At 44.7% G+C, this 144,179-nt stretch overlaps 1 long non-coding RNA gene across 2 annotated transcripts; it reads left to right on the forward strand.

The window, feature by feature from the left end:
- The first annotated feature begins 15,523 nt into the window (after window positions 1-15,523).
- LOC122926727 lies at window positions 15,524-83,849 on the forward strand. 2 transcript variants are annotated; one of them, XR_006387703.1, is made up of 4 exons: window positions 15,524-15,709; window positions 24,639-24,726; window positions 26,017-26,156; window positions 83,658-83,849. It is a non-coding gene; the product is annotated as an uncharacterized LOC122926727 (long non-coding RNA). The 2 variants fall into 2 exon arrangements; XR_006387704.1 differs by lacking the exon at window positions 83,658-83,849 and adding an exon at window positions 32,849-33,453.
- The last annotated feature ends 60,330 nt before the right edge of the window (window positions 83,850-144,179 follow it).

Consider the following 144,179-nt stretch of genomic DNA (forward strand, 5'->3'; position numbering starts at 1 on the left):
GATGGTAAGGCCTGAGCAGGTACAGGCATTAGTCAATTGGGTGGCCGACAGTGGATCCAGCACGTTCACATTATCTCCCACCCAGTCTTCTGCAGAAAGCGCACAGATGGCGCCTGAAAACCAACCCCATCAGTCTGTCACATCACCCCCATGCATACCAGGGAAACTGTCTCAGCCTCAAGTTATGCAGCAGTCTCTTATGCTGTTTGAAGACTCCGCTGGCAGGGTTTCCCAAGGGCATCCACCTAGCCCTTCCCCAGCGGTGAAAGACATAGAATGCACTGACGCACAACCACTTATGTTTCCTGATGATGAGAACATGGGAATACCACCTCAGCATGTCTCTGATGATGACGAAACACAGGTGCCAACTGCTGCGTCTTTCTGCAGTGTGCAGACTGAACAGGAGGTCAGGGATCAAGACTGGGTGGAAGACGATGCAGGGGACGATGAGGTCCTAGACCCCACATGGAATGAAGGTCGTGCCACTGACTTTCACAGTTCGGAGGAAGAGGCAGTGGTGAGACCGAGCCAACAGCGTAGCAAAAGAGGGAGCAGTGGGCAAAAGCAGAACACCCGCCGCCAAGAGACTCCGCCTGCTACTGACCGCCGCCATCTGGGACCGAGCACCCCAAAGGCAGCTTCAAGGAGTTCCCTGGCATGGCACTTCTTCAAACAATGTGCTGACGACAAGACCCGAGTGGTTTGCACGCTGTGCCATCAGAGCCTGAAGCGAGGCATTAACGTTCTGAACCTGAGCACAACCTGCATGACCAGGCACCTGCATGCAAAGCATGAACTGCAGTGGAGTAAACACCTTAAAACCAAGGAAGTCACTCAGGCTCCCCCTGCTACCTCTTCTGCTGCTGCCGCCTCGGCCTATTCTGCTGCTGCCGCCTCGGCCTCTTCCTCCGCCTCTGGAGGAACGTTGGCACCTGCCGCCCAGCAAACAGGGGATGTACCACCAACACCACCACCACCACCTCCGTCACCAAGCGTCTCAACCATGTCACACGCCAGCGTTCAGCTCTCCATCTCACAAACATTTGATAGAAAGCGTAAATTCCCACCTAGCCACCCTCGATCCCTGGCCCTGAATGCCAGCATTTCTAAACTACTGGCCTATGAAATGCTGTCATTTAGGCTGGTGGACACAGACAGCTTCAAACAGCTCATGTCGCTTGCTGTCCCACAGTATGTTGTTCCCAGCCGGCACTACTTCTCCAAGAGAGCCGTGCCTTCCCTGCACAACCAAGTATCCGATAAAATCAAGTGTGCACTGCGCAACGCCATCTGTGGCAAGGTCCACCTAACCACAGATACGTGGACCAGTAAGCACGGCCAGGGACGCTATATCTCCCTAACTGCACACTGGGTAAATGTAGTGGCAGCTGGGCCCCAGGCGGAGAGCTGTTTGGCGCACGTCCTTCCGCCGCCAAGGATCGCAGGGCAACATTCTTTGCCTCCTGTTGCCACCTCCTCCTTCTCGGCTTCCTCCTCCTCTTCTTCCACCTGCTCATCCAGTCAGCCACACACCTTCACCACCAACTTCAGCACAGCCCGGGGTAAACGTCAGCAGGCCATTCTGAAACTCATATGTTTGGGGGACAGGCCCCACACCGCACAGGAGTTGTGGCGGGGTATAGAACAACAGACCGACGAGTGGTTGCTGCCGGTGAGCCTCAAGCCCGGCCTGGTGGTGTGTGATAATGGGCGAAATCTCGTTGCAGCTCTGGGACTAGCCAATTTGACGCACATCCCTTGCTTGGCGCATGTGCTGAATTTGGTGGTGCAGAAGTTCATTCACAACTACCCCGACATGTCAGAGCTGCTGCATAAAGTGCGGGCCGTCTGTTCGCGCTTCCGGCGTTCACATCCTGCTGCTGCTCGCCTGTCTGCGCTACAGCGTAACTTCGGCCTTCCCGCTCACCGCCTCATATGCGACGTGCCCACCAGGTGGAACTCCACCTTGCACATGCTGGACAGACTGTGCGAGCAGCAGCAGGCCATAGTGGAGTTTCAGCTGCAGCACGCACGGGTCAGTCGCACTACAGAACAGCACCACTTCACCACCAATGACTGGGCCTCCATGCGAGACCTGTGTGCCCTGTTGCGCTGTTTCGAGTACTCCACCAACATGGCCAGTGGCGATGACACCGTTATCAGCGTTACAATACCACTTCTATGTCTCCTTGAGAAAACACTTAGGGCGATGATGGAAGAGGAGGTGGCCCAGGAGGAGGAGGAGGAGGAAGAGGGGTCATTTTTAGCACTTTCAGGCCAGTCTCTTCGAAGTGACTCAGAGGGAGGTTTTTGGCAACAGCAGAGGCCAGGTACAAATGTGGCCAGCCAGGGCCCACTACTGGAGGACGAGGAGGACGAGGATGAGGAGGAGGTGGAGGAGGATGAGGATGAAGCATGGTCACAGCGGGGTGGCACCCAACGCAGCTCGGGTCCATCACTGGTGCGTGGCTGGGGGGAAAGGCAGGACGATGACGATACGCCTCCCACAGAGGACAGCTTGTCCTTATCCCTGGGCAGCCTGGCACACATGAGCGACTACATGCTGCAGTGCCTGCGCAACGACAGCAGAGTTGCCCACATTTTAACCTGTGCGGACTACTGGGTTGCCACCCTGCTGGATCCACGCTACAAAGACAATGTGCCCACCTTACTTCCTGCACTGGAGCGTGATAGGAAGATGCGCGAGTACAAGCGCACGTTGGTAGACGCGCTACTGAGAGCATTCCCAAATGTCACAGGGGAACAAGTGGAAGCCCAAGGCCAAGGCAGAGGAGGAGCAAGAGGTCGCCAAGGCAGCTGTGTCACGGCCAGCTCCTCTGAGGGCAGGGTTAGCATGGCAGAGATGTGGAAAACTTTTGTCAACACGCCACAGCTAACTGCACCACCACCTGATACGCAACGTGTTAGCAGGAGGCAACATTTCACTAACATGGTGGAACAGTACGTGTGCACACCCCTCCACGTACTGACTGATGGTTCGGCCCCATTCAACTTCTGGGTCTCTAAATTGTCCACGTGGCCAGAGCTAGCCTTTTATGCCTTGGAGGTGCTGGCCTGCCCGGCAGCCAGCGTTTTGTCTGAACGTGTATTCAGCACGGCAGGGGGCGTCATTACAGACAAACGCAGCCGCCTGTCTACAGCCAATGTGGACAAGCTGACGTTCATAAAAATGAACCAGGCATGGATCCCACAGGACCTGTCCGTCCCTTGTCCAGATTAGACATTAACTACCTCCCCATAACCATATATTATTGGACTCCAGGGCACTTCCTCATTCAATCCTATTTTTATTTTCATTTTACCATTATATTGCGATGCTACCCAAAGTTGAATGAACCTCTCCTCTGCCTGTGTGCTAGGCCTAAATATATGCCAATGGACTGTTGCAGTGGTGGCTGACATGAAGCCTGATTCTCTGCTATGACATGCAGACTAATTCTCTGCTGACATGAAGCCAGATTGTCTGTTACGGGACCTCCCTCCTCTGCCTGGGTGCTGGGCCTAAATTTATGACAATGGACTGTTGCAGTGGTGGCTGACGTGAAGCCTCATTCTCTGCTATGACATGCAGACTGATTCTCTGCTGACATGAAGCCAGATTGTCTGTTACGGGACCTCTCTCCTCTGCCTGTGTGCTAGGCCTAAATATATGCCAATGGACTGTTGCAGTGGTGGCTGACGTGAAGCCTGATTCTCTGCTATGACATGCAGACTGATTCTCTGCTGACATGAAGCCAGATCCTCTGTTACGGGACCTCTCTCCTCTGCCTGTGTGTGTGCTGGGCCTAAATATATGCCAATGGACTGTTGCAGTGGTGGCTGACGTGAAGCCTCATTCTCTGCTATGACATGCAGACTAATTCTCTGCTGACATGAAGACAGATTCTCTGTTACGGGACCTCCCTCCTCTGCCTGGGTGCTGGGCCTAAATATATGCCAATGGACTGTTGCAGTGGTGGGTGACGTGAAGCCTCATTCTCTGCTATGACATGCAGACTAATTCTCTGCTGACATGAAGCCAGATTGTCTGTTACGGGACCTCTCTCCTCTGCCTGTGTGTGTGCTGGGCCTAAATATATGCCAATGGACTGTTGCAGTGGTGGCTGACGTGAAGCCTCATTCTCTGCTATGACATGCAGACTAATTCTCTGCTGACATGAAGACAGATTCTCTGTTACGGGACCTCTCTCCTCTGCCTGTGTGTGTGCTGGGCCTAAATATATGCCAATGGACTGTTGCAGTGGTGGCTGACGTGAAGCCTCATTCTCTGCTATGACATGCAGACTAATTCTCTGCTGACATGAAGACAGATTCTCTGTTACGGGACCTCCCTCCTCTGCCTGGGTGCTGGGCCTAAATATATGCCAATGGACTGTTGCAGTGGTGGGTGACGTGAAGCCTGATTCTCTGCTATGACATGCAGACTAATTCTCTGCTGACATGAAGACAGATTCTCTGTTACGGGACCTCTCTCCTCTGCCTGTGTGTGTGCTGGGCCTAAATATATGCCAATGGACTGTTGCAGTGGTGGCTGACGTGAAGCCTCATTCTCTGCTATGACATGCAGACTAATTCTCTGCTGACATGAAGACAGATTCTCTGTTACGGGACCTCCCTCCTCTGCCTGGGTGCTGGGCCTAAATATATGCCAATGGACTGTTGCAGTGGTGGGTGACGTGAAGCCTGATTCTCTGCTATGACATGCAGACTAATTCTCTGCTGACATGAAGACAGATTCTCTGTTACGGGACCTCTCTCCTCTGCCTGTGTGTGTGCTGGGCCTAAATATATGCCAATGGACTGTTGCAGTGGTGGCTGACGTGAAGCCTCATTCTCTGCTATGACATGCAGACTAATTCTCTGCTGACATGAAGACAGATTCTCTGTTACGGGACCTCCCTCCTCTGCCTGGGTGCTGGGCCTAAATATATGCCAATGGACTGTTGCAGTGGTGGCTGACGTGAAGCCTCATTCTCTGCTATGACATGCAGACTGATTCTCTGCTGACATGAAGCCAGATCGTCTGTTACGGGACCTCTCTGCTCTGCCTGTGTGCTAGGCCTAAATATATGCCAATGGACTGTTGCAGTGGTGGGTGACGTGAAGCCTCATTCTCTGCTATGACATGCAGACTGATTCTCTGCTGTCATGAAGCCAGATTGTCTGTTACGGGACCTCTCTGCTCTGCCTGTGTGCTAGGCCTAAATATATGCCAATGGACTGTTGCAGTGGTGGGTGACGTGAAGCCTCATTCTCTGCTATGACATGCAGACTAATTCTCTGCTGACATGAAGACAGATTCTCTGTTACGGGACCTCCCTCCTCTGCCTGGGTGCTGGGCCTAAATATATGCCAATGGACTGTTGCAGTGGTGGGTGACGTGAAGCCTCATTCTCTGCTATGACATGCAGACTAATTCTCTGCTGACATGAAGCCAGATTGTCTGTTACGGGACCTCTCTCCTCTGCCTGTGTGTGTGCTGGGCCTAAATATATGCCAATGGACTGTTGCAGTGGTGGCTGACGTGAAGCCTCATTCTCTGCTATGACATGCAGACTAATTCTCTGCTGACATGAAGACAGATTCTCTGTTACGGGACCTCCCTCCTCTGCCTGGGTGCTGGGCCTAAATATATGCCAATGGACTGTTGCAGTGGTGGGTGACGTGAAGCCTGATTCTCTGCTATGACATGCAGACTAATTCTCTGCTGACATGAAGCCAGATTGTCTGTTACGGGACCTCTCTCCTCTGCCTGTGTGTGTGCTGGGCCTAAATATATGCCAATGGACTGTTGCAGTGGTGGCTGACGTGAAGCCTCATTCTCTGCTATGACATGCAGACTAATTCTCTGCTGACATGAAGACAGATTCTCTGTTACGGGACCTCTCTCCTCTGCCTGTGTGTGTGCTGGGCCTAAATATATGCCAATGGACTGTTGCAGTGGTGGCTGACGTGAAGCCTCATTCTCTGCTATGACATGCAGACTAATTCTCTGCTGACATGAAGACAGATTCTCTGTTACGGGACCTCCCTCCTCTGCCTGGGTGCTGGGCCTAAATATATGCCAATGGACTGTTGCAGTGGTGGGTGACGTGAAGCCTGATTCTCTGCTATGACATGCAGACTAATTCTCTGCTGACATGAAGACAGATTCTCTGTTACGGGACCTCTCTCCTCTGCCTGTGTGTGTGCTGGGCCTAAATATATGCCAATGGACTGTTGCAGTGGTGGCTGACGTGAAGCCTCATTCTCTGCTATGACATGCAGACTAATTCTCTGCTGACATGAAGACAGATTCTCTGTTACGGGACCTCCCTCCTCTGCCTGGGTGCTGGGCCTAAATATATGCCAATGGACTATTGCAGTGGTGGCTGACGTGAAGCCTCATTCTCTGCTATGACATGCAGACTGATTCTCTGCTGACATGAAGCCAGATCGTCTGTTACGGGACCTCTCTGCTCTGCCTGTGTGCTAGGCCTAAATATATGCCAATGGACTGTTGCAGTGGTGGGTGACGTGAAGCCTCATTCTCTGCTATGACATGCAGACTGATTCTCTGCTGTCATGAAGCCAGATTGTCTGTTACGGGACCTCTCTGCTATGCCTGTGTGCTAGGCCTAAATATATGCCAATGGACTGTTGCAGTGGTGGGTGACGTGAAGCCTCATTCTCTGCTATGACATGCAGACTGATTCTCTGCTGTCATGAAGCCAGATTGTCTGTTACGGGACCTCTCTGCTCTGCCTGTGTGCTAGGCCTAAATATATGCCAATGGACTGTTGCAGTGGTGGGTGACGTGAAGCCTCATTCTCTGCTATGACATGCAGACTGATTCTCTGCTGACATGAAGCCAGATTGTCTGTTACGGGACCTCTCTCCTCTGCCTGTGTGCTAGGCCTAAATATATGCCAATGGACTGTTGCAGTGGTGGCTGACGTGAAGCCTCATTCTCTGCTATGACATGCAGACTAATTCTCTGCTGACATGAAGCCAGATTGTCTGTTACGGGACCTCTCTCCTCTGCCTGGGTGCTGGGCCTAAATTTATGACAATGGACTGTTGCAGTGGTGGCTGACGTGAAGCCTGATTCTCTGCTATGACATGCAGACTGATTCTCTGCTGACATGAAGCCAGATCCTCTGTTACGGGACCTCTCTCCTCTGCCTGTGTGTGTGCTGGGCCTAAATATATGCCAATGGACTGTTGCAGTGGTGGCTGACGTGAAGCCTCATTCTCTGCTATGACATGCAGACTGATTCTCTGCTGACATGAAGCCAGATTCTCTGTTACGGGACCTCTCTCCTCTGCCTGTGTGTGTGCTGGGCCTAAATATATGCCAATGGACTGTTGCAGTGGTGGCTGACGTGAAGCCTCATTCTCTGCTATGACATGCAGACTAATTCTCTGCTGACATGAAGACAGATTGTCTGTTACGGGACCTCCCTCCTCTGCCTGGGTGCTGGGCCTAAATATATGCCAATGGACTGTTGCAGTGGTGGCTGACGTGAAGCCTCATTCTCTGCTATGACATGCAGACTAATTCTCTGCTGACATGAAGACAGATTCTCTGTTACGGGACCTCTCTCCTCTGCCTGGGTGCCGGGGCCTAAATATCTGAGAATGGACTGTTCCAGTGGTGGGTGACGGGAAGCCAGATTCTCTGCTATGGAACCTCTCTCCAATTGATTTTGGTTAATTTTTATTTATTTAATTTTTAATTTAATTCATTTCCCTATCCACATTTGTTTGCAGGGGATTTACCTACATGTTGCTGCCTTTTGCAGCCCTCTAGCTCTTTCCTGGGCTGTTTTACAGCCTTTTTAGTGCCGAAAAGTTCGGGTCCCCATTGACTTCAATGGGGTTCGGGTTCGGGACGAAGTTCGGATCGGGTTCGGATCCCGAACCCGAACATTTCCGGGATGTTCGGCCGAACTTCTCGAACCCGAACATCCAGGTGTTCGCTCAACTCTACTGATGAGGCAATTTCTTATGCAGTAGCAACATTGTTTATTTGACTGCTACAATTTGCTGCTTCCCAGCTGTGTTACCACAGCGTGGGTGGTGAAGCAGCTTATACCCGCATTTCTATCTGTGAGTGGGGTGGGTATTACTGTGTATAAGTAGTAGCAGTCCCCTCTAGACTCATTCTGGCAACAACCTGGGTTGTTGGGAAGAAGCAGGACACCACTTTTTTAGTTCTTCATTCAGGGACAGGCCTTTATATATATTTTTTTTTTTAGGCCATATACAGTATGTTAGTTCCTGCGAACTGAATGTGTGTACTTGGTGCAAGAAGCACTGTTTTCTCTTTGCACCTTCCTTATAGTGATTATTTCTCAATAAAGGTATTTTTGTTTTGTTCTTTTAGCATCCCCTTCAGTTGAGTTTATTAGTCAATTAATATAGGTGTGTGTACCTGCATTATTTAGATTCAATGCGTAAGCTAGTTTAAATAAATGCCCCCTGTAGTGCCAGAATATATATACAGTGCCTTGCAAAAGTATTCACCCCCTTTACTTTTTTCGTATTTTGTTACATTACAGCCTTAAGTTCAATGTTTTGTTAATCTGAATTTTATGTGATGGATCAGAACACAATAGTCTAAGTTGGTGAAGTGAAATGAGAAAAATATATAAATAAAACTATTGTTTAGAAATAGATAACAGAAAATTGGCATGTGCGTATGTATTCATCCCCTTTGTTAGGAAGCCCACAAAAAGCTCTGGTGCAACCAATTACCATCAGAAGTCACATAATTAGTGAAATGATGTCCACCTGTGTGCAATCTAAGTGTCACATGATTTGTCATTGCATATACACACCATTTTTGAAAGGCCCCAGAGGCGGCAACACCTAAGCAAGAGGCATCACTAACCAAACACCGTCAGACTAATAGTCTTGTCATAAGACTATAAAAACCAATAGATGGCGCTGTTCATGACTCATGAACAGCGCTATTTATTGGTTTCATAGTCTTTTGACATGCCTATGAATCCAATAGATGGCACTGTTCATAAGTAGTGTAGATCGCGAATATTCTAATCACAAATTTTTATTGCAAATTTTCTATGCAAATGGTTTTTCAGCTGAAAAACAAGGCAGATTCTGCTTATTTGCATGTCCTTCCCATATGTCCATGTTTATGTAAATGAGTTTACATGACAAAACTGTTTAGAAAGGTTATTGAATATAATGTTAGGACAATCAGAAAACTTTTTGTCACCCTAATGATATTGATTTAGGTGCGCAGGTCCACCCAAGCCATCCAACAGATATGAAGCAAGTTTGAGGCTTACTGGCTCTCAGTCAGTTGAGAGCTGGTTTGGAATGTCTCATAGTGTATAAGGCTGCACTGCACTGCGATGTGCTGAGCATAGCGATGCTTGAGCCAAACACATATCATAAACATCCTGCCTGGCAGTGTTATACTCCAAGATACTACTGACAATTGACACCTCTAAGAAATTTTACACAAATATCTTTGGCCGATTACTAGGCAGTTCACCAATGAGTGAGACCACATGCATCAGCACATAAGCCTTAATGATTTTATCATCCAGGCACTCAGGTGTGTCACCTTGGGTCACATTCAAACCAGTATATATGGGGCCTAACTCATTGTGTAATGCAATGAAAGGAACACATGGTGGCATGGTTCAGTTCATTGTATTAATTTATGCTAATAAAGTTATATTACCTGGTTATAGGTGTCATCCACGAGGTTCAACAGTAAAGCTGAGCTGTTATCTTCATCTTCACCATCATTGGATGGCAGCCTAACAGTAAAGGCGGGGGTGACTTATAAAAGAAGAAGAAAAAGTTAGTTGCGCATTCACGGTGCAGGAAAACAACTGAGCAGACCTTCTACAATCAACACAATGGAAGAACTGCTAAAATAATTAATTTATAAAGCTGAGTCTCAAGGAGGTGAAGAATGGCTGAAAAAATGTTTATCTCAGGTCACTAACACCTCCAACGATATTCCAGGATCGGTGCATCTTGTCTTCTGCGCAGCCCTCTGCACAAGCCCAGAGAAGATTCTAAAGTCGTCAATGGGGCACGCTGACAACTGCAAGAGGAATCGCCGGGACAAAATCATCTACACCCCTCCTCCCAGCAAAAAGGTCAGGAAGCCACAAAGCCACTAAAACATTGGTTTCCAGCCGGCTTCCTTCTACTTCATACGGTCCTCTTCAGGAGGGTGAGATACCTTTTATCTTCAGTCATGGTGACAACCCCCTTTTGTGCACCTCGTCATTTTCTTTACATAGTACTAACATTTCTAAGGAAAAAATGTATCTGTTTACCGAATTCATTAATTTTATAGCTACTAAGGATAAACAGGATGTCGCTATGTCAAACATTTGGGATCTTTCTTCCCAAGCAAAAAAACCTAGAAAGAACAATTTTTTTTCCCCCATGCTATGGATAAAATTGTTTCCTTCCCAGGTGAAGTCCTTACAGGTAAACTATCTGACAAACCACTTCACCAAACCACAGACGGTATTTCAGACGCGTGTTTAAAAGAGCAAAAAAGCAAGTGGAGATCATATATCCAAAATAATATCAATTTTATTATATATATTAAAATATTAAGAAAACGGGGGCAAGATGGAAAGCAGTATACAGAGAAGCGAAGGACAAAATATACAGCTGGACTGTCATGTAACCCCACAAGGCAATTAGGCACTTAGTGGGTACCAGGTCAAATACTGTGACTCACAGGCACCCAAAGTCTGTATCACTAATGATAATTAGCACCCCAATGGGGGACTATATGGCGTGATACACAGTATATGGGAATTCCCGGTATGTCCGTGAGATACACAATCAACGTCCTAAACGGTCATAGACAGCATATAACTAGCAGGCTTAATACGCAGTCTAATCTATAACACAGTACATATATACAGCCTAAGGGATAACGTAGACCTAATATGTCTCTGGTATATAGTAAAGCATGGAATGGTGTCTAATTACACCTAACACAGGACGTACCTGAAGACATGATAATAGCCCAGAAGGATATGTGACCCTAAGCGCAAGACCTCGACGCGCGTTTCACCTCAGCGGGTTCGTCATATTTAAAAGAGGCCATGATTTGTCAGATATCACCTTTAGGCTATTATCTCCCTTTGAACATTAAAGAGAAGATATGAAAGAGAGAATTTATCAACATTTATTCTCTCATTCCATCTTCAAAAGAGTCTAAGAATGATAAAAAAAAGACGCCAAAAAATTAGGACAAGTCAAAAAATACAAAAAAATAAATCTATATTCAACTGGATCCAAGCATTCTCCATTTATTCAGCAGTACTTGGAGAATAGCACCCTGAACTCTGCAGCAGACTTTTCTGTCATATGGATTCCATACCAGAGGCTTACCGAAATTTCAGGGGCAATGCTTGGAATGCATATGACGAAATGTTTAGACAAAAATTAGCGGTTTACCTTCACAATGGGGACTAAAGGCGTGGGTCTATGGCTTAACCTTATACTACCACACAGGACAAAAATTTGCGGTTTACCTTCATCTACAATGGAAACTAAAGGCGTGGGTCTATGGCTTAACCTTATACTACCACAAAGGACCCCCTTTTTTTCGTCAATTCGGGAATAATACCCAATTTTCCAAAAGAGGCCTCTGTTTTGCCTTTAATGAAAACCAGTGCAAATGGACAAACAACTGTAGGTACAGTCACAAATGTACTTTTTGCAACGGGTCCCATCCGGTGTTCAAATGTTTAAAAAAGATGGGGTTATCCAATAACTCAATGTCAAAAGATTCTCACGGAAAAAGCTTTGACTCTGGTGAATGTAACAAAATTAACCCCATAGCTAAGCTTTTATCCAGACAGACAAATAGCTGAAATGTTACCCTTCGGTTTCTCACAAGGTTTTTTGTGCCGGAGTACAAAGGTGTTGGATGTAATTGGGTTGAAAACCTTAAATCTGTAAAAATGAATCCTAAAATTGTTAAACAAAAAATCTTCAAAGAAATTGAGCAAGGTAGGGTAGCTGGCCCTTTTTCGGCCTCCCCATTTATTAATTTTGAACATTGCCTCCGTATCTTATGCTTCTTTCAACTCTGCACTAAAGATTTTCAACGATATTGGTCCTGATGCACTTTTAGCAAAAACTGACATAGAATCAGCCTTTCGTCTATTACCTATCCACCCAAAGATTTTAACTCACTAGGATTTCATTTTCAAGGATCTTATTCCTTTGACAAGATGCTGCCCATGGGCTTCACTTTATCCTGCTTCTATTTCTAAGCTTTTTCAACCTTCTTACAGTGGGTCTTAGAACAATCCCCGAGTACTGGAAAAGTCATTCATTATTTAGATGACTTTCTTTTCTTTGGAAAGAGCATTTCTAATGATTGTCTTTTTTTACTTAATACATTTATAAACATGGCAAAAGAATTCAAGATACCACTCACTGAGGAAAAGACTGTATTTTCTACTACTACTTTAATTTTTTTGGGCATCTACATTGACACGATTAATATGCAATTTAGAATACTTTATAATACAAGAATTGCCATTTCCAATTTATTGTCAAAGAAGAAAACTACTTTAAAAGATCTGCAATCATTTCTAGGCTCATTGAATTCCGATGGGTAGGGTTTTTTTAAAACACAACATGGCCACTAAAAGGAAAACATCTCCCTTTTCTCATATCAGTTTAAAGGGGTATTCCCAGCTTAATGATCACTGCTAAATCTGTTAATTATGTGACAGTGATCATTTTTCTAAATACATTTTATTACCCAATTCCCACCCTTGTGAGAAAAAAAGTCCCCTCTTACCTGATGTTGTCTTTCGTCTCCCCTGGTTACGGCCACCTCTCCTGTCGAAACCCGCCGAGCCACGCCTGCACAGAAGAATGAAGATTCTCTCCCGGCCAGGCTACGCAATGTCCTGAACGCGCACGCTGCCGCGCATGCGCCATGATGACTTCTTCCTGTCAAGTATAGTACAGAGCCGCGAACGCGCACGCCGGCTCTGTACTATACAGGCCAGGAATAAGTCACCATGGCGTTCAGGACATTGCGCGGCCGGGAGAAAAACTTCAGTCTTCTGCGCAAGCGCGGCCTGGCCGGGAGAAGACGTCACTCAGTCCCAGCCGAATCCAGGAAGTGGACGTTGCGCTGGACAAAGGTAAGTATTAAAACTGAAGATGGGAATCCCCCTTTAAATAAACAACAAAGAGAAGACCTTAGAATCTGGAAGGAATTTGTGTTTCATTTTAACAGCCACACAACATGGCAGCAGGAATTTATTCATGAGGAAGCTTTAAACTTTGCTACTGATGCTGCTGGGTCTATTGGTTACGGTGCTAATTTTCAATCCATGTGGTCGGCAGAAGTCTGGGCAAAAGAATGGGTAACTAATGGTCTAACAATAAATATGTTTTTTATAGAACTCTTTCCGGTTTTAGTAGCTTTAAACATTTGGAAATCACATTTTCAGAATAAAATAATTCTTATCTTTCGGATAATAGAGGTGTTGTATTTCCTTTAAATTGCCTGTCTTCTAAATTTGAACCATTTATTAAATTACTAAGAGAACTGGTTTTATTTTGCCTGTTCAATAACATTTGGATTAAAGCTATATACATTGATGGTAAAAATAATTTAATAGCAGATTCTCTATCCCGCCAGAACCTGGATCTCTTCAGGAAATTGGTTCCAGATGCTGCAACAGAGAACTCCCCATGCCCACCTCATCTTTGAGAGATAATTTTAATCTAATGAGACACCTCATACGAAATTCATTAGCTGAAAATACATGGACTTCGTACTCCTCAGCTTGGAAAATATGGACATCATTAGATAAGTTTAAATACAATACAATAAACATGTTTCAGTTCATAATGGAATTGATGGGAAAAAAAAATTCTATCAGTTCTATTTATAGGATTATAACAGGAATTTCCTTCTTCCTCAAAATAAACGGTCTAGACTCTATTAGAACAAATTTTTTCATAAACCAAATTTTGAAAGGCATAAAAATAAAGTCCACTACAAAAGAAAGAATCAGACCACTTTCTTTAGACAATTTAATTAATTTATTCAATTGTTTACCTTTTATTTGCTCTTGTCAATTCGAATCTCATCTTTTCAAAACAGTCTTCATTACGGCTTTTACGCTGCTCTTAGGATTAGCGAAATAGCTGCATCGAACAAAAAAGAAACTTCACCTACAGTATTCTTATATCTGACATAATCTTACTTAAATCACAACTAAAAATTTTCATTAAAAAGTAAAACAATTACCAATTTAAAAAAGGTAATTGGATAACTTTAAATTCTCATAACAATACATTAATTTGCCTGGTTTTAGCTATAAAACAATGGATAACTCTCAGACCGAAAGTACCAGGTTCTTTGTTCATACATCTTGACTTTTCTCCAGTCACTAAGTCTAATTTAATTTTATTTTTAAAAAAAATGCATTAACTAATTGGGCTAATCCAACCTTAAATTCTCCTCACACTCCTTTCGAATTGGAGCAGCCACTTTAGCAGCCCAACTCAAGATAGACACAAACATCATAAAACACATTGGTAGATGGAAATCTAATAGATTCAAATTATATGTACAACCTCATTTGTTTGTAGCTTAGTATTCTTAATCTTTTTAAGCTTAACCCGTACTATATGGATTGTTGGAAATTCTATTCTGGTTGGATCAAAAAAGCGGGCAGTTGAACTCAACTATCCATCAACTTTAGGACTCAGTCCCAAATTAGAATTTACTGGAACAGAAAAATGGACATAAGGTTGAAGGACTTACTATTTGAATGTAACGTAATCATGAGAAACTTACCTGGTCCAGATATATTAATAATACACATAGGTGAAAATGACATAGGTAGAGTTAACTCGCTGTGTTTCATTTCGGAATTTAAACCTAAGTTCTACTTTTCCTAAAACCATGCTTAACTTTTCTGAAATGATCCCCAGCTTGATTTGGTCTCACAAGGACTTGCGTTTTATGGAAAAAAAAATATCAGAAAAAAAGTGAATAAACATTTTGAAAAACTCTTGTTTAATTCAGGTAACAGTTCATCCAGACATATTGAAATGGAAGGATTCGTGAAAGGACTCTACTCTTCCAACTCTTTAGTTTTGTCTTACATTGGAAATTATATTGTAAACAAAATAGAATCAGGCCTGCAATGTTTGGGCGATGCCATGTAGGTTACATGGCTTAGGGGGTAAGTTGCTCAAAAGTTTGAGTGGACAAAAAATTATTTATCTTCCAGTATTTATATGTGAATGGAAAGTTGATTAATTCAGTAAATAACGAACATTGCGGCCTTTATTAATCCATAAATAAATTGATGAATGGTTCTTATTTAGAGTTTGGTATCTCCATGTATGAGCCCTAACTCATTGTGTAATACAATAAGGGAACACATGGTGGCATGGTTCTGTTCATTGTATTAATTTATGCTAATAAAGTTATCTTACCTGGTGATAGGTGTCATCCACGAGGTTCAACAGTAAAGATAAGCTGTTATCTTCATCTTCACCATCATTGGATGGCAGCCTAACAGAAAAGGCGGGGGTGACCTATAAAAGAAGAAGAAAAACATTAGTTGTGCATTCACGGCGCAGGAAAAGAACTCTTCCCTCCCCCCGCCCTACTTTTAATCGTTGCGATGTTCATTATGGGGTAAGTCGCTCAAAAGTTTGAGTGGACAATAAGTTATTTATCTTACAGTATTTATATGTGAATGGTTAGTTGATTAATTCAGCAAATAACGAACATCACGGCCTATATTAATCCAAAAAAAAGTTGGTGAATGGTTGTTATTTAGAGTTTTGTGTCTTATTTATGGGAGCTTCTGGAACCAGTGCCACCATGATCCTCTATTTTCACCAAAATATCACTGCTTGACACAACTGGCTCTGGGGTGTCAGTACTTAGGACATTGACAGACTCACAGGGTTCAGCACGATACACCTTCCTATCATCATCCAAGAGAAAATCCAAGCTCTTTTCAGCATTGCCACCTGCTGCACAAACAGTCACTTTATCAGCACACTCCAAGGAAGTCACCCCCTGGTCCAGCACTGGTTCTGTACACCCTTCCAGCATACAGTAACCATCAAACATTTTTGCTTCACACTTCAAGTTCACAGACTTGACCCTCATCTCCTTAGGGACAGTAGACTCTTGGTTGTCACTAGCAACCACCTACATTTCACAGGAAACCGGCATGGCAGCATCACTTTCTGGGCTGTTATCAAACGCATGCACTAGATTTACCACTCGTCATCATCAGCTGTGACCTCTAGAGGCACACATGAGTTAATCCCCACATCTGACCTTTTCTCAGTAAAGGTGAGTTCACATCATCACTCTGGATTCAGTTATGGCTTTCCGTTATAACATGGTTATTATGGAAAATAACGGAATCCATAAGATGGAAGGCAAAATGGAAGCCTTTAAGAGGCATTCCGTTTTGATCCGTCATAATAGAAGTCTATGGTAATCATGACGCATCCGTCTGGTTCCCGTTATGCAAGACAGAAAACAAAGTCCTGTCGACAGGACTTTTTTCTCTGTTCTGCATAACAAAAACAAGACGGATCTGTTATGATTCCCATAAACTTCTATTACAAGGGAAAGCAAAACGGAATGCCTTTTAAAGGCTTCCGTTTTGCATTCCGTCATAATACGAGTCTATGAGCAGCATAACAGATCCGTCCTGGTTTCCGTTATGCAGGACTGGACTCCTGCATAATGGAAACCAGGACGGATCAGTTCTGCTGCCCATATACTTGTATTATTTAGAAACAAAATGAAATGCGTCTTAAAAGCTTCCATTTTGACTTATGTGTTATGGATTCCGTTATTTTCCGTTATAACCATGCTAAAACGGAAAGCCATAACGGAATCCATAACGCTGATGTGAACCCACCCTAACTGCATCTGCTTCAGATTTTGCAATAGGTTTGTCAACCTCAGGTTTCACTATTCTACTGCCTCTTACACGGGTTAGCATAGGATCTCAGAGTTTAGCTATCCCAAAGTTACTTCTGGTAACTGGAACTTCAAGGAGACCAGTGAATTTCTTAACATCTTTTGCAGACACCTGTGAGGGAGACCTCTCAGCTGCTTTACCTGCCAGTTCACACACTGCTTTTACCTGATCGGGTTTTGTGTCAATTTCCTGAAACAAAGGCAGGTTAGACATAGTACCCAATATTGCATTACTGTCATCACACAACTGTTGTGTGTCTTTGTCATCAGACACCCTTGTATTTAATCATTTTTTGTCCTTTAGTCCATTAGACTTAAAGGGGTTGTCCGGGTTCAGAGCTGAACCAGGATATATACGCTTCTTCACCCAGGCAACCCCTCTGAGATGAGCATCAAAGCATTGTATGCTCCTATGTTCTCCCTTGCCCTGCGCTGGATCATGCAGGGCAAGGGCTTTTTTGTTTACATTTTTACACTGCTGGGCGTAATCCTTCGCCTAGCAGTGTTCCTAATGATGTCACCAGCACTAATGGGTGGTCCTTAGCACTGACCTAGCCTGTAAAATGGGAACACTGCTAGGTGGAAGCCTCTGCCTAACAGTGTAAAAATGTAAACAAAAAAGCCCTTGCCCTGCGCTATAGAGCACAGGGCAAGGGAGAGCATCAGAGGGGCTGCCTAAGTGAAGAAGGGGATATGTCCAGGTCCGGGGATATGGTGAGATTCCACCCACCATCACCTCTAGGACTTTTGGCTGCAAGTCCTCTGGTTCTTCCCTTTTAGGGATCTGAGCAGCACGCTCTGCAGGAGACTTTTTCCAGGAACTGCCATCAGCATAATCTGGGACATGTTCTCCCTCCCACAACTGCCAGAAATATGGGAAGTCTCTGCTCAGTATGATCTTCACTTTAATTTCTGTACACTTTATTAGCGTATGCTGTACAGTCCCATAATCGGCCACAAAAGTAATAAAAACAGTCTTACCAGTCTCTGTAAGCATCCAACAGGAAAAGTACTAGAGGGTAGATATGCGCCGCTGAGATTATTAGTTCCAGTAGTATAATTTCAATCTTGGTGCTGGAGTGTGGAGAGGATGGGAGTAATTTGGTAGAGATCCAGTTTTGACCTCTCCAGGATTTCACCTTGTTTGTATTAGGAGTCCAGGTGGGGCTCCTGAGTAACTAAAAGGAGGCCAGCTAGCAGTGTGGGGGATGTGTGAGCTGCTGGAAAGCTAGAGTGTTGAAGCTGCAGGCCTCGCTAACTGGAAAACCATTGCTAGAAAACTGTACAGCTACTGGGTGAGCTACAAACTGCATTTGTTTTTGCATATTCACAAAGACTCTAAAGGAAGCGTATTGTTTTGTTGTCTCATGGACTTTGTTTTGCTGCTGGAAACGCTGATGTTTAATTTGCTGTGAATAAACCCTGCACTGACACCTGGAAACCCACTTGTGGACTACCTGTCTAACACTGACCCGGTCACAATATAAATACACCCACAATTTAATTTTCAAAGCAAAAATCATTCAATTACATGTATATAAAAGTGTAAACTTTGCAGTGGCCAGGTGGGGGAGATGCGTGGGGAGGTGAGGAGTGGTAGCAATATGAGCAGGGGCGGACTGGGAACTTGAAGTAGTCCTGGAAAAATACTAAAAGTGGCCCCGTTTTGTATTTGGGTCCAAACTGATGGAAGGCAGGGCCAGCAATACCATATTGTGTCACATTATACCACCCCACCAGAGAAAAATACCACAGTATTTCCCAGTGAGGTATATGGCCAATCCGCCCCTGCATATGATGATGGTGCTGTTACGGTGATGGCTATCTTGCTCCAGCGCTGCTTTGGGCCATGCAAAGTGAAGAGGGGGCACACCTGTTCCACAAGAGTAAACCCTAGTAGGAGGTCTCCAACTTGTTGGAAGGTGGGGTATCCTTGAAGTTGGTAGTAGCAAAGTGCAAGGCAGGAAATGGTAAAAATGGAAAGCGATAGATGGTGCACTTCAACATATTGCAAGTCTTTACTGAAGAACCAGTGTTTTTCACAATAATCCACGTGACATGGAGTTCTTAAACTGTTGCAAACATTCACGATGCTGACATATGGGGTTGATTCCAGGAGCTTAAAAAAAAAAAAAGCATCCCAACTGTATCTTCCACAGGACTTACTATGCATTAACTGTCCACACCTTTAGCTTCCAGTTGTAGGTTCACTAACTGCTCACAGGAAAGAGCCAAGCCCAGGTTTAAGGCCTGCCCTTTCCTGGATGCTATCTCTAGGCGATGAGAATTACCCTGTAAATCAACCTTCAGGTGCAAAAAAACTATATCAGCGATAAAAATAAGACTACAAAACATTAGGTATTTAACCATTTAGCAGTAACACACTGGGTCACTGCAACTTTTAGTTATGAGTTCATTTCATTTTATGAGTTCATAATTTCTAATGCTTCTACAAGCAAAGACCAAGAGAAAAAGGTAATAAAAATTTTATTTTCAAAGACAGGTTTCTGAAATTGGAGGCATCCTACAACTACAGTAAAACGGTCTAGTTAATGTATTTTGTATGGAGCACTGTTTGAAAGCCAAATTACACACATCTGTGTTACTGAAATTATATATAATTAAAAAAATAAAATTCATTTTCAGTGGGATATGAAATTGTTAAAAATGAAATGTGTACATTTCTACTCTAGTTCTGGGAAATGCTTTAGAAATTCCTGCAAATATTTAGGTTGCGGACATTTTTTTAATAAAATCTGTCATAATTCACTGCATGTGTTGAGATTTATAATTCTGGAAATGTTAATTCTTTGTTTTACTTGTGGTCTGTGTATAGGGTTTGATTTCATGCTAGCTGGTTTGGAATGATCCATAAGCTATATACATGGTTTAAGCTTTTGAAGTCCATTCCAATTTTATGTGATGTCCAACATTCATTATAAATTACTGCACACTACAGTATTCAGTTTTCTAGACTCTTTATGTGCCTCTTTGGGCTCATGCACACAAATGTACTTTTGGTCAGCATCTATCCACTTTTTGTGCGGGTCAGATATGGACCCATTCACTTTAATGAGGCTGCAAAAGATCCAGAAAGCACACCTGGGTGCTCCCCATATCTGTTTGTCTAGTCCATGGTCCTATTCTTGTCCGTTTTACAGACAAGGATAGGATAGTTCTATAGAAGGCAGGGAGTTCTGTTCTGCAAAATGCGGAACACACACAGCCGGTATCCGTGCAAAATGGCAATGATGGTATGTATAAAGCATCCACATGCCTTTTGATAAAGTTCTTTATTGACCGCATCAACCTACACTTTAAAAAAGAAGATGTAGTTCTGTGTCCAATTTAAAAAAATGTAACAATGCTATTTTAATAATTTTTCCCTTTTTTATATATTTTTTTTTTACTTTTTCTCCAGCTTTTTAGTTAGATCTCATACAGTAATACAATAACTGTTATTCTGCAAGTATTGACATTATATACGGTAAATGTTTTGTCACATATGTGAATTTAAATTTTGATACACTAGATATAGACTTAAATATTACTCTGGTTTGTGAAATTCAGCATTAGGAAAACATTTACGATATATAGCATATGGAAAAAGAATTTTGAACATCCTATATGTAATAAGTAAACTATTATTTAATGGTTTTTAATTATATATTTTTAGAAGCAACTAAAAACCCCAATTGCAAAACCAACCCACTGTAATTTTACTATCCACTTATTTGCCATTCAGTTCCTTCAGGTTTTGAACATGTTTTCCATGTAGTAACAATGCTGGCAAAAATCTCCACTGGAGATGAGCAAATTGTAAAAAATATTTGATTTGCCGGTTTGCCGAATTTTTGGGGAAAACTTGGTTAGGTCCGAATATATTTGCGGCAAATTGCATTACAAAAACGGCTATTTCCTGGCTGCAGAGAGCCTGTATAGTGGTGTAGAACACTGTGCCTTGCAGTAACACGCATAGGGAGTCTGCTGTGTTAGTGAAATAATACTGTGATTCAGTATGACATGCAGATGACAGGTGTCGCTCTTAGAATCACTGCACACTTCACTTATTTGGGCAGTCATGGGGCCAAAACTGACCAAATGACTCAAGTGTGAACTCAGCCTTACAGGTCGATGTTAGCGCCAAGAAGAAGAACACACATTTTACACCATCGTCAGCGGATTCAACATAGATGTCTACAGAACCTATTCTATTAAATGCTTATACAAGAAGAGCCCCCCGACAGTGTGGAGAGGGTGTCAGCAGTAAATTTGTATTGACGTCACTGATTATTTTGCCCTTCCTCTGATCCGTCAGAACAATAACGCCCAAAATACGGATCATGTCTGTGGAGCATCTGTAACATCCCGGAGTTATGTTACCAAACTCTTTTTCAATGCTACCACATGTTAAGTGTAATCATATTGTCATTAATGTCATTTTATGTATTTTCGAGGCCTGTTTTATGTATTATGCTGTAATTTCCATGTGCACCAGCAGGTGACAGCAGTATGTAGCAGGACCATAGCCAGTTTAGTATTGCTAGACTGGAATAGTTCATTCTAGTCTAGTTCCCCCCTTTTTGAGGAGGTGTGGAATGTTCCCACATCCTGCCTCATGGAGAGGAGAAGGAAGTTCTAGTTAGTGTACCAGCCACCCCGGCTAGGGGAAGGTTGTGTTAGTTGGAGCTCCTAGAAAATAGGGATCCCAGACCAGATCCTTGTCTCGGTTGAGACCAGAGAACCTTCCCAGCCTGAGCCATCAGTCTCAGCTGGTTGACAAGAAAAGCAGCCACCTCCAGCCTCCGGGAAGAAGCATTCCCTGTGAGCCAAGCTGTGAGTACATATCCAGAGTCCAGGAGAATCCAAATTCCTCCTCAGCTAGTCATGCCCATACCAAGCAGAAGATAGACAGAGCAGAAGATAAATACCTGCCAGATTCTCCAGGCACATAGTATAGCTGCAGAAGAGATATTGATCCCTGCCATACATTGCCAACACCTGATGGGACCTAAAGGACTATTGCTGTAACTCGTATGGATTTATGCTGCCATTCAGTAAAGACAAGTTGGATTATATCACCAGTCTGGATCTCATTCCTTACTACCAAAGTTCCTCAGTTACTCCTACTAGCAACACTCATTTTTTGCAAGTGAGCCAGGATCCAGGAGTCCAGCCGTACCCAGGTAGAAGACACCGTTGACATTACACAGAGACACTATCCCCACTCTGGCATTCCTCACCTGGTGCGTGAGTTATTACATCTTAAAGGGCCCTGAGATTATAACCTGCGCACATTGCAATTGGTGTCACGAACAAAAAACTATTAACTATACCTACACCTGACCCAGTCAGCACTTAGTATTGCGCCAGTGTGCATTGGTCCCAATCCAGCTTACTGCATATTTTGGCGTCACGAACAGGATCAGATTGAATTGTGTGCCTATCCCTGTCCAACAGAATCGGATCCAATTCTGTGCATGTGCTAATCGTATGTTTTACAGTATTGCAAGAGCTGCAGATTGTGCAAAAACCTTGAAAATGGACTTTATTACTTTTATTGCTGGACCTGAAAACACTGCATGGTGCGCGTCAGCACTGCAAGGGTTAATCGGCCATGTTTCCCTCATGGCACAGCATCTTTATGACTTTCAAGAGAACAAAGATATCGAATACACGCCCCTTCAATAGCGCAAAGTTATTGTAACCGCCCCCAAGAGATGGGAAGAGACAAGAACACCCTCTCAAGAGCGCAAAATTCATTCATAACAAGGACCTTGTTATGAATGAATGAATAACTTATATAGCGCTACAATTTTGCTCTTTTGCAGCCCTTGACCCCCTGTGCTTTCAGAAGAGGTGGCTCTTGAGCTTCTTCCTGAAGGCTAGATGGTTTTCTTCTGAGCGGATCTCCGCAGGTAGAATGTTCCATAGCCGGGGTCCTTGGACTGTGAACCTTCTTTCGCCTTTTGATTTGTAGCGGGTTTTGGGGATATGGAGGAGGTTCTGGTTAGCTGACTGGAGGGGGCGACCTGGGGTGTAGTGCTTTATTTTTTCTCAGAGGTATTCAGGTGCTTTCCCTTGTGTACATTTATGGGTGAGGCAGAGGGTCTTGAATTTGATCCAATCCTTCACGAGTAGCCAATGGAGGGTCTTCAAGGATGAAGTAGTTCATTCCAGTCTAGTTCCCCCCTTTTTGAGGAGATGCCTCATGGGGAGGAGAAGGAAGTTCTAGTTAGTGTACCAGCCACCCTGGCTAGGGGAAGGTTGTGTTAGTTGGAGCTCCTAGAAAATAGGGATCCCAGACCAGGACCTTGTCTCGGTTGAGACCAAAGAACCTTCCCAGCCTGAGCCATCAGCCTCAGCTGGTTGACAAGAAAAGAAGCCACCTCCAGCCTCCAGGAAGAAGCATTCCCTGTGAGCCAAGCTGTGAGTACATATCCAGAGTCCAGGAGAAGCCAAATTCCTCCTCAGCTAGTCAGGCCCATACCAAGCAGACGATAGACAGAGCAGAAGATAAATACCTGCCAGATTCTCCAGGCACATAGTATAGCTGCAGAAGAGATATTGATCCCTGCCATACATTGCCAACACCTGCTGGGACCTAAAGGACTAATGCTGTAACTCGTATGGAATTATGCTGCCATTCAGTAAAGACAAGTTGGATTATATCACCATTCTGGATCTCATTCCTTACTACCAAAGTTCCTCAGTTACTCCTACTCATTTTATTGCAAGTGAGCCAGGATCCAGGAGTCCAGCTGTACCCAGGTAGGAGACACCGTTGACATTACACAGAGACACTATCCCCACTCTGGCATTCCTCAGCTGGTACGTGAGTTATTACATCTTAAAGGGCTCGGAGATTATAACCTGCGCACATTGCAATTGGCGTCACAAACAAAATACTATTAACTATACCTACACCTGACCCAGTCAGCACTTAGTATTGCGCCAGTGTGCATTGGTCCCAATCCGGCTTACTGCACATCCGCCTTCTGCATTTGCTCAATAATCCATCAGTATTGTTAATGCCAAAAAAACAGAGATGACACGTGAATGGAATATTTGCATGTCTTCTGTATTTTGTACCCACTCCTGCTTTTGGCTACCAAATCACAAGCTAATTCTGATGGGACCATAGAGGCCTTACAGCTGCTACACAGACAGGATCCGTTTTGCGTCTCATTTTTCCTTCCTTCTGACAGATCAGAAGGGTCAAATAAATGATAATGTCAGCCAGGCCGAAAGGCAAAATAGTGGCCCAGTCATAAAGTAGGGAGGGTGGGAACAGCATGGTGTCATAAACTCCACATTATAAAATCAATTAACCTCATTTAAATAAATACAACACTCAAAATAGCATTTTTATTGATTGGTTGGATAATGTTGGCCACGGTGCCACGTATGTTACCTAATTATATATAATAGATTTAACAACAAACAGTCAATTTAATAACCTTCAAATAAATAAAACTCCACTTAATCCACTCGAAGAGTGACTATTTCCCCAAAGCTAACACCGTGACATTACGTTAAAAGGGGAAGGGGGGGGGGGGGTTCTTTTCTGCCGCTCACCAACTGCGCAGTAACTGACAAACCTTATCTTTTATAGATACTCACGTGAATACAGTTGATCCATTCTCAAATCAAGATGAAGATCTTCCCTTGAAATTCAGATCTCGCAAGGCATCTGTTACCAGGTAAGAAACATTAAACTGTAAATACTTGCACATGCAATTAAAGGCGTCATGACACCATGTCACCCCTAATTGCATCCGCAACTAGGTCTGCCCATGGTGTCATAAACTCCACATTATTAAATCAATTAACAGCATTTAAATAAATACAACACTCAAAATAGCATTAATCATCTTTATTGATTGGTTGGATAAAGTTGGCCACGGTGCTACGTATGTTACCTAAATATATAATAATAGATTTAACAACAAACAGTCAATTTAATAACCTTCAAATAAATAAAACTCCACTTAATCCACTCGCCAAATAGCGAAGCTAGATGGCTAACCAACACTGCAGCCTTTTTAAACTAAGTTTAGCAAGCCGACATTGAATATGTCTAGGCCCAGAGCAGATAATGAGTTTTTGCCAACATTGTATAAGCCCTCAGTGAACCCTTCTAATTCAGCATGCCTATAAGACAGCTTATTATGCAGACCCATAGACTTTTCTATAGTCTTGTTGACTCGTATTCTTATTTTCTCCATAAATGACAATTGTGAGGCCTTCCATTCCCATTTAGGGATAATTTCAGAGAACGCAAGTTGCGACAATGGAAATAGTACTTGTATTTTACAAAGGGTGTCCTTCATATCTTTTAATAATAAATGGGTACTTATTCTGCCCAAATCATCAGAACCTACATGAAGAATGATCAAGTCAGGCTTAGGCCAAACTACCAAGAAAGAACAACCCAGGGGATAAATGTCTTTAAGTCTGATACCCGGAATACCTCTCCAGAACATAACCACTCTATTACCGAAACCTAAATTATCAGATTTAAACCTCATAGAACGATCACATGCCAAAGATATGAGTTGGTTTACCAGGATCTATACGATCTTTATATCTGAAAAAGATTACAATAATAAATAAGGTCTAATATATAATTGAAACCTATTGGATTTCCACTTGCCAATTTTTTTTAACACATTGTCTTTTAGTCCTAAGGAGTAAGCATAAGTGGCAGCCCCTATACAGAACGAATGAGCAGAGATTTTTTCCTGCTCCAAGTTAAAGTGGGCCTTACATTTTGACAAGACTAAATTAAATTGAAATTTCGTCAGGGGAGTGTTGTCAGCATGTAGGAATAAGGGGCAGTGAATTGTGCCTCTAGTTAGTAACCATGCCTTCATAGCTAGGACAGGGCATAATTCTGAAGAGATATATTTATTTAAGGTGCACCAAGTACCTTTACCAAACTGATCTGTTTTCGATCTTTTGATGAAAATTTTTATTCTATCTTCATGTAGGAGTAAATCCTTAAGCAGCAACGGAGCCTTCAACGCTCTATTCACAGCCGCTAACTCGCTAATACGGAAAGCACCGAAAAATGCAAGCAAGAAGACAGCTTTGAATAAAGAAGTTTCATAGGAAAAGGAACAAATGGCTGGTAAATATAATATACAATTTTTTTTAAATGAATCAAAGATAGCAGTTCTAACAGTACAACTTTTAACTCTTTTTGCTCCTTTTATAACTTGCTTAGCTAACAAACTATTAGAAAAAGGGGTAATATCAAGGGGTTTTTGGAAAAAGGAAATGCCATAAATAATTTTTGGGATGTAATCCCCTTTTCTTTCCTTCCCTAAGTAAGTGTTGAAGAAAAAGCATCAAGTGTAGAGAAGTATTATCAGTCTCCTCAAAACGATTGGCCAAGCAAAATTGCCACCAATTAATCCACGCTGCTGAATATGCAGCCCTTATAGTACTGGCTAAAGAGGTTTGTAGGAGCCTGCTTATAAATTCGATATCGAGTCCCATAGGTGAGCCGGGCACGCTATTCCTTCCTTGTCCGTCTCTGAATACTGTCATGTTCTGCCGGGACAAAGCATCAGCTATTAAATTATTTCCTCTTCAATATACCTTGCCTTTAGCCAAATATTGTTTTGTAGACATGCTAAAACAACTAATCTCAGTAACCCAATAACAAAAGTAGACTGGGCAGATAAGCAGTTGATAGCAAATACTACACCTTCGGTATCAGATAATAGTAAAACATTTTTGTTTCTAAAGTATTCTTGCCATATGGTCAATGCAACCAAAACCGGAAAAATCTCCCAAAAATTGATATGCCTCATAAATGGCTTTTCACGCCATTCGATCGGCCAAATATCGGCAGACCAGTGTGTACCAAAACTAGCCCCATAACCCACTGACACCGCCGCGTCAGTGAATAAACGGAGGGAATCAGAGTCAACGAACTCCTCCTGCCAAACTGTACGACCATTAAAATTTTCGAGAAAACACAGCCAGATGCGAATATCCTCTTTCAGTTGAGAGGATAATCAGATGTGATCATTTGCATTTCTTAATCCAGCTGTGGCGGCATATAATCTTTTAGAAAAAAATCTGCCCATAGGTATCACTTTGGATATAAAATTCTAAGAACCCAAAACAGATTGCAAACGTTTGAGGGATATTTTCTTGCATAGTAACAAATTAAATAGCTGAATCCTAGTAGGGGTTAATTTTTCCTCTGGAATTTTGAATTCCATATTTTCAGAATCAATAAAAATTCCAAGGAATTTAATATTTCTAGTCGGGTATACCGTTTTTTCCACGGCTAACGGGATATTAAAATACTCAGATATACCTTTAAAAGTATTAGGTAAATTAATACAATCTTCGATACCTTCCTTGCCTATAAATAAGAAATCATCAAGATAATGAATCGTGTATCCAGAGTTATAATGTGTTTCTACCATCCACTGCAGGAAGGTCGAAAACGCCTCAAAGTAATGACAGGAAAGAGAAAACCCCATTGGGAGGGCTTTATCAAAATAAAATTTACCCTCAAAATGGAAACCTAACGAATTGTAACCATCAGGGTTAATAGGGAGCAACCTGAATGCGGACTTAATATCTGTTTTGGCCATCAGCGCGTTTCTGCCTGCCTTACGTAAGAGAGATAATGCCATATCAAAAGAAGCATAATGCACTGTAGTCATATCTTTGTTAATCATGTCATTCAGAGATCTGTCTTTTGGGAAAGACAGATTGTGAATCAAACGATAGGAGTTATTCTCTTTTTTCGGCACTAGGCCTAGTGGAGATATTCTGAAATATCTGGTCACGCTTCACCTTCTGCCCACAGATTCTACATATGGTCATGTTCACCTCCTCCGGTGACTTAACAAAAAACGGCCAAACCGCCAAGTAGGTGATTTTACCCCCAACAGTATGCACTGAATGACTGCTACCGCTGCTGCCTCCGAGGACCGCTGCCTCCTGCCCGTTTTGCTCCCAACCTCCCACTGCGGCCACCATGCTGACTCCTGGCCACGCTAGCGACTTACTGGCTCCGCTGCTGCCACAATGACAAGCTGCCACCCTCTTCTCCTGATGATAAGGCCCCTTTGTCACCCGGCTCCCATCATTATCGAATACTATATGAGATGTGGATAGGGCACTCAAAGAAATCCAGGACCATGTAATAATGAAGAAATTATATTTATCTATGCTATTTATTCAGCAATCGATAAAATGGTAAAAGGCAGCAGCATAAAATGTTGACAACATAAAATTGTTGCCTCTATGTGTTAACAGCAATTAGTAACACCACAATAATACAATAGATACATACAATCGAACAGCATCAAATTTGGTCAGAGGAATAAATAGAATGTTAATATGAATGGAGGCAATCCCGATCGTATTGGCTCTATTGTGGAGTCCCCACGGAATGCCAGATTTCGACCTGAAAAACATTTAAAAAATAATCGACCCAATATATGTAGAAAAGGTAAGTGTCAACTATAAAAAAATCGATCAATTAGCTCTAGATACTATCTAGACCAATCTGTCCTGGAACATGGATGAAAGTTCATGTCATTATGTGCCCACACCTGATTACAGCGGCGTCCCGCTACTAAACAACTTGCAAGTAATTATTTACCTCTAAATCGACTTAGATCTTCTGCCAGACCTTTAAGATATTTTAGCTCCCTAATCGTGCCTCCGTTGTTGTAGCACTATATTATCGGGAGATTCTTGTAGATGAAGACCACGCTGACGGGCTTTTAATCGACACGTAGGCCAATTGTATCCGGCCCTCTGTTCGTTTGTCCTCGAAAAAAAACGTGTTGGTAACTTTCGTCAGTATAAGATAGCGCACTTCTGGTCAATGGCGGTCGATAATAGGTAATAGTCTCTGGACACAAATAGCGGGGGATGTGGAAGCAGACGCGTTTCGGGGTACTAGCGTTCACCCCTTCCTCAGTGGTAAACATCCCCCTCATGGATCTTCTCTTTTATAATGGTACTCTTGCGTAATTCATGGTCTCATTGGCTAATTGTCGAGCGTCAGATCCGGTTTGTAAAACATATGTATTCACTCAGATTGGTATGTTAGCACAAGTGTCTATAATTGCTGGCCAAAGACATACATAGAAATAAAAAATAGAAAATAGACAATCTTCATCCTTTAGCAATTAGCTATATGTCTATAATTCCATCCGTTTGTTCATAATGGGCCCATGTAACATCTGTGAAAAAAACACACCCATGCATATTGCGATATTAATGCGGCATATGTGCGTTTTTTCTTTTTTTTGTCTAAGATGACAAGGCTCCTCATCTGCCATTAGTTTGATGAACAATATCGTAGGTAATTGATAGACCATTTGAGGTGCTCAGTCTTATTGCGCTGAACTCAACAGGTCCAATGTAGAATACAAATCAAGGGTATAATAGAACTAATATAAAAATTATACTTTAAAATCAAGTATAGATCAATTTAAAACTATAAAAATGACAAAATATTGTTGAGGGTTGTAAGAGAAGCGGGAACCCATCTGTGAAGGAGAAATCGGGCCCAGTACAAAAAGGTCCGGTTAATCGTCAACAGATGGGTGCCCACTCTAAGCTCATAAAAATCCAAAGAGCTCAAATTTGGCATTGAGACCATTGGGTAACAGGGTATCAAGTTCAAAAACCCTCTTGGTTTCTAGCCTGGACATCTTTTCAATGTGATTTCCACCCCTCCACTCTTTATCCACTTTATCTATTGCTAGAAACCTCATTCCCGAGGGGTCCTGATCATGACTAATTTTGAAGTTATATTATTGATGTGCTCTGAAATCCGTTTTTTCAGGGATATTTTAGTCCTCCCCACATATTGGCGTTTGCACGGACACTGTCTGCACGTAACTGATGTCCTCCTCAACCGTCTCTGGGTCAGGAGCCTAACTGCTCACAACACCTGCTCCCACGCCACTCTCCCCATTACTACTTGCCAGCCTAGTGGAGGAAGCGGCTGATGTCTTCTCCAGATCTTGGCTGGGCAGTAGTTGCTGACTGTTCTCTAGTAGCTCGTCCTCACTGTATAGTGGAGCTGAGCCCACAGCATATAATACTTCTCGCGGTGAGGGAACAGAAAAGGACAGAGGCAGATGAAGGACAGGTGAGGGGCTGCTCCCGGGCCATGCTAACTAAGCGTCGCGTCAGAGGAACCCACCGACTCTTGGCTGGGGGTGTCTGATGTCACTTGGGAGAAAGTGGATGACCAAGTCAACCATTCAAGAACCACTGGGTTGCTGTTCAAGACACGACCGCTAGATGACATCGGGAGCTCAGGCCTCTCAAAGTGACCCCTGCTGCCACGCCCCTTACTCTGCTGCAACCTGTGCCTGAGCCAGAAACATTTAGACCTCTGCCTCTCTCCTGTGCAGGGCCTGGCACTTGTCTCTCTGACATACTGTTATATTAAATAAATAAATAAAAAGGAAATTAAAAGAACCCATAAAACTATGTAATTTTCTCACTGCAGCACACAACGCCTAATAAGTCCTTTTATTTAATCCTAATACACTCCGCATCACAGAAGGCTTTACCACAGATAAGTGGACCGCAGAGTGGCAAATATAAATTTTATTTTTCCGATAATACACGTCGCAAAAGGCTTTACCACAGATAACTGGACCGCTAATTGTCAAATATAAATTTTCTTTTTACGATAATACACGTCACAGAAGGCTTTACCACAGATAAGTGGACCACTGAGTGGCAAATATAAATTTTCTTTTTCCAATTATACACGTCACAGAAGGCTTTACCACAGATAACTGGACCGCTGAGCCGAAAATATACTTTTTCTTTTACAGTAATACACGCCAACGGTGACTGTAACTGCACCGCTAAACTGCAAAAATGGTTTTAAAACAGATAACAGCACCGCTGAGCAAAAAATACATTTTTTGTTTTTATGGTAATACACGCCACAACAGGCTTTAAAAGATATAAGGTAACTGCACCACTAAACGGCAAATATATTTTTGTTTTGCCAGTAATACACACCAAAAATGGCTTTAAAACGGATAACAGCACCGCTGAGCAGAAAATATATTTTTTCTTTTTACAGTAATACACGCCACAACAGGCTTTAAAAGATATATTGTAACTGCACCACTAAATGGCAAATATATTTTGGTTTTGCCAGTTATACACACCAAAAATGGCTTCAATACAGATAACAGCACTGCTGACCAGAAAATTATTTTTTTCTTTTTACGGTAATACACGCCACAACAGGCTTTAAAAGATATACGGTAACTGCACCGCTAAACAGCAAATATAGTTTGGTTTTTCCAGTAATGCATATCAGAGATTGCTTTAAACAGATAACAGCACTGCTGAGCAGAAAATATATTTTTTCTTTTTACGGTAATACAAGCCACAACAAGCTTTAAAAGATATACAGTAACTGCACCGCTAAATGCCAAATATATTTTGCTTTTGCCACTATTACGCACCAAAAATGGCTTTAAAACAGATAACAGCACCGCTCAGCGGCAAATATATTTTACTTTTGCCACTAATACACGACAAAAAGGGCTGTAATTTTAGCAGTTCACCACTCAACTGCCAAACAATGCTTTAGAACATATAACTGCACTGCACAAGGGCAAATGAGATGTAGAAATATTTCCTTGTAATAAACCCTGTTAAAGGCAGCACACAATGGGTTAACTCGATTGACCCCTACTCAAAGCAGAAGACATGTTAATCAGCAATATTATTAAATATGCAAACAATCAATCACTTTGGCCCATCCCCTTTTAGTGCCTATAAAGGGTTGCACGCAAGACAAGACCACGTATTAGCTGCAACAATAACACATAGGTATTTATTAAGGGAGGGAGGTTGTGCTGCCTACGAACTCCAGGAAATGGAAATTTTGCTGAGTAAATTTTATTACTTCCTGAATGTCCTACGGCAGCACACAATGGGAATTCTATAGCAATAGAAAAAAATCAAGGGAGGGTTATACACCAACTGCTTCCTCGATCACTCTTTGGCCAAAGGCTGACCCCTCTAGTGCTGAGATGTTCAGTCTGTAGTGTTTTACAAACATAGAAGCTGAGGACCATGAGGCAGCTTTACAAATTAGATCCAGTGGAATTTCTGCCAATTCTGCCCATGAGGTTGATGTGGAGCACGTAGAGTGTGTTTTTAGAGGAAAAGGAGCATCCCGACCATCCAGTTGATATGCGACTGAGATTTAATTGTTAATCCACCTGGACAGTGAAGCTTTTGAGGCCTTCTTACCCTTATTTGGGCCAAACTGGAGGAAGAGGTTTTCGTCCTTTCTGAATTCTTGTGATGCTTCAATATAAAAAAAATCTTACGTCCAGCAAATGTAGAGACTGTTCTTGAGAGTCTTCAGGATTATCTATTAATACTGGTAGAACTATTTATTGATTCAAATTAATTGCAGGATTAACTTTCGGTAGAAAACCTGGGAGGAATCTAAGAACTAGGCAGTCAGAGAGATCTCAGAAATAAGGCTCTCTGGAGGATAAGGCTTGCAGTTCTCCCACTCTTTTCGCAGATGTAATAGCAACAAGAAAGAGAGTTTTAAAGGATATATATTTTATAGAGGCCGTTTCCAGAGGTTCAAAGGGTGGCAAGGTAAGTTGCTTAAAAACGATTGCCAAGTCCCATGTGGGAACTGGAGGATGAAATAATGGTCTTAGGTTCTTAATTGCGTTAAAAAAAACTATGTACCACATTTTGTTTGGTCATTCTTCCACTTAGGTGAGCAGTAATAGCTATGAAGTGAACCTTTAATGTGTTGTATTTCAGACCCCTGTCAAAGCCTTCCTGTAAAAACTGAAGAACCGCCACCAGCGTGTCATGTTATGCCTTATGATTGGAACACCACTTCAAATAAATTCTCCGAACCCTTGAATAGGTTTTCATTGTAGATGGTCTCCTGGAGGACATGATTGTATCCATGACCGCATTGGAGAGGTCCTGGCTTGCGAGTTCTCTCCGCTCATTCTCCAAACCGTTAAATGGAGTCTGGACAAATCTGGATGGTACAGATGAGCTTGGGATAAAAGATTCTGGCACAGTGGAAGTTTCCAATATCTGCCTCTCGAAAGCGACAACGCAAGCAGAAACCAGGCCCTCCTGGGCCAAAACGGCATTGATTCTGCCTCCTCGACCATGATCTTCTTCAAAGTCCTCATGATGAGAGGAACGGGGGAAAAGCATATATCAGCATGTTCTTCCATGAACTGGATAGACCGTCTAGAGCCCAGGGCCGATCCTGTTTGTAGAGGGAGCAAAATTTGGTCGTCTTGGCATTCTCCCTTGTGAGGGACACCACCCCTCATGCCCCAACTGATGTCAGATGTCAACTACATCGAGCTCACGAGATACAGTATGGTCACTGGTTACCAAGGCGTGACGTTATACCCTCCTGGAGGAGCGATTAAGGTCAGTCTTGGTACAGTTTTCACAGATTCCTCCTGTCCACACGGGCACAGAGAGGCAACAAGCTTAGAAAGCCTTTTCACTGTCACAGTGAAACAGCGTGTTCTCAGCCCGGGAAGACTGCCACCAGTTTCTTGTTTGATATAAGCCCGGTCCGCTAACAGGATTATAAAGGGTAAGAAACCAACCTGCGGTAGCGTATAACTAGGCTGAAACACAGATGTGGGAATTCATGATTGAGATACAAGACAGCACAAGATTAAGTTATATATTAAATCGTCTTAAGGGCTCACTATAAATAACACTATACAAACAAGGAATATATGCAGTGATCTGAGGTTACAAATACAGGTGGTATGGTACAAACAGGGTTAAGCAGAACAAAAGTCAGTTTAATAGACGATGAGTCCTTTTGGGTGGTGATGAGTTCTTTGCTGTATTCACATGGAGGGCAGTGATGTCAGCAGGTTGCAGGTCCCTCTAAACACATGGCACGATGTGACCCTCCTTCAGAGAAAAGACGCCGCCCGCTGGCTTGCATGGGCTTTTTTACCTGTAGCCGGCCGCTCCCCTCCCCTGGGAAGGGTCTACTCCTTCTCTTCTGGGGCTGGTAGCCAAGGACCCACAAAACCCATTATGGCCCATAACTCCAGACCAGAATGTCGCTGGGTGGTGGGTTCCAGCTACCAGTAGAGTCCAAGCATGGTACCATTATTTGGTTTCTGTGGGGAGATATATCTCCCCTCCCTGGCCTCCCACCACCACACTAAGACCACGGGCCTGTTCATCGTGGCCACAGGGACACAAATATGTCGGGTTGATGTCTGTGATGGACGGGCGATTCATAATTCCTTATGAACTGCCTGTTACATGATGTCTGATAATTTCCTTTGTTCCGAGGACTGACTTAGACCCCCTGCAGGGAGGTTTTCCTGCAGGATCAGTGCTGTCTGAATGGGGTGTGAAATTGTACGCAAGTTGCCTGCTTGGCCAGGACCTCCTGCTGAGTTCTATGACCTCTGCTATCTTGGCTGTGCTTTGAAGCAGGGCCCCCCTGTGGAGCTTGTTTTCCTCTGCCCACTTCTGGAGCATATGGCAGGAATGAAATCATACTCCATATTCAATCACAGAATATAATGCACTATAATAATAGATGCAAGCATAACATATAGACTAAGCACTCACTCTATTGATAAAATCTGAGACACTTGGTCAATACATTTTGATCAAAACACATCTAAGCCCACCTACCAAGCGACAAGGTGGTCTCAGTTCAGACGGGTCCTACGCTAAACCTGCCTATGCCATTATGCATTTATGTTCAGGAGTGCAGACCCGCACATATAGTGTGTTGCTCCTAGTTACATCCATGTGCAACAACAAATCGGTGGGAGGAGGAGCACACACACCTACTGTATATGTACCACCTTATCAAGGTCGCCTATTAGATAGCTGGGGCAAAAGAACACATGAATACTACTCCCAAAATAGCAGCGTATTCACAAATGAAGGTGCCACTCCTTCAAGACAAGTTAAACCAATCACGGAAAAAAATATATAAAACATCCTGCATGATATGATAATGAATGTTGCGGATGTACATGGCTACATTTATACAATCACAGAAAATAATGCACTATAATAATAGATGCAAGCATAACATATAAACTAAGCCCTCACTCAATTGATAAAATCTGAGACACTTGGTAACTAGGAGCAACACACTATATGTGTGGGGTCATCCAAGTATGGGACCACGAATATCCCCTGTAATATGAGTGCCGCTGTAAGAACCATGATCACCTTTGTGAACACACGTGGGGCTACTGAGATTCCAAAGGGAAGGCATGTAAACTGAAGGTGAAGAACATGAGAGGGCATCTGTATTGCTATTCTTAGAAACTTCCTGTGGGCTGGAAGGACTGGTATATGGGTATTGATGTTCTCCATTTTTTACTTTTTCTTGATTAAATATCTGTTTAGTAAGATTTATCACTAAGCGCCATTTTCCTCCTGTTTTTGGGACTGCAAAAATATGAGGGTAGACACCCCTTCTTTTTCTGCAGGAGGAACGGGTTCTAGGTAGTTTTTGGCTATACATTCTTCTAATAGTTGCAGAAGAATTGGATTCCCTCCTCTGTTGACACACTTGTGTCAATTCCAAAGAATAACCTCCCTTTATTGTAGAGAACACCCAAGAGTCTGATGACGTTGAAGACCAAACAGCAGCAAATGCTGATAATCTTCCACCAACTGGAGGGATTGATGATCTGGCATCATAAATCAGAGGACTTCTGACTAGGGATCGACCGATTATCAGAAGTACCGATATTATCGGCCGATATTCAGGATTTTGTATATTATCGATATTGGCATCTAACCTTGCCGATATACCGATAATGGGAATAAAGCGAATACTAGTGAGCGCTTCCATTATGGAAGTGTGCACTAGTATGCATCGGGTGCTGAGAGCGGAGAAGAAGCGCAGCAAGCTCTTCCGATACTCACCCTCCCTGCTTCTTTGATGGGGCCCACGCTGCACTGTCCTGATCCCGTACAGTGTCAGAACGTAGTGTGTACACTATGACCTGATGCTGCACGCTGTCAGGTGACAGTGCAGTGTGGGCCGGATAACACAGAGGAGCGAGACACCAGACCCGGAGATGAAGAGGAGCCGCGGCGCAGGACAGGTGTTTTTTTATTTTATTCATTTGAGGTCTGATAGGGGTTAATAATGGTCTGATCTGAGGTCTGATAGGGGTTAATAAAGGTCTGATAGGGGTTAATAAAGGTCTGATCTGAAGTCTGATAGGGGTTAATAAAGTCCGAGGGGGGGATGGTGTGGAAATTGGCATTTGGCACTACTATATTATAAACTGACTACCAACAAAGGGCTTTATTAATTTATAATGTATATTTTTAACCACTTCAACCCCCCTAGCTGAAACACCCTTAATGACCAGGCCACTTTTTACACTTCTGCACTACACTACTTTCACCGTTTATTGCTCGGTCATGCAACTTACCACCCAAATGAATTTTACCTCCTTTTCTTCTCACTAATAGAGCTTTCATTTGGTGGTATTTCATTGCTGCTGACATTTTTACTTTTTTTTGTTATTAATTGAAATTTAATGATTTTTTTGCCAAAAAATGAAATTTTTCACTTTCAGTTGTAAAATTTTGCAAAAAAAATGACATCCATATATAAATTTATTGTTTATATATTTATTTGTTGTTCTACGTGTCTTTGATAAAAAAAAGTTTTGGGTAAAAAAAGCCAACATCTGGTCATTGAAGTCCACCCCTCCCATGTGAAGGTTATAGTCGTGGACTGAGAGGGGCTTTTCAATTACACTGGTTGCTCGCTCAATTTGGATTGTCGTGTCTGTGTGAATGGAGGAGAGCATGTAAACGTCACGCTTGTCTCTCCATTTCACCGCGAGCAGTTCTTGGTTACACAAGGCAGCCCTCTCCCCCCTTGCAAAACGGGTGGTAACGAGCCATTGGGGGGAGCCCGCGCGACTAGTTCGCGCGGTGCCACAGCAGCCAAACTGTTCTAGAAGCAAATGCCTGAAGAGGGCCACACTTGTGTAGAAATTGTCCACATAAAGATGGTACCCCTTGCCAAATAAGGGTGACACCAAGTCCCAGACTGTCTTCCCACTGCTCCCCAGGTAGTCAGGGCAACCGACCGGCTCCAGGGTCTGATCTTTTCCCTCATAGATCCGAAATTTGTGGGTATAGCCTGTGGCCCTTTCACAGAGCTTATACAATTTGACCCCATACCGGGCGTGCTTGCTTGGGATGTATTGTTTGAAGCCAAGGCGCCCGGTAAAATGTATTAGGGACTCGTCTACGCAGATGTTTTGCTCAGGGGTATACAAATCTGCAAAATTCTGGTTGAAGTGGTCTATGAGGAGCCGAATTTTGTGGAGACGGTCAAAAGTTGGGTGGCTTCTGGGATGGGAGGTGGTGTTGTCGCTAAAGTGCAGGAAACGCAGGATGGTCTCAAATCGTGTCCTGGACATAGCAGCAGAGAACATGGGCATGTGATGAATTGGGTTCGTGGACCAATATGACCGCAATTCATGCTTTTTGGGAAGACCCATGTTGAGGAGAAGGCCCAGAAATTTTTTTATTTCGGAAACTTGGACTGGTTTCCACCGGAAAGGCTGGGCATAAAAGCTTCCCGGGTTGGCGGTTATAAATTGTGTGGCATACAGATTTATTTCTGCCACAACTAAGTCCAAGAGCTCCGCCTTCAAGAACAGCTCAAAAAATCCCAGGGCCGAACCGATCTGAGCTGTCTCAACCCGAACGCCAGACTGGGCGGTGAAAGGGGGAACTACAGGTGCGGCTGAAGTTGGGGACTGCCAATCAGGGTTTGCCAGCACTTCAGGGATTCTAGGGGCTCTACGGGCCTGTCTGTGCGGTGGCTGTGACGGGGTAACTACTGCACGTGCCACCGTACCAGCTTCAACTGCCCTTCTGGTGCTCGCCACTTCACCATGTTGTACAGCAGTGCTGGTACTAGGTCCAGGATGGGCTGCGCTGCTGGTGTATGCCTCACCACGTAATCCGACAGCGCCAGCCCCACTCTGCTGCCCTTGAAGCGGATCCTGTGCAACCTGTGGTCTAGCGACACGGGGCCGGTACGCCTGGTGCTATCAGGGACCTCAACCTCCTCGTCCGAACTTTGAGTCAGACTGCCACTGCTTTCTACAGCTTCATATTCTGACCCGCTAGATTCATCAGATGAGGGTTCCCATTCCTCATCCGACTGGGTCAGAAGCCTGTAGGCCTCTTCAGAAGAATACCCCCTGTTTGACATTTGGGCTACTAAATTTAGGGGTATTCCCTGAGACTACCCAAGAAAAAAAGCAAGCCTGTCTTACAAATGGGAGGCTAGCGAAGTACCGGAGGCCGCTGCGGTTGATAAAAAATATCAAAACTGATTTTTTTTATCGCCGCAGCGCTTGTAAAGTAATTGTGCAGTGATCAAAAAATATATATTTTTTGTCACTGTGGCGGGGCGGGCGTGGGTGAACGCACATGTGGGCGACCGATCAGGCCTGATTGGGCAAACACTGCGTTTTGGGTGGAGGGTGAGCTAAGGTGACACTAATACTATTATAGATCTGACCGTGATCAGTTTTGATCACTTACAGATACCATAAAAGTACAAATGCTGATTAGCGATACTCTAATCAGCGAATAAGTGACTGCGGTGCGGTGGGCTGGGCGCGAAACAACCGCTAAACTACCTAACCAAGGGGCCTAAACTATCCCTAAAACCTAACAGTCAATACCAGTGAAAAAAAAAAGTGACAGTTTACACTGATCACTTTTTTCCCTTTCACTAGAGATTGACAGGGGCGATCAAAGGGGTGATCAAGGGGTTAATTGGGGTGCAGGGGGGTGATCTGGGGCTATGTGTTGTGTTTGGTGCTACTCACTGTGAAGCCTACTCCTCTGCTGGAACCAACCGACCAAAAGGACCAGCAGAGGAGCAGGGAAGCCATTTAACACATTATATTTACTAATATAATGTGTTAACTGGCTTCTGATTTGTGATTTTAAAAATCGCCAGCCTGTCAGCCACGATCATTGGCTGGCAGGCTAGTGCCGAAATGGTGCTTGTAATTTTGCCGGCCCGCGATGCGCATGCGCGGGACGGGAAATCTCGCGTCTCGCGAGATGACGCACGGATGAGTCCAGGAGGAATGAATCGACCGCCTCCCGGACGCATCCGTGCGTTATGCAGTCCGGAGGCGGTTAAAGTTACCCGACAAGCTCCCTTTTTATTAAGGCTTATTTCCCTCAGCTCATGTGTGGAAAATACCTAATAATCACCTTTTTCTCACTGGTAGTTTAGTAATCTGAAATTGTATAAGATTTCTGCCCTCACTATAATGGAAATTGTCACGAACGTACCTGTACGCAGACGGATACCGCACGTGACAAGGGGTGGTTAACTTCCGGTTAACCCTTTATAGATACAATTCGGTATACTGCCACCACATGTTTTAACGGCACTCAAACCGACTACCGGTCACTCACGCAGAGCAGGGAATGAACCAGGTACTGCTTGCTGACCGATTGCAATAGTTCAGCCAAGCAACAATCAAAATGACCTTTCTCACACAAAATGGTAACGTTACTCTCTTCAGAGACAGGACTCGTTAATTCCTTTGCTTAGAACACGGAAGACTTAGCAAATAAGATTTTTGAATCTTTTAATAAAAGTTAAACGGAAAAACAGTGCATACAGGTCCTTCTAAAAAAAATTGCATATTGTGATAAAGTTCATTATTTTCTGTAATGTACTGATAAACATTAGACTTTCAGATATTTTAGATTCATTACACACAACTGAAGTAGTTCAAGCCTTTTATTGTTTTAATATTGATGATTTTGGCATACAGCTCATGAAAACCCCAAATTCCTATCTAAAAAAATTAGCATATTTCATCCGACTAATAAAAGAAAGTGTTTTTAATACAAAAAAAGTCAACCTTCAAATAATTATGTTCAGTTATGCACTCAATACTTGGTCGGGAATCCTTTTGCAGAAATGACTGCTTCAATGCGGCGTGGCATGGAGGCAATCAGCCTGTGGCACTGCTGAGGTGTTATGGAGGCCCAGGATGCTTCGATAGCGGCCTTAAGCTCATCCAGAGTGTTGGGTCTTGCGTCTCGCAACTTTCTCTTCCCAATATCCCACAGATTCTCTATGGGGTTCAGGTCAGGAGAGTTGGCAGGCCAATTGAGCACAGTAATACCATGGTCAGTAAACCATTTACCAGTGGTTTTGGCACTGTGAGCAGGTGCCAGGTCGTGCTGAAAAATGAAATCTTCATCTCCATAAAGCTTTTCAGCAGATGGAAGCATGAAGTGCTCCAAAATCTCCTGATAGCTAGCTGCATTGACCCTGCCCTTGATAAAACACAGTGGACCAACACCAGCAGCTGACATGGCACCCCAGACCATCACTGACTGTGGGTACTTGACACTGGACTTCAGGCATTTTGGCATTTCCCTCTCCCCAGTCTTCCTCCAGACTCTGGCACCTTGATTTCCGAATGACATGCAAAATTTGCTTTCATCCGAAAAAAGTACTTTGGACCACTGAGCAACAGTCCAGTGCTGCTTCTCTGTAGCCCAGGTCAGGCGCTTCTGCCGCTGTTTCTGGTTCAAAAGTGGCTTGACCTGGGGAATGCGGCACCTGTAGCCCATTTCCTGCACATGCCTGTACACGGTGGCTCTGGATGTTTCTACTCCAGACTCAGTCCACTGCTTCCGCAGGTCCCCCAAGGTCTGGAATCGGTCCTTCTCCACAATCTTCCTCAGGGTCCGGTCACCTCTTCTCGTTGTGCAGCGTATTCTGCCACACTTTTTCCTTCCCACACTCTTCCCACTGAGGTGCCTTGATACAGCACTCTGGGAACAGCCTATTCGTTCAGAAATTTCTTTCTGTGTCTTACCCTCTTGCTTGAGGGTGTCAATGATGGCCTTCTGGACAGCAGTCAGGTCGGCAGTCTTACCCATGATTGCGGTTTTGAGTAATGAACCAGGCTGGGAGTTTTTAAAAGCCTCAGGAATCTTTTGCAGGTGTTTAGAGTTAATTAGTTGATTCAGATGATTAGGTTAATAGTTTGTTTAGAGAACCTTTTCATGATATGCTAATTTTTTTAGATAGGAATTTTGGGTTTTCATGAGCTGTATGCCAAAATCATCAATATTAAAACAATAAAAGGCTTGAACTACTTCAGTTGTGTGTAATGAATCTAAAATATATGAAAGTCTAATGTTTATCACTACATTACATAAAATAATGAACTTTATCACAATATGCTAATTTTTTTAGAAGGACATGTATATACATTTACAGAAAAAGGACTATTCTAGCTAATAATAATTCAAGGTAATAGTAATTCACGACAGTTAAAATAAAAGGGATAATGGATGAAAGTTGTGCTTAGGTTCCTCTGTTTGAGTCCTTGAAGCCGTTGTAAAATCCGATTGGTATAATATCAGTGGACCCTGAGCACCGAAATTCAGAATGCGATACAAATCCAGGTGTTAAGGCAAGGCAGGGTTGCCATACAATACCCTGACAGCACCTTATAGCAGTTCTAAAACAGGAGGTGCCAGCAATTCTGCCCACCAATGGTACGAACGTGGGGGCAGGATCGAGAAGGTGTCAGCAAGGTTTATGACAGAGCTAAGGTCAGCCCAGAATATCCTTATTCTGGCTGAGCCCACAGTTCTGTGGAACCACTAAATACAGCTATGACATTTAGGTATTAATGACCCTTATGATTTTACAAGTCTAAAAAGACAAAACTTGACTCTGCTGGGGCTTCTGGTTCTCCGGGACAGCTTAAAGCTGGCTTTTCAGCCTTCCAAGGGCACAAGAACATACTGTTTGATATCTCCGTGATCGCACTGGTCCACAGAGTTTGAATCCGGCCTTATCCAGTGCAGAATATGCCTATGACCACAGATATGAAAAATGACTGCCTTTGAGATCCTCCAAGGTTCAATAGGTTTCTTTCCCAGCTCTCTCTGGTTCTCTGCTGTGACTATAGTCAAAATGTCTGACTAATGTTATCCCAGGATCCAGTATTTTACGATGAGGCTCGGCAGGGGTGCTTTTGAAGCTCCCATCCTTATCTTTATGATGGGGAAGTGTCATTTTAAATTACTAGGACACAGCTCCAAGCAAGGGAATATTTCTCTTTTAAAGCAGAATAAAGGGGGCCTCTAGGCCTGTAAATTTGTGTGTATTTAAAAAGGGGACTCTACTTGGGGTACCCTCGTCACAGAAATCATCATTCCATGCACTAAACGTTAGCCTGGTTAGCCCACAATAGTCAGAACAGCCATTCTGAGGAGGTAGAGCTGCATAGAGGATAGCGAGTGAGCAGCCTTGACCAATGATAAGACAGGAGGTGTGTCTAAGACCACATCAAACATTAATCTGTAGTCACAGATCACAGTTCTGATTGAATGAAACTCACCTTAAAAGCAGTCAAGCAACAAGTCTTAAGAAAAGTGGTAAATGTAAACTGAAGGTAGGTACTAACATTAGTGTTGATGGAGCACCAAAGTGTTGGGTGTTCAGGTGCTCGGGTCAAACGCCTCAGGATTCTAGGGTGCTCTACCAAGCACCCGAGCGCAATGGAAGTCAATGGGAGAACTCGAGCATTAAACCAGGCACCCCCCTGCTCTGAAGAGGGGAGGGTCTATTGGTCATACAAAAAGGTCAGAAATTGATGAAAACACCACCGAAATGGTTCGGGAACAGCATGAGGAGGATGTATGGATGCAACTTGGACTCCCAGGTCACTGCTGGGAATGATGTTGTCCGAGTAGTACCCCACTTTAACAGACTGACAATATTACGCACAAAACCGAAGATAAAATTGATTTTAGAGGAAAAATTGTTAGGAAACATTCTTTCCTGTATATTTACTTGTATATAAAGTGCAAGTGCTGCCAAAAATTACAAGGAAGAGGCACTCCGATACAACCTATATATCACATAAAGTAAGGGCTCATTCACATTGTGGTACAATTTTTCTGGTAGTGGGACTCCCAGCTTGGACACCCAGCATCTGTAAGGCACAGAGGGATCAATGAGGATGCTGACACAGTCTCCTACGTACTCCTTCACCATCTTCCAAAACTTTTCTCTCCTTGTGATACTAGGCTGTGCATCAGGGTGAGGGTGATGGCAGGGTGTCATGAAACTGTCCCAGGCATTGGAGAGTGTTGCCTTGGCTCTGTTGGAACTGCTGTGTTTTCACCTCGTCTCCCCTCCTTGGTTGACCAAAGAACTGCGTACTCTGCTGCCAGCGTTGTCAGCTGGAAATTTCTGGAGCAATTTTTCCACAAGGACCTTCTGGTATTGCACCATTTTGCTTGTCGTCTTAACCACAGGAATAAGAGATGTTCTCTTTGTAGCGGGGGTCAAGAAGGATAAACAACTAGCAATAGGTGGTGTCCAAAATGCGTAAATGGGTCACAGGAAAGGCAGCCTAACATAAAGTCAGCCATGTGTGCCAGAGTTCCAACAGGCTTTACTGTCGTCATCAGGAGGATGACTCTCAATCTCCTCTTCCTCCTCTTCTGCCCATCCACACTGAACAGATGGAAATAAACCTCCATGGGTACTACCCTCTGTAGCGGAGGCAACCATCTCCTGCTCCTCCTCCTGATCATCATCTTCCAATTTGCGCTGAGAAGATGAACTGAGGGTGGTCTGGCTATCACCCTGTGTAATGTCTTCCCCCATTTCCACCTCTTCCACATGCAAAGCGGCGGTCACAATTGTGAGCAGCGAGCGTTTGAGTAGACACAGAAGTGGGATGGTGACGCTGATAATAGCGTTATCGCCGCTCACCATCTGTGCTAATTCCTCAAAGTTTCCTAAAACCTCACAGAGTCCAGACATCCATGCCCACTCCTCGCTTGTGAAGAGCGGAATCTGACTGGAAAGGCGACGACCATGTTGCAGCTCGTATTCCACTACTGCCCTCTGCTGCTCACAAAGCCTGGCCAACATGTGGAATATCGAGTTCCAGCTCGTGCTCATGCTCGTGCTCAGTGAGCTGGCAATTGTAAGCGCTGCTGCAGAATTGACAGACCGTCGGAAGCTGTCAATAACTTGTGGAAATGGGCACACACACGGCGCACCTTCACCAGTAGCTCAGGCAAATTGGGGTAGGTTTTGAGAAACCACTGAACCACTAAGTTGAAGACGTGGGCTAGGCATGGGATATGTGTAAGCTTACCGAGCTCCAAAGCCGCCACCAAGTTATGGCCATTATCAGACACAACCATGCCTGGTTCTAGGTTGAGTGGCAAGAACCACAGCTCAGTCTGGTCTCTTATCCCCTGTCACAGCGCTGTGGTAGGGTGCTGTTTGTCACCTAAGCAGATCAGCTTAAGCACAGCCTTTTGACTCTTCCCCACTGCAGTGCTACACTGCTTCCAGCTACCGACTGATGGCTGACTGGTGCTGCAAGAGGATAATTTTGAGGTGGAAGTGGAGGAGGAGGTGGAGGAGGAGACGTGGGGGTTGGAGCCACTAACATAGGTGGTGGCGGAAACCCTGATGGAATTAGGGCCGGCAATCATTGGCATTGGTAGCACCTGTGCCATTCTAGGGTACGACTCACTCCCGGCCTCCACAATGTTCACTCAGTGTGCCGTCAGGGAACTGTAGCGTCCTTGGCCAAAAGCACTTGTCCATGTGTCAGTGGTTAAGTGGACCTTCCCAATAACTGTGTTTGTCAGGGCACGGTTGATGTTACGGGACACATGCTGGTGTAAGGTAGGCATGGTACACCATGAAAAATAGTGGCGGCTGGGGACTGTGTAACGAGGGGTGGCCACCAACATCAGGCTGCTGAAGGCCTCAGTGTCCACAAACCTAAATACCAACATTTCCAGGGCCAGTTATTTGGAAATTTGGTGCTATGGCCTGTGCGTTGGTGGCTGGGTATTTGCGCTTGCGTTCAATTGCCTGGGGCCAGTGCTGCAGATCCCTCCCCCTCTGTAATGCTGTCCTCGCTCGGCTTGCCACCTTCCCAGGTTGGGTCAGTGACTTCATCGTCCACCCCTTCCTCTTCCATTTCCTCACTCTGCTCATCCTCCTAACTTGTTGACCTAACAACAAACTCAGTTATTGACAACTGTGTCTCACCCTCATCATCAACCTCTTTAAAACACTAATTGCCGTTGACTTATGAGCAACTGTGTATCATCATCATCATTCACCTCGTGAAACACTAATTGCCGTTCCCCACCGTCATCTTCTTGTGACTGTGGATGCTCAAGAGTTTGGGAATCAGAGCACAAGATCTCATGTCCCTCTTCAAGCGAGCTTGTCGAGCGGCCCAAATGAAGGAATGGCGCTGAAAAGAGCCATTCCTTCATTTGGTCTGACTTCGAGAGCGTTGTCCTGCGCCGCCCTTCAAACTGGGACATGAAGCTAGGTATCGTAGATGATATTACACACGTTACACAGGAGAAATACCGCAGATAATGTCGCTAATGTCAACAGCAGCTAATATAAAATTACTGGGAATGTCACAGGTATTTGGGATATGGAAACTTTACACAGGAGATGTACCCCAGGTAATGTAAAACAAAACATGCAATGCAACAGCTCTCTGCAGACCAAATGAAGTACAAAAAATGCATAATAATTGCTAATGCTATACTTCTATCCAAAATTATTTGAGAGTTCTCTGGCAATCTCTGTAAGACTGGTTCCTAACACAAAATTCTACCTGTTATGTGCCATGATGGCCAGGTAATGTCACTGTCCACAGCGGACACCATCTACGGAAAAAGTACACTGGATGTCACAGATATTTTTGGGATACGCACACTTTATAATGGAGATGTGGCACAGCTAATCTGACTGTCTGCAGCGGACACCATCTATTGAAAAAGTACACTGGATGTCACAATTTTTTGGGGGATGCACACACTTTACACAGGAGATGTGGCACGCATAATTTAACTGTCCGCAGCGGAAACCGTCTACGGAAAAAGTACATTGGATGTCACTGATAATTTAGGGATGCGCACACTTTACACATGAGATGTGACGCGGATAGTTTAACTGTCCGCAGCTTTCTATTAGACGCTATTTAGCGCAGGATGCGCTAAAAATATATATTGCTGCTGTCACACACAATAGTCCTTAAAAGGAATTTTGGATCTCTGAAAAGTTTTTGTAATAAAATCTTCCGATAACACTCTTTACGCTGTCTTTCCCTTCCTATGCACAGCTCTTCCTGACTAATACTAAGCCGAAAACGTGTCATCGGGTGCTTTATAGGCCAGTCAATCACTGTAATGCCATTAGCCAACATGGCTACGGCATTACAGTGCATGCCAGTACCTCCCTGCACGTTTATTGGCTACGTAGCAAGCAGCCAAGAAACGTGCGGGGAGGAGACTCGAGCATTGCGCTCAAGCACATGCGGTACTCGGCCGAGTGCAGCCATGTGCCAAGCATCAAGATGCTCGAGCCGAACAGGTGTTCGGCCGAGCATACTCGATCATCACTAATGCTCTCATTTCCAAAAATATTGGGAAGATGTAAGTGCAGTGTTACTACTTCTAAAAATACATAAAATACGCAAACAAAATTGGAAAACAAAACTAATGAAACTGCTTAGGCCATAACATTTCAACATTATTTTTAATGATATGCATATTTACTGTAATTCTTACTAATCTGTTGTCTTTCATTGTTGCTTTTCAGTCAGGGGTCAGGAAACAGCACAGGATATATAATGTCTCAACACTGATGAAAATCAGATATGCTTGAGCAAGGAAACAGAGGTCATATTTTAAGATAACTTTTTCTATTGAGGGGTTCTAAACACAATATGACAGCAACTTCTAACTGGTGGGAAAATAACTAAAAATAACAATCTGAAATGAGTGTCATTTAGGTTACGTAAAGAATAAAATAAAAAATACAAGTGAATTTGTAAAATACATAAATCATAGCATTGCAAGTATATTCTACCTCCTAAAAAGTGAACAGTGAATTTTAGTATAGCTACAAAGTTATTTGATAAAATGTTTCTGTATTGTGCCACCTACTATTTGTTGTTCCTCCTGGAAATGTATGTATAAATTGACAACTGGGTGTTACATTTCCCCTTGATGTGTCCGTACACAGTCTGACACTATCAACACTGATTTATTAGTGTCAGGGTATGTAGGGATATGACCCGATGACCATGGAAATAGTTACACCAACTTATCAATTTATTAATACATTTCCAGGAATAATAATAAAGGAACAGCACAACATTATTCCTGCATTTTAGATTGGTGCTATACTTTAGAGGGAAATGTCTTTGTTGTTTGCTTTTGTTTTGTAAGCTATCACAATTGCAGACCATGAAAAATAAAATAGAAAGCAATGCATTGTTCTCTCATGGTGCAGCCATGTCTCCCACTTCTCTTTCGCCCCTCTGATGCTAGTGCACGTGAGCCAGGAATTTTAGGAGGAGGAGTTGGGTTTAGTATGGATATTTTTTGTCTACACAGTGAGAATAGCCAGTTTGTTGGCAGGAATCTCCTAGTTAATAATAGAGAGATTTGGTGACAGTGCTAGCCATTGTGCCAACAGTACCAGCTGCAGAATATACATAGTACCAGCCATAATTACTTTCAGTTAAACAGCTAATCTGCCTAGCTATGCAGTGATAATTCTCCCCTCATTGTATAATTAGACAGATTCACCTTTCAGTAGCCTTTAAATCTGGGTAGTATGTGGAGGTATGCTGCAGCTCAAACTATATATATGGTATATACAAACCGGATTCCAAAAAAGTTGGGACACTAAACAAATTGTGAATAAAAACTGAATGCAATGATGTGGAGATGGCAAATGTCAATATTTTATTTGTAATAGAACGTAGATGACAGATCAAACGTTTAATCCGAGTAAATTTATCATTTTAAAGGAAAAATACGTTGATTCAAATTTTCACGGTGTCAACAAATCCCCCAAAAGTTGGGACAAGTAGCAATAAGAGGCTGGAAAAAGTAAATTTGAGCATAACGAAGAGCTGGAAGACCAATTAACACTAATTAGGTCAATTGGCAACATGATTGGGCATAAAAAGAGCTTCTTAGAGTGGCAGTGTCTCTCAGAAGCCAAGATGGGTAGAGGATCACCAATTCCCACATTGTTGTGCAGAAAGATAGTGGAGCAATATCAGAAAAGTGTTACCCAGCGAAAAATTGCAAAGACTTTGCATCTTATCATTATCAACTGTGCATAACATCATCCAAAGATTCAGAGAATCTGGAAGAATCTCTGTGCGTAAGGGTCAAGGCCGTAAAACCATACTGGATGCCTGTGATCTCCGGGCCCTTAAACGGCACTGCACCACAAACAGGAATGCTACTGTAAAGGAATTCACAGAATGGGCTCAGGAATACTTCCAGAAACCATTGTCAGTGAACACAATCCACCGTGCCATCCGTCGTTGCCAGCTGAAACTCTACAGTGCAAAGAAGAAGCCATTTCTAAGCAAGATCCACAAGCTCAGGCGTTTTCACTGGGCCAGGGATCATTTAAAATGGAGTGTGGCAAAATGGAAGACTGTTCTGTGGTCAGACGAGTCACGATTCAAAGTTCTTTTTGGAAATCTGGGACGTCATGTCACCCGGACCAAAGAGGACAAGGACAACCCAAGTTGTTATCAATGCTCAGTTCAGAAGCCTGCATCTCTGATGGTATGGGGTTGCATGAGTGCGTGTGGCATGGGCAGCTGGCATGTCTGGAAAGGCACCATCAATGCAGAAAAATATATTCAGGTTCTAGAACAACATATGCTCCCATCCAGACGTCATCTCTTTCAGGGAAGACCCTGCATTTTTCAACAAAATAATGCCAGACCACATTCTGCATCAATCACAACATCATGGCTGCGTAGGCGAAGGATCTGAAATGAACTGAAATGGCCAGTCTGCAGTCCAGATCTTTCACCTATAGAAAACATTTGGGGCATCATAAAGAGGAAGGTGCAACAAAGAAGGCCCAAGACGATTGAACAGTTAGAGGCCTGTATTAGACAAGAATGGGAGAGCATTCCTATTTCTAAACTTGAGAAACTGGTCTCCTCGGTTCCCAGACGTCTGAGTGTTGTAAGAAGAAGGGGAGATGCCACACAGTGGTGAAAATGGCCTTGTCCCAACTTTTTGGGGATTTGTTGACACCATGAAATTCTGATTCAACATATTTTTCCCTTAAAATGGTACATTTTCTCAGTTTAAACTTTTGTTCCGTGATTTATGTTCTATTCTGAATAAAATATTAGAAGTTGGCACCTCCACATCATTGCATTCAGTTTTTATTCACGATTTGTATAGTGTCCCAACTTTTTTGGAATCCGGTTTGTACTTACAGTTGTCCTGATACTATATTTATGGATGTAGTATATACAGGATCTATGTACCAAGTGTGGCCTCCTTTACATCTCTGAGGAGGTTGTTACCCAGCTTTCCCAGACTGTTGAATTCCAGAGTTGCCTAATTATGTATTGATAAATCTCTTCATATAGCTCAGGCATTGCCAACCTGCGGCTCTCCAGCTGTTGTAAAACTACAACTCCCACCATGCCGTGCTGTTCCTACAGATAATACAGTGGGATGCGAAAGTTTGGGCAACCTTGTTAACCACCTCCGGACCGCCTAACGCAGATGTGCGGTCCGGAGGTGGCAGCCCTGCGTTCAACGACGCATATACGCGTCATCTCGCGAGGGCCGGGATTTCCTGTGAACGCGCGCACACAGGCGCGCGCGCTCACAGGAATGGAAGGTAAGCGAGTGGATCTCCAGCCTGCCAGCGGCGATCGCTCGCTGGCAGGCTGGAGATCCGAATTTTTTAACCCCTAACAGGTATATTAGACGCTGTTTTCATAACAGCGTCTAATATACCTCCTACCTGGTCCTCTGGTGGTCCCTTTTGTTAGGATCGACCACCAGAGGACGCAGGTAGGTCAGTACAGTCGCACCAAACACTACACTACACTACACCCCCCCCCCGTCACTTATTAACCCCTTATAAACCCCTGATCACCCATGATCACCCCATATAAACTCCCTGATCACCCCCCTGTCATTGATCACCGCCCTGTCATTGATCACCCCCCTGTAAGGCTCCATTCAGACGTCCGCATGATTTTTACAGATCCATGGATACATGGATCGGATCCGCAAAAAGCATACGGACGTCTGAATGGAGCCTTACAGGGGGGTGATCAATGACAGGCGGGTGATCACCCATATACACTCCCTGATCACCCCCTGTCATTGATCACCCCCCTGTCATTGATCACCCCCCTGTAAGGCTCCATTCAGACGTCCGCATGATTTTTACGGATCCATGGATACATGGATCGGATCCGCAAAACACATGCGGACGTCTGAATGGAGCCTTACAGGGGGTGATCAATGACAGGCGGGTGATCACCCATATACACTCCCTGATCACCCCCTGTCATTGATAACCCCCCTGTAAGGCTCCATTCAGACGTCCGCATGTGTTTTGTGGATCCGATCCATGTATCCATGGATCCGTAAAAATCATGCGGACGTCTGAATGGAGCCTTACAGGGGGGTGATCAATGACAGGCGGGTGATCACCCATATACACTCCCTGATCACCCCCTGTCATTGATCACCCCCCTGTCATTGATCACCCCCCTGTAAGGCTCCATTCAGACGTCCGCATGTGTTTTGTGGATCCGATCCATGTATCCATGGATCCGTAAAAAATCATGCGGATGTCTGAATGGAGCCTTACAGGGGGGGTGATCATTGACAGGGGGGTGATCACCCTGATCACCCCCTGTCATTGATAACCCCCCTGTAAGGCTCCATTCAGACGTCCGCATGTGTTTTGTGGATCCGATCCATGTATCCATGGATCCGTAAAAAATCATGCGGATGTCTGAATGGAGCCTTACAGGGGGGGTGATCATTGACAGGGGGGTGATCACCCTGATCACCCCCTGTCATTGATAACCCCCCTGTAAGGCTCCATTCAGACATCCGCATGTGTTTTGTGGATCCGATCCATGTATCCATGGATCCGTAAAAAATCATGCGGATGTCTGAATGGAGCCTTACAGGGGGGTGATCATTGACAGGGGGGTGATCACCCTGATCACCCCCTGTCATTGATAACCCCCCTGTAAGGCTCCATTCAGACGTCCGCATGTGTTTTGTGGATCCGATCCATGTATCCATGGATCCGTAAAAAATCATGCGGATGTCTGAATGGAGCCTTACAGGGGGGGTGATCATTGACAGGGGGGTGATCACCCTGATCACCCCCTGTCATTGATAATCCCCCTGTAAGGCTCCATTCAGACGTCCGCATGTGTTTTGTGGATCCGATCCATGTATCCATGGATCCGTAAAAAATCATGCGGATGTCTGAATGGAGCCTTACAGGGGGGGTGATCAGTGACAGGGGGGTGATCACCCTGATCACCCCCTGTCATTGATAACCCCCCTGTAAGGCTCCATTCAGACGTCCGCATGTGTTTTGCGGATCCGATCCATGGATCCGTAAAATTATACGGACGTCGGAATGGAGCCTTACAGGGGGGTGATCAATGACAGGGGGGTGATCAGGGAGTCTATATGGGTGATCACCCCCCTGTCATTGATCACCCCCCTGTCATTGATCACCCCCCCTCCGGTAAGGCTCCATTCAGACATTTTTTTTGGCACAAGTTAGCGGAAATTTTTTGTTTGTTTTTGTTTTTGTTTTTTCTTACAAAGTCTCATATTCCACTAACTTGTGTCAAAAAATAAAATCTCACATGGACGCACCATACCCCTCACGGAATCCAAATGTGTAAACATTTTTAGACATTTATATTCCAGACTTCTTCTCACGCTTTAGGGCCCCTAAAAAGCCAGGGCAGTATAAATACCCCACATGTGACCCCATTTCGGAAAGAAGACACCCCAAGGTATTCCGTGAGGGGCATATTGAGTCCATGAAAGATTGAAATTTTTGTCCTAAGTTAGCGGAAAGTGAGACTTTGTGAGAACAAAAACAAAAAAAAAATCAATATCCGCTAACTTATGCAAAAAATAAATAAATTCTAGGAACTCGCCAGGCCCCTCATTGAATACCTTGGGGTGTCTTCTTTCCAAAGTGGGGTCACATGTGGGGTATTTATACTGCCCTGGCTTTTTAGGGGCCCGAAAGTGTGAGAAGAAGTCTGGGATCCAAATGTCTAAAAATGCCCTCCTAAAAGGAATTTGGGCCCCTTTGCGCATCTAGGCTGCAAAAAAGTGTCACACATGTGGTATCGCCGTACTCAGGAGAAGTTGGGGAATGTGTTTTGGGGTGTCATTTTACATATACCCATGCTGGGTGAGAAAAATATCTTGGTCAAATGCCAACTTTGTATAAAAAAATGGGAAAAGTTGTATTTTGCCAAGATATTTCTCTCACCCAGCATGGGTATATGTAAAATGACCCCCCAAAACACATTGCCCAACTTCTCCTGAGTACGGCGATACCACATGTGTGACACTTTTTTGCAGCCAAGGTGGGCAAAGGGGCACATATTCCAAAGTGCACCTTTCGGATTTCGCAGGCCATTTTTTACACATTTTGATTGCAAGGTACTTCTTACACATTTGGGCCCCTAAATTGCCAGGGCAGTATAACTACGCCACAAGTGACCCCATTTTGGAAAGAAGACACCCCAAGGTATTCTGTGAGGGGCACGGCGAGTTCCTAGAATTTTTTTATTTTTTGTCACAAGTTAGCGGAAAATGATGATTTTTCTTTTTTTTTCTTTTTTCCTTACAAAGTCTCATATTCCACTAACTTGCGACAAAAAATTCTAGGAACTCGCCATGCCCCTCACGGAATACCTTGGGGTGTCTTCTTTCCAAAATGGGGTCACTTGTGGCGTAGTTATACTGCCCTGGCAATTTAGGGGCCCAAATGTGTGAGAAGAACTTTGCAATCAAAATATGTAAAAAATGCCCTGCAAAATCCGAAAGGTGCACTTTGGAATATGTGCCCCTTTGCCCACCTTGGCAGCAAAAAAGTGTGACACATCTGGTATCGCCGTACTCAGGAGAAGTTGGGCAATGTGTTTTGGGGTGTCATTTTACATATACCCATGCTGGGTGAGAAAAATATCTTGGTCAAATGCCAACTTTGTATAAAAAAATGGGAAAAGTTGTCTTTTGCCAAGATATTTCTCTCACCCAGCATGGGTATATGTAAAATGACACCGCAAAACACATTCCCCAACTTCTCCTGAGTACGGCGATACCAGATGTGTGACACTTTTTTGATGCCAAGGTGGGCAAAGGGGCACATATTCCAAAGTGCACCTTTCGGATTTCACCGGTCATTTTTTACAGATTTTGATTGCAAAGTACTTCTTACACATTTGGGCCCCTAAATTGCCAGGGCAGTATAACTACGCCACAAGTGACCCCATTTTGGAAAGAAGACACCCCAAGGTATTCTGTGAGGGGCACGGCGAGTTCCTAGAATTTTTTTATTTTTTGTCACAAGTTAGCGGAAAATGATGATTTTTCTTTTTTTTTCTTTTTTCCTTACAAAGTCTCATATTCCACTAACTTGCGACAAAAAATTCTAGGAACTCGCCATGCCCCTCACGGAATACCTTGGGGTGTCTTCTTTCCAAAATGGGGTCACTTGTGGGGTAGTTATACTGCCCTGGCAATTTAGGGGCCCAAATGTGTGAGAAGAACTTTGCAATCAAAATATGTAAAAAATGCCCTGCAAAATCCGAAAGGTGCACTTTGGAATATGTGCCCCTTTGCCCACCTTGGCAGCAAAAAAGTGTGACACATCTGGTATCGCCGTACTCAGGAGAAGTTGGGGAATGTGTTTTGCGGTGTCATTTTACATATACCCATGCTGGGTGAGAGAAATATCTTGGCAAAAGACAACTTTTCCCATTTTTTTAAACAAAGTTGGCATTTGACCAAGATATTTTTCTCACCCAGCATGGGTATATGTAAAATGACACCCCAAAACACATTCCCCAACTTCTCCTGAGTACGGCGATACCAGATGTGTCACACTTTTTTGCTGCCAAGGTGGGCAAAGGGGCACATATTCCAAAGTGCACCTTTTGGATTTCACCGGTCATTTTTTACACATTTTGATTGCAAAGTTCTTCTCACACATTTGGGCCCCTAAATTGCCAGGGCAGTATAACTACCCCACAAGTGACCCCATTTTGGAAAGAAGACACCCCAAGGTATTCCGTGAGGGGCATGGCAAGTTCCTAGAATTTTTTTATTTTTTGTCACAAGTTAGCGGAAAATGATGATTTTTCTTTTTTTTTCTTTTTTCCTTACAAAGTCTCATATTCCACTAACTTGCGACAAAAAATTCTAGGAACTCGCCATGCCCCTCACGGAATACCTTGGGGTGTCTTCTTTCCAAAATGGGGTCACTTGTGGCGTAGTTATACTGCCCTGGCAATTTAGGGGCCCAAATGTGTGAGAAGAACTTTGCAATCAAAATATGTAAAAAATGCCCTGCAAAATCCGAAAGGTGCACTTTGGAATATGTGCCCCTTTGCCCACCTTGGCAGCAAAAAAGTGTGACACATCTGGTATCGCCGTACTCAGGAGAAGTTGGGCAATGTGTTTTGGGGTGTCATTTTACATATACCCATGCTGGGTGAGAAAAATATCTTGGTCAAATGCCAACTTTGTATAAAAAAATTGGAAAAGTTGTCTTTTGCCAAGATATTTCTCTCACCCAGCATGGGTATATGTAAAATGACACCCCAAAACACATTCCCCAACTTCTCCTGAGTACGGCGATACCAGATGTGTGACACTTTTTTGATGCCAAGGTGGGCAAAGGGGCACATATTCCAAAGTGCACCTTTCGGATTTCACCGGTCATTTTTTACAGATTTTGATTGCAAAGTACTTCTTACACATTTGGGCCCCTAAATTGCCAGGGCAGTATAACTACGCCACAAGTGACCCCATTTTGGAAAGAAGACACCCCAAGGTATTCCGTGAGGGGCATGGAGAGTTCCTAGAATTTTTTATTTTTTGTCGCAAGTTAGTGGAATATGAGACTTTGTAAGGAAAAAAGAGAAAAAAAAAATCATAATTTTCCGCTAACTTGTGACAAAAAATAAAAAATTCTAGGAACTCGCCATGCCCCTCACAGAATACCTTGGGGTGTCTTCTTTCCAAAATGGGGTCACTTGTGGCGTAGTTATACTGCCCTGGCAATTTAGGGGCCCAAATGTGTGAGAAGTACCTTGCAATCAAAATGTGTAAAAAATGGCCTGCAAAATCTGAAAGGTGCACTTTGGAATATGTGCCCCTTTGCCCACCTTGGCAGCAAAAAAGTGTGACACATCTGGTATCGCCGTACTCAGGAGAAGTTGGGGAATGTGTTTTGGGGTGTTATTTTACATATACCCATGCTGGGTGAGAGAAATATCTTGGCAAAAGACAACTTTTCCCATTTTTTTATACAAAGTTGGCATTTGACCAAGATATTTTTCTCACCCAGCATGGGTATATGTAAAATGACACCCCAAAACACATTCCCCAACTTCTCCTGAGTACGGCGATACCAGATGTGTCACACTTTTTTGCTGCCAAGGTGGGCAAAGGGGCACATATTCCAAAGTGCACCTTTTGGATTTCACCGGTCATTTTTTACACATTTTGATTGCAAAGTTCTTCTCACACATTTGGGCCCCTAAATTGCCAGGGCAGTATAACTACCCCACAAGTGACCCCATTTTGGAAAGAAGACACCCCAAGGTATTCCTTGAGGGGCATGGCAAGTTCCTAGAATTTTTTATTTTTTGTCGCAAGTTAGTGGAATATGAGACTTTGTAAGAAAAAAAAAAAAAAAAAAAATCATCATAATTTTCCGCTAACTTGTGACAAAAAATAAAACGTTCTATGAACTCACTATGCCCATCAGCGAATACCTTAGGATGTCTACTTTCCGAAATGGTGTCATTTGTGGGGGTTTTCTACTGTTTGGGCATTGTAGAACCTCAGGAATCATGACAGGTGCTCAGAAAGTCAGAGCTGTTTCAAAAAGCGGAAATTCACATTTTTGTACCATAGTTTGTAAATGCAATAACTTTTACCCAAACCATTTTTTTTTTGCCCAAACATTTTTTTTTTATCAAAGACATGTAGAACAATAAATTTGGCCAAAAATGTATATATGGATGTCGTTTTTTTGGCAAAATTTTACAGCTGAAAGTGAAAAATGTCATTTTTTTGCAAAAAAATCGTTACATTTTGATTAATAACAAAAAAAGTAAAAATGTCAGCAGCAATGAAATACCACCAAATGAAAGCTCTATTAGTGAGAAGAAAAGGAGGTAAAATTCATTTGGGTGGTAAGTTGCATGACCGAGCGATAAATGGTGAAAGGAGTGTAGTGCCGAAGTGTAAAAAGTGCTCTGGTCATGAAGGGGGTTTCACCTAGCGGGGCTGAAGTGGTTAATCGTCATGATTTTCCTGTATAAATCGTTGGTTGTTACGATAAAAAATATAAGTTAAATATATCATATAGGAGACACACACAGTGATATTTGAGAAGTGAAATAAAGTTTATTGGATTTACAGAAAGTGTGCTATAATTGTTTAAACAAAATTAGGCAGGTGCATAAATTTGGGCACCACAAAAAAGAAATGAAATCAATATTTAGTAGATCCTCCTTTTGCAGAAATTACAGCCTCTAAACGCTTCCTGTAGGTTCCAATGAGAGTCTGGATTCTGTTTGAAGGTATTTTGGACCATTCCTCTATACAAAACATCTTTAGTTCATTCAGGTTTGATGGCTTCCGAGCATGGACAGCTCTCTTTAAGTCACACCACAGATTTCCAATAAATTCAGGTCTGGGGACTGAGATGGCCATTCCAGAACGTTGTACTTGTTCCTCTGCATAAATGCCTTAGTGGATTTTGAGCAGTGTTTAGGGTCGTTGTCTTGTTGAAAGATCCAGCCCCGGCGCAGCTTCAGCTTTGTCACTGATTCCTGGACATTGGTCTCCAGAATCTGCTGATACTGAGTGGAATCCATGCGTCCCTCAACTTTGACAAGATTCCCAGTCCCTGCACTGGCCACACAGTCCCACAGCATGATGGAACCACCACCACATATTACTGCATGTAGCAGGTGTTTTTCTTGGAATGCTGTGTTCTTTTCCCTCCATGCATAACGCCCCTTGTTATGGCCAAATAACTCAATTTTAGTTTCATCAGTCCACAGCACCTTATTCCAAAATGAAGCTGGCTTGTCCAAATGTGCTTTAGCCCACCTCAAGCTGCACTTTTTGTGCTGTGGGTGGAGAAAAGGCTTCCTCTGCATCTCTCCCGCATACAGCATCTCCTTGTGTATAGTGCGCTGAATGGTTGAACGATGCACAGTGACTCTATCTGCAGCAAGATTATGTTGTAGGTCTTTGGTGCTGGTCTGTGGGTTGACTCTGATGGTTCTCACCATTCGTCGCTTCTGTCTATCCGAGATTTTGCTTGGTCTGCCACTTCGAGCCTTAACTTGAACTGAGCCTGTGGTCTTCCATTTCCTCAATATTTTCCTAACTGTGGAAGCAGACAGCTGAAATCTCTGAGACAGCTTTCTGTATCCTTCCCCTAAACCATGATGGTGAACAATCTTTGTCTTCAGGTCATTTGAGAGTTGTTTTGAGACCCCCATGTTGCTACTCTACAGAGAAAATTAAAAGAGGAGGGAAACTTACAATTGACCCCCTTAAATAATCTTTCTCATAATTGGATTCACCTGTGTATGTAGGTCAGGGGTCACTGAGCTTACCAAGCCAATTTGAGTTCCAATAATTAGTTCTAAAGGTTTTGGAATCAATAAAATGACAACAGTGCCCAAATTTATGCACCTGCCTAATTTTGTTTAAACAATTATAGCACACGTTCTGTAAATCCAATAAACTTCATTTCACTTCTCAAATATCACTGTGTGTGTCTCCTATATGATATATTTAACTGACATTTTTTATTGTAACAACCAACGATTTTATACAGGAAAAACATGACGATTAACAAGGTTGCCCAAACTTTCGCATCCCACTGTAGATGTAGGCACACTGGGCATGCTGGGAGTTGTAGTTTTGCAACAGCTGGAGAGCCTCAGGTTGGCCATCCCTGATATAGCAAGACCAACTTGCTGCTCGGGGTCCTGGAAATGCTGGGTGACAACACTGTACGGCTGCATTGATGATAACATGCCCCCATCACTGCCCCAAGGAGGTTGTTACCTAGCTTTCCCAAAATGCAAAACACCAACTCAGCCTGTGTTTTAATTAGTAAATCTTCAGAATATCTAGCTGGATTTGCTAGTCGGGGGCCTGGAAAAGCTGAGTAAGAATTCCAATGACAAATCCTCCATACTGTAGCATAGCTAGACATATTTGTCTTTCAGGGTCTCAGGAAAGCTGGGTAACACATTTTATGGACCTGTAATAGAACCAATAAATGCTAAGTCTGCCTAAATAAATAATTTCCCTCATAAACAGTGTTTTAGCTAGGCAGACTTGCCTTTCAAGGTCCTGAGCTGGGTTACAACCATGTGCAGCTTTAACCCCATCAGAACCCTGCCATTTTTCACCTTAAGGACCAGACCATTTTTTGCAAATCTAACATGTGTCACTTTATGTGGTGACAACTTTAAAACGCTTTTACTTATCCAGGCCATTCTGAGATTGTTTTCTTGTCACAGATTGTACTTCATGACAGTGGTAAATTTGAGTCAAAATATTTCATTTTTGTTTATAAAAAAATTAGCAATTTTAAAAATTTATATTTCTCTTATTTCGCTTTTAAAACACATAGTGATACCTCCTAAATTAGTTATTACTAGTGTTGATCAAGCATGCTCAGCCGAACACCAGTTCGGCTTGAGCATCTCGATGCTCGACGCATGGCGGTATTCGGACGAATACTGCATGTGCTCGAGCGCAATACTTGAGTCTCCTCCCCGCACGTTTGTTGACTGCTTTGCAGCCAATAAATGTGCGGGTAAGTACTGCCCTTCACTCTAATGCCGTAGCCATGACACATGTTCAGCTCAGTGTTAGTCAGAGAGAGATGTGCTGAGGAAGGGAAAGATAGTGTAGGGAGTGAAAAAAAAATTGTCAGGGACCCAAAAGTCCTTTTAAGGACTATTGTTTTGTGTGGCAACAGCAATATATATTTTTAGCGCAACCTGCTCTAAATTGCTAAGACTTTACAGACCCAAAAGTCCTTTTAGCCACTTCCCATCTGGGCCATTTGCCCCCTGACCAGGCCTAATTTAGCAAATCTGACATATCTCACTTTGTGATAATAACTTTGAAACGCCTTTACTTATCCAAGTCATTCAGAGATTGTTTTCTCGTGACACATTGTACTTCATGATAGTCATAAATTTGAGTCAATATAATTCACCTTTATTTATGAAAAAAATCGCAAATTTACCAAAAAGTTTGAAAAATGTTGCAATTTTCTAAATTTCAATTTCTCTGCCTTTAAAACAGAAAGTGATTATTAGATTGTGTCAGGACATGATAGTATTGGTATTGACATGCACTCTATTGTTGTATTTAATGATATACTGTCACGGATCAGAATTGTCATAATCTAATTCGGAGCGTCTAACCAAAGGTGTTCCTTTGTTGTCTTGCATATTTTAATTTTATGAAATCATTTAATAAAATATGATTAAATATAAAACAAAGTGATACCTCATAAAATATTTATTACTTAAAGAGGACCTTTTATTACAATACAAAATCTAAACTAAGTATGCTGACATGGAGAGCAGCGCCCAGGGATCTCCCTGCACTTACTAATATCCCTGGGCACCGCTGCGTTCTCCCGGTATAGGCTCCGGTATCTTAACATTTTCAGCTAAACTGAGAGGAGCCTGCTCTTGTTCTCCTAGGCGTCTCCTTCTGGCCAATCACAGCACTCAGCTCATAGCCTGGGAGAAAAAAAACCTCTCAGGCTATGAGCTGAACGCTGCAATTGGCCAGCGCTAAAGCCTGGGAGAAGGAGACGACCAGGAGAACAAGAGCAGGCTCCTCCCAGTTGAGCCGAAAATCTGAAGATACCGGGAGAACGGACCGGTGCCCAGGGATAATAGTAAGTGCAGGGAGATCCCTGGGCGCTGCTCTCCATGTCAGCATACTTAGTTTAGATTTTTTATTGTAATGAAAGGTCCTCTTTAACATTCCCCATATGTCTACTTTATGTTGGCATCATTTTGGAAATGTCATTTTATTTTTTTAGGACGTTAGAAGTAGAGTTGAGCGGACACCTGGATGTTCGGGTTCGAGAAGTTCGGCCGAACTTCCCGGAAATGTTCGGGTTCGGGATCCGAACCCGATCCGAACTTCGTCCCGAACCCGAACCCCATTGAAGTCAATGGGGACCCGAACTTTTCGGCACTAAAAAGGCTGTAAAACAGCCCAGGAAAGGGCTAGAGGGCAGCAACATGTAGGTAAATCCCATGCAAACAAATGTGGATAGGGAAATGAATAAAAATAAAAATAAAATAAATAAAAAATAACCAATATCAATTGGAGAGAGGTCCCATAGCAGAGAATCTGGCTTCACGTCACCCACCACTGGAACAGTCCATTCTCAGATATTTAGGCCCCGGCACCCAGGCAGAGGAGAGAGGTCCCGTAACAGAGAATCTGTCTTCATGTCAGCAGAGAATCAGTCTGCATGTCATACCAGAGAATCAGGCTTCACGTCAGCCACCACTGCAACAGTCCATTGTCAGATATTTAGGCCCAGCACCCAGGCAGAGGAGAGAGGTCCCGTAACAGAGAATCTGTCTTCATGTCAGCAGAGAATCAGTCTACATGTCATAGGTCAGCAGAGAATCAGTCTGCATGTCATAGCAGAGAATCAGGCTTCACGTCAGCCACCACTGCAACAGTCCATTGGCACATATTTAGGCCCAGCACCAAGGCAGAGGAGAGAGGTCCCGTAACAGAGAATCTGGCTTCATGTCAGCAGAGAATCAGTCTGCATGTCATAGCAGAGAATCAGGCTTCACGTCAGCCACCACTGCAACAGTCCATTGGCATATATTTAGGCCCAGGCACCCAGGCAGAGGAGAGAGGTCCCGTAACAGAGGATCTGGCTTCATGTCAGCAGAGAATCAGTCTGCATGTACATAGCAGAGAATCAGGCTTCACGTCACCCAACATTGGAACAGTCCATTGGCATATATTTAGACCCAGGCAGAGGAGAGAGGTCCCGTAACAGAGGATCTGTCTTCATGTCAGCAGAGAATCAGTCTGCATGTCATAGCAGAGAATCAGGCTTCACGTCACCCAACATTGGAACAGTCCATTGGCATATATTTAGGCCCCGGCACCCAGACAGAGGAGAGGTTCATTTAACTTTGGGTAGCCTCGCAATATAATGGTAAAATAAAAATAAAAATAGGATTGAATGAGGAAGTGCCCTGGAGTACAATAATATATGGTTAAGGGGAGGTAGTTAATGACTAATCTGCACAAGGGATGGACAGGTACCTGTGGGATCCATGCCTGGTTCATTTTTATGAACGTCAGCTTGTCCACATTGGCTGTAGACAGGCGGCTGCGTTTGTCTGTAATGATGCCCCCTGCCGTGCCGAATACACGTTCAGACAAAACGCTGGCCGCCGGGCAGGCCAGCACCTCCAAGGCATAAAAGGCTAGCTCTGGCAACGTGGACAATTTGGAGACCCAGAAGTTGAATGGGGCCGAACCATCAGTTAGTACGTGGAGGGGTGTGCACACGTACTGTTCCACCATGTTAGTGAAATGTTGCCTCCTGCTAACACGTTGCGTATCAGGTGGTGGTGCAGTTAGCTGTGGCGTGTTGACAAAACTTTTCCACATCTCTGCCATGCTAACCCTGCCCTCAGAGGAGCTGGCCGTGACACAGCTGCCTTGGCGACCTCTTGCTCCTCCTCTGCCTTGGCCTTGGGCTTCCACTTGTTCCCCTGTGACATTTGGGAATGCTCTCAGTAGCGAGTCTACCAACGTGCGCTTGTACTCGCGCATCTTCCTATCACGCTCCAGTGCAGGAAGTAAGGTGGGCACATTGTCTTTGTACCGTGGATCCAGCAGGGTGGCAACCCAGTAGTCCGCACACGTTAAAATGTGGGCAACTCTGCTGTCGTTGCGCAGGCACTGCAGCATGTAGTCGCTCATGTGTGCGAGGCTGCCCAGGGGTAAGGACAAGCTGTCCTCTGTGGGAGGCGTATCGTCATCGTCCTGCCTTTCACCCCAGCCACGCACCAGTGATGGGCCCGAGCTGCGTTGGGTGCCACCCCTCTGTGACCATGCTTCATCCTTATCCTCCTCCTCATCCTCATCCTCATCGTCCTCCAGTAGTGGGCCCTGGCTGGCCACATTTGTACCTGGCCTCTGCTGTTGCAAAAAACCTCCCTCTGAGTCACTTCGAAGAGACTGGCCTGAAAGTGCTAAAAATGACCCCTCTTCCTCCTCCTCCTCCTCCTGGGCCACCTCCTCTTCCATCATCGCCCTAAGTGTTTTCTCAAGGAGACATAGAAGTGGTATTGTAGCGCTGATAACGGCGTCATCGCCACTTGCCATGTTGGTGGAGTACTCGAAACAGCGCAACAGGGCACACAGGTCTCGCATGGAGGCCCAGTCATTGGTGGTGAAGTGGTGCTGTTCTGTAGTGCGACTGACCCGTGCGTGCTGCAGCTGAAACTCCACTATGGCCTGCTGCTGCTCGCACAGTCTGTCCAGCATGTGCAAGGTGGAGTTCCACCTGGTGGGCACGTTGCATATGAGGCGGTGAGCAGGAAGGCTGAAGTTACGCTTTAGCGCAGACAGGCGAGCAGCAGCAGGATGTGAACGCCGGAAGCGCGAACAGACGGCCCGCACTTTATGCAGCAGCTCTGACATGTCGGGGTAGTTGTGAATGAACTTCTGCACCACCAAATTCAGCACATGCGCCAAGCAAGGGATGTGCGTCAAACCGGCTAGTCCCAGAGCTGCAACGAGATTTCGCCCATTATCGCACACCACCAGGCCGGGCTTGAGGCTCACCGGCAGCAACAACTCGTCGGTCTGTTGTTCTATACCCCACCACAACTCCTGTGCGGTGTGGGGCCTGTCCCCCAAACATATGAGTTTCAGAATGGCCTGCTGACGTTTACCCCGGGCTGTGCTGAAGTTGGTGGTGAAGGTGTGTGGCTGATTGGATGAGCAGGTGGAAGAAGAGGAGGAGGAAGCCGAGTAGGAGGAGGTGGCAACAGGAGGCAAAGAATGTTGCCCTGTGATCCTTGGCGGCGGAAGGACGTGCGCCAAACAGCTCTCCGCCTGGGGCCCAGCTGCCACTACATTTACCCAGTGTGCAGTTAGGGAGATATAGCGTCCCTGGCTGTGCTTACTGGTCCACGTATCTGTGGTTAGGTGGACCTTGCCACAGATGGCGTTGCGCAGTGCACACTTGATTTTATCGGATACTTGGTTGTGCAGGGAAGGCACGGCTCTCTTGGAGAAGTAGTGCCGGCTGGGAACAACATACTGTTAGACAGCAAGCAACATGAGCTGTTTGAAGCTGTCTGTGTCCACCAGCCTAAATGACAGCATTTCATAGGCCAGTAGTTTAGAAATGCAGGCATTCAGGGCCAGGGATCGAGGGTGGCTAGGTGGGAATTTACGCTTTCTCTCAAATGTTTGTGAGATGGAGAGCTGAACACTGCCGTGTGACATGGTTGAGATGCTTGGTGACGGAGGTGGTGGTGGTGTTGGTGGTACATCCCCTGTTTGCTGGGCGGCAGGTGCCAATGTTCCTCCAGAGGCGGAGGAAGAGGCCGAGGCGGCAGCAGCAGAAGAGGTAGCAGGGGGAGCCTGAGTGACTTCCTTGGTTTTAAGGTGTTTACTCCACTGCAGTTCATGCTTTGCATGCAGGTGCCTGGTCATGCAGGTTGTGCTAAGGTTCAGAACGTTAATGCCTCGCTTCAGGCTCTGATGGCATAGCGTGCAAACCACTCGGGTCTTGTCGTCAGCACATTGTTTGAAGAAGTGCCAAGCCAGGGAACTCCTTGAAGCTGCCTTTGGCGTGCTCGGTCCCAGATGGCGGCGGTCAGTAGCAGGCGGAGTCTCTTGGCGGCGGGTGTTCTGCTTTTGCCCACTGCTCCCTCTTTTGCTACGCTGTTGGCTCGGTCTCACCACTGCCTCTTCCTCCGAACTGTGAAAGTCTGTGGCACGACCTTCATTCCATGTGGGCTCTAGGACCTCATCATCCCCTGCATCGTCTTCCACCCAGTCTTGATCCCTGACCTCCTGTTCAGTCTGCACACTGCAGAAAGACGCAGCAGTTGGCACCTGTGTTTCGTCATCAGAGACATGCTGAGGTGGTATTCCCATGTCCTCATCATCAGGAAACATAAGTGGTTGTGCGTCAGTGCATTCTATGTCTTCCACCACTGGGGAAGGGCTGGGTGGATGCCCTTGGGAAACCCTGCCAGCGGAGTTTTCAAACAGCATAAGAGACTGCTGCATAACTTGAGGCTCAGACAGTTTCCCTGGTATGCATGGGGGTGATGTGACAGACTGATGGCTTGGTTTTCAGGCGCCATCTGTGCGCTTTCTGCAGAAGACTGGGTGGGAGATAATGTGAACGTGCTGGATACACTGTCGGCCACCCAATTGACTAATGCCTGTACCTGCTCAGGCCTTACCATCCTTAGAACGGCATTGGGCCCCACCAAATATCGCTGTAAATTATGGCGGCTACTGGGACCTGAGGTAGTTGGTACACTAGGACGTGTGGTTGTGGCAGAACGGCCACGTCCTCTCCCAGCACCAGAGGGTCCACTAACACCACCACGACCATGTCCGCGTCCTTTACTAGATGTTTTCCTCATTGTTATCGTTCACCACAACAACAAAAATATTATTTGGCCCAATGTATTGAATTCAAATTCAGGACTTTTTTTACAGACACCTAACACTATCTGGCTATCTATTTAGGTACCGTATTACACTAATACAGGCACAGCAGTAACCACAGATTTAGCTGAATATAAATTTGAGGCCTAGTATTTAGGTGCTGGGTGACAGGTATAGGTTTACTGACAGAATTAGACTTGGAAATGCACAGTAGCGTGTGTGTGAAGTTATTCAGAATGACACTATGTGCACCTTGAATATTATATACCCTTTTAGGGATAGATTTCAAATAGCTCTGATACAGCAGAAACCACTAAATTAGGAAGTTGCTAAATTGGGAATTGTATTTCAACCCAGAACAAAAAATGTGCTTTGACGGACACTAAATAACTTGCCCAGCCACAACAGTACAGCAGTAACGACAGATTTAGCAGGATATAAATTTGAGGCCTAGTATTTAGGCGCTGGGTGACAGGTATACGTTTTACGGACAGAATTAGACTGGGATATGCACAGTAGTGTGTGTGTGTGAAGTTATTCAGAATGACCCTATGTGCACCTTGAATCTGATATACCCTTTTAGGGATAGATTTCAAATAGCTCTGATACAGCAGAAACCACTAAATTAGGAAATTGCTAAATTGGGAATTGTATTTCAACCCAGAACAAAAAATTTGCTTTGACGGACACTAAATAACTTGCCCAGCCACAACAGTACAGCAGTAACGACAGATTTAGCAGGATATAAATTTGAGGCCTAGTATTTAGGCGCTGGGTGACAGGTATACGTTTTACGGACAGAATTAGACTGGGATATGCACAGTAGTGTGTGTGTGAAGTTATTCAGAATGACCCTATGTGCACCTTGAATCTGATATACCCTTTTAGGGATGTATTTAAAGTAGGCCTGATACAGCAGAAACCACTAAATTAGGAAATTGCTAAATTGGGAATTGTATTTCAACCCAGAACAAAAAATGTGCTTTGACGGACACTAAATAACTTGACCAGCCACACCAGTAACGACAGATTTAGCTGGATATAAACTTGAGGCCTAGTATTTAGGCGCTGGGTGACAGGTATACGTTTACTGACAGAATTAGACTGGGATATGCCCAAAAAATAACCACACTATTGATGGTTAAATGCACTTGGTGTGACAGCTTGACCAACCACACTACTGAGGGTTAAATGCACTTGGTGACAGGGGCTGCTTGCCCCTGATGTAGTATATGGCCAAAAAATAAACAGACTATTGCTGGTTAAATGCACTTGGTGTGACAGCTTGACCAACCACACTACTGAGGGTTAAATGCACTTGGTGACAGGCGCAGCTTGCCTCTGATGTAGTATATGGCCAAAAAATAAACAGACTATTGCTGGTTAAATGCACTTGGTGTGACAGCTTCACCCTGATGTAGGCTTTAGCCAAAAAACAACCACACCATTGAGGGTTAAATGCACTTGGTGACAGGCGCAGCTTGCCCCTGCTGTAGTATATGGCCAAAAAATAACCAGACTATTGTTGGTTAAATGCACTTGGTGTGACAGCTTCACACTGATGTAGGAATTAGCCAAAAAACAACCACACCATTAAGGGTTAAATGCACTTGGTCGCAGCTTGTGCTGGCACACCACAAGACACAAAATGGCCGCCGAACACCCCAGAAAAAAGTCACTGACAAACGGTCTGGGCAGACTAAAAACAGTGAGCAATTGAGTATCAGCAGCTCAATGATCCACAGCTGCAGATCGATCAATTAATCAAGTCCTTTGGAGGAGTTAATCTGCCTAATCTCGCCCTAACGTCGCAGCTGCAACCTCTCCCTACGCTAATCAGAGCAGAGTGATGGGCGGCGCTATGTGACTCCAGCTTAAATAGAGGCTGGGTCACATGGTGCTCTGGCCAATCACAGCCATGCCAATAGTAGGCATGGCTGTGACGGCCTCTTGGGGCAAGTAGTATGACGCTTGTTGATTGGCTGCTTTGCAGCCTTTCAAAAAGCGCCAAGAAAGCGACGAACACCGAACCCGAACCCGGACTTTTACAGTTCGGGTTCGCTCATCCCTAGTTAGAAGGCTTAGAAGTTTAGAAGCAATTCTTCAAATTTTTAAGAAAATTGCCAAAACCCACTTTTTAAGGACCAGTTCAGTTCTGAAGTCACTTTGTCAGGCCTACATAGTGGATAGCCCCATAAATGACCCCATTGTAGAAACTACACCCCTCAAGTTACTTAAAACCGATTTTACAAACTTTGTTAACCCTTCAGGCGTTCCACAAGAATTAAAGGAAAATGGAGATCAAATTTTTTAATTTCACTTTTTGGGCAGATTTTTCATTTTAATCAAATTTTTTCTTTAACACATCGATGGTTAACAGCCAAACAAAACTCATTATCTATTACCCAGATTCTGCAGTTTACAGAAACACCCCACATGTGGTCTTAAACTGATGTAAGGGTGCAGAAGAAAAGGAGCGCCGTATGGTTTTTAGATGCCATGTCCCATTTGAAGCCCCCTTGAAGCACCCTTACAGTAGAAACTCCCAAGAAGTGACCCCATTTTGGAAATTAGGGGATAAGGTGACAGTTTTATTGGTACTATTTTTGGGTACATATGATTTTTTGATCATTTATTATAACACTTTATGTGGCAAGGTGACCAAAAAATTGGTTGTTTTAGCACAGTTTTTATTTATTTTTACAGGGGTCATCTGAGGGGTTCGTCAAGTGACATTTTTATAGATCAGATTGTTACGGACGTGGTGATACCTAATATACTGTATATACTTTTTCTTATTTATTTAAAGGACCATTCACCTGTAAAAAGTATGTGAACTAAGTATGCTGACATGGAGAGCGGCACCCGGGGATCTCACTGCACTTACTATTATCCCCGGGCGCCGCTCCGTTCTCCCGTTATGCCCTCCGGTATCTTCCCTCTGTAAGTTATAGTAGGCGGTGTCTGCACTTGTCCTGTGGGCGTCTCCTTCTCCTAGGCTGCAGCGCTGGCCAATCGCAGCGCACAGTTCACAGCCTGGGAGAAAAAAACCTCCCAAGCTGTGAGCTGTGCACTGGACATAACGGGAGAACGGAGCGGCGCCCGGGGATAATAGTAATTGCAGTGAGATCCCCGGGGCGCCGCTCTCCATGTCAGCATACTTAGTTCACATTCTTTTCACAGGTGAAAGGTCCTCTTTAAGTTTTGCACAATAATAGCATTTTTGAAACAAAAAAATTATGTTTTAATGTGTCCATGTTCTGAGAGCTGTAGTTTTTTATTTTTTAAGAGACTTTCTTATGTAGGGGCTCATTTTTTGCAGGATGAGGTGACGGTTTTGCTGGTACCATTTTGTGGAATATATGCCTTTTTGATCACTTGATGTTGCACTTTTTGTGATGTAAGGTGACAAAAATGGCTTATTTTGACAGTTTTTATTATTACTTTTTTTTACGGTGTTCATCCGAGGGGTTAGGTCATGTGATATTTTTATAGAGCTGGTTGTTACGGATGCGGATACCTAATATGTATAATTTTTTTTATTTATTTCACTTTAACACAATAATAGCATTTTTGAAACAAAAAAAATGATGCTTTAGTGTCTTCATGTTCTGAGAGCTATAGTTTTTTTTTAATTTTTTTTGAGATTTTCCTATGTAAGGGCTCATTTTTTGCGGGATGCGGTAATTTTCTATTAGCCGCTGCTGATATCAGCGACATTATCTGCGGTATTTCTCCTGTGTAATGTGTGCACATCCCAAAAATATCAGTGGCATCCAGTGTACTTTTTCCGTAGACCGTGTTCGCTGCGGACAGTGACATTACCTGGGAAATGTCTCCTGTGTAGCATTTCCAGAACCCAAATACCTATGACATTCCCTGTAATTTTATATTAGCCGCCGCTGACATCAGCGACATTATCTGTAGTATTTCTCCTGTGTAACGTGTGCGCATCCCCCAAAAATATCAGTGACATCCAGTGTACTTTTTCTGTAGACGGTGTCCGCTGCAGACAGTGGCATTACCTGGGAAATGTCTCCTGTGTAATGTTTCCACATCCAAAATACCTGTGACATTCCCTGTAATTTTATTTTAGCCGCTGCTGACATCAGCGACATTATCTGCGGTATTTCTCCTGCGTAACGTGTGCGTATCCCAAATGCCTTTTTTTTTGCGCATACACTTACAAATCCTATGCTACTGTACATGTGACATACTTTCAAACATATATAACATTTAATATGAAGAAGGCGAGCAGTAAGGGACAGGGAAGGGCAGTTTGAAGGGCGGCGCAGGACAGTGCTCTCAAAGTCAAACCAGTGCGACCAGGTGGTCGGTTGGATTGCAGCAAATAATGCTTCCAGTCAGTTAAGCACCACCCTGTCTTCCACCAAGCCCAGTCTCAGTAGCCAAGAGTCTGGTCAACACAATCCTCACCCTGATCCACCTTCCTCCCACCATGGAGAGTCTTGGCAAACAAGTGATACCACACTCGGATATTCAAAGGAGCTCTTTTAAGGGCCATTCCTTCATTTGGGCCTCTCGACAAGCGTGCTTGAAGAGGGACATGAGATCTTGGATTCTCAAACTCTTGAGCATCCACAGTCACAAGAAGATGACAGTGGGGAACAGCAATTAGTGTTTCATGAGGTGGATGATGATGAAGATGCACAGTTGCCAATAAGTCAACCGCAATTAGTGTCTCAAGAGGTCAAACGAGGAGTAGCCATGGATGTCTGACCTCTGTGAGGCTTTAGGAAACTTTAAGGTATCAACACAGATGGTGAGCCGCGATAACGCTATTATCAGCATCACCATCCCACTTTTGTGTCTACACAAACACTCGCTGCTCACAATTAAGGCCGACGCTTTGCATGTGGAAGAGGTGGAAATGGGGGGAAGACATTCCACAGGGTGATAGCCAGACCACCCTTAGTTCATCTTCTCAACGCAAATTGGATGATGAGGAGGAGGAGCAGGAGACGGTTGCCTCCGCTGCAGAGGGTAGTACCCATGGAAGTTTAATTCCATCTGTTCAGCGTGGATGGGCAGAAGAGGAGGAAGAGAATGAGGAGATTGAGAGTCATCCTCCTGATGACGACAGCGAAGTCTTGCCTGTTGGAACTCTGGCACACATGGCTGACTTTATGTTAGGCTGGTATAGAGAGAAAGAAAAAGGCGAGGGTTAATCCAATCTAGTGGATAATTCCAAGAGACAGGATATAACTAAAGGCGCCAGTGGATGGAGAACGAGAAAAGGCAAAAATCAGAGGCAGGAGAAGAAAAGTACTGTAGCAAGGGAGGCAGCTGGAAAGTGGTGTTCACACTGAAAGGAATCGGTGTGTAGGAGGAAATGAACGAAAGTGACTTAACAAGTCATAGAGATAAAAGAAGCGCCAAAAAACCCCAGAGTGTATCAAAGAAAAATTTTCGTATGCAATTTAAGTGTTCAATCGATAACTACCTGTAAATGGAAGTTAGTCGTCTACCCAGATCAGGATGACCAAGAAAGAAAAGTGGAGTCCGTGGACAGTAGGCACACCACTATAGCATACTATGATCAACAATAAGTGAAAGTAGTCACATATAATAACCCTATGGGGGTATAATAGAATAGCCAAAGGTAATAATCAACTCACTTCACGGGGGGTGGCCAGCTGGATAAGCTCAAGACACCAGCATGGACCAATACCCCCCAATCCGGAGCGCCTGTAGAGTCGTCCAAAGCTGACAGTTGCCCAGTAGGAAATGAAAGGCTTCACTTCAGTGGTATTGTTGAAGGCTTTGGCTTCTTTATTGATTCATAAAAGGCTCAACGCGTTTCGGGGTATGCAGACCCCTTCTTCAGGAGAAAATACAGATAAAAATAGGCTTATAGTAACAGTATCTGGATAAGGAGGTGGTCCACTCTTATCAGCGTCCCATGTGGTTCCCCTCTTTGGCGCCAAAGGACACCATATTGGCCTTCCCTTATAGCCCTATATATAGGGCCACCAGGTACTGTTACTATAAGCTTATTTTTATCTGTATTTTCTCCTGAAGAAGGGGTCTGCATACCCCGAAACGCGTTGAGCCTTTTATGAATCAATAAAGAAGCCAAAGCCTTCAACAATACCACTGAAGTGAAGCCTTTCATTTCCTACTGGGCAACTGTCAACTTTGGGCGACTCTACAGGCGCTCCGGATTGGGGGGTATTGGTCCAAGCTGGCCACCCCCTGTGAAGTGAGTTGATTATTACCTTTGGCTATTCTATTATACCCCCATAGGGTTATTATATGTGACTACTTTGACTTATTGTTGATTATAGTATGCTATAGTGGTGTGCCTACTGTCCACGGACTCCACTTTTCTTTCTTGGTCACCCTGATCTGGGTAGACGTCTAACTTCCATTTACAGGTAGTTATCGATTGAACACTTAAATTGCATATGAAAATTTCTCTTTGACACACTCTTTTTTTTTGGCGCTTCTTTTAGGGGTGTTATCTCTATGACTTGTTAAGTCACTTTCGTTCATTTATGTTAGGCTGCCTTTCCTGGTACCCACGCGTTTTACGTATTTTAGACAAAACCAATTACTGGTTGTTCACCCTTCTCGACCCCCGCTACAAAGAGAACTTCTCATCTCTCATTCCTGTGGTGGAGAGGAGGATCAAAATGGTGCAATACCAGAAGGTCCTTGTGGATCTTGGGCAACCGAGGAGAGAAGACGAGGGGAACACACAGCAGTTCCAACAGAGGCAAGGAAACACTCTCCAAGGCCTGGGACAGTTTCATGACACCCCGCCAGCACCCTCACCCTGATGCGCAGCCTAGTGTCACAAGGAGAGAAAAGGTTTGGAAGATAGTAAAGGAGTACGTAGCAGACCGTGTCAGCGTCCTCAATAATCCCTCTGTGCCTTAAAAATACTGGGTGTCCAAGCTGGACACGTGGCACGAAATGGCGCTATATGCCTTGGAGGTGCTTGCCTGCCCTGCCGCCATCGTTTTGTCAGAGCGGGTATTTAGTGCTGCTGCGGGCATAATAACTGATAAGCGCATCCGCCTGTCAACTGAAAATGCTGACAGGTTGACTCTTTTAAAAATGCCCCTGACTTCTCTACTCCACCAGAGGTAAGCGGCTGAACATAAAGGCACTTTAAATGTGTATTTTATAATGTACTGAATACACTGTATTCCCATGCACCCCTTCCACCACAAAAAAAGGGTATATGGTTCAATCTTCCGTTTCTCGTCCTAATCCTCTTCCGTCATATCAACATGCTTATTAGTCTGCCCTCGCTTCTAATGTTGCAGAGGGTCAGCTTACCTGCAGGCCCTTGCATATAATGTTTTAGAGGGTCAGCTCACCAGCAGGCCCTCGCATTTATTGTTTTAGAGGGTCAGCTCACCAGCATGCCCTTGCATAGCCCCCACCTACAATTTTTTAGAGGGTCAGCTCACCTGCAGGTCCTTGCATGTAATGTTTTAGAGGGTCAGCTTACAAGCAGGCCCTCGCATATAATGTTTTAGAGGGTCATCTCACCAGCAGGCCCTTGCATGTAATGTTTAGAGGGTCAGTTCACCAGCAGGCCCTCACCTACAATCTTTTAGAGGGTCAGCTCACCTGCAGGCCCTTGCATATAATGTTTTATAGGGTCAGCTCACCTGCAGGCCCGCAACCATAATGTTTTACAGGGTCAGCTCACCAGCAGGCCCTCGCCCATAATTTTTTCGATGCTCAGATCAGCAGCAGGCACTCACCCCTAAAGTTTTAGAGAGTCAGATCTGCAGCAGACCTTCACCCCTAATGTTTTAGAAGGTCAGCTCAGCAGCAGGCCCTCACCCGTAATGTTTCAGAGGATCACCAGCAGGCCCTTGCTCCTAATGTTTTTGAGGGTCACCAGCAGGCCATCAATCATAATTTTTCAAGGGTGTATGATGCTCTCCTTTATGTGTAATAAAGGGTGTATTGGAGTGCTGGTTTCTTGTAATTTTTGGAAGCCCTTTCACTTAGTGCATAGTCTTTATGAGTGCAGGAGTCCCACTACCTAAACAATTGTACCACAATGTGACTGAGGCCCTCCATTATGTGATATACAGGTTTTATCGGAGTGCCTCTTCCTTGTAATTTTTGGTGGCACTTGCACTTATATACAAGTAAATATACAGGAAAGAATGTTTCCTAACAATTTTTCCTCTAAAATCGATTTTCAGTTTTGTCAGTCTGTAAAAGTGGCGTCTTACTCGGACAGCATAGTTCCCAGCAGTGACCTGATAGACCAAGATGCATCCAGACATCCTCCCCATCCTGTTCCCGAACCATTTCGGTGGTGTTTCCTTTAATTTCTGACCTTTTCCTATGAACCATACACCCTCCCCTCCTCAGAGCAGGGGGTGACTGGTTTAATACTAGGGTTTTTCATTTGACTTCCATTGTACTCGGGTGCTTGGTAGAGCAGCCAAGCATCCCGAGGTGTTCGACCCGAGCACCAGAACACCCGAGCACTTTGGTGCTCGATCAACACTAGTTATTACTTTACATTTCCCATATGTCTACTTCATGTCTGGATCATTTTGTAAATGACATTTTCTTTTTTGGGGACGTTAGAAGGCCTAGAAATTTAGAAGCAAATCTTAAAATTTTTAAGAAATTTTCCAAAACCCAATTTTTAAGGACCAGTTCAGGTCTGAAGTCACTTTGTTGTGCTTACATAATAGACATAATAGAAACCACCCATAAGTGGCCCATTTTAGAAACTACACCCCTCAAGGTACTGTATTCAAAACTTTGTTAAATTTCAGAATTTCACTTTTTGGGCAGTTTTTCCATTTTAATCAATTTTTTTCCGCTATTAAAGCAAGGGTTAATAGCCAAACAAAACTGAATATTTATTACCCTGATTCTGTAGTTTACAGAAACACCCCATATGTGGTCGTAAACTGCTGTACGGGCAGGGCGCAGAAGGAAAGGAATGCCATATGAATTTTGGAAGGCAGATTTCACTGGAATAATTTTAAGTTGCCATGTCACATTTGAAGACCCCCTGATTCATCCCTAGAGTAGAAACTCCAAAAAAAGACCCTATTTTGGAAACTATGGGATAAGGGGGCAGTTTGGTTGGTACTATTTTAGGGTACATATGATTTTTGGTTGCTCTATATTACACTTTTTGTAAGGTAACAAAAAATAGCTTTGGCACCGTTTTTATTTTTTGTTATTTACAATGTTCATCTGACAAGTTAGATCATGGGTATTTTTATAGAGCAGGTTGTTACGGATGCGAAAATACCCCAAAAATTATTTTCTAGTGTTTCCATATTCTGAAAGAATTTTTTTCCCCTAAAGTGAGGAAAACTGGGTTCTATCTTACAGGTTTATTTTTAGCCTTCCTCTGAATCTACTTGCATGCTGAACTGGATGGACGGTTATTTTTTCAGCCTTATTAACTATGTTACTATGTATATAGGCAAATTTGACATTAAGGCACCTGAGAAAGTTAGGTACTTCACGTAGTTTCCTGTCTTGGCTATTTACACACATGTCCTCCCCATATACAAGGGGTGGGGCCGGGTTTGTAACAAGCTGCTGACAATTTGGAGTTTTCAGTGCTTTTAAAATGCTCTGACAGTTTCTTTAAGTGAATGGCATGTTAAGCCCTGTCCCTTTCCTGAAATTCCAGTTTTGACTGACCTCATGCTAGTGCACAGCTAGTCCCCAGCCCAAAATTGAGCGGCAGGGAGGAAGGAGGCATTTATTTGACTGCAGGAGTCAGCTAAACCTTTTTTTTTTTCTTTGTAGCAGTTTGCTGGAGTGCATGCCAAAAGAGCTAAAGACAAACTTTCCTTAGCAGGTTATGCCTCTTTTTACTTATTTTTCAAGGTTTACTAGTAGAGTTGAGCGGACACCTGGATGTTCGGGTTCGAGAAGTTCGGCCGAACTTCCCGGAAATGTTCGGGTTCGGGATCCGAACCCGATCCGAACTTCGTCCCGAACCCGAACCCCATTGAAGTCAATGGGGACCCGAACTTTTCGGCACTAAAAAGGCTGTAAAACAGCCCAGGAAAGGGCTAGAGGGCTGCAAAAGGCAGCAACATGTAGGTAAATCCGATGCAAACAAATGTGGATAGGGAAATGAATAAAAATAAAAATAAAATAAATAAAAATTAACCAATATCAATTGGATAGAGGTCCCATAGCAGAGAATCTGGCTTCACGTCACCCACCACTGGAACAGTCCATTCTCAGATATTTAGGCCCCAGCACCCAGGCAGAGGAGAGAGGTCCCGTAACAGAGAATCTGTCTTCATGTCAGCAGAGAATCAGTCTGCATGTCATAGCAGAGAATGAGGCTTCACGTCAGCCACCACTGCAACAGTCCATTGTCAGATATTTAGGCCTAGCACACAGGCAGAGGAGAGAGGTCCCGTAACAGAGAATCTGTCTTCATGTCAGCAGAGAATCAGTCTGCATGTCATAGCAGAGAATCAGGCTTCATGTCAGCCAACACTGCAACAGTCCATTGGCATATATTTAGGCCCAGCACCCAGGCAGAGGAGAGAGGTCCCGTAACAGAGGATCTGGCTTCATGTCAGCAGAGAATCAGTCTGCATGTCATAGCAGAGAATCAGGCTTCATGTCAGCCACCACTGCAACAGTCCATTGGCATATATTTAGGCCCAGGCACCCAGGCAGAGGAGAGAGGTCCCATAACAGAGGATCTGGCTTCATGTCAGCAGAGAATCAGTCTGCATTTCATAGCAGAGAATCAGGCTTCACGTCAGCCACCACTGCAACAGTCCATTGTCATATATTTAGGCCCAGCACCCAGGCAGAGGAGAGAGGTCCTGTAACAGAGAATCTGTCTTCATGTCAGCAGAGAATCAGTCTGCATGTCATAGCAGAGATTCAGGCTTCACGTCAGCCACCACTGCAACAGTCCATTGTCATATATTTAGGCCCAGCACCCAGGCAGAGGAGAGGTTCATTCAACTTTGGGTAGCCTTGCGATATAATGGTAAAATTAAAATAAAAATAGGATTGAATGAGGAAGTGCCCTGGAGTACAATAATATATGGTTAAGGGGAGGTAGTTAATGTCTACTCTGCACAAGGGATGGACAGGTCCTGTGGGATCCATGCCTGGTTCATTTTTATGAACGTCAGCTTGTCCACATTGGCTGTAGACAGGCGACTGCGTTTTGTCTGTAATGACGCCTCCTGCCGTGCTGAATACACGTTCAGACAAAACGCTGGCCGCCGGGCAGGCCAGCACCTCCAAGGCATAAAAGGCTAGCTCTGGCCACGTGGACAATTTAGAGACCCAGAAGTTGAATGGGGCCGAACCATAAGTCAGTACGTGGAGGGGTGTGCACACGTACTGTTCCACCATGTTAGTGAAATGTTGCCTCCTGCTAACACGTTGCGTATCAGGTGGTGGTGCAGTTAGCTGTGGCGTGTTGACAAAAGTTTTCCACATCTCTGCCATGCTAACCCTGCCCTCAGAGGAGCTGGCCGTGACACAGCTGCCTTGGCGACCTCTTGCTCCTCCTCTGCAGTGGCCTTGGGCTTCCACTTGTTCCCCTGTGACATTTGGGAATGCTCTCAGTAGCGCGTCTACCAACGTGCGCTTGTACTCGCGCATCTTCCTATCACACTCCAGTGCAGAAAGTAAGGTGGGCACATTGTCTTTGTACCGTGGATCCAGCAGGGTGGCAACCCAGTAGTCCGCACACATTAAAATGTGGGCAACTCTGCTGTCGTTGCGCAGGCACTGCAGCATGTAGTCGCTCATGTGTGCCAGGCTGCCCAGGGGTAAGGACAAGCTGTCCTCTGTGGGAGGCGTATCGTCATCGTCCTGCCTTTCCCCCCAGCCACGCACCAGTGATGGGCCCGAGCTGCGTTGGGTGCCACCCCGCTGTGACCATGCTTCATCCTCATCCTCGTCCTCATCGTCCTCCAGTAGTGGGCCCTGGCTGGCCACATTTGTACCTGGCCTCTGCTGTTGCCAAAAACCTCCCTCTGAGTCACTTCGAAGAGACTGGTCTGAAAGTGCTAAAAATGACCCCTTTTCGTCAAACCGGCTAGTCCCAGAGCTGCAACGAGATTTCGCCCATTATCGCACACCACCAGGCCGGGCTTGAGGCTCACCGGCAGCAACCACTCGTTGTTCTGTTGTTCTATACCCCACCACAACTCCTGTGCGGTGTGGGGCCTGTCCCCCAAACATATGAGTTTCAGAATGGTCTGCTGACGTTTACCCCTGGCTGTGCTGAAGTTGGTGGTGAAGGTGTGTGGCTGACTGGATGAGCAGGTGGAAGAAGAGGAGGAGGAAGCCGAGTAGGAGGAGGTGGCAACAGGAGGCAAAGAATGTTGTCCTGTGAACCTTGGCGGCGGAAGGACGTGCGCCAAACAGCTCTCCGCCTGGGGCCCAGCTGCCACTACATTTACCCAGTGTGCAGTTAGGGAGATATAGCGTCCCTGGCCGTGCTTACTGGTCCACATATCTGTGGTTAGGTGGACCTTGCCACAGAAGGCGTTGCGCAGTGCACACTTGATTTTATCGGATACTTGGTTGTGCAGGGAAGGCACGCCTCTCTTGGAGAAGTAGTGCCGGCTGGGAACAACATACTGTGGGACAGCAAGTGACATGAGCTGTTTGAAGCTGTCTGTGTCCACCAGCCTAAATGACAGCATTTCATAGGCCAGTAGTTTAGAAATGCTGGCATTCAGGGCCAGGGATCGATGGTGGCTAGGTGGGAATTTACGCTTTCTCTCAAATGTTTGTGAGATGGAGAGCTGAACGCTGCCATGTGACATGGTTGAGATGCTTGGTGACGGAGGTGGTGGTGGTGTTGGTGGTACATCCCCTGTTTGCTGGGCGGCAGGTGCCAAAGTTCCTCCAGAGGCGGAGGAAGAAGCCGAGGCGGCAGCAGCAGAAGAGGTAGCAGGGGGAGCCTGAGTGACTTCCTTGGTTTTAAGGTGTTTACTCCACTGCAGTTCATGCTTTGCATGCAGGTGCCTGGTCATGCAGGTTGTGCTAAGGTTCAGAACGTTAATGCCTCGCTTCAGGCTCTGATGGCATAGCGTGCAAACCACTCGGGTATTGTCGTCAGCACATTGTTTGAAGAAGTGCCATGCCAGGGAACTCCTTGAAGCTGCCTTTGGGGTGCTCGGTCCCAGATGGCGGCGGTCAGTAGCAGGCGGAGTCTCTTGGCAGCGGGTGTTCAGCTTTTGCCCACTGCTCCCTCTTTTGCTACGCTGTTGGCTCGGTCTCACCACTGCCTCTTCCTCCGAACTGTGAAAGTCAGTGGCACGACCTTCATTCCATGTGGGGTCTAGGACCTCATCGTCCCCTGCATCGTCTTCCACCCAGTCTTGATCCCTGACCTCCTGTTCAGTCTGCACACTGCAGAAAGACGCAGCAGTTAGCACCTGTGTTTCGTCATCATCAGAGACATGCTGAGGTGGTATTCCCATGTCCTCATCATCAGGAAACATAAGTGGTTGTGCGTCAGTGCATTCTATGTCTTCCACCGCTGGGGAAGGGCTGGGTGGATGCCCTTGGGAAACCCTGCCAGCGGAGTCTTCAAACAGCATAAGAGACTGCTGCATAACTTGAGGCTCAGACAGTTTCCCTGGTATGCATGGGGGTGATGTGACAGACTGATGGGCTTGGTTTTCAGGCGCCATCTGTGCGCTTTCTGCAGAAGACTGGGTGGGAGATAATGTGAACGTGCTGGATCCACTGTCGGCCACCCAATTGACTAATGCCTGTACCTGCTCAGGCCTTACCATCCTTAGAACGGCATTGGGCCCCACCAAATATCGCTGTAAATTATGGCGGCTACTGGGACCTGAGGTAGTTGGTACACTAGGACGTGTGGCTGTGGCAGAACGGCCACGTCCTCTCCCAGCACCAGAGGGTCCACTAACACCACCACGACCATGTCCGCGTCCTTTACTAGATGTTTTCCTCATTGTTATCGTTCACCACAACAACAAAAAATATTATTTGACCCAATGTATTGAATTCAAATTCAGGCCTTTTTTTAAAGACAACTAACACTATCTGGCTATCTATTTAGGTACCGTATTTCACTAATACAGGCACAGCAGTAACCACAGATTTAGCTGACTATAAATTTGAGGCCTATTATTTAGGCGCTGGGTGACAGGTATACGTTTTATGGACAGAATTAGACTTGGAAATGCACAGTAGCGTGTGTGTGAAGTTATTCAGAATGACCCTATGTGCACCTTGAATCTGATATACCCTTTTAGGGATAGATTTTAAATAGCTCTGATACAGCAGAAACCACTAAATTAGGAAATTGCTAAATTGGGAATTGTATTTTAACCCAGAACAAACAATGTGTTTTGACGGACACTAAATAACTTGACCAGCTGCACCAGTAACGACAGATATAGCTGGATATAAATTTGAGGCCTTGTACTTAGGCGCTGGGTGACAGGTATAGGTTTACTGACAGAATTAGACTTTGAAATGCACAGTAGCGTGTGTGTGAAGTTATTCTGAATGACCCTATGTGCACCTTGAATCTGATATACCCTTTTAGGGATAGATTTTAAATAGCTCTGATACAGCAGAAACCACTAAATTAGGAAATTGCTAAATTGGGAATTGTATTTCAACCCAGAACAAACAATGTGTTTTGACGGACACTAAATAACTTGCCCAGCCACAACAGTACAGCAGTAACGACAGATTTAGCAAGATATAAATTTGAGGCCTAGTATTTAGGCGCTAGGTGACAGGTATACGTTTTAGGGACAGAATTAGACTTGGAAATGCACAGTAGCGTGTGTGTGAAGTTATTCAGAATCACCCTATGTGCACCTTGAATCTGATATACCCTTTTAGGGATAGATTTTAAATAGCTCTGATACAGCATTAACCACTAAATTAGGAAATTGCTAAATTGGGAATTGTATTTCAACCCAGAACAAACAATGTGTTTTTACGGACACTAAATAACTTGACCAGCTGCACCAGTAAAGACAGATATAGCTGGATATAAATTTGAGGCCTTGTACTTAGGCGCTGGGTGACAGGTATACGTTTACTGACAGAATTAGACTGGGATATGGCCAAAAAATTACCACACTATTGCTGGTTAAATGCACTTGGTGTGACAGCTTGACCAACCACACTACTGAGGGTTAAATGCACTTGGTGACAGGCGCAGCTTGCCCCTGATGTAGTATATGGCCAAAAAATAAACAGACTATTGCTGGTTAAATGCACTTGGTGTGACAGCTTCACCCTGATGTAGGATTTAGCCAAAAAACAACCACACCATTGAGGGTTAAATGCACTTGGTGACAGCTTGCCCCTGATGTAGTATATGGCCAAAAAATAAACAGACTATTGCTGGTTAAATGCACTTGGTGTGACAGCTTCACCCTGATGTAGGATTTAGCCAAAAAACAACCACACCATTGAGGGTTAAATGCACTTGGTGACAGGCACAGTTTGCCCCTGATGTAGTATATGGCCAGAAAATAACCAGACTATTGTTGGTTAAATGCACTTGGTGTGACAGCTTCACATTGATGTAGGAATTAGCCAAAAAACAACCACACCATTAAGGGTTAAATGCACTTGGTCGCAGCTTGTGCTGGCACACCACAAGACACAAAATGGCCGCCGATCACCCCAGAAAAAAGTCACTGACAAACGGTCTGGGCAGCCTAAAAACAGTGATCAATTGAGTATCAGCAGCTCAATGATCCACAGCTGCAGATCGATCAATTAATCAAGTCCTTTGGAGGAGTTAATCTGCCTAATCTCGCCCTACTGTCGCAGCCGCAACCTCTCCCTACGCTAATCAGAGCAGAGGCGGCGCTATGTGACTCCAGCTTAAATAGAGGCTGGGTCACATGGTGCTCTGGCCAATCACAGCCATGCCAATAGTAGGCATGGCTGTGACGGCCTCTTGGGGCAAGTAGTATGACGCTTGTTGATTGGCTGCTTTGCAGCCTTTCAAAAAGCGCCAAAAAAGCGACGAACACCGAACCCGGACTTTTACAAAAATGTTCGGGTTCGGGTCCGTGTCACGGACACCCCAAAATTCGGTACGAACCCGAACGATTACAGTTCGGGTTCGCTCATCCCTATTTACTAGCTCTTAAAGGGGTTATCCGAGTTATTTTTTTATTCTTTCTATGTTCCTAACTAAGCAAATGTAACAGCTTTCCAAGTCACTCACTTTATCTCCAATGGCTGGTTTCTCAGATTTCACTGAGGGTCACATGACCTGTGATGTCAGCTTCTCTCCCTGTGCTGATAATGTTCGTTTACAAGCTTGTAAACGAGACGTCACTGTGCTGGCCACGCCCCCCCCCCCCCCCCCCTTCACTGCCCTCTACTCTTTGCTAGGATACTTAACCCCTTCACCTGCACAGCTCTGCAGCAGGGACAATTCTGGGCACTGGAGCTGATCTACTAGAGAGAACATTGCACAAGAAGGTAGGGGGAAGATCCTGTGTGTATTAGCAGTGTCATTATACAGATGGGACATGTAGTCCTACACATGCAACATGCTGCAGAGTCTCCCAGCAGGCAGACATGTCACTCAGGGCAGCTCTTGTATTCACTCCCTTAGCAGTGTCATTATACAGCTGGGACTTGTAGTCCTACACATACAACATGCTGCAGAGTCTCCCAGCAGGCAGACATGTCACTCAGGACAGTACTTGTATCCACTCCCTTACCAGTGTCATTATACAGCTGGGACTTGTAGTCCTACACATACAACATGCTGCAGAGTCTCCCAGCAGGCAGACATGTCACTCAGGGCAGCTCTTGTATTCACTCCCTTTGCAGAGCAGGGGGCGGGGCAGAGATTGTTTTTATTGCATGTAAACAAAGAGCCAGAAGAGAACCAGGGAAATTAGGAAAAATATATATTTGTTTTTGCATAAAACTTGCTTAGCTCAGTTATATATCAGATTTTCTGTGCTATATTTTTTTTTCATAACTCGGACAACCCCTTTAAATTGCTTAGCAAACTAAAAGTAAGTGAGCACCATATGTCTTTTTTATTGTGTAGTAATGTGATGGCAGATGTTGCCTGCTGGTTAAATATGTGGAGGTATTTGGCATCCCTATAGACAAGTTATCTTTTTGAAGTTTCATTTTCTGCTCATGAAATATTTTATCTAAATTATATCTCAAGATGGCTCATATCTCTGCTACACAAGGACTTTTATAGATTTAGCTATAAATTTGCTTAAATAGTCTGAGCAATTTATAAGAGTTTAATAAACTATAAACCAGAACTCAGTTTCCCAGATTTCATAGGTTACATCGTACACCCCTAATATTTTAAAAAAATGGGTTTAAGAGTAGTGTTGAGCGAACTTGTGTTTTAAGTTCGGCGTCTAAAGTTCGGGTTATCGAAGAATCGCGTTATGGATTCTAAATTTCGTTATGGTCCGTGGTAGAGGAATCAATAACGCGATTCTTCGATAACCCAAACTTTAGACGCCAAACTTAAAACACAAGCTCGCTCAACACTATTTAAGAGCCACAGATGAATGCCCAAGATGTTGTGAAGAACAGGCAGGTCTAGTGTATTTAATTTGGAGATGCCCCAAGCTGTTTAGGTATTGGTTTAAAATAGCAGTTATTATTGATAAATCTTTAGGAGTAGAGATACAGTATATGGCTATCCTGTAGCTTGTATATTGGGGTACAATTCACTTGAGCTTGCAGAAGGCTTTGAAACAGGTACTTTGTCAGCTGCTGTTCCAGGCATGATTGCTTATTTTGAAATGGATTGAAAAAGACCAGCCTTCTGATAATGAATGGAAGAAATCTGTAAATAATATGATAACAATGGAAAGGATAATACAGTATATGATAACAGGGGGATGAAGCATTGTACTATACAAAAAGCTCAATAATATATAAGTGTTTTTGGGGGGGTTTTGTACCTCCTTCCTCTTTCTCCATGGGGTATGGATTGTGAATTGGGTGGGATGGATTGTGGGGTTTGAAAAATATGTAATATACTGTGGAAATGTTTTTGTTTTTCTGTTGTATTTGAAAATGAATAAATTAATAATTTAATTTGTGTGTAATACCCCAAAGTGGTATTACCATTCCTACCATCTCTAATGGGTTAACCATAATGCCATATGTGTATTTACTCCAGGTCCTCTTACACTGTGCATTAATTGTTCTGCTACGTAACTGTTATTTGTTGTATTTCATGTAATATTCCTGGTTCACCAGCAGGTTGCTGCGTATATGGCAGAGAGATCTCTAGATATAATGGAACTTACCATTCCATTCTCCCGCTTTTGGACTGAAGTGGGCTAGTCTTGTTTCCTACCAAGGGAGGGGCTGCAGGAAGTGTTTAGTGATTCTGAGTTATGAGACGGTCAAAAGCCAAAGGCACCACACTCCAAAGGTACTAGAACAGCCCTAAAGTCCAGCTACCAGGCTAAAGCCGAGTTTAGCCCAGCAGGAAGAAAAAGCTGAATATTCAAGTTTGCCTGCCAGTTTATGCCAGAACCTGCTGGAGCCAAGAGAAACACCACTTCTTGTATGGATGCAAGTTGATTCACGTAAAACTGTAGAACTTTCTAAAAGTCAGGACTTGACTATTTCTCCACCATTACTCTCCCCTTTATTGCTTCAGAGCCTAACCCTGAGCAGCGATGGTATCCAAGTAGTAGCACCGTGACACACACAGAAAACTATTGAGGCTGCACCACACCACTCGGCATTCCAATAAACCTGGGACATGATCGACCTTGGGGGTGGCACGTTGCATGTGGACAAAAATATGAACAGCAGAAGGAGGGTGGAGGAAGAACAAGATACTGTGCAACTTCTCTCTTTATGGAGCTGAATGAATAAGTAATCAAAAATAATACTTCTTAACTAGAAAATGTTTCTACTGTTTCTAATGTTTCTACCAACGGTAATATCTGGGCCTAACCACTGCTCAGATTTCATACCAACATTTTTTTTTTTATTACTACAATTTATTTTAACACCTGCCTTATGAGGCCAGTAGAGCAACACAATATGCAAAGGAGTCTGATATGTTGCTAAACCGGAAATTGGTGCAACCATAGAAAGGACTATGTGTCATATAATGTCGAAATGGCCTCCCCAGCTAGGCTCCACCAACGCTTCCATTCATAGATAATGTAAATGGTCTTATACTGTACTTCTTCACTGAAATATTACAGTATAGACCAACCTTTCCAGCCTCTTGGTTTCCACACGAAAGCTAACCATTTTGGTGGACATAAAAATTCAATACCTGTTGGGCAAACTAGCTATTCTCCCACCTCCACCATAAACTTTCATGCTTGCCTTGGCCAATAATGAATGTTTGTTTAAAGGGGGGGGGGGGAATAATTAGCTGGCAGAATATTCTGTGGCACTGGATAATCTTTTGTGGGGACAAAGGATTGGGCAAGGTGAAATCCTTTTTTCCTCCAACATCAGGAAACAGTCAAGAGGTCCCCATGCATATAAGGCTATGTTCATACAGTCCTGATCAAAAGTTTAAGACCACTTGAAAAATGGCATAAAATCAAATTTAGCATGGCTGGATCTTAACATGGTTTCAAGTAGAGCTTCAACATGCAACAAGAAGAAATGGGAGTGAGACCCCAAAAAATTTGAGCATTCTATTTAATTAAAACAACAAATAAACTGAAACAGGCTGTTTTTCAGCTGATCAAAAGTTTAGGACCACACCTCCCCAAAAAAACTAACCCCCCCCCCCCCCAAAAACAGAAATCTAACTTCCAAACATGAACTCAGTAATGAGTAGATTCGCCGTTATTGTATATCACTTCAAAAATTCGTTTTGGCATGCTTGATGCAAGCTTTTCCATGAGGTTAGTGGGAACATTTCTCCAAGTGGTGAAGACGGCCACACGAAGGCCATCTACTGTCTGGAACTGTTGTCCATTTTTGTAAACTTCCCTTGCCATCCATCCCCAAAGGTTCTCAATTGGATTTAGATCAGGGGAACACGCAGGATGGGCCAAAAGAGTGATGTTATTCTCCTGGAAGAAGTCCCTTGTCCTGCGGGCATTGTGTACTGTAGCGTTGTCCTGTTGAAAAACCCAGTCGATACCACACAGACGAGGGCCCTCAGTCATGAGGAATGCTCTCTGCAACATCTGGACATAGCCAGCGGCCATTTGACGCCCCTACACTTCCTGAAGCTCCATTGTTCCACTGAAGGAAAAAACACCCCATACCATTATGGAGCCCCTCCACTGTGGCACGTAGAAAACATCTCAGGTGGGATCTTCTTGTCATGCCAGTAACGTTGGAAACCATCAGGACCATCAAGGTTACATTTTTTCTCATCAGAGAATAAAACTTTCTTCCACCTTTGAATGTCCCATGTTTGGTGCTCTCTTGCAAAGTCCAAACGAGCAGTTCTGTGGCGTTCAAGGAGACGAGGTCTTTGAAGACGTTTTTTGTTTTTGAAGCCCTTCAGTCTCAGATGCCGTATGATGGTTATGGGGCTGCAGTCAGCACCAGTAAGGGCTTTAATTTGGGTTGAGGATCGTCCAGTGTCTTGACAGACAGCCAATTGGATCCTCCGACTCAGTGCTGATGACAGTTTTTTGGGTCTTCCACTTGACTTTTTTGTTCCATAACCCTCAGGATCATTTAAGAAATTTGAAATGACTGTCTTACAGCGTCCCACCTCAGCAGCGATGGCACGCTGTGAGAAACCCTGCTTATTCAGTTTAACAACCAAACCACGTTCAAAAAGGGAGAGTTTTTTTGCCTTTGCCATTACAGCGTGTGACTACCTGATAGAAAATGACAGTGAATCCACATCTTTGCACAGATTTGGCCTTTTAAAGGCATGTGGTCCTAAAATTTGGATCAGCTAAAAAACAGCCTGTTTCAGTTTAATCATTATTTTCAATTAATTGAATGCTCAAAAAATGTTTTGTCTCACTCATTTCTTCTTGTTGCATGTTGAAGCTCTACTTGGAACCTTGTTAAGATCCAACAATGTAAAATATGATTTTTTTGCCATTTTTCAAGTGGTCTTAAACTTTTGATCAGGACTGTACATTATAGCTAGAGATGAGCGAATTTCTCAAAAATTCTATTCGGTTGGTTCGCCGAATTTTCTGAAAAAATTTGATTCGATCCGAATTAATTTGTGGCGAATCACATTAAAAACCAGCTATTTCCTGGCTGCAGAGAGCCTTTATAGTGGTGTAGAACACTGTGCCTTGCATCAAGACGCATAGTGAGTCTGCTGTGGTAGTGAAACAATACTGGGAGTCAGTATGACAAGCATATGACAGGTGTCACTCTTAGAATCACAGCACACTTCACTTCTATGGGCAGTTACAGGGCCAAAACTGACCAAATAACTCAAATGTGAACTCAGCCTTACAGGTCGATGTTAGCATCAGGTATAAAGAACCGTGCAGAGGCCCAAGATGCTACTATAGTGTGAAAGCGCGCACTTCTTTTACACCGTCGTCAGCTGATTACACATAGAGGTCTACAGAACCTATTCTATTAAACGCTTATACAAGTAGAGCCCCCCTGACAGAGTGGAGAGGCTGTCAGCAGTAAGTTTGTATTGACGTAATTGATTATCTTGCCCTTCCTCTGATCCGTCAGAACAATAACCCCCCAAAAAACGGATCCTGTCTGTTGAGCATCTGCCTTCACTCAGTCATAATTTGGTCAGTAATCCAATATTCCATCTTTGTTTTGGAGTGGATCCAAAACAAAGATGGAATATTTGCATGTCTTCTGAGTTTTGTACCCACTCCTGCTTTTGGTTACCAATCATAAGCCAATTCTGATAGGACCATACATGCCTTACAGCTGCTACAGAAACAGGATCCATTGTGTGTCTGATTTTTCCTTCCTTCTGACAGATCAGAAAAAGGGTCAAATAAATGATGATGATGTCAACCAGGCCAAAAAGGCAAAATAGTGGCCCAATCATGAAGTGGGGAGGGAGGGAGCAGCATGAGAAGTCCACAGAGTGGCCCAATGACCTAGTGTGGAGATGGCAGCAGCATAAGGAGACCACAGAGTGGTAAGGTGACATAGTGTGGAGGTGGCAGCAGCATCAGGAGACCACAGAGTGGCAAGGTGACATAGTGTGGAGGTAGCAACAGCATCAGGAGACCACAAAGTGAGAAGGTGACATAGTTTGGAGGTGGCAGCAGCATCAGCATGAGGCAGCCACAGAGTGGCAGAATAACAGAGTGTGGAGGTGGCAGCAGCAGCATCAGAAGCACACAGAGTGGCAAGGTGACATAGTGTTGAGCTGGCAGCATCAGGAGACCACAGAGTGGCACAGTGACAGAGTGTGGACTTGGCAGCAGCAGCAGGAGGATGCAACAGAGTGGCAAGGAGACTTAGTGTGGAGGTAGCAGCAGCATCATGAGACCACATAGTGACACAGTGACAGAGTGTGGACTTGGCAGCAGCAGCAGCAGGAGGATGCCACAGAGTGGCAAGGAGACTTAGTGTGGAGGTAGCAGCAGCATCATGAGACCACATAGTGACACAGAGTGTGGAGGTGGCAGCAGCATGAGAAGATCAAAGAGTGGCAAGGAGACATAGTGTTAAGCTAGAAGCAGCATCAGGAGACCACAGAGTGGCAAGGTGACATAGTGATGAGGTAGCAGTAGCATCAGGAGACCACAGAGTGGCACAATGACAGAGTGTGGAAGTGAATGCAACAGCATGAGGAGGCCACAGAGTGGCAAGGTGACATAGTGTGGAGGTGGCAGCAGCATCAGGAGACCACAGAGTGGCAAGTTTACATAATGTGGAGGTGGTAAAAGCATCAGGAGACCACAGAGTGGCATGGTTACATAGTGTGGAGGTGGCAGCAGCATCAGGAGACCACAGAGTGGCAAGGTGACATAGTGTTGAGGTAGCAGAAGCAGCATCAGAAGCACACAGAGTGGCAAGATGACATAGTGTTGAGCTGGCAGCATCAGGAGAACACAGAGTGGCAAGGTGACATAGTGTTGAGGTAGCAGAAGCATTAGGAGACCACAGAGTGGCACAATGACAGTGTGGCGTTGGCAGCATCAGCATAAGGAGACCACAGAGTGGCAAGTTGACATAGTGTGGAGGTAGCAGCAGCATCAGGATACCACAGAGTGGCACAATGACAGAGTGTGGAGGTGGCAGCAGCAGCATGAGGAGGCCACAGAGTGGCAAGGTGACATAGTGTTGAGGTAGCAATAGCATCAGGAGACCACAGATTGGCAAGGCGACATAGTGTGGAGGTAGCAGCAGCATCAGGAGACCACAGAGTGGCAAGGTTACATAATGTGGAGGTGGCAAAAGCATCAGGAGACCACAGAGTGGCAAGGTGACATAGTGTGGAGGTGGCATCAGCATCAGGAGACCACAGAGTGGCAAGGTGACATAGTGTGTAGGTGGCAGCAGCATCGGGAAACCACAGAGTGATACGGTGACAGAGTGGGGAGGTGGGTGGCACTAACAGTACCCTCTGACAATGGTGGGTGTAAGAAGGTGCACTTGGCATCAGATGTGTGGCATTAGGCAGGTGTTAGCATCAGAATAGAAGCTAAGGCAGGTAGCTAAAAGAAACCGGTCTCTTTTGTCAAGGTTTGGGTGAGGCAGCATGGATTATCTAATCTGATGCATCAGGCATTGGTGGGTGGAAATCCTGGCTGATCCACGCCTGATTCATCTTGACAAAGGTCAGTCTTTCCCCCATTTTGCACCGGTAGCGAGGGTCTAACATGGTGGAAAGCCAGTAGTAATCCCTTCCCCGAATGGTGACAATTCAGCTGTCACTACGCAAGCAAGTAAGCATGCATCAGGCCATTTGCGCAAGTTACTCGGAGGGACTCCCTGCCTCCATACTGCCACGGTGTGTCGGGGTCATCGTCCTCATCTCTCTCTTGCTCCTCCAGCTGCTCCTGCTTCTCCTCTCCTGTCACCTGTGTATAAAAACTACCCATTTTGCTCCACATTGCTTGTGCTCCAATGTCCTCCTCCTCCAATTCAGCCCCCACAGGGTTCATGTGGCTGTGAGATTTAAGCAGTCCCCTGACCAGCCATATTTACCAGCATCTTTTCCAGGATATGAATGAGTGGAATGACGTTGTTCATCCCATAGTCCTGGTGACTGACAAATGAAGTGCCCTCCTTATAGGGCACGAGCAAACGGCAGTTGTCACACGTGAGCTGCCACTGGCTGACATCGAAGTTACACAGGGGAGTACCTCTGTCCGCCTGTATCATCAAGAAATCGTTTATGGCCTTTCTCTGTTCGTACAGTCGGTCCAACATATGGAGGGTGGAATTCCAATGGTTGGAAACGTTGCATATCAGCCTATGTTGGGGGACGCCGTTCTGCTGCTGTAGCTCAAGGAGGGTGTGCTTGGCGGTGTACGAGTGGCTGAAGTGCATGCAAAGTTTCCTGGCCATTTTTAGGATGTCTTGCAGATGGGTGTAAGACTTCAGGAAACGCTTGACAACCAGATGGAACACAAGCGCCATGCAGGGCGCATGGCTTAGCCCGCCTTGACGCAGAGCCGACACCATGTTCTTCCCGTTGTCGGTCACCATGGTTCCGATTTTGAGTTGTCACAGAGAAAGCCAGGATTCAATTTCTGGATGAAGGACACGGAGCAGTTCCTCCCCTGTGTGACTCCATTCGCCCAGGCAAACTAGGTGCAGAACAGCGTGCAGTGGAGCACTGTGAATTGTCCCTGCAGTGGACACTGAGGACAAGGTGGAGGACATTGTCGCAGGACCAACGGTGTGAGAATGTGGAGGAGGAAGCAGCATCACCTGGCCAGGTGGCTGGTTTGGCTGGGCAGGAACCACATTTACTTTGTGGGCTGTAAAGGACATATATTGTCCTTGATCATAGTTACAGCTGCACATGTTGGCGCTGCCGTGCGCTTTGCCAGACACCGTCAGGTTCAAGGACTGGCCCACCTTCTGTTCTACATATGTGTGCAGAGCTGGTACTGCCTTTTGGCAAAGAAATAACGTCTTGGGACTCTCAATCTTCAGCTTCAGCGCCATTGGATGAGTGCACACATACTGTTGTCTCTTGGCAATCGCTTCGGTGATTGATTGCTGACGGAATGACTGACTAGGAGGAGGAGGCAGCAGGAGCATCAGGACCAGCAGATGATGGAAAGGACAGACAGCTTCCTTCGGGTGAGGTGGTGGAGCCTTGACTGCCTGAAATCGGGTGCGTGCCACTGGGTGATGCAGCGGTTGCTGCGGCAGGCTGGAAAACCACATTGGATCCACAGTTCTCCCAGGCCACTTCATGGTGATGCTGCATATGTTGACGCAGGGGGGTGACAACATTGGCACCATAGGCGTGCGCAGCCTATTGCATTAGGGTGTGCACCCTAAAGCACAAACACACGCCTAACGCGCGTGTGTATGTATGTATATATATATATATATATATATATATATATACACACACACACAAATACACTAAGGGGTATCAGGGTATATTATTATACAGGGGTAATATAACTAAGGGCTATCAGAGTAAATTATACAGGAGTAATATAACTGAGGAGGGCTATCAGGGACATTATACAGGGGTAATATAACTTATATTATATAAGTTATATTACCCCTTAATCATGTTGCCTGAGATAGCCCTCCTCATTTATATTACCCCTGTATAATAATGTACCCCTAATACCCCTTAGTTTTACCCCCTGTATAATTTACCCTGATCCTTCAGTTATATTACCCCCTGTAATCTACCCTGATACCCCTCAGTTATACGGTATCATATAACTGAGGGGTATCAGGGTACATTATACAGAGGTGTAATTGAGGAGGGGTAGCAAGCAGCAGGGAACATACAGGGCAGAGTTCCAGTGGCGTAGCGTGGGTTGCCAGCACCCGGGGCAAGCCAAGTATTGCCCCCCCCAACCTGTGAACACGCCCCTTTTTACAAATAATGCAGTACCTGTCACCTACAGTCCTATGAAACACCACAGATGACAAAGTGATAACTGAGTACAGATAATGTAGCAGATGTCACCTGCAGTCCTATGTAATACCACAGATAACACAGTGGTAACTCTGTGAGTACAGATAATGTAGTAGATGGGTGTGAGGCCCCAGAATTCAGAACACGTACAGTGTGACCTGAAGTCGGGGGGCAGGCTTCGGCAGTGTGGGCCAAATCCTATAGCCACCCCCCCCCCCCCCCCCCCTAAACAGATATGTGGATGGGCATTACATATAATGGTACACACTATACAGTAGAGTACAGCAGCACATACCTGTTACCTCCAGTGACATCTCCTGTCATGTAGACCTTCCTCAACGTCTTGATTCGGACATAAGACCGCCATGATACCTTCTTTCAGCCGCGACTCTGCAGAGTTTCACAGAAAAATGGTTAGATTCCTCACTTTACTATCATCCTCAGATAACAGACCTCCCCTCCACCCGCAGTGCCCAGAAGTATAATGCCCTCTGTGTAATTATAATATATACTGGCCCCTCTGTGTTATTATTATTCTTAAAGGGAGCCTGTCCCCAGGATTTTGTGCATAGAGCTGGGGACATGGGCTGCTAGATGGCCACTAGCACATCCGCAATACCCAGTCCCCAGAGCTCTCTGCGCTTTTATGGTGTTAAAGAACAGTTTTGATCCATATGCAAATGACCGGATATGAGTCCTGTATCCGGAGATGAGTCAAGTGGAAAGGAGCCCAGCACCGCCCCGCGTCCTCCGAATCTCCTCCTTGCTGGCTGACGTCACAGAGCTGGAGCGCCGAAATCTCGCGATGCGCGAGCTAGCGCATGCGCAGTGTCGGCATCATGTTCATTCCCTGTACTGGCATCAGCACAGGGAACGAACTACGCATGCGCTAGCTCGCGCATCGTGAGATTTCGGCGCTCCAGCTCTGTGACGTCAGCCAGCAAGGAGGAGATTCGGAGGACGCGGGGCGGTGCTGGGCTCCTTTCCGCTTGACTCATCTCCGGATACAGGACTCATATCCGGTCATTTGCATATGGATCAAAACTGTTCTTTAACACCATAAAAGCGCAGAGAGCTCTGGGGACTGGGTATTGCGGATGTGCTAGTGGCCATCTAGCAGCCCATGTCCCCAGCTCTATGCACAAAATCCTGGGGACAGGTTCCCTTTAATATTATAATGGCCCCCTCTGTATTAGGCTCCATTCACACGTCCGCAAAATGTGTCTGCATCCATTCCGCAATTGTGTGGAATGGGTGCGGGCCCATGCATTCTCTATGGGGACGGAATGGATGCAGAAAGCACACAGTGTGCTCTTCGCATCCGCATTTCCGGAGCGGCCTGCCGAACTTCCGGTCCGTGGCTCTGGAAAAAAATAGAACATGTGCTATTCTTGTCCGCAGCTGTGGACAAAAATAGGCTGTTCTATGGGGGTGCCGGCCGGGTGTATTGCGGATCCGCAAAACACTACGGACGTGTAAATGGCCGAATAGTAATAATTATGGCGCTCTTCAGCCCCTCCAGCATACAGTCCCATGTAAAATACATCACTCCTTGCCTTCAGCCCCTCCAACATACAGTCCCATGTAAATAATATCACCCTTCCTCTCTTCGCTGCCTGCCTTGAGCTCCTTCAGCATACAGTCCCATGTAAAATACATCACGCCCCGCCTTCAGCCCCTCCAAAATACAGTCCCATGTAAAATACAAACCTCCCCCGGCCTTCAGCCCTTCCAGCATACAGTCCCATGTAAATAATATCACCCTTTCTCTCTTCACTGCCTGCCTTGAGCTCCTTCAGCATACAGTCCCATGTAAATAATATCCCTTCACCCCCCTCTCTTCAGACCCCTCTAACAGTCTCCAGTGTACAATGATTATTCCTCCTCCCTTCAGCCCCTGCAAAAAGCCCCCCAAGTCCATATAACAGTCACTCTTCTCCTCCACAGACTAGCCTAGAGTACCTCTCTCCAATATCCTGCATATATTGAGGCCCCGCCCCCTGTATGACGAGACTCCGCCTCTTTCCCGACATCATACCTCCCTAGAGCAAATCCATTCTAGCGCTCTACTGTCTCATAGGCTTCAGACCACTAGTGAAGGATCGCATCAGGAGTTGGCAGATGGCAGTGCAGGTGATGATTAGGGTGTGCCCAGGCACCCCCGGTACACCCCGTGCGCACGCCTATGATTGGCACCCTGGCCACGCTTCACCTTCTGCCCACAGGATCGACAAATGGCCTTGTTATTCCCCCCCGGCGGCTTAACAAAAAACTGCCACACTGCCAAGTAGGTGATTTTACCCCCAACACTCCGCACTGACTGACTGCTACCGCCACTGCCTCTGTGAACCCCTGCACCACTACTTTCCTGGTCGGTAGGCTCCTGCGAAGTGGGTGGTCTACTCCGGGCACGTTTGGCTCCCGACCTACCACTGCTGCCACCCTGCTGACTCCCGGCCATGCTACCGACTTGCTGGCTCCACCACTGCCTCATGGGCAAGCTGTCACCCTCTTCTCCCGATGATGATGAAGCCCCTTCGTCACCCGGCTCCCAATTGTGATCAGCTATATCATAATCGAGTACTGTCTGCACGTCACTGATGTCCTCCTCAACGGTTTCTGAGTCAGGAGCCTGACCGCTCACAACACCTGCTCCCATGCCACTCTCCTCCTCACTACTTTCCCGCCTACCGGAGGAAGCGGCAGATATCTCCTCCGGATCTTGGCTGGGCAGTAGCCGCTGACTGTCCTCTAGTAGCTCGTCCTCGTTGTATAGTGGAGCTGAGCCCACAGCATATAGTACTTCTCTGGCTGAGGTGAGGTCACAGGGCCTGCTCCAGGGCCATGCCAACTAAGAGTTGTGTCTGACGAACCCACCGACTCTTGGCTGGGGGTGTCTGATTTCAGTCGTGATGAAGTCGAAGATCGAGTCAACCATTCAAAAACTGCTGGGTTGCTAGTCAAGACACGACCACTAGCTCAAGCCTCTCGAAGTGACCCCTGCTGCCACCCCCACTTACTCTGCTGCGACTACTGCCTGCGCAAGAAACATTTAGGCCTGTGCCCCTGCCCTGTGCAGGGCCTGTCATTTATCTGTCTGACATACTGTTAGATCAAATAAGTAAATAAATAAAAAAAATTATACACCCCAAAAAGGGCTTTAATTTTCTCACTTCACCACACAATGGCTAATAAGCTTTTACTTTTTCCCCACTAATACACGGCAAAAAAAGGTTTTAAAACATACAATTGTGGCTGTGAACGGCAAAAATAATTTTTTGTCACTAATACACACCAAAAAGGGCTGTCATTTTCTCACTTCACCACACAACAGCTAATAAGCACCTTTTTTTCTCCCACTAATACACGCCAAAAAGGGCTTTAGAACATATAACTGCGGCCGTGAATGGCAAATAAAGTTTTTTTTTTGCCACTAATACGTGCAAAAAAGGACTTAAATTTTCTCAATTCACCACACAACGGCTAATACGCCCTTTTTCTATTTCCCCACTAATACACGCCAAAAAAAGGTTTTCGAATATATAACTGCGGCTGTGAATGGCAAATAATATTATTTTTTTTTTGCCACTAATACATGCCAATATGGGCTGTAATTTTCTTACTTCACCACACAACAGCTAAAAAAAGACCCTTTTTTCCCCCCACTAATACACGCCAAAAAGGGCTGTAATTTTCTCACTTCACCACACAACGGCTAATAAGACCTTTTTTCCCACTAATACACACACAAAAAAGGCTTAGAACATATAACTGCAGCCGTGGATGGCAAATAAAGTTTTTTTTGCAACTAAGGCTACTTTCACACTAGCGTTCATAGGTCCGTTCGTGAGCTCCGTTTGAAGGAGCTCACGAGCGGACCCGAACGCCTCCGTCCAGCCGTGATGCAGTCTGAATGGAGTGGATCCGCTCAGACTGCATCAGTCTGGCGGCGTTCAGCCTCCGCTCCGCTCGCCTCCGCACGGCCAGGCGGACAGCTGAACACTGCTTGCAGCGTTCAGCTGTCCGCCTGGCCGTGCGGAGGCGAGCGGATCCATTCAGACTTACAATGTAAGTCAATGGGAACGGATCCGCTTGAAGATGACACCATATGGCTCAATCTTCAAGCGGATCCGTCCCCCATTGACTTTACATTGAAAGTCTGAACGGATCCGCTCAGGCTACTTTCACACTTAGAATTTTTTCTAAGTTATTAATGCAGACGGATCCGTACTGAACATGCCAAAAAGGGCTTTAATTTTTCTCACTTCACCACACAACGGCTAATAAGCCACCTTTTTTCCCACCACTAATACACGACAAAAAAAAGGCTGTAGAACATATATACAAATGCACCACACAAGAGCTAATAAGACCCCAATAAAAAGAACGGTTTGCTGGAATTACAGAGGTATTGCAAACCTGAAATGAGCAGCAGTATAATAGGCAATTTGGATCCGCAGTCAGTGCAGCAAGGTGTAATAGGATTGTTCCTATTACCCAGGCGGTAAACACCTCTATTGAACTGTGTTCTGCTTCAATACTGTGGAATAATTCCTTCCTATACTTTCCCTACACTTCTAATGCTCTTTCCCTGAACTTCTATTGAGCAAAATAAAAGTCTTTTCTACCACTGTCCCTAGCGCCTGCTATAGTCTCTCCCTGCACTAAGTGCACTGAAAAATGGCTGATTTCAAGATGGCTGCAGCTATTTATAGGGCTGTGATATCACAGGGCTGGCTGGCTGCTGATTGGCTGCATGCATGGCATTGTGGGTGATCCCTCGTTCCCAGAGTTCCTTGCTCCATGCCTCCAGCAGCCATTTTAGGAAAAAAATGTGATTTGTTACCACTAAGCGTGAGCAAATATGATGTTTACACTAAACAAATGCCTCCAACAGATATCCTACAATGGCTTCCATCACCCACCTCATCCAACAGCGGAAATACGGCCACATACTGGCAAATATGCTGAGAATCGGCCAGAGGAAAACTGCTGGGTGCAGCAGTTCTTTTCTGGCTGATTCCTGCCATATTTGCTGGAATGTGGCTGGAGCTCCACCAGTCCCCATAATAGTAAATGGATCCGTACGGAGCCTTACAAACCTCCAGCAATGCCGGAGAGCGCAGAGATCCAGCAGGCTGTTACCTGCAGGAACAACCTGCTGGATCTCTAATGCTACGGTGCAACTAACTTAAGCCAACCAACGTTGTCCTACAGATAGACAAAAGTATCTATCCCTGCACCAGATTTATCATTTAACGTGAGCCCATCTGATAAATGTGGTGCAGGTCTAAACAACCCATCTTAGTTCACCCCATCTACAGGATTAGTAAACCTGCCCCTTGGTTCTTACATTTTTAGCTGTATGCCTCCCATCACTTCTAGCTTTGTGAAAGTTACAGCCTACTCTCTCTGCTGTAGAGATATTAGTAGTGTCTGGGGTATTGAGCAACTCTCTTTTCTGTTTGAGACAGCGTTAAACCATGGTTCCGCTTTTCTTATTCCTTTGATTGACATTAATCAACCATGTATGATACATGTATTTTCAATAGTGTCCCTTTTCATTTTCATGTTCATGTGAGCAATGCACCTACAATTTGTACATTAGGTATTTGGTCTCTTAGTCGCTCCATTATTACCTTATTTTCCTTTGGAAAAGAACATCTGTTTGTTGGTGAGTACAAAGCAGCAATAGAAGCAGCACTGTGAAAAAGTCAGAAAGAAAGAACACACAAAAAAAGGAAAACTTGGTGCAAGCCTCCATGGAGATCAGACCCACACGCTCACCAGTCCAAAGAGAAGGCAGCACTCCAGTGCAAATCAAGGTCTATTTACCCAGTGGAAGACAGCAACATTTCAGCAGCCATTTTCAAGCATCAATGTTCACATACATCATAGTAATATATAGGGTGGAGATCAATTAATATCAATCAAATAACATCAAATGTATAAAAATACATGATTCTCTATCATTCAAATTTATAGAAACCTGTCACATTATTGCAATCCAATTCATATATGTACAAATATACAGGTATAATAGACATATAATGAAGTGCAAATCACATTAATCACCTAGTTGATGACAATTAAAAACAATTAATTTGATGAGGTGCTCACCATTCATGAATATGCAAAAGAGGGAGACTTCCATATCAAGAACATTTTTGTGTCCATAGAGCTGGCCATACCACATGCCCCCATGTGTATACATCTTCCGGCTTTTGCAGGCATCATGGCATCTTGCAGTTCGCAATATCAGGGGCAAGTAACTCTGTGCACCTATCCAGGCAGGTGGGTGTCACACAGTGAGTGTCACCTGACCTCTCAAAAGGGGGGGAGTATCACACAGGACACATTACCTGACCTCGGCGCGTCATCATGGCTGTTACATAATCATGCCTGTGCATCGGGATCATGGTGTCAAAGGCCGCCACATTAAAAACTGGCAGATTAAAATATACAAAAGGACAATACAAAAAAGTCAATAAGTGCTAAAGCCCACTAAGAAAGGTCAGATGCCATTTGTAAAGGTGTTCGCTAAGGGTAGACGATTACCCCCACCATAACATGCAGTGATATCACCTCCCTTCAGAGCAGCAGCCAATGTCACCATGAAAATAACATAGAGGCATGGCTGCAGCAACCAGTCAAGAGTCTCAACACCGATAAAAGTGTACCAGCAACCATCCAATAAAGAGAACATAACCCCACTTCGTTAAAGTACAAACACAGTCCATGAAAATAAGTTTATATGTGAAATCATATTGGAGTGGTCAGAATCCATGGCACAAAATGAGGTACAAACGTCTTATCCATTTCTTGGTGAGTGCCACAATCAGAATACAAAATCGTGTCGAGGAGCAAGGAAGAAAGAGACAAGATTAAGATCAAATAATTAAATGTAAAAAAACACAAGTATCTTGCTGAGGTAAGTATGACAGACTGCAAATATAAATCCGGGAGATGATTAATTGAATGGCTTCAGTGAATAATCAGTGTTGAGACCTTTGGGGTGCAAAGCTTCCAACCTACTAATGCATTGGGCTTCACATCTTTTCAGTCTCAACTCCCTGTCTCCACCTACAGAATCCAAGCCGGCTAACCCTATGTTGTGCCTCCTTGAAGTGCCTGGGTACTGGAAGATCAATCCCTTCTTTACATATTGAGTATTTATGATTATATAAGCATAATCTCAATTCTGTAGTGGTCTCAGCCACATAAATTACACGGGCAGGCCAAGACATAAACCACATAATCAAACCTACAGGTTAGGAAATGTCTAATAGAGTATTTCTTTAAAGTACCAGGATGACAAAAAGTATCTCCTTTTAACATCAACATACAATTATCGCAACTCAGGCAGGGTAAGCTACCTTTTTTAGTGACAAGAAATCTGGATGATTGTGATTGACTCAAGCAAGGACCAATGTCCGTCCGCATGTACCAATCTATCATGTAGGTTACGACAAAGTCTATATGAAAAAAATGTTTGGAGTGAGATCTCAGGAAAGTCACAAAAATAGTTGTCCAATAGTCCAATTGTTCAATAGTTCATATTATGGATGGAATCTGACCACTACTTGTGCCAAAAGTTGAAACAAAAGAAATCCTTTTCTGTGGGGCTGTTTGTTTGCTGTGTCAGACAATTCTCAACTCAACTTCCCTATGTTGATGGGCCTCAATCATATAGTGAGGATATACATGAGCTGCAAATCTAGAGCTCATTTCATCCAAACGTGCATATTTTACTTTGTCAGCAACAAAATGCTTAACTCTAAGCTGTCACGGCTGATGGGGAAAACCCTCAGCCGTGCGATGCCAGAAGATGTTAGGCTGCTCGGCCAGGACGGCAGGATTATGGAGCAGGTCACCTCCTAAAGCGTCCCTAACCTGACCCTAACTCCTAGCTGCATGGGCCGACCTTGAAGGTAGGAGGGCCCATACTCAGGAACCTCGGATCCCTAACTCACCCTCCGACCGGTCCCTGAACTAGGAGTCAAGGTATCTGAACTACAGATATGACAGGGGAACAACCAGTTCCACACGTACCTGTCACAGCCACGCTGACTGGAACCCATGCATGCACTACTAATGTCCACAGAACAACTAGAGGACACAGCACACATAACACACAGGTAACCAGGATATCCGTAGTTACAAATAAACAGAGACAAAGGAAAACATCAACTGAACATCAAGACATAAACTTCACAGATAAACCTATGACCACAAGGGTGGCCCCCACTGGCAGATGATATACACAGGAGGCTGCTCCAGCTAAGCATGGCTGAAGCAACCCCCTGAGACATGCCAAACACAGAGGCTTTATAGGCCTAAGTGGCCACACCCACACAGACACACACAGTGTCTCACACACACAGAAAGGGAGTTAACCCTTCCACCACCAGGGAAGGGAAAACACCACTTAAAGGGGAAGTGCACACAATAACAAACCAAGTGCACACATACACACATACCAAACGGAACCGCATGCACAACATAGCAAGCTGCCACGAAACAGCTCAGACCGCTATGATGCCACATACATACTGTTGCCAGCAGCAACCACAGGTGAGGCAAATACCACAGCCCTCACCTGTGATTGACAACCAAACCAAAGACCGCTGACAACCACATGCGGTTCAGGAGTCACAACTATAACCATGGCTGTGACATAAGCAATTGACTAATAGGTAAAGAGTTAATAATCGCTTTTGGATGGCAGCTTTGGTAAAGCAAAAGATTATTTATGTCAGTGGGTTTCCTAAACAAGTTTGTCCTCAATTTATTACCCTCATTGTATACCATAGTGTCCAGAAACTGGATTGAGGTATCCAAGCTTGTCATAGTAAATTTAATATCTGAATCACTATGATTAATCAAAACAAATAAACTCATCTACCTCATGTGCCAAACCTGTCCAGATGAGGAAGATGTCTTATGTATCATTCCATAACAAAGGAGAAATGGTGGAACACATAGATGACACCCTCCTCCAAACATGACATAAAGATATTAACATAAGTTGGCGCGACATTTAAGCCCATAGCCGTTCACCACAATTGGACATGAATAAAAAATAATTGCAGGTCAAAATAATTTCAAGTAGATCCATTATGAAATCTCTACCGGCAGTGGTAAAAGAACCTGTTTTACACTTTGGCTCCCGTGTTCATGATTCACAGAAGTGTACAACGATATAACATCAAAGGAAACTAAAATGGATATTCATGATCTTCAATAAGAAGTCAGAAGTATCCTTGATGTGGGATTTGGTATTAGTAGTGAATTGCCTCAAGGCTCAGTCAAGCACGATCGCTTAAGGACTCAAGATGGAATCTGTTCCTGCAACGATTTGATGGCCTAGTGGACGTTCAAGATTCTTGTGAATCTTGGGGAGACAGTTATAGCACTGGGGTAACAGGATGACTAAGCAGTAAGGTCAATAGCATAAGCATGATCAAATAAAACTGACGAGTGTGATGACGTCACAATGATGACATCACCACGTGATTACGCTGGCGTCTGGAAACGTGGAGCCCTCGCAAGCAAGTAGATGAGGTGAGTATAATTTTTTTTCAGCCACTATTTTAGGAAAAATTTAATCGTTACTACAAAGCACAAGGAAAGTCAGCCTCATGATGAATCAAATTTTTCCTAAAATTCATATCGAAGTCCACTTCAGATACTTCGATTCGCTCAACACTACTGATGACCTATCCTACGGATAGGTTATCAGTATCTGATCGTGGGGGTCCTACGTCAAGGACCCCTGCTGATCAGATATTTGAGAAGGCACCAGCACTTGCAATAGCTCCGCAGCCTTCTCTCAGCTTTCTCTAGGTCATGTGATGTCATGTTCATTGGTCACATGGCCTAGATGCAGCTCAGCCTAATAGAAGTGAATAGGGCTGAGCTGTGATACCAAGCTCAGCTGCTACAAAATGAAAGACGCTGTGCTTGGTGAGCAAGGAGAAGGCCCCGATGCTCACAGAAGCGCCGGTGCCTTCTCAAACAGCTGATGTTGGACCCCACTGATCAGATACTGATGACCTATCTAGAGGATAGGTCATCAGTATAAAACTCCCAGCAATCTTCTTTACCAATACATATTGTACAGATTCATAATATGGCATCAATAGGACTCTGTGGGCACATCCTTGTGTATCCTTGTATAGATAACCCAACCCATAGAGTGCCTATAAACAAGAACATTCTTTCTGCAAAATATTTACAGCAGAGAAAACACAGGACATTTCTGGCACATTTCCTACTCTGGTGACCACAGCTCTCATCCCTGCTGGGCCTGCAGTGGTCACATGATGTTCATCAGCCATGTGGCAGTGGGGCCAATCGCTGTAGCAGTCACGGAACCAATGAATGTGACATCATCAATACAGGCCCAGTGAAGTTTGGAGGTGTAGGCACCAGAGCAATGGCACCGGACCAGCTGGGCATTTTAATGATATGTAAGGTTTTTTTCTTAATGCCGCCTCCTGCTTCGTCCAGCCATCAATTTAATAAATCCCAATATCCTATGTGGGTTGGAGCACTAATTTTTCAGAGCCGTAAAATGAAATGATACAATGCTGGCAGCCTGAAGCCACTACTAGGAGGCGCTCATATCATACAGATTTATATAGCTCCCTCAGCCTGCATCCACCACTAGGGGGGGCACTGCATACACATTTATAGATCTCCCATTAAAGCCAAAGGGAGGGAATAATATCAACAGATATGGGCGAGATCCCCAAAGTGGCAGATGCCAGATGGCTTTGTAGACTTGTCTGATTTACTCCCTTTTGAGAAACTTCCACACAAACTGGGAGAATACTCAAGTATGTTGCAATCCAAACAAGAACAATATGAGATACAGGTGCCTCAGGGGAAGAAGATTAGAGCTTGAACTCTGCATTTCCCAGGATAACTGTCAAAAAACTCTGTGGCTGCTAAGCACAGCTGCAGCAACTTACTGGACCCAGCCTTCATATCAGCAATAATGTGATTTATGTCCCTCTTTGGCCAACTTGCTAATCAGGTTTACCTCTGCAGAAACTGGCATAATGTCAGAAGTTATCAACTTTTGCCTGAGATTTTTTGAAAGCTTTTCAGAAAACACATAGTTAAGGCTTAAGGTTATCCAAGTTGAACTTAGCTTGTATTTGAGTTAACAGAGTTTTTTTTAAGTCACAGAACTTTGAACACTGCATAAAGACAGAGCTCTTCAGTAAAACTACTATATAGTATGTGTATGTTATAGACATATTCCCAGTTTTTTAATATAATAAAAGGACTGTCCAGTTTTGTTCACTTATTTTAAATTTCAACCCCAACCTTCTGTACCATACCCTCCAGCTTCCTGCTGCTCCATTCTGTGTCTCTGGCTCGGGGTGATGCACTGTATTATTTTATCCAGCCAAGGTGACTGTAGGGGGGTATCATTCAGCCATGTGTGGAAGTATAATTCAGTTACTGTTTTGTGATACTATAAAGATATTGTATGGCAGTATATTTAGCATTGCACTGGATATGTCTATCATTACATACAAAAACTCATATATGGTGCTGGAGACTGCTGGTTGGCGTCAACATACATCAGACATATGCTAGAAGTACTAGGTACATGAAAGATAAAGTGAACGATGATAAGCGAGCACATTGCTGTGCCAAGCTTTGTATAATGATGTGACAACATTCTTCAGATTGTTGGCTGCCTAAGAGGTCAGACTCCCAACAGTCACACTTTTAAAGGCATATCTAGTTGATAAATCATAAAACAGTTTAAACATGCGTGCTTTCAGTATACAACAATGCTGAATTAAATGTTTCATGGATTATAAGCAGAGCGGGCCAACATAGTTAGATGGCAAACATACGGTACTAAACGCAGTGGAGGACATTTATTAAATCTTCTGGCCACTAATTATCGTGCACACCATATTTGCACTATAACTTCTCACTTTTTCAGCTTCTCGCCACTTTTCTAAGGTGGTGAGCAAAGGGCCAGGGCTTAGAGAGGGACGGACTTCAAATCACCTGCAGGATTTACTATAACTCGCACTCAAAACTTGCCTAAGTTATAACCAGCTCCTGGAACATTGCCAGAGGTGCTACTAATTTATTAAAGAGAATGTGTCACCATTTTTTTCTTCTGCCAGTTAAAACCAGATAGTGTCACGACCATGGTCATGGTCGTGACTCCTGTGTCCGCATGCTGTTGCCTGCGGTCTGGTGTGGTTGTTCAGCCACAGGTGAGGGCCGCTAGTATGTTGCCTCACTTGTGGTTGCCGCTGGCAACATGTGGTTGTTTTGCAGTTTGGCAGCCTGAGCTGGTGCTGGGCAGCTTGCTGCAATGTGCATGCGGTTGCACCTGGCAACCTGCCTTTATATGTGTGCACATTCCCTGTTTTGTGTGCACGGGGTTTGAGTTGTGTGCACTTCCCCTTTAAGTTGCTGTCTTCCCTTCCCTGGTGTGAGAAGGGTTAATTCCCTTCCTAGTGTGTGTCCACTGGGTGTGTCTGTGTGGGTGTGGCTACTTGGGCCTATATAGCTTCTGTTGTGATTCAGAATCTGAGGGGTACTCCAGCCTTGTAGTAAGCTGGAGGCACCCTCCTGATCTCTAATACCATCTGCCAGTGAGGGCCACCCTTGTGGTCATAAAAATGTTTATATGTGATGTTAAGTTGATGTTGTTTTCCTTTCATGTTTAATGCAGCTATGGATCTGGGTTCCTGTGTGTGTATGTGTGTTTGCTGTATCCATTTATGTTTGGTCTGGACATCAGCTTGTATTGCACGGGATCCAGTCTGTGTGTCTGTGGCAGGTAGGTGTGGAAGTACTTTTCATACTCCTGCCATATCAATAGGCTGTTCATGTTCCTATCCCCTTGCAGCTTGGCCACTTTAGACACCTGTTTCTCCGCGTCCAGGAGGAACGGGCTGTCTACCCAGCTCCTAGCTCAGGGATCTGCGGAGGGTGAGTAGGGATCCGAGGTTCCTGAGCATGAGCCCTCCTACCTTCAAGGTCGGCTCATGTAGCTTGGAGTCAGGGTCAGATTAGGGAAGCTCTAGGAGGTGACCTGCTCCCTAATTCTGTAGTCCTGGCAAAGTAGCGACCTACCATCTTCTGGTATCGCACGGCTGAGGGTTTTCCCCATCCTCAGCCGTGACAGATAGCAACACATCTCCTTTTTTCCTAACCTGTTTTTCTTTTTCTAATAGCAGAAGGACTTTGCACTGGTATATTTCATCTATTTCATTTAATGTTTGTGTGTGTCGTTAAAAGATATCGACAGTATCCCCCATAACAGTGACCTCAACAACACCCCGCCCCTTTAACATTGAACTCCACAGTCCCCCACCAACACTGAAACCCCCCCACAGTGCCCCGCCACTTTAAAATGGGACTTCCACACCAGCCCATCCCCTTAACTTTGACCTTCACAGCAGCCCGCCCATTTAACAGTGAGTTTCACAGCACCTCACTCCCTTGACAGTAACCTCCTCAGGGTCTCGCCCCCTTAACAGTGACCTCACAGTACCCTGCTGCCTTAAATGGGTTCTGCACTTTCATTTAACTGATGATCTATCCTTTGGATAGATCATCAGCTTCTGATCGGCAGGGGTCCGACACCCGGGACCCCCGTGATCAGCTGTTTGAGAAGGCAGTGGCGCACCAGCAGCGTGGCGGCCTTCTCACTGTTTACCGCCGGCCCACTGACGTCACGACTATTATCAACTAGCGTGGGCGGGGCTAAGCTCTGTTCACTTGAATGGAGCTTAGCCGCGCCCATGCTAGTTGATACTAGTCGTGACGTCAGTGGGCCGGCGGTAAACAGTGGGGGTCCCGGGTGTCGGACCCCTACCGATCAGAAGCTGATGATCTATCCAGAGGATAGATCATCAGTTAAATGAAAGTGCAGAACCCCTTTAACAGTGACCTCCACACCAGTTGCCCCTTTAATAGTGGCACCTGCGCCCTTAACAGTGACCTCCACAGTTCTCTGCCCCTTTAATGCTAGGGCTACTCGATGACATGTGTTGCGCAACATTTTGTCTCAACAATTTTTATAATGATAGGCTATGGTGCCGGATTGCGACATGTGACATGCTGCGACTGCGACACGATAGTTGCAAAAAATCCATCCAAGATGCATTTTTCTGTGACTGTCGTGTCGCAGTCACAGGATGTCACATGTTGCAGTGCAACACCACAGACTATCATTATAAAAATTATCGCGTGTCATTGGTGCGACATCAATGTCGCGTGACACATGTAGCAGTGTAGTTGTACCCTATGTGTCGTGCGACTTATTGTCACACAACACATGTCATCATGTAGTCCTAGCCTAAAGCTGACCTACAGCAGTGAAGAAAAATGGCTGGGTTGTTATGGAAACCTGGAGTAAAACAGTGTGTATGTGGAGACTAAGGGCCTGCAAGCTTCTATTGGCTAATAAGGGACATGTGACCGTGTGTATGGCAGTTGGGCTATGAAGAGAAAGACTTGCAGGCTTGTATTTGCTAATGCAGGTAATTTTTTGGGAATATCTCAGGAACGGTACATCCTAGAGAGCTGTGACCCCGACAAGATTTCTTTCCAGGTAGGAAGGGATGTGTATACCAAGTTTCGTTGAAATCGATGGTTGCGTTTTTGAGTGAGCGCAGAACATACATACACACACATGTATGCGCATGTGCCGGGCCTTTCCATCGTGCGGCACATGCGCAGTGAGAGAAAAGCAGCCGGCTGAGTGCTAGAGCCGGAGGCGGGATCGCGCAGTGACAAGGAGCGCACCGTGCATGCGTGAGACTTGCACGATCCCAGCCTCACAGCAGGATGTCAATCACAGTGAAGGGAGGCGGGTAAGGGGCAGGCCTAGCTTGACTTCAAGCAAGGAGGCCGCTACCCCCTTGACTTCAAGCTGACTGAGGATAGCGAAAACACAGATTAAAACTGCATTTTTAGTGTTGAAGCTCTTTTTATTGCATAGAGAAACAAAGCAATTATTAAACAGAGTAGCCATGACAATGTAGGCAGTAGATATCTCCTATTCCAGAACTATATAAAACATACAGTAGCAGTGCACAAGTGGACATAGAGAACAACATACTCCCCTGGGTCCCACACAATGCGGTCCAGAGGTATCAGGTCCTACTTAGCACATACAGATCAAATGGCTCAGCAATTGGGGAAACATAAAGTGTAGCTCATAAAGCCATGAATGCTGGAAGGAAAGGGAATAAGAACTCACATCAAATTCCTAGAGCACTCGGTAATAGCAAGTTGAACAAAGGGCTACTAAATGCAGCTCATGGTGAAGCGAACCAAAACAGTAAACAAGCAAAGACAGGGGGACAGACAAGGACAAGACAACGACAAACAAAAGACAGGGAAGGGAAGGGGGAAGGGAGACGGGAAGGAAGAGGGAGAATATCTAGACAACATATCATGTAGGCCAGGTGCAATCACCTGTGTCCAGCCAGGTTTGGAAACGGGAGGAGCTTCTAAACTGTTGCCAGGGTTCCCAGGTCAGTGTAAACGGTTGGGTACGGTTACAGGACTTAGCCTCCAACTCCTCTATCCTGAACAGGGCATCTAGGGCGGGTACCCACGTGATTCTCTGCAAATTATCCGAAGATCTGCCTCATAGATAAAACAAACGTTCTAAGCACTCCTTTTTTGACATGTTGGATCCTGCCCGGGAATATCGAGAGCAAAGCGATCAAAGGGGACGGAGGTATAGTAGACTGGTAGAGAGCATTATACAGAGCAAAAACATCCTGCCACAATGGGGCAACCCCAGGACAGTCCCACCAAATGTGGAGCATGGAACCAACCTCTGCTTGGCAACGCCAGCAAGTGTTGGGGACCGATGGATAAAATTGGTGCAACTTAACCGGTGTCCTATACCAACGTGTAAGAATCTTATAATTCAGCTCCTGCAGGCGACATGACATGGATGACTTATGAGTAAATAAGAGGGAGCGACTCCATTGCTCAGCGTACAGGGAAAACGTCAGTTTGTTCTCCCAACCAGAGGCAAACCCAACACTTCTCATTTGCTCATCGAGTGACAGGTCCTCCATCCCGCCGACACCCAGCAAGCTATAAATCAGAGAGATACCATGATCCGGACCTGTGTTGGCAACACAGAGCTTTTCAAAATTTGGCAGAGGGGCCGACAGCTGCGATCCGGGAGCCAGGGATCCCAAAAAGCTACAAAGTTGAAGGTAATGGAACCAGCGACTCGGGGAATTTAGAAATATATGTGACATATCCCTAAGGGGTAAGAGACCCGAACTATTAAAAATATCCCTAATTAGAATCCGGGAGGGGGGACTGTACGGAAAGATGGTAAGTTCCTGATCTGAGAAGGAAGGCCAGGGTGGGTCACAATATGAGTCAAAGGACCTGGAGCAGAAATTAACTTGATTTTGGAGGCAAATCTACCCCATAATTTAATCAGAGTCTGAAGTAAAGGGGAGTGAAGGGTATGTAAGAGACTATTTTGTGCGGCTACAGGAAGCCAAAATATCCCAGGCACCAGGTGCGGTTCGAGGGTGTGTTCTATGTCTACCCAAAGTTTCAGAGAACGTTTGTGTACAAGGTCTAGAACACAGTTTGAGATGGAGGCCCTAAAATATGCCTGGAAATCAGGTAGGCCAGCTCCCCCCAAGCTCTTTGCTCTGGAAAAAACTTTGTAGCTCACCCTGGCCCTTGTGCCATTCCAGATAAAAACTGCATTTTCATAACGTATACAACAACCAGTGGAGGAATGAAAAACATGATTAGGAACACACTGGGGGCTACTGTAAGGTAATGATGTCGGTTTAAATGTGTTTTGGAGGTGACAGGTTCCCTTTAATAAATTAGGCACATCTTACCACAGCGCAGGGAGATCCAGAGTGGGATATGGGATCGCCAGTATTGATAAACCTCCCCCATTGTGAACAATAACCATTACTGATGGGCAGTGGCGTACATAGAGAAGTAAGGGCCCCATAGCAAAGATCAAACCAGGCCCCCCACACAGGACAGAGGGGTTTCTGCCTAAACCCTTTTCAATGACCCTTGGGCCATTTTTCCACAGCCTAATTTGCTAAAAGTTACATAATGCTGTTATATATAGATTACTGTATATAGATATTATATGGTGAATGTTTTTCAGTACTTTTATTTAGCACTGATGGTGTTATGACTGTAGGTATGGACAGATAAGGACAGTGAGCCCTGAGTTACTTCAGAGCCAAAGCATTCACAAAATTAAAATGATCAAAGATAGCTGCAGGCCCCAAACCCACAAAGGCTAACCCAGAAACCGATCTACCTTGTGAAGAGAGCTTTACAGGCAATACAACCCTGTACATTTTTTCAGGAAATACCTGTGTATCTGAGTGATGCTTGAAGTTTTCCACCTCTGGCCTAGTTGGATGGGATCGCAGGACTGCCATAGTAGAGGCAAAGGCCCTTCTTGAAGCTGTGTTGCTTCCTTTGCTGAGAAGACAAGGTATACACTTGCAGGGGCTCTTCAGACTCTGGAGCCGTCACCACATTAGACTAAGAGACAGAAGGGAAGGGAGAAGGACGGACAGAGACAGAACGTTCACACTTCTGTTCTCTTAAACATCAATGTAGTCGAATAGCTAGAAGCATTGCCTTGTCTAAGGACACTGAGGTTGGATGACTAACAGATCCCTCAGAGTGTCTGAGAGGCCCAGTCTGAACTGTGATCTAAGGGCAAGATCTGCGAAACTTGGAGCAATACTCCTCGACAGGCCTGCCTTGACGCAAAGAGACAGAGGCGGCTCTAGACTTTGTGAGGCCTTAGGCGAAACTTAAACATGAGGCCCCCTCAAGATCGTTGGGATGCCCGTGATCTCCCCTACAGCGCCCCGGCTCGGTCCTCAAGAAATAAGCTGTGTCAACCACCGCACGGAGCGGTGGTGTGGTCAACACTCCCCCTCCATGTATCTCTATGGAAGACTCGGAGATACACAAGTGCTGTATCTGCGGCTCTCTCATAGATACATGGAGGGGGAGTGTTGACCACCGCTCCGGGCACAAGGAGATCCGGAGCACCATACAGGAGATCGTGGGGGATCCCAACATCCAGACCCCGCCGATCAGACACTTATCTTCTATCCTTTGGATAGGGGATTTATTTCCTATCCTGGAGTACCCCTTTAATATGCAGTGACATCACAGTAAAGGGTTAATATGCACAGTGACAACACAGTACAGGGCTTATATTCACAGTGCATATTAACACTTTGCATTAACTCTGGCCCAGTTCTCTAAATCGACCCTCCCCCCACACACCGCATTTTGCTGTACTTGCTATACAGCAGCACGTACCTGTCACATCCAGGGCCTCCCAGGTGACGTCTCCACCGATGTAGATCTTCTCTGTCATTGTCTTCTCCATTCAGTCCGGACTCTTCTCTCAGCCACCTCATCTCTGCAGAATGTGACACACGGACATCTTAGCTTCCCCACATTTCTATCATCATCCCCCAAACCTAGAGTCCCCACAGTGTTATCCTGCTGCTCGCTGTGCCCCCCAATACCCCCAAATACTATCCTGAAGAAATAATAGTGCCCCCAAAGTAATAGTGCTCCTCATATTAATAGTAATAGTGCTCCTCATGGTGCTCCACCAATAGTAATTCCCTTCTAGAATGCCCTCATTATGTAATCTGCCCCACACTATGTAATTTGCTCCCATTAAGTAATTTGTCCGCCACACTGCCCCATTAAGTAATTTGCCCGCCACACTGCCCCATCATGTAATTTGCCCCACACTGCCCCCATTAAGTAATTTGCCCCCCACACTGCCCCCATTAAGTAATTTGCCCCCCACACTGCCCCCATTAAGTAATTTGCCCCCCACACTGCCCCCATTAAGTAATTTGCCCCCAACACTGCCCCATTAAGTAATTTGCCCCATTAAGTAATTTGCCCCGAACATTGCCCCCATTAAGTAATTTGTCCACCACACTGCCCCATCATGTAATTTGTCCACCACACTGCCCCCATAATGTAATTTGTCCCCCACACTGCCCCATTAAGTAATTTGCCCCTCACACTGCCCCATTAAGCAATTTGCCCCCCACACTGCCCCCATTAAGTAATTTGCCCCCCACACTGCCCCATTAAGTAATTTGCCCCGAACATTGCCCCATTAAGTAATTTGTCCACCACACTGCCCCATCATGTAATTTGTCCCCCACACTGCTCCCATTAAGTAATTTGCCCCCCACACTGCCCCCATTAATTAATTTGCCCCCCACACTGCCCCATTAAGTAATTTGCCCCGAATATTGCCCCCATTAAGTAATTTGTCCACCACACTGCCCCATCATGTAATTTGTCCCCCACACTGCCCCCATTAAGTAATTTGCCCCCCACACTGCCCCCATTAAGTAATTTGCCCCCCACACTGCCCCCATTAAGTAATTTGCCTGTCACACTGCCCCCATTAAGTAATTTGCCCCCCACACTGCAAGGGAGGGGGGACTCGGAGGGGGGTACAGCAGCCAGCAGGACAAGGACACACACCTGAACACCTTGGAGGATTCTATTTTGGTTCAGTGGCACCAGTCCACACTCCACAGTGACAGTCCATCACCACTGACACTGTCTTCAGGGCGGAGCTGGCGGCAGCCAGAATGGTCAAGTCGGGTCACCGGACAACAGACACAGCCGGTAAGGTGAGCAGGGACCTGGCGGCTGGCGCTCCCTGCCTGCACAGCACTCTGAGGGCAGGGCGGGTCTGCCGTTGCATTTAGAGACGTGCCTGTGCGGCGGCACGCTATGAGCCCCAGCAGGCTCTGCTCTCTTAAAGAGGCAGAGAGCAGAGGGGCTCGAGCGGCCTGGCCGCAGCGGATCGTGATTAAGTTAATGTCTTCACTTAACTAGCACTAGGTCCGGAGAAGCAGACAATTAAATTGCGGCGGTGTCAGGTGCTGGTGGGAGCCAGAGCGAGGCCCCCACCAACGCGAGGCCTTAGGCGGTGGCCTAAGTGGCCTAATGGAAGAGCCGCCTCTGCAAAGAGAGGATCTGACTTTCAGCGTCAGCTGCCCAGTCAGGCTTCTCATATGCCTACGAAGGCAGAAAAAAACTGTCTATAGAATACCGCTCAGGAAAATTAGGAGGAAGTTAAACTGACCACTTCTGGGGGTCACCTTGCAACAGAGACTTGATGATACTGAATCTCTGCCTCAAATCCCGAAGAGTGAGGTCTCCACCGAAAATACAGTTTGCAATTTCTCTAAAAGTTGCAAAACCCTTATTGTCACCAGAGAAGCAATCGGAGAGCTCCATCGGTAATGACGTTGCGGAAGCAGGGGGAGTAGTCTGATGGGACTCCTGCTGTTGGACCCTCTCAGCTAAATGCTGCACTACCTGAGTAATGCCCTCCATCTGTGAAGGTAAAGCTGTCATAGTAGTGCAAGTATGAAATTTTTATTTTATTTTTTTGGACCAGTGATGATGGTACGACTGTAGGTAGGGACAGACAAGTAAAGTGAGCCCTAAGGCTAGAACCCAGCTTTCCCTACCTACTTGCATTGCAAGCCCTAGATAGGTTGTTGATGGTCCTAATGCTATTTTGGTGCAGAGACAGACAAACAGCAAAGACAAACAGCAAAGACTAACACAATACCAGAGTTATACGTAAATGAGTCAGAACCAGACAAGCTATGCAGTACCAAATGAGAGACAGAGAGTGGTCAGAAGACCAGCTGGGGTAAGAGGAATGGGCAATCCAATAAGCACAGTAACAAGGAACCAGGAACACAGCTAGTGCCTCAGAGACTATCACTGGCACTGGTGTATGGCCAGGAAGGGGTTTAAATAGAACGCTGAATCCCTGGATCAGAACCTGATAGGTCCATGACTCGGTGCCCCATTAGTCAGAAACACTAGTACACAGTAAGGGTGGGTTTACACTAGCGTTAGGGATTCCGTTGTTTTCCATCTTGCATAACGGGACCCAGACGGATCCATTTTAATTCCTATAGACTTCTATTAGAACGGAAAGCAAACGGAATGTCTTTTAAAGGCTTCCGTTTTGCATTCCGTCATAATACAAGTCTATGGGCAGAAGAACGGATCCGTTCTTCCATCTTATGGATTCCTTTATTTTCCGTTACCACCATGTTATAATGGAAAGCCATAATGGAATCCCTAATGCTAGTGTGAACTCACCCTTATAGAGCATCTGAGAAATCAGCCCACTGCTAATCTCTCCCAGTACACACTCGCTGCAGGGAGAAACAGAGCATTGCATCCTGTTGCTAAGGATGCTGTTGTATAACCAGGGGGAGTGGCGCAGTAGCAGGTCTCTGTGGATCGCACCGCTGGTCCCCAGATAGGTAAGTTTCTTACAGATGGATTCAATTATTTAGACAGAGTAAAAATTATTGGAAAAAAAATTTGCAGTTCTACTTATGCTTTGTAGAACAAACTGGCACAGTCCACACATTGGACCAATGATCAAGACCAACATTAATTCCCGATAATTGGCCCATGTAAAGGTGCCACCAATTATCCAACAAAATAGCCTGAAGCTTGTTTTTGGGTGATCAATCTTTCATGCAGTATCTAAGATTGACTGTTGGCAGCACATCGCCCTTTGTAAACTGAGATTGTGTTGCCAACAATATGAAAAAAGGATGGGGGATGATCGTCCGTAATAATGATCGCTTGTCCCCCATTCATTTAGCATTAGGTCAGATGAAAGGCTGTTTGAACGAGTACCGATTAACTTGTATATCATTAATCGGCACCTGTTATTGACCCGGCATCAGTCTGTGGAGGACCCTTACAACTGTCTGTTGCAGTTGTATTATAATTTATAACAGCATTATGTATATGAGTACCTTAAAGTGTATCCAGACCTTTTAGGGTCCAAGATTCTGCTGATTAATTTCTTTAGGTAGGTGGGCTACAGTCTTCGATGTGACACTACCAAAACTGTCATCTTCACGCCACAGTCATATTCACTGGTGATCTGGTCTGATTGTTCCATCACATTTTAGGTTACAGATGATCCTCAAACCATACTGCTGTCCCCAACGCAATGTGTGATGTGCACCAATATATATTTTAACCTTTCTGATAAACAATGACTTCTTTTACTTTTGGTTTTGAAAATGTTGATGTAGATAGCCTTGGAAGAAAAGGATGCAAATGAGCTCTTAACAAGCTCTGCCTCTAAAGCCACCAGATGTAAGGCGGATATCCAATAACTCAATGTTCAACCCTTTAAATAGGCCTTAAGACATGACTCGGATATTAAATAATCCAGCACCTCATCTGCAGGCAATTGTTTTACACCCTTGACCACAAAAATTGATGTTAACACTGCGGTCCACCCAACCTTGCTGTGCAACATCCTTGCGAACAAGAAACAAGGAAGATGAAAGTCATGAGTTTGTTCTAACTGCATGTACTGTATATTACAGTGTTAAACAGATTATCTAAAAGTATGCAGCTACAGTATGTAATATAGTAGAATCAGCATTAATTGGGTCTGGAAGGTCCCAGGTCAGATATTGGGTGGAATCAGATGATATCAAACACACTTGCAATGGTAGGAAGCCTTCAAGAAGAAAGCCAACACAACAAAATATGGTAGAGGAACTATAGTAAAATCTCTTTAAGATGACCAGCCAAAATGTCTTTGAAAAATGATGTTTTAGACCATCTGTGTTGGTCCCATGTTCATATGTGTCTGCATTGCTGAGAAAAATGATGTTTAAAGGGAACCTGTCACCGGGATTTTGTGTATAGAGCTGAGGACATGGGTTGCTAGATGGCCGCTAGCACATCCATAATACCCAGTCCCCATAGCTCTGTGTGCTTTTATTGTTAAAAAAAAAAAAAGATTTGATACATATGCAAATTAACCTGAGATGAGTCCTGTATGTGAGATGAGTCAGGGACAGGACTCATCTCAGGTTAATTTGCATATGTATGAAATCGTTTTTTTTACACAAGAAAAGCACACAGAGCTATAGGGACTGGGTGTTGCGGATGTGCTAGCGGCCATCTAGTAACCCATGTCCTCAGCTCTATACACAAATTCCCGGTGACAGGTTCCCTTTAAGTATATGTAAATGAGCCTCTAGGAACAACGGGGGTGTTGTTGTTACTCCTAGAGACTCTGTTCTCTCTGCAACTGCTGAGCAAAATGCACAGTTAAAAGTTATATATGGGCATGGTGCATAAAACACAATAACAAAAAACTGCTAAGATGATACATATGTTACAATATTGCAAAATTGCAATACATTGCGTTGGTTGTTATGGTTTTTATGGAGGGGTGTTGTGCAAAAAATAGAAATGCTGCATCCTTTTAAAGGGGTATTCCCTTCCTATAAAGTGATACCACAAGTCACTTAAATATATGAGCCCCATAGTACAAATAGTTAACTGCAGGACAATTCGGCTTCTTGGTCAGATTGCAGCACTTTCCTTGTCACTACACAAAAAATAGAATTCCATATTGATTTATATAACGTAGCAGCAGCTTTGTGTCTGCTCCATCATCTAATGCTTATTTCTTGTCTGCTTGGAATTTATTGTACCTCTCTTATCACAGCCCCCGTAGCCTCCCCCATCTGATTTATCTGTTTCTACCGGAGTCTGCATGAATTCTTGTTAAACATTTATCTGTCATTTACAGAATGGGGAGGAGCTTCTCATTTCTGGGAAATCTTGACCGTATACTATGTAAATCAGGCAGGAGAGTAGAGCGGAGTGTCACACACAGCGAGGGAGACAGACTGACAAAAGTTTGTTAATGTGGATGAGATTCATTAGGCGAGAATCGGCAATAAACCACTGTGGGCTAAGTGTTTCATATACCACATATTTATAGGGGCTTTATGTCTTGTGTACATTTCTTATATAAATTGAAATTGCTAAAATTTGCAAAAATAAAAAATGGGGAAGGAAGATGCAGTCACTTACCATCACATAATACATAACGAATGACCTCCAGCAGACACAGACAATCTGCTGACAATGTAGTCTATTGGGGCTGACAGACACCCTTTTGATATTTGATCTTAGGGGAAACAAGCATTTGGCAGGTTGGATTTTCATCTGTTTCATTCTTTATTTCTCATGGAGCAAGGGCGGACTGGGGACATTAATACGAATCTGGAAAATAAACTAAAAGTGGCCTCATGTTGTTTGCAGGTCCTTATTAACAGAAGGGGAGCAAAACACGTAGGCAGGGACAACCGAAGTGGGCAGCGCCAGCAATACCTTAGTGTAGCACAAAATACCACCCCAGCAGAACCAGATACCACAGTGCAGCACAATATACTGCCCCAGCAGAACCAGATACCACAGTGCAGCACAATATACCGCCCCAGCAGAACCAAATACCACAGTGCAGAACATTATACTGCCCCAACAGAACCAAATACCACAGTGCAGCACAAAATACCACCCCAGCAGAACCAGATACCACAGTGCAGCACAATATACCGCCCCAGCAGAACCAAATACCACAGTGCAGAACATTATACTGCCCCAACAGAACCAAATACCACAGTGCAGCACAAAATACCACCCCAGCAGAACCAGATACCACAGTGCAGCACAATATACCGCCCCAGCAGAACCAAATACCACAGTGCAGAACATTATACTGCCCCAACAGAACCAAATACCACAGTTCAGCACAAAATACCGCCACAGCAGAACCAGATACCACAGTGCAGCACAAAATACCACCCCAGGAGAACCAAATACCACAGTGCAGCACAATATACTGCCCCAACAGAACCAAATACCACAGTGCAGCACAATATACTACCCCAGCAGAACCAAATATCACAGTGCAGAACATTATACTGCCCCCAACAGAACCAAATACCACAGTGCAGCACAATATACTACCCCAGCAGAACCAGATACCACAGTGCAGAATAATATACTGCCCCAGCAGAACCAGATACCACAGTGCGGCACAATATACTGCCCCAGCAGAACCACATACCACAGTGCAGCACAATATACTGCCCCAGCAGAACCAAATATCACAGTGCAGCACAATATACTGCCCCAGCAGAACCAAATATCACAGTGCAGCACAATATACTGTCCCATCAGAACCAAATACCACAGAGCAGCACAATATACTGCCCCAGCAGAACCAAATACCACAGTGCAGCACAATATACTACCTCACCAGAACCAAATACCACAGTGCAGCACAGTATACTGCCCCAGCAGAACCAAATACCAAAGGGAAGCACAATATACTGCCCCAGCAGAACCAAATACCACAGTGCAGCACAATATACTGGCTCAACAGAACCAAATACCACAGTACAGGACAAAATACCACCCCAGCAGAACCAGATACCGCAGTACAGCACAAAATACTGCCTCAGCAGAACCAAATACCACAGTACAGCACAAAATACTCCCGCAGCAGTATTCAACTGTGTCACTGTTCTGAGAGCAGCCATACAGTTGAAATCAGGAGGGCCACTGTAGCAGCTGGCCAGGTGCATAGATACACTGAGCATTAGCCCACCAGGAAATTTCACTGTAGGGTGTATGGCCAGTCTTCCCCAGCCATGGAGATGAACAGTGCTAGATGTGGCGATGCTGAGGTATGTAGAATAATGGGAAAACTGGGGATGAAAATAACGCCTATTTATTAGTGACCTCCACAGTACCCTATCTCCTTAACAGTGATTTCCACAACACCCCGTCCCCTTAACAGTGGCCTCTACAGCAATCTGCCCCTTAACACTGACCTCCATAGTGGACCGTCCCCTTAACTGTGACCTCCACAGCACTCCGCTCCCTTAACAGTGTCATCCACAGCGCCTTGCCCCTTTAAAGCTGACCTACAGTAGTGAAGAAAAATGGCTGAGTTGTTATGGAGACCTGGTATAAAACTGTATGTATGTGAAGACTAAGGATCTGCAAGCTTCTATTGGCTGATAAGGGTCATGTGACCAGGCTTTTATTGGCTAATGCATTTTTTGGGAATATCTCAGGAACGATACGTGCTAGAGAGCCGAGACTCGGTAAAAAAACCTTCTCGGACACCTGATGTACCTGTGTGCCAAATTTCGTGATTGTAAATTTGACGTGCAGATTTCTTTAGCGGACAGACATACACACACACATACACTCAGCTTTATATATTAGATGACATCATCATGAATATGCCTGTTTATAGACATCACTGTAAGTTATGTACAGTGGAAAGAGTCACGGGTCTGCCATAGACATAAAACTTAACACAACTTAAATGACAAAGTTACCGTATTTTTCGCCCTATAAGACGCCGGCTCATGAGACGCACCTAGGTTTTTGGGGAGGAAAATAAGAAAAAACATTTTTTTAACCAAAAGGTGTGCTGTGTGTTTGGTGGGTTTGGAACTAATGGTGATCTGTGGATGGCACTATTACTGGGGATCTGTGGATGACGGACACTGTTATGGGGGGATCTGTGGATGACTGACACTGTTATGGGGGGATCTGTGGATGACTGACACTGTTATGGGGGGATCTGTGGATGACTGACACTGTTATGGGGGATCTGTGGATGACTGACACTGTTATGGGGGGGATCTGTGGATGACAGACACTGTTATGGGGGGATCTGTGGATGACAGACACTGTTATGGGGGGATCTGTGGATGACAGACACTTATGGGGGGATCTGTGGATAACGGACACTGTTATGGGGGGATCTGTGAATGACTGACACTGTTATGGGAGGGATCGGTGGATGACGGACACTGTTATGGGAGGGATCGGTGGATGACAGACACTGTTATGGGAGGGATCGGTGGATGACGGACACTGTTATGGGGGGATCTGTGGATGACGGACACTGTTATGGGGGGATCTGTGATGGACACTGTTATGGGGGGATCTGTGGCTTGCACTGTTACAGGGGGATCTGTGGCTGGCACTGTTACAGGGGGATCTGTGGCTGGCACTGTTACAGGGGGATCTGTGGCTGGCACTGTTACAGGGGGGGATCTGTGGGTGGCACTGTTATATATGTGCCATCCACAGACCCCCCCACCCCATAACAGTGCCATCCACAGACCCCCCCAGCCCATAACAGTGCTATCCACAGACCCCCCCAGCCCATAACTGTGCCATCCACAGATGTCCCCTATAAAAATGTCATCCACAGATCCCTGCCGCTCCAGTATACAAATATAAGATGTCTTATTCAATTAATAGTTATTAAACATGCCCCCCAACTCCTAATAGTACCTTACATCCTAACCGTGTAGAGGCAGGCAGGCCGGGCGGCCGGAGCGTCACTCACTAACGTCACTTGCCTGCGCCGCCTGCTTCATTCATAAAGTAGGCGGCGCAGGCACGTGACATCAGGGAGTTACGCTGCGCCCACCCGGCCTGCATTGTACTGAAGCGGTTAGGATTTAAGGTACTATTAGGAATGAAGGGGCATATTTAATAACTATTAATTGAATAAGACATTTTATATTAGTATACCGGAGCGGCGGGGCTATAGTACAGTGACTGCACCGCCCCGCAGCTATTGCCGGCCCCCAGCTCCTCCTCCCAGTCCCTCCCCGAGTCCCTGCTCGCTCGTACATCGCAGCTTGCGATGTAAAACTGGCAGCATTCGCCCCATAAGACGCAGGGGCATTTTTCCCCCATTTTGGGGGGAGAAAAAGTGCATCTTATGGGGCGAAAAATACAGTATATACAACTTGCATACTGTGAAATTTCATAGCAAAAAATAAATCAGTTGTCCCATCTGGATATATATGGCATGTAAGGATAAAATGCATACCATTATTTACGCTTCTAGATTTTTGCACTTTACATAGGGAAAGTGGAAATCTGTTGGTTGCCAAGGTCAATATGCTTCGTCCTATGGCTCTAGTTTTCACAATGAAAATGAAAATAGATAAACTATTGATGATCATACAGTATAGCTAAGCCTGCACATTCTGTAAATCTCCAAATAACAGCCTGGTCAAAACAATATTTGTACCAGTCAGTTCAAGACTTGTTTTCAATGGCAGACATTATATTACAGATAAGCATCAGAAATTTCAGTGGCAAACATCCCATAGTCATAGACGCACCTGCACAGTAGTCTCAAAAACATCAAAGTCCCCGATATCACATCCTCATAATTATCATTCATGCTTCCTACTACAAATATGTGTTATGCCCCAAAAATGTATCATTTTCAGATTATTCCAGTATAAAATAAGTATTTTCCCAGCAATATGGCAGCACATGCAGGGGTGGACTGGGGCCAATGCACAGGGCACTGCCCAAGCCCTCCTCCTGGCTGTGGGTTGGGTATATATCGATCTGATGCTTTTGCCATTAATTAATACTAGGAGCATCTGTTACTTAACCACCTCAGCTCCCCTAGCTTAAACACCCTTAATGACCAGACCACTTTTTACACTTCTGCACTACACTACTTTCACCATTTATTGCTCGGTCATGCAACTTACCACCCAAATGAATTTTACCTCCTTCTCTTCTCACTAATAGAGCTTTCATTTGGTGGTATTTGATTGCTGCTGACATTTTTACATTTTTTGTTATTAATCGAAATTGACCTATTTTTTTGCAAAAAAAATGCAATTTTTCACTTTCAGTTGTAATTTTTTTTTAAAAACGACATCTATATATAAATTTTTTTCTAAATTTATTGTTCTACATGTCTTTCATAAAAAAAATGTTTGGGTAAAAAAAAATGGTTTGGGTAAAAGTTATAGCGTTTACAAACTATGGTACAAAAATGTGAATTTCCGCTTTTTGAAGCAGCTCTGACTTTCTGAGCACCTGTCATGTTTCCTGAGGTTCTACAATGCCCAGACAGTAGAAAACCCCCACAAATGACCCCATTTCGGAAAGTAGACACCCTAAGGTATTTGCTGATGGACATAGTGAGTTCATAGAACTTTTTATTTTTTGTCGCAAGTTAGCGGATTTTTTATTTTTATTTTTTCCTTACAAAGTCTCAAATTCCACTAACTTGTGACAAAAAATAAAAACTTCCATTAACTCACTATGCCCATCACGAAATACTTTGGGGTGTCTTCTTTCCAAAATGGGGTCACTTGTGAGGTATCTTCTTAATCGTTGTGAGACTTCAGCACACGTTTAATTGGATGGCTTTTGTGGGTGCACGTCTCCTGACAGGCTCCTTCCACCCGCGGAGTAAAATAATGGCTTTAAATAGGTATTTCGGAGACAGCACACCGGAGTCAGCAAATGGCTTTGTATTCAATCTTTATTTTACCAGTGGTACAATCTCATAACATTTATTGCCTATGGCAACGTTTCGGGCCCAGTTCGGTGCCCTTTGTCAAGCTTGATGGCCAGTTGAAGTGTTTCCACGGCGTGCTTCTGTCAGAATGCACATCAGTGCTGCAGCTAGTCGATCGGTTGGTCCACCTGGAAGGTAAAAAAAACAAAACTAAAAAGAAAAAAACAGGCCGCAACGCAATAAATTTATTAACTTTATAATAACATTTGAACGGAACATATAAACTTTATTAAACTTTTTGAACAGAACGTTAACTTTTTTGCTTACCGGTGATTATTATTTTATTTTTTTACCTAGGGGTACCTTATAGGACAAACCTCTCCTTCCCCATGGGACAATGTGCAAAGCGCGAATCGCCCAAAGATTTGGCGAAGTACATTATGCACTTTGTCCCAGGTGAAAGGAGAGGTTTGCAGCAGCTGTGTGTGAATAGGCCCTAATAGCCCTGTGTGCCTGTCCTGTGTAACGCAATCCCTATACTAAGTGTACCTGTGTGTGGTACTTCTGGAAACACTCCCCAAAGCATAGGGCAGGGTGGTCAGGACAGTCAGGACAGAAATAGCGGGTGTCACGCCTTATTCCACTCCTGCTACAGACACTACATATTTTTCGGAGTGACGGTTGGGTTGAGGTACCAGCAACGACACTGGGGAAATGTCGCTCGTGTAGACGGCTCACTAAACTGGTGGATGGGGCCACGGAACCTCCTGGATACAGGAGGTTCTCGATGATCTCTTCCTGAAATTTGAGGAAGGATCCTGTTCTCCCAGCCTTACTGTAGAGAACAAAACTATGATATGCAGCCAATTGAATCAAATATACAGACACCTTCTTATACCAGCATCTGGTGCATCGGGAAACTAAATAAGGAGCCAACATCTGGTCATTGAAGTCCACCCCTCCCATGAGTGAATTATTGTCGTGGACACAGAAGGGCTTTTCAATGACACTGGTTGCTCGTTCTATTTGTATTGTCGTGTCTGCGTGAATGGAGGAGAGCATGTAAATGTCACGCTTGTCTCTCCATTTCACCGCGAGCAGTTCTTCGTTACACAAGGCAGCCCTCTCCCCCCTTGCAAGACGGGTGGTAAGAAGCCGTTGGGGGAAGCCCCGGCGACTAGGTCGCGCGGTGCCACAGCAGCTAATCTGTTAATCTGTTCTAGGAACAAATGCCTGAAGAGGGGCACCCTTGTGTAGAAATTGTCCACATAAAGATGGTACCCCTTGCCAAATTAGGGTGACACCAAGTCCCAGACTGTCTTCCCACTGCTCCCCAGGTAGTCAGGGCAACCAACCGGCTCCAGGGTCTGATCTTTACCCTCATAGATCCGAAATTTGTGGGTATAGCCTGTGGCCTGTGGCCTTTTCACAGAGCTTATACAATTTGACCCCATACCGGGCGCGCTTGCTTGGGATGTATTGTTTGAAGCCAAGGCGCCCGGTAAAATGTAGAAGGGACTCATCTACGCAGATGTTTTGCTCAGGGGTATACAAATCTGCAAATTTGTTATTGAAGTGGTCTATGAGGGGCCGAATTTTGTGGAGCCGGTCAAAAGCTGGGTGGCCTCTGGGATGGGAGGTGGTGTTGTCGCTAAAGTGCAAATCAAATCGCGCCCTGTACATGGCAGCAGAGAACATGGGCATGTGATGAATTGGGTTCGTGGACCAATATGACCGCAATTCATGCTTTTTGGTTAGGCCCATGTTGAGTAAAAGGCCCAGAAAAGTTTTAATTTCAGAAACTTGGACGGGTTTCCACCGGAAAGACTGGGCATAAAAGCTTCCCGGGTTGGCGGCTATAAATTGAGTGGCATATCGATTTGTTTCTGCCACAACTAAGTCCAACAGCTCCGCAGTCAAGAACAGCTAACAAAAAAAACTGTGCCGAACCGATCTGAGCTGTCTCAACCCGAACTCCAGACTGGGCGATAAAAGGGGGAACTACTGGTGCGGCTGAAGTTGGGGGCTGCCAATCAGGGTTTGCCAACACCTATGGGACTCTAGGGGCTCTACGGGCCTGTCTGTGCGGTGGCTCTGACGGGGGAACTACTGCACGTGCCACCGTACCAGCTTCAACTGCCCTTCTGGTGCTCGCCACTTAACCATGTTGCACGGCAGTGCTGGTAATAGGTCCAGGGTGGGCTGCGCTGCTGGTGTAATCCGACAGCGCCAGCCCCACTCTGCTGCCCTTGAAGTGGATCCTGCGCAACCTGTGGTCTAGCAACACGGGGCTGGGTACGCCTGGTGGTATCAGGGACCTCAACCTCCTCGTCCGAACTTTGGGTCAGACTGCCACTGCTTTCTACAGGTTCATATTCTGACCCACTGGATTCGTCAGATGAGGGTTCCCATTCCTCATCCGACTGGGTCAGAAGCCTGTAGGCCTCTTCAGAAGAATACCCCTTATTTGCCATTTGGACTACAAAATTTTGGGAGTATTCCCTGAGACTACCCAAGGAAAAAAAAAAAACTGTCTTACAAATTAGGTGGCTAGCAAAGTACCAGAGGGCCCTGCGATTGATAAAAAATATCAAAACTGATTTTTTTTTTATTGACGCAGTGCTTGTAAAGTGATTGTGCAGTGATCAACAAAAAAAAAATTTTTGTCACTGCGGCGGGGCGGGCGTGGGTGAACGCACGTGTGGGCGACCGATCAGGACTGATCGGGCAAACACTGCGTTTTGGGTGGAGGGGTGAGCTAAGGTGACACTAATACTATTATAGATCTGACTGTGATCGGTTCTGATCACTTACAGATACTATAAAAGTACAAATGCTGATTAGCAATACGCTAATCAGCGAATCAGTGACTGCGGTGCGGTGGGCTGGGCGCTAAACGATCGCTAACTACCTAACAAAGGGGCCTAAACTATCCTAACACTATCAGTCAATACCACTTTTTTCCCTTTCACTAGGTGATTGACAGGGGCGATCAAGGGGTGATCAAGTGTTGTGTCTTGTGTACTCACTGTGATCTGTGCTCCTCTGCTGAAACCAACCAACAAAAAGGACCAGCAGAGGAGCACAGCAGCAATTTAACACATTATATTTATAAATATAAGGTGTTAGATGGCTTGTGATTCGATTTTTTTGAAAATCATCAGCCTGCCAGCGACGATCATTGGCTGGCAGGCTGATGACGAACTTGTGCTTTAACTTTTGCCGGCCCGCGATGCGCATGCACGGGCCGGCTGTGAGCATAATCTCGCGCATAGATGCGTGACTGTGCCTGAGTGAGCCGCCTCCGGAACGCGATCCTGCGTTAGGCGGTCCGGAGGCGGTTAAAGGGGTTTTCCCATCTCAGACAATGGGGGCATATCGCTAGGATATGCCCCCATTGTCTGATAGGTGTGGGTCCCACCGATGGGACCTGCACCTACAATGAGAACGGAGCCGGGAAAGGAACAGAGGGCGCACTGCTCATGCGCAGCCACACTAAACTTGAGATAAATTTGTCATTCAAACAATATGGGATCTTTCTCTTCGCTCCAGCAGGCTAAGGGTAAACTGGCAGGTCAACATAATTACTTTGCTTTCTCTCTCTGCTGCTGTGCAAATCTCTGGCTTCAGTCTGGTTACTATCAGCTTCAGTTACTGTTCCTTATGAGAGTGAGATATTCTGTGACCCATTTTTCTAAGTAGGGTGTCTTTGGTACTGTTTTTCCTCTCAGAAGTACTAAGTCCTTTTATCTATCAGGAGTGGGATGCTCTCTGACCCACTTTCCCAAATATCCTGCAGCAGTGATGGAAAATGCTCCCTCACCACACCATGCTGATTCACTCTCTAGTTCCAACTCTCCACTTCTCGACTTCTCTACTCTCAACTCTTCCACACTTGACTCCCCTATAGCTTCATCCAACCTCACCTCTGGTAGGAAGCATGACTCGCCCACTTATACCCAAAAGGGCGAGAATGGAATGGTAATTTCCCTTCTGTACAAGCAGGCACAGTGCATGAAATACAATACATAACAGTTACATAGCAATATTATTAAGTGCCAGGGGGAGAAAAACAGAACTGGATCGCACATCCACAATGCTATGCTTTGATCTAATCAAACTCGGTTCTCAGCGCCATGTTGAAGTGTACAGCCCCTCATACTGCATGCTGTACAAGAGGCATTAGTGTACATTTTAATCAAAAGGCATAAGCCCACTCACCACGCCAAGGTCACCTCTTTGAGTGGGACCTACACTGACAAAAAAGGCGCAGCGCAATGCGGTGACAAAGAGGCACTGTCCTAGTAGGAGGCGGTACTCAGGAGTCAAACAGCAACCCTACTGTCTGACAATGCCACCCATGGCACTGGGTCCCACTAACCCACTAGTGCAGCACCACATAAACAAAGGCCACCACGCAGTACTGCACCATGTGAACAGTTGTCTAACACAACTTGTACATAGCTATCAGGAGCTACAGGTCAATGACCACTATATGCAGACTTGTGTGATTAAAGCCACCTGTGCCAAATGGGAGGAGTGCTGATACCAGAAATAAAGAAAAAGATAGTCCAATAACATGCCAGGGGGAGAAAAACAGAACTAGATCGCACATCTACAATGCTATGCTTTGATCTAATCAAACTTGCTTCTCAGCGCCATGTTGAAGTGTTTTTATCCCCCTGGCAATATTATTAAGGCACAGTATCAGAGAACCTGGAAATAAATACTCAGATGACATTCTCTGCTAGCCAATAGAGACAGTAGCTAGGTGTAAGAATGGTAGTGCCCCCCCCCCCCCCCAGGGTACTACACAATCAGAAAATATAAATATATTACAACAACAGTAGAATGCAGAGTTATAGGAACAGATGCTCAAGAATGGTTATTTCATGGTGAAACAAATACTAAAGCATACATGTCAGGAGATCAGATGGGTCCTCTTTAATCTTTTAGCCCAGGGATCTCAAACTGCGGCCCTCCAGCTGTTGCAAAACTACAACTCCCAGCATGCCCGGACAGCCTACAGGTATCAGCCTACAGCAGGGCATTGTGGGAGTTGTAGTTTTGCAACAGCTGGATGGCCGCAGTTTGAGATCCCTGTTTTAGCCTGTGCCTACCCTGTTCCTATTTGAAACTTCACCAAATAAAAAACTTTTTAGAATACATTCTGTGTAAAGCCCAGTGCTGAGACCGACCATCATCACTTTCTTTATGACTCCATTCCTTGAGGCAATTCTACTCTGCCCTTACAACACAATTAGTGTTGAGTAAATCGAAGGTAACGAAGTGGAATTCGATCCGAATTTCAGGAAAGATTTGATTTGCAACCAAATTTCCTCGCACTTCAGTGCAGGCTCAGTGTAATCGCCACGTGCATCTTGTTTAGCTGCTGCGCCATTCATTCTTAATCTGTTCTGTTATACATAGACTTACTGTGCATCAGTGTCAACAGGTGGTCTAATATACAGGCGCATTTATCTAGTTCACCTGCTGCGCCATTCATAGTTATGTAGTTACTTTACTGATTCAGTTACTGTATACTATAGCCAACAGAAAGTTGCCTTGGCCCTCAAAAGGTACAGGCAGCAGCAAAAATGTTGCTGTAGCTGGCACAAGTAGCAGCAGAAGAAGGGGTGGTGGGAGCAGTAGACGCAGGAACAATCCAGAGCTTCTGCTGTCATCCAGTGGTCATGTTTTGACCAACAATCCAGCTTTACAGGAATGGTTGACTCGCACATCAACATCATCTCAGGTGACAGCAGATACACACAGCCAGGAATCGTGGGTTCCTCTGACAAAACACTTAGTTGGCATGCTTCAGAAACAACCTCTGTGCCCTCACCTGTCCTGCAACTGCCTCTTTCTATTGCTGCTCCGTCTGCATAGGAAATAATGTATGCTGCTGGCTCGGCTCCGCTTTTCAGCAAGGATGAGCTTAGTGAGGACAGTCAGCAGATACAGGCCACCACAGACTTGTAAGAAAGGTTCACTGTGTCCTCCCTTAGGTGTGAAACTACCGATGATGGCAGTCGGGGGGGCAGCATGTGTTGCAAGCGGTCAGGGACGTGGCCATGATACTAGTGAGGGTGACATAAGGGACAAACAGACAGCAGTAGATTATGATGTAGCCGATCGCACTTGGGAACTGGGTGAAAAGGGGGCATCATCAGAGGGTGAGGGTGGCAGCAGGCTCATAAGACAGCAGCAGGGTGGCAGCATGCCAATGACCCAGGAGGGTGAAAGCAGTATGAGATCTGAAGCCAAACACGCTGGGGTAGAGTGTCTGTGAGCCTATCTGTTGGGAAACAACTAACTGTGCACAGATTCATAAAGGCAGCATCAGGCAGTCAGCACGGAGTGGTGGGAGTAAAATACCACCATCAGTAGTGTGGTAATTTTCATCGCCTCATATACGAAGTCTCCACACGTGTACGCCACGCTCCACATGTTGGACAAACTGTACGAACAGAGTAAACCCGTGACCGAATTCTTGATGATGCAGACGGACAGGAGTACTCCCCGGTGTGACTTTCACGTTAGAGAGTGGCAGCTCATGCGTGAAAACTGATGTTTGCTCAGGCCTTTTGACAAGGCACTTTATTTGTCCATCACTGGGACTACGGGATGGATTCTGTAATTTCACTTCTTTACGTCCTGGAGGGGATGCTGATAAATCTCATTGGCGAGGGGACAAGAGACGTAGCGCCTACATCTCACTGCCACCTTGAGCCCTGTGGAAGCTGAACTGGCGCAGGAGAAGGTGGACGAGGAGCAGGATATAAACGCCCAGGAATTCTATAGAGAACTAGGTGGTTTATCTGCCCAAGTGACAGGAGAGGAGCAGGAGGCGCAGGAGGAGCAGGAGGAGCATGAGGAGCATGAGGAGCTAGAGGGTGACAATAAATAAAATGCAGATGACCCCAACACACCATGGCCTCCAAGTCCCTTGTGCAACATCTGCATTATTACCATTCAGCAAAGGGATGACTACTGGCTCTCCACAATGTTAGATCCTTGTTACTGGCCCAAAATAGGGGCTTTTTTTTACACCTTATGAGAGGGACAAAAAAACTCCACTACTATTGAGACATCCTTGGTAGTTGGTCACTGCCTACATGTGCCATCGCCCATCCTCATGAAGGTCTAACCTACTGAAGAAACCACCCAACAGCAGCAGGACATAGAGCAGAACCTAAACCAGCAGGTGGTGAAATACTTGGACTGTACCCTGTCACCCCAGATCCAAGATCCTCTGGTCTACTGAGCAGCCAAACTGGAATTGTGGCCACATCTGGTCAAGTTTTCCCTGGCCAAACTTTATTGCCCGGCCAGTAGTGTGGCATCAGAGCGGGTGTTTAGTGTAGAGAACTTGCCTTTCAACGCAAAATGTTGAAAATGTAAAGACTAACCTTTATAAAGATGAATCAGGCCTGGATCAAACAGGATTTCCACACACTGATGCCTGATATAACTGACTAGATCATTCTGGCAGTAATGATCTGATTGTAGTGTGCTTCCACACCTGAACATTCTGACAAATGGTCCGTTACTTCTGCCCATGTGCTGTTGCCATTATTCTGATGCTGCCACTCACCAGTTGGCAGACGTCTGCTCTCTCTACTGCCATCTGCTTCTATTGTGTTCGGCCACCATCTTCTGCTGTTACTGCCACTCCTCACTCTGATTCGGGGCCACTATTCTGACTCTCCATGCTGTTGCCACCCTCCCCACTCTGTTTCCTGGAACACTTTTGTGACTCATAATGCTGTGGCCTCCCTCCCCACTTTGTTCCATGGCCACTATTGTGAATCTTCATGTTGTTGTCACCCTCCCCACTCTGTTCCAGGGCCACTATTGTGACTCGTCATGCTGTGGCCTCCCTCACCACTCTGTTCCAGGGCCACTATTGTGAATCTTCATGCTGTTGCCACGCTCTCCACTCTGTTTCGGGGCCACTGTTGTGACTCTTCATGCTGTTGCCCCCCTTACCACTCTGTTACAGGGCCACTATTGTGACTCATCATGCTGTTGTCACTCTCATCAATCACACTTTTACAGGGCCACTATTGTGACTCTTCATGCTGTTGCCACCCTCACCACTCTGTTACAGGGCCACTATTGTGACTCATAATGCTGTGGCCTCCCTCCCCACTCTGTTCCATGGCCACTATTGTGAATCTTCATGTTGTTGTCACCCTCCCCACTCTGTTCCAGGGCCACTATTGTGACTCGTCATGCTGTGGCCTCCCTCACCACTCTGTTCCAGGGCCACTATTGTGAATCTTCATGCTGTTGCCACGCTCTCCACACTGTTTCGGGGCCACTGTTGTGATTATTCATGCTGTTGCCCCCCTTACCACTCTGTTACAGGGCCACTATTGTGACTCATCATGCTGTTGTCACTCTCATCAATCACACTTTTACAGGGCCACTATTGTGACTCTTCATGCTGTTGCCACCCTCACCACTCTGTTACAGGGCCACTATTGTGACTCATCATGCTGTTGTCACTCTCATCAATCACACTTTTACAGGGCCACTATTGTGACTCTGCATGCTGTTGCCACCCTCACCAGTCACACACTAGTGTCCCTGTTTGTCCATGATGACATCACCATTCATTTCTCCGTTCTTCTGATCGGTCAGAAGAATAGAAAAATAACAAAAAAACGAGTCCTGTTGTTTAGGCGTCCATAAGGCCTCTATCACACGGTCAGTATTTTGCATCAGGATTAGATCTTGGACCGACCCCTTTCTTTTGCCTTACCAATACTGATCAAATACTTATGCAAAAAAAAAGATTAAATACTGATCATGTGATAGAGGCCATGCATGCAGAACTTATTTGTTATCTGAATAAAACCGATTTTAGATGCAAATGGACAAAACTCATGCAAACCAAGCATGAAGCCTCTATCACACAGTCAGTATTTTATATCAGGATTGGATCATGATTTAGAAGCCAGAAGCAGGAGTGGGTCCAAAACAGAGAACAGATGCAAATATTTCCATCACATTTTATCTCTGTTTTAGACCTACTCATGTGTTTGCCTTACAAATACTGATCAAATGCTGACCGAATACTGACTGTTTGAAGGTGGATGCTCAAAATACAGGATCCGCTTTTTTGGGCTGTTCTTCTGACAGATAAGAAGAATGGAAAAATAAACTGTGATGTGAACACAGCCTTACTGCTGACACCATCCCCACTTTCATGGGGCCACTACTTGAATCTTGGGCCACTAAACGGTTAAGTCCACACCGATAAATTAGACCTCATGTTAAGGGTCCATTCACACATCAGTATTTTTCTATATCCCGAATTTAGGTCCGTTTTTTGCGGATCCGTTGTTCCTGAAAATGTTTCCGTATGTCATCCGTTTTTTGCGGATCCTTTGACTTTGTATCGTACCAGGATCCGATTTTGCGGATAATAATAGGACAAGTTTTATATTTTATCAGACATGCGTAACGGAACAACTGGAAACGGACAGCACACATTGTGCTGTCCGATTTTTTTCAGGACCCATTGAAAATGAATGGGTACACAACTGGTCCAGATCTGTTCCGCAAAAAAACTGAACAGATCCGGAAAGAAACAACGGACGTGTGAATGGACCCTAACAGTGTCCTGTAAGACTTCTGTTATTTGGTTCATTATTTTCATCAATTATTGTGAGCCAAATTTAGGAGCCAAGCCTACTCTCAGATTAGGTATCATGAATAGAAGATCTACACCTGCTTTGGGCTGACAATAAATGATAAGAATAACTGACCAAATAAGTGGTGTGAACTAAGCCTAAGGCCTCTTTCACACGACAGTATGTCCATTTCAGTGTTTTGCGGTCCGTTTTTCACGGATCCGTTGTTCCGTTTTTTGCTTCCGTTGTTCCGTTCCGTTTTTCCGTATGGCAAATACAGTATACAGTAATTTCATATTAAAAATTGGGCTGGGCATAACATTTTCAATAGATGGTTCCGCAAAAAACGGAACGGATACGGAAGACATACGGATGCATTTCCGTATGCATTCCGTTTTTTTGCGGACCCATAGACTTTAATGGAGCCACGGAACGTGATTTGCGGCCAAATATAGGACATGTTCTATCTTTAAACGGAACGGAAAAACGGAAATACGGAAACGGAATGCACACGGAGTACATTCAGTTTTTTTTGCGGAACCATTGAAATGAATGGTTCCGTATACGGACCGTATACGGACCGCAAAAAACGGCCCGCAAAACGGAAAAAAAAAACGGTCGTGTGAAAGAGGCCTAATAGTGATGCACAGTCATTCTACAACTAAGGCCCCATGCACACGGCCGTTGTTCACAGCCGTGTGCGGGCCGTGGAACCGCGGCCTGGATCCCTCCTGAGAGCAGGAGCGCACGGCGTCACTGGTTGCTATGACGCCGTGCGCCCCCTGCTGCCGGCACAGTACAGTAATACACTGGTATAGATCGTACCAGTGTATTACTGTACTGTGCCGGCAGCAGGGAGCGCACGGCGTCATAGCAACCAGTGACGCCGTGCGCTCCTGCTCTCAGGAGGGATCCAGGCCGCGGTTCCACGGCCCGCACACGGCTGTGAACAACGGCCGTGTGCATGGGGCCTAACAGAAAGGATTTAAGGCATGTGTTTGCACTGCCACAACATGGATTACCTTTTTTTTCTCCACTACTTTATTGGCGCTGATTCCATGTCCTTATTTTGTTCCACTAAAGAGTTATTGGGATACATCTCCTGCAGGGGCACTGTTTTTTATTATACTGAAGGCTGCTGTATGCTTTTCTTTTGGTTTAGCTTGGGGTTAACTAGCACTGTTGGTGGCCTGCCCGATGATGCACACATCCATATTTGTGACCCTTCCTGTCACTCTGACACACAGTAACTGTTTCACGACCAGAAAGGACTAGCTATGCATACACTGAGATACATTGTGCCTGAACAGCAGGCTGGGAGAGACCTGATTTAACGCGGTTCGTGCCAAATTATTTTGTAACGTAGCAAATTTCTTGGAGAAATTCGGCAAAGCGTATGATTCACATTTTTGAAAATTTCATGATCTCCAAACATGATGTTAAAATAACTTGTTGGTTTTTTATGTGACTGTAGAGGAAACAACATAAATAGCCACATCCCCACCTCTGGGACTTGCACCTACGATATCTCTAAAAAGGAGCCCGCAAAGTGAAGGAGAGCAGACTGCACATGCACAGCCGCCCTCCATTCATTTCTATGAGACTGCCAAAAATAGCAGAGCTATTTCCGTTAGCCCCATAAAAGTGAGTGGAGCGGTGGCTGTGCTTGCACGGTGCGCTTCCCATTAATTTCTATGGCACTTCCAAAAATAGCCGAGTGCATTGCTAGGCTAATTCCAGCAGTCCCATAGAAATGAACAGAGGGTGGCCGCGCATACGCGGTCTGCTATCCTTCATTTTTCTGGCTGCGTTATAGAGAGGTGGGACATGCACCTATATATTGGGGATATGTCCTAGCAATATGCCCCCAATGTATGAGATGGGCCAACTACTTTAAATGTCGGTGAGATAAAAGGTAAGATTAGATAGGAATTTAGATAGAATTTATAATTTGGAAATATCCTCATAATCCACTAAAAGAGTTCCAGAAGTGCTCACAGCCACAATATTGCAGACGGTCAAATCTAACTCAAACAATGCCACACCAGCTAGAGAGTATTAGGTGTGCTTATGTATGGCAGCCTTTATGAGCACATTTCAGCAGGATCAACCTCAATAAACTAGGCATGCTTCCTGGTAGGGTTGATCCTGCTGATCAAAACGATACCTGTGTTGCGAGAATCGAATGTGACATTCCTAAGAAATAAAAAGATTGTGATTCTTTATTCAAATAAAAGTTTCAGTGTACCTAGAGCTAGTCTAGCCCTTCTGTGCACCTCAGCTCCTCAAATAAAGAATAAAAACCTTTTTTCTTGGGAATGCCACAACCGATTTTCACAAGACGGGTATTATTTAATATTATTCTTTGGTAAATTTTGCCAGTCCCCAAGTGGTACCCCTAGGCAGCCAACTACTTCACCTACCCCTCCTACCAATCCCGTCTCTCAGTCATTTTTTATAATCTTGCTTTATTTAAAGGGAAATACTTTATAAATCCAGTTTTATTAATTCAATTTAAAGCATGTGAAATCAGATTTAAAGGGGTTATCCAATAAAAATAATCTACATTTTCCAAATCGGCATCTTGGATCTGAACACATTTCTAAATGAATGCAATTAAAAATTTAGTGTAACCAGTGAGTTATTCAATAAAGTCTATCTGTCTACCTCCACCGGCTGCTTGTTCTCTTCCTTATTTCTCTATCCACCTCTGTATCATTGCTGAGGTGGTTACACATGCTCATTTCCATTGTTTAATGCCACCAGCCGGAGCTACTATAAGAAGCTGTGACCGTTACAGGGAGAGAGCTGCAGCTGAAAGGACACGCCCCATGAGCAGTGGTAGAGAGAGAGAGAGAGATACAAAAGAAGGGACACACCCTACTGACCTGTGATAGTGAGAGGCTTGCAGCATATAGGACACACTACCTGATATGTGAGAAGGAGAGAGCTGCAGCAGAAATGACACGCCCTCTAGCAAAGCAATTGAAGCAATAAATCAGGAGATCTCTGGACCCATGTAAGGTACAGGGCTGGTTCTAGCTTTGTTAGAAATAGATTTAATGTACTATGTAAAGTTTTATTTTCATTTTTACACCAACCCTGGCATAACACCTATAAACAAAGGATGTTGTTCAAAATTATATTATAAAAATTACTTCCTGATTATATTTTTCTTGTGCGTGGAAGGAAGAAATTGTTATATACAGTAGCCAATATACACAGGGGCGTAACTACCATAGTGGCAGACCATGAGACTGCTATGGGGCCCAGAGCAAGAGGGGGCCCAGTTGGGATAATCCCCTCTTCTACTGGGGGTGAAAACTTGGTCAGGACTCACACAGGCATTGTTCTTTATGCTTTATATTAATTACATTATTCACAGAACAGTCTTTGACAGAATGATTTTTATCTTGAAAACGAGACGCGTCAATGATTGTTTGGCTGGATTGTTGCTTGCCGCTTGTTAAGGGTAGGTTCACATCTCCGCCAAAGTAATCCAGTAGTCTGCTCCAGCAGAGGAACAGACTACCGGAGTTACTGTATCAGGTATAGCCAGACACCGCCATGCACTGCCAGATCCCCATTCACTATAATGGGATCAGGTAGCTTATAGCGAATGGGGATCCAGCAGTGTGTGGCGGAATACGGCTATGCCAGATATGGTAAACCCGGTAGTCTTTTCCCCTGCCGGATAAAAACGATGGTATTACTTTAGCAGAGATGTGAACCTAGGGCCACTTCAGCCTTAACTCTGTCCCCCTAGAAGGTTGTTTGTTTTTGCATTTTCGTTTTTCACTCCCTACCTTTCCGGATCCATAACTTTTTTATTTTTCCATTCACATAACCATATAGGGCTTGCTTTATGCAGGACATGTTGTAGTTTCCAATGGAACTATTTAATATTGCATACATTGTAGTGGGGAGCCGGAAAAAAGTCAAAATTGGGTGGAATTGGTAAAAAACACAATTATGCCACAGTTTTATGGGTTTTGTTTGTTTTTATGGCGTTCCCAATATGGTATAACTGACCTGTTACTTTCCTTCTCGGGGTCAGTACAATTATGGTGATACCACATTTGTATAGTTTTTATTGCATTTTAATAGTGAAAAATAAAAACCTTAAAAAAAATTGCTTGTCTTTTCATCGCCATATTCTGACTTTTTTTGTAGTTATGTGTACGGAGCTGTGTGAGGGCTCATGAGGGCGACCAAACAACTGCAAACTGGCCATTTTGACTTTTTTTCACCATTTGCCGTATGGGATAAAAAATATATATATTTTAATAGCACGCAGATATTTTCGTACGCGGCAATGCCCATGATATTTTTTATCTTTATTTTGATTTTGGGAAAGGGGGGTGATACTTTTTTATATTTTTATCGTCAATTGCATACATTAGCCCTGGGTGTCTGCTGTTTAAAAAGCAGGCACCCAGCAGGTGCGCTTGTGAGCGGGTGCAATCTTCAGACCCAAACTACACTGTACATATACGGTGCTGGGCGGGAAGGGGTTAAAGAGAACTTGTCACCATAAAATGCAGTGTAATATGCAGGCAGCATGTCATGGAGGAGGAGTTGAGCAAATTCATATATTGGTGGGAAAAGCATCAGTATAACTTGTAATTTACATCTCTGCTCTTTCTGAGCTCAGTACCAATTACATTCAGGAACGAAGCTAGGCGGCAGCCTAGCCTAGTGGGCAGTTTTATCAGTGACTGATAGCTATCTCTATATTTAGTTACACAGGGAAGGCTATCAATCACTGATATGACAGGCCACTTCGCTATTGAGCTCAGAAAGAAGAGAGATTTAAATAAATAAATTATAAGATTTATGGATTAATTTGGCACTATAATTACTGAGGGCACAACAGGGGTAAATTATATATACTGAGAGCACTGGGGGCACAAATGGAGCAATTACTTATACTGGGGACACTATGGCTTGGTTCACACGGGCGAGAATTCCGTGCGGGTGCAATGCGTGAGGTGGACGCATTGCACCCGCACTGAATCCGGACACATGCACTTCAATAGGGCTGTGCAGATGAGCGGTGATTTTCACGCATCACTTGTGCTCTGGGTGAAAATCGCAGCATGTTCTATATTCTGCGTTTTTCACGCAACGCAGCCCCCACAGAAATGCATAGGGGTGCGTGAAAATCGCAAGCAAGTGCGCATGCAGTGTGATTTTAACGCATGATTGCTAGGAGATGATAGGGAAGAGCAACCCTGAATCCCATTAATGTAAATTCACTGTATTATTTTCCCTTATAACATAGTTATAAGGGAAAATAATAGCATTCTTAATACAGAATGCTTACTAAAATGTCGATTGAGGGGTTAAAAAAGTAAAAAAAATTTACTCACTTCATCCGCTTTTTCGCACAGCTTGCATCATCTTCTTTCTTCTTCTTTCAGGATCTGCAAAAGGACCTTTGATGTAATCGCGCTCACCACGTGGTGACGTCAGCGCAGGTCCTGCTGAATGAAGATAGAAGGTCCATTTGCAGGTCCTGAAAGAAGACAATGCCGGCTGCGCGATCAAGTGGATAAGGTGAGTTAATTATTTTTATTTTTTAACCCCTCAATCGACATTTTAGTAAGCTTTCTGTATCAAGAATGCAATTATTTTCCTGATTATAACCATGTTATAAGTTAAAATAATAAAATCTACAGAACACCTAACCTAAACACGAACTTCAGTGAAGAAGTCCGGGCTCGGGTCTAGGTACCACATTCAGTTTTTTATCCCGCGCGTGCAAAACGCATTGGACCCGCGCAATAAAAACTGAACATTGCAAAGCAATCGCAGTCAAAACTGACTGAAGTTGCGTGCGAACTCGCGTGGATTTCCCGCAATGCACACGCGACCCATCCGGAGAAAATCTGGGACACCCATGTGAAAGATGACTAAGGCCTCTTTCACACGGGCATCATGTTTTTTGCCCGGATAAGAGGCGGATGCGTTGCGGGAAAATGCGTGATTTTTCTGCGCGAGTGCAAAACATTGTCATGCGTTTTGCACTCGCGGGAGAAAAATCGCGCATGTTTGGTACCCAAACCCGAACTTCTTCACAGAAGTTCGGGCTTGGGATTGATGTTCTGAAGATTGTATTATTTTTCCTTATAACATGGCTATAAAGGAAAATAATAGCATTCTGAATACAGAATACATAGTATAATAGTGCTGGAGGGGTTAAAAAAAATAAAAAAGTTAACTCACCTTCTCCTCTTGATCGTGTAGTTCCCGGTCTCTTCTTTACTAGCTGTGGGCTAAATGACCTGTGGTGACGTCAGATCACATGCTCCAATCACATGGTCCATCACCGTGGTGATGGAGCATGTGATCTGATGCAACACGCCAGACCTGCAGGGTATAGCGAAGTGAGGTCACGGTTATGGGCAATTGAGGGTTGCTCACTGTATTGGAGAACCCTGGGCAGGCATGTGGCAGTGAAGGAGAGGTAGACACGGTTCCTCTGGGGCACACTCTGTATGTAGGGACCAGGCCTGATGGTGGATGAGGTGCCCTGGATGTTACGGGTATTTTGAGTGCCTGGGGCAAGGTCCCTTTAAGGTTCGTGACGCCAGTGCCTTTGACGGTGGCACACCGGTTGATAATTGGAATAAGCCAGGTACACAGGTGGTATAGTGAACCAAACGTTGCTTTACTCAACAGTCCAACTTTGTACATTAGATGGTAACACAGTCTTTTAGATCACAGCTTTACAAGCAGGCTTACTCCACAAAATGGCAGGTATTAATTAGGCAAGATACTCAGAGGGTAAATCCACAATGCACTCAGAATCAGTTTGTACCTTTCCTCAGAAATAGCGTACACTGTTCCTTCTAGAACTCCAGTCTGGCTTTCTATCCCAAGGCCCGGATGCCTAAATGGTGGCTTAAATCCTTGGTAAATATCTCTTCCTCTGGTATTAATTAAATCCTTGCTTTACTTTCTACTGCATCTGCCCATCAGGGTTACTTATCTTTCCCTGTGATTTCCTTACTTGTCTGGTGAATGACTGTGGGTTTCTCCCAGGAGGTTCTGTCCTGCTACTGGGGTGACTTCAGAGCTAACTAAGGCTCTCTTGGCTTCAGGCAGGCTAGGTCTCCTCACTAGCCTCCTGGTCATAGCTAGCAGCCAGGGCTATCAAGCTGCATGTCAGGAGGAGGCCCTCAGCATATCTCTGGCTGGTGCCTTCTAACTTCTGTCTTCTCAGACTCCTGACTCTGCACTGCCTCTCCCTGTCTGGGCCTGGACATTTATACTAGGGGCTCCCTATCTCCCTCTAGTGTCTGGGATGTCTAACTACACCCAACTAGGCCTGCTATTGCATCATACAGGGGAACATTGCATATAAAAACACATTAGAACATACATTAAATGCACAATTAAATATAACATTTCTGTTCCTTGTGAGTAGGAAGAACGCGCACACCAATTAACCCTTGTGTAGTGCCCACCCCTACCTAGTGGGACACTACACTGACGTTATTTATATAGGGGGGGCACTATGGGGACCAATGGATGTCCAGGGGATACTATGTGGGGCATTATGTATAATTAAGGCCCTGCAGGGATTGGGATTTAATAGGAGCTGTCACCTCTTCTGACATGTTTGTTTTAGTAACTACCTGCCTTCCCCATGTAATAACATTTCCGAAGCATCTATTCTTATGACTCTATGTTGTGTCATTCCTTTATTATTCCTGCTAGAAGTTTGCCAACAGTCTGCAGTAAAGGTACTGCTGGGTGTCCAGTGTCAGACTGTGCAGGGACACACCCACAACTGGCAACACCCAGCTGTACCTTTACTGCAAGCTGCTGACAGTTCCTTTTTAACTTCTAGCAGGAATAATACAGGAATGGCACAACATAGAGTCATAAGAATAGATGCTTCCGAATTTATTCCACGGGGAATGCAAGTAATTACTAAAACAGACATGTCAGGAGAGGTGACAGCTCCTCTTTAAAAAAAAAAAAAAAAAAGCCGATGAAATTCACCCGTTTTTAACAGCCGCTTTTAATGGCCGTTAAAAACTGATGCAAAGCGGCCATTAAAAACGGATGAACAGGCATAAAATGGATTTGCACACTGATGCAAAATGGCCATGAAAACTGACGGTTGTATGAAGAGAACCACTAGTCTATGATTCTTTTATGCAAAAAGTCATCTCAATGTGGAGTATCACTTTAAACAGCAAGAGACATAACCGTGGTCCTCAAAGACGGTCCTTGCCAGACACTGCTTTAGAATGTTAAAAAAAAAAAAGTTCCTTACACGGCCTTGATGTTTTATTTTCACCGATGCACTTCATGCTGGGAAGCATTGTCCTACCAGAACTGGACCGCTGCCGACCCTTGCTGTTAATTATACTAAATGTGAGAAATGGGATGAACTATCACATTGAGCAAATCTGTGAATGAATACAGTGTGAATGTCATGCCGGCAGGAGATGTGTGAAACCCTTTGTTTAGTTCCAGGAATAATCTCCTTATGTTTCCTTGCCGAGATAAATTCAATGTCCCTATTACCGCTATTGTTCACAGAATTTAAAAAAATATATAAAATACACACCTCCTCCTTACCAGAAATATGGGAAGAAAAATGTAAATGTACAGCTCAATCCTTTAGGGAGCACTTGCCAGCCTGGCTGAACGGAGAACACAATGTATTTTTTCATCCATTTTTTTCATCGCTATTATTGATTTTCTTGTTGGTCTATACGGCGTTCTCCTTCCCGGACTGAGCGACAATGTGTCTACACACGCCCAGCCTCTGCTGCACCCACATGGCATGCAGCTGTTCCAGAGATTACCGAAAAGGTAATCGCGTTGTATCAGGGCTGTAAACCTGCTGTGATTTCTCTACCTGGCAAAGGAACAGCCCCCTTTTATTTTCGGCTTTTAAAAAAGATCTCTGCGCCAGATGTGATACTTTTAAAAGCAATAGGGATTAAAGGGAAAAATGTCTTACAGAAACTCTGCAGAAATATGACTTACTGGAAATTAGAAGAGGAGGGAGGGTTCACAGTGTCTAATGTTTAAAGATGGGGCCCTTTTTTTATCTTGTTTAGGAGTGTTTAAAGCTGTGCCAAGCAGGCAAAAGTATGCTTACGGTAAATTATTCCAGCCCTGATACATCAAAGAATACCCCCAAAATACTATATATTCACCCCTTAAAGGGTCACTGAGTTTTCAGAAAACTTCCGACATATCAAAAGTTTTGATCGGTGGGGGTCTGAGTGCTGAGACCCCCACTGATTGCCAGAATGAGGAGAGAGAAATGCAATATGTGTTCATTTCTCTCTCCTCATTCTAGCAATCAGTGGGGTCTCAGCATTTAGAACCCCACCGATCAAAAACTATGACATAGATTGTAAGCTCTTGCGAGCAGGGCCCTCACTCCTAGTGTTTTAGTTTGCATATTAGCCAGTTACATTGTGATGTCCTTTGTTCTGTACATGAACCCTCTGAATTTGTAAAGCGCTGCTGAATATATGAATATGGTGGCACTACATAAATATTATTATTATAATTATTTTTATATGTGACCATCAAAGAAAGTGATGGTATATCACTAGGATACATCATCACTTTCAGATCAGTACACATCAGACAGTCATAGTAACATAGTACATAAGGCCAAAAAAAGACATTTGTCCATCCAGTTCGGCCTGTTATCCTGCAAGTTGATCCAGAAGAAGGCAAAAAAAAAAACCCTGTGAGGTAGAAGCCAATTTTCCTCACTTTAGGGGAATAAAAAAAATTCCTTCCTGACTCCAATCAGGCAATCAGAATAACTCCCTGGATCAACGACCCCTCTCTAGTAGCTATAGCCTGTAATATTATTACACTCCAGAAATACATCCAGGCCCCTCTTGAATTCCGTTATTGTACTCACCATCACCACCTCCTCAGGCAGAGAGTTCCATAGTCTCACTGCTCTTACCGTAAAGAATCCTCTTCTATGTTTGTGTACAAACCTTCTTTCCTCCAGACGCAGAGGATGTCCCCTCGTCGCAGTCACAGTCCTGGGGATAAATAGATGATGGGATAGATCTCTGTACTGACCCCTGATATATTTATACATATTAATTAGATCTCCCCTCGTCTTTTTTTCTAAAGTGAATAACCCTAAGGCCCCCTGCACACGAACGTGTGTGTCCCGTGCCCGTGCTGCGGCCCGCAAATTGCCGTAGGTCAGCCGCATCGGATCGCGGACCCATTCACTTGAATGGGTTCGCGATCCGCCTGTTCCGCAAAAAGATAGGACATGTTCTATCTTTTTGCGGAACGGAAGTACGGGACGCAACCCCACGGAAGCACTCCGTAGTGCTTCCGAGGGGTCCCGTTCCGTAATTCCGGATTTGCAGACCCATTGAAGTGAATTGGTCCGCGGCCGTGATGTGGAATGCACATGGAACTGTGCCCGTGTACATGTTCGTGTGCAGGGGGCCTAATGATCTTTCAGGGTACTGTAGTTGCCCTATTCCAGTTATTACTTTAGTTGCCCTCCTCTGGACCCTTTCTAGCTCAGCTATGTCTGCCTTGTTTACAGGAGACTAGAACTGTACACAATACTCCATGCATGGTCTGACTAGCGATTTGTAAAGTGGTAGGACTATGTTCTCATCACAGGCATTTATGCCCCCAGTCAGGTCCCCGATTGATATTAAGGATGAAGGGAGTTCAGCAAAAGTCAACTGGTCTCCATAATAGAAGTAGTACCCACCTAGAGGTTCCCCCTAATGCCTTGCAACTAGAAATGTTGTTCTCATCATGCTTTTTTTCTGATTAAGGGCTTTTTTCCTAAAAGAACTACTTGCAGATGAGAGGCTGGCTTAGATATTTTTCTAGCTTTGCTACATAAGCCTGTCTGAAATGCATGAAAGCATCTCTGCCAATCTGCTGTGTGAAAATAATGCAGCGGTCATTGCTGCTGTGTTATTATTTACCTACTTGCTGTGCAGCATACATCACCGGTAGAGCAAAAACATTGGGGGTAATTTATTAAACAGAAATACGCCTAAATTAGGCGTATTTATGGTGCAGATTGCGGTGCAAAGGTCCTTTGCACTGCAATCTGTAACTTCTCTCCAATGCACGCCAGGTCCAAGGAAAATGGGCGTGACGTGCATGGATGGGAACGGGGCAGCAGGACCATCTCATTTACCATTTTCTACACCTGTTTTAGGCGTAGAAAATTGTCTAAATGTAAGACAGCTAGGAAGCAGCAGTGGATCTGCCAAAGTCATCTCTAACATCTCCCAGCATCAGATAGGTTTAGGAAAGCTAATTTGAATATTTTTTCCCAACAACCCAGATGGGCATCGTCATTTCTACAATACAGCATACACATACTCGGCGTGCCATACACATACTCGGCGTGCCTTAATAATAAAAGAGTACCTCTTAAATAATATATATATTTATACATATACACAGTGAGAGGTTTGGTCGGGGAAAATTTTCCTCTCAGCATGTGCGGTCAAATACCGGAACCGGATTTTAAGTGCCGGTCCGGATTTTGGCAGCACCTGACTGTCCTTAAATAGGCAGAATCCATGTCTGTGTGCTGGGATCTGGGGCCTGTGCTGGGCTGGAGAGCTGAGACCTGTGTGTCAGGGGAAGAGGCTGCCTAAAGCCTGTATTTGGACTTTAAGGCAGAACTGCCACCAAGGTGACTTTTTGTTATATTAACTTCCTTTTGGGTGTGAAGTAACACCAACACTGCAAAAGTGACAATTTGTTTTTGGCACCATATGTGAATAAACACTAAAGTTTGAATTACGAACTTACATTTTGCCTCTGTACTGCGCCCGCTCATACTAACTACCAGAGCAAATCCCCACAATATATATTGTGGGGATTCGCTCTGGTAGACAGGTTAGCGGACACAGTATAGAGGCAACCACAAAGTCTTTAACTTAAATAGTTCAGTGTTTATTCAAACAGAAGGCAAAACAAAATGACAGTTGCAGTCTTGGTGTTTGTTCACACCATGGAAAGTCCACAGAACAACACATTCACCTTGTTAGCAGCTTTCCATCAGCGGTCCCCAGCAGGCTTTAGTGGCCCTTTAGCATAGCACACATCTTCAGATCCCAAAATCCAGACAACTTGTTGCTAAGCCCAGCTGTCTTTTAAGGACAGCTAGGTGTTGTCAAAACCTGGATCTGCACTTAAAATCCAGTCCGGTGTTTGACCCCCACCTGGCTGGAATTCAGCCCAGCAGCACACACTGGGAGGAAAATATCTGTCCTGCCAGATCATACCCTTCACTGTGACTCTCTCTCTCTATCTATCTATCTATATATATACACTGCCTGTCCCAAAAACATGTCGCCACCTGGATTTAACTAAGCAAATAGTTATGAGCCTCCTATTGGATAATTACTGGATGGGAGATTATCTTTCAGCTGGCAACAAGTTATTTAACCTCAACTGGTGCAATAAGTTGCTTCTCATTTCTTAAACAACCATGTCGAAAGACACATCTCGTGGTCATGGAAAAGATGTTAGTCTGTTTGAGAAGGGTGAAATCATTGGCATGCATCAAGCAGAGAAAACATCTAAGGAGATTGCAGAAACTACTAAAATTGGGTTAAGAACTGTCCAACGCATTATTAAAAACTGGAAGGATAGTGGGGACCCATCGTATTCGAGGAAGAAATGTGGCGGCAAAAAAATCCTGAATGACCGTGAGCGGCGATCACTTAAACGTTTGGTGAAATCAAATAGAAGAAAAACAACAGTAGAACTCAGGGCTATGTTTAATAGTGAAAGTAAGAGCATTTCCGCGCGCACAATGCGAAGGGATCTCAAGGGATTGGGACTGAACAGCTGTGTAGCCATCAGAAAACCACTAATCAGTGAGGCAAACCAGAAAAAAAGGCTTCAATTTGCTAGGGAGCATAAAGATTGGACTCTGGAGCAATGGAAGAAGGTCATGTGGTCTGATGAGTCCAGATTGACCCTGTTCCAGAGTGATGGGTGCATCAGAGTAAGAAGAGAGGCAGATGAAGTGATGCACCCATCATACCTAGTGCCTACTGTAGCAAGCCTGTGGGGGCAGTGCTATGATCTGGGGTTGCTGCAGTGGGTCAGGTTTAGGTTCAGCAACAGTATGTGCTCCAAGGAATGAGGTCAGCTGACTACCTGAACATACTGAATGACCAGGTTATTCCATCAATGGATTTGTTCTTCCCTGATGGCACGGGCATATTCCAAGATGACAATGCCAGGATTCTTCAGGCTCAAATTGTGAAAGAGCATGAGACATCATTTTTACACATGGATTGGCCACCACAGAGTCCAGACCTTAACACCATTGAGAATCTTTGGGATGTGCTGGAGAAGGCTTTGTGCAGCAGTCAGACTATATCATCATCAATGCAAGATCTTGGTAAAAAATTAATGGAACACTGGATGGAAATAAATCTTGTGACATTGCAGAAGCTTATCGAAACAATGCCACAGCGAATGCGTGCCGTAATCAAAGCTAAAGGCGGTCCAACGAAATATTAGAGTGTGTGACTTTTTTTTTTTGGTGGCGACTTTTTTTTGGGACAGGCAGTCAGTGTATGTAGTACTAGTCTAGTCTCTCTCGTTCTCATGTCTAACATCTGCCGGCGTCAGATAGGTTCAGGAAATCTAATTTAAATATCTTTCCCAGAAACTCAGAGAGGCATCGCTTGGTCTATAATACTGCGCACATGTGCTTGGCATAGAAGGGGCACCGTCTGGCCTACAGTACTGCATATGTAGTGTACCATTGTCTCTGCATGATGAGTATCACCTAGACAATGCATATATATTGTTAGAGAGAAACACACATTTGCGTACTAGTCTCTCTCTGTTACTGGGCCTGAAGGGAGAGGGGCCAGGGCTAAACTGCATCTCCTGTTCTTGACTTAGATTCATTGCATTTTAATGTCACGGTCATTAGGGGAACTCAGTATATAGAAATTCTGCAGCTTCCATTGCATTCAATAGTAACTGTATACATTCCTATGCACTAAGCTCCCGCTACTGGTGGCCACAGGCTACCAGATGTATACAATATGAAGGTGCGCAGATGATTTTGATCTGTATAGAACAGATTTAGAACATTTATTTAGTAATTTATGCCAGTTGTCAGCTTTAAATTAACAAAACACAACACATTCAGATAGAAATGTCAGATTTCTGCAAAACTCCGCATGCAGTAATGTCTCAGGCAGATATATAAATGCAGATATGTAAATGATT

This window comes from Bufo gargarizans, chromosome 2 (assembly GCF_014858855.1).
Source record: "Bufo gargarizans isolate SCDJY-AF-19 chromosome 2, ASM1485885v1, whole genome shotgun sequence".
In the NCBI taxonomy this organism is placed as follows: domain Eukaryota; kingdom Metazoa; phylum Chordata; class Amphibia; order Anura; family Bufonidae; genus Bufo; species Bufo gargarizans.